The 144,179-nt window shown below is 43.1% G+C and overlaps 1 protein-coding gene across 1 annotated transcript; it reads right to left on the minus strand.

Moving 5' to 3' along the window:
* Window positions 1–18,058: 18,058 nt before the first annotated feature.
* On the minus strand, window positions 18,059–115,552 carry LOC141112551 (5-hydroxytryptamine receptor 3A-like). The gene is made up of 9 exons (XM_073605471.1): window positions 115,312–115,552; window positions 100,881–101,017; window positions 73,878–73,922; window positions 68,883–68,992; window positions 58,077–58,249; window positions 52,841–53,001; window positions 39,431–39,638; window positions 35,193–35,396; window positions 18,059–19,198 (listed from the first exon to the last, which is right to left on the minus strand). The coding sequence occupies exons 1-9, from the start codon at window positions 115,358–115,360 to the stop codon at window positions 18,915–18,917; spliced, it is 1,371 nt and encodes a 456-aa protein (XP_073461572.1). The 5' UTR covers window positions 115,361–115,552; the 3' UTR covers window positions 18,059–18,914.
* Between the last annotated feature and the right edge of the window lie 28,627 nt (window positions 115,553–144,179).

A 144,179-nucleotide genomic window follows, 5' to 3' on the forward strand; every position in this document is an offset into this window, starting at 1 on the left:
ATACTCGGTGATACCCAGCCATACCCAGTCATACTCGGCGATACCCTGCAATACCCTGCCATAATCAGCCATACCCAGTCATGTTCAGCCATACTCTGCAATACCCCGCCATACTCTGCAATACCCCGCCAAACTCTGCAATACCCGGCCAAACTCTGCAATACTCTGCAATACCCCGCAATACTCTGCAATACCGCGCAATACTCTGCCATACCCTGCCATACCCAGCCATACTCTGCAATACTCGGTGATACCCAGCCATACTCTGCCATACCCAGCCATGCTCGGCGATACCCTGCCATACCCTGCCATGCTCGGCCATACTCGGCTGTACTCGGCCTCTGTATGTGGCCAGGCTGTGGAAGTCTCACACATGTGGTATCGCCGTCCTCAGGAGGAGGAGAATCTATTTTGGGGTGTCATTTTTGGTATGTACATGCTATGTGTTAGAAATATTGTATAAATGGACAACTTTGTGTTAAAAAAAAAATACATTTTAACCACTTCCCGCCCGCCGGCTGTCATACGACGTCCTTGAATTTGCGCGGGGATATCTGAATGATGGGTGCAGCTACAGGCATCATTCAGATATCAACTTTTTTAGCCGGCGATTCCCTACACCATAAGAATGATCATAATGGCTGTTCCACTGCTTGATCGTTCTTACGGGAGGCGAGAGGGGACATCCCCCCTCCCGCCGCCCTCCGGTGCTTCTACCGACTCACCGCTATGATCGAAGCCAGGATCTTTTTTTTTAATTTTTTTTATTTCAGGCTTCCCAGCCTAGAGGTGAGATGTGGGGTCTTATTGACCCCATATCTCACTGTAAAGAGGATCTGTCGTGCCATATTCCTATCACAAGGGATGTTTACATTCCTTGTAATAGGAATAAAAGTGGTCAAAACATTTTTTTTTTTGGAAAAAAGCATCAAACTAAAATAAATAAAGTAAAATGAACAATAAAAAAAAAAAAAAATTTTAAAGCGCCCCTGTCCCTGTGTGCTCACATGCAGAAGCGAACGCATACGTAAGTCCCAACCACATATGAAAACGGTGTTCAAACCACACATGTGAGGTATTGCTGCGATTGGTAGAGAGAGAGCAATAATTGTGGCCCTAGACCTCCTCTGTAACTCAAAACATGTAACCAGTAAAAAATTTTAAAGCCTATGGGGATTTTTGAGTAGCGAAGTTTGGTGCCATTCCACAAGCACGTGCAATTTTGAAAGGTGACATGTTGGGTATCTATTTACTCGGCATAACTTCATCTTTCACATTATGCAAAAACATTGGGCTAATTTTGCTGCTTTGTTTTTTTTTTAAGCACAAAACTGTTTTTTTTTTCAAAAAAAATGCGTTCAAAAAATTGCTGCACAAATACCGTGCAAGATAAAATGTTGCAAAGACCACCATTGTATTCTCTAGGGTCTTTGCTAAAAAAAACATATATAATGTTTTGGGGTTCTATGTGATTTTCTAGCAAATAAATGATGATTTTTACATGTAGGAGAGAAATGTCAGAATTGGCCTGGGCACTCCAGAAAGCCTGAAGGTGCTCCCTGCATGTTGGGCCTCTGTATGTGGCCACGCTGTGTAAAAGTCTCACATATGTGGTATCGCCATACTCGGGAGTAATAGCAGAATGTGTTTTGGGGTGTAATTTGTGGTATGCCTTTGCGGTGTGTGAGAAATAACCTGCTAATATGACAATTTTGTGAAAAAAAAAAACTTGATTTTGCAAAGAATTGTGGGAAAAAATTACAACTTCAAAAAACTCACCATGCATCTTTCTAAATACCTTGGAATGTCTTCTTTCCAAAAAGGGGTCATTTGGGGGGTATTTGTACTTTTCTGGCATGTTAGGGTCTCAAGAAATTAGATAGGCCGTCAGTACTTCAGGTGTGATCAATTTTCAGATATTGGCACCATAGCTTTTGGACTCTATAACTTTCACAAAGACCAAATAATATCCACTGATTTGGGTTATTTTTACCAAAGATATGTAGTGGTATAAATATTGGCCAAAATATATGAAGAAAAATTACTAATTTGCAAAATTTTATAACAGAAATGAAGAAAAATGCATTTTTTTACAGATTTTTCGGTCTTTTTTCTTTTATAGCACAAAAAATAAAGAACCCAGCGGTGATTAAATACCACCAAAAGAAATCTCTATTTGTGTGAAAAAAAGGACACAAATTTCATATTGATACAGTGTTGCATGACTGAGTAATTGTCATTCAAAATGTGAGAGCACCAAAAGCTGAAAATTGGTCTGGTTATTAAGGGGGTTTAAGTGCCCAGTGGTCAAGTGGTTAATATCGTCCTTCTGCAGGACCTGGATGATGGCAGAACAGGTCTCTGGGATAATGATCCCCAGAGCCTGGGGGGGATGCCTGTCGAGAACTTCCTGCAGGCTTCTCCCAGTCACCAAGTACCGCAATGTGGCGACGAGCCTCTGTCCAGGAGTGATGGCTTGCCTCATGCAGGTATCCTGCCTGCTGATATAAGGGGACAGCAAAGTCAACAGACGGTGAAAAACGGGGTCCGTCATCCAGAGAAAATTCCTGAAATCATCAGGATTATTCTCACGGATCTCCCTCAACAAAGGCATATGAGAGAATTGGTCACACTGGAGCAACCAATTCTTTGTCCATGAACTCCTCCCCGCCCTGTTCATGGACTGGGGTTGGATCAAAGCTAAAAGCCCAACACCAAGCCCCCGCACAGCATGAACTCTACGATGAGCACAAACCCGCAACATGGATTCAAAATGGTCGGCTGGTCAGACTGAACTAAACAAAATGCACTGAAGAACAGCAAGGCCTGTGAAGAGCGAGCTGAAAATCAGTAACGAGCGGACAAGAACACACTGAAAAACAGATGCAAACTGATTACACGCACTGAAAACCAGATACAAACCCACAAGCACAAACGGAACAGCAGTAAAACGATGAAAAGCGCAAATCGCCTCTCACCAAACTTTTACTAACATGAGATAAATATGAGATTAGCAGAAGGAGCCCAAAGGGCGGTGCGCTGGGTATTGAACTTCCCTTTTATAGTCCCGTCGTACGTGTTGTACCCCAGCGCGTTTTTGGCGGTCGAAATTTGGTGTGACCATGTGTATGCAAGACAAGCTTGAGCAGAATTACGTCGGAAAAACCACCATAGCTTTTTCCAACGAGAATTCCGATCGTGTGTATGCTGCATAACAGATGATCGGACTCTCCTGTATTCCTACCCTCCTCTTTTTATTACCCTCTCTTTACTCTAACTCTCAGGGACACTCTGCTCCCACTCTCCTCTATGTATGAGAGGGGGTTATTACACCCCTCACTTGTGAAGCGGAAAAAGCTCTAAGCAGGCTAGTTTGCTAAGAATATGCCAGAAACCATGTTCCCAGATTGTACCCCTAAATTGCTCGTTATTGTGGCGGACCAGGCTTGCAATATAGTCAGCCTGCTACAAGGTTAGGGATGGGGGGCACGGGTCCTGGGAGGGGATAGGCACAACCACAGTGAGCTCCCATAGGGGTGGTGTGCTGGGCAACTCCCGGGGCGGGTGGCTGACCCCCCTAAGGATCCCAAGGAAATACCTCAGCTTGGGGTCCCGGTATCTTGGGACAAGAGACAATAGGCCAATCCCTTAGAGATGGGGATTTACCCTCACTGATCCAAAGGTGCCAGATTTATTGTCCTATGTAGAATTCTAGCTTACGGCTAACGGTCAATGTTAAATGTTATACACTTTAATGTTTGTAACTGTTACTTATTTTTTCTTTGATTGTAGGCCATGTGGGCCGATGATACCTATGCCAACATATGTTTTTCTACTTCTTCTAAAACTCAATAAACATATTGAAAGTAAGATAGTGATGTTAACACTCAAACACTGTAAATAATGGTAACAATCAACAACACATATCCATAAATCAAAGTCCATAGCATATATGAAATTTTTTCCCGACCACTTTGCCTTTAAGTGACAGTGAAAGATAGGTGTTCATTAATTCCATAATGATAAAGAAAAAACTGGAAGTGCAGACACTTTTGTATATCTAAGAGTACAACAGGCAGTATGTGAGCACTAAACGCTCATCAGTCCATAGCAATAGTTCTTAGAATGGGATGACAGACGGCAGCTATCCTCAGAGAAAAGCCAGCTCTGTAAACAGATTTGAGAAGGGGGAGACACAGGAAGCGCCACCTGAGTGTAATATATCAAATGCAGTTTATTGGCAAGGTAAGTAATGCACTTACAGGAAATAAGTTAAAAACAGGCTCATTTGTATAGAGTGGAGTTGCAGGTGTAGTCGGGCATCCAGAACTAGCGTCACACAGGTATGGCTGGTGTGTAGGAGACATTTTGGTATAAGTATATAAGTATAAACAATCGATATAGATGCGCTATATGCACCCCTTTATGGGGATACATACATATCATATCGCTAAAGTAAACTGACATTCATACCTAACATTGATATAACCTCGCACAATAAGACCTGGCCAATAATATTTTTTAATCTGCCTCTTCATCAGGAGTTACAGAATTTTTCTTATGTATGTGCTCATTTGGTGTGTACGCACATATGCACACTTGCATGTCCTCGTGATGTGCGCATGGATTCCTACTATATCATTCTAATATATATTTTATTGAAGTTATAACAGTAATTGTTATGCGATTTTATATATATATATATATATATATATATATATATATATATATATATATATATATATATATATATATATATATATATATATATATTTATATATATATATATATATATATATATATATATATATATATATATATATATATAATCATTTTTTAATTTTTAATTAATTGATACACGGTTCTTTCCTTGGTGTTACTCTGCTCCTGGTGACGTCATCTCCTTGCGTTCCACGGCGGCCCAGGCTGACTTCCTGGTGGCCACAGGATAGATTGTGGCTCTCCTACACACCAGCCATACCCATGGATGCTCGTTCTGGATGCCGGACTACACCTGCAACACCACTCTATACAGATTAGCCTGTTTTAACTTATTTCCTGTAAGTGCATTACTTACCTTGCCAATAAATTGCATTTGATATACTACACTCAGGTGGCACTTCCTGTGTCTCCCCCTTCATTAATTCCAGCCAGGGGCTTCACCACGTGTTAAAAATGCTCACTCACCAAACATATGCGGCCATTAAAGGCCTGTCAAGTTTTACAGATGGGACCAGAAATAAAGATGGGATGGATCCAATATCACAATGCGCTCCAGTGTAATTTCTCTGCCATCAATGACAAAAGCCAAAAGCCCAATAATGTAATGTTTTCATAGTGTAGTATATTTTTTGAAATGAGGAATCCTATAAATGAATATTTAGCATATCTGGGGAGCTTGGGCTTTTTAAAAAAATTCTGAACATGTGTTTTGATATTGGCAAGGTAAAGATAGTTCAGACATGAAATATGCTTCTTTGCTCTAGGCTTTAACTGCAAACAAAACACCCTAAGAAACATTTTGCATATTTTTATTCACTATCTTTTATATGGACTCTGGAAGCGAAAATAAGGAAACTGCTGTAGATATACAGTGCAAGTCACTCAAAGGTATCTGTAAATACCAGCCACAACCTCCAAAACCTTCCTGTCATGGCTGAACCTCATGTGATTCAAACAAGTAAAGCTTTGGCACTTTCTGATAGTCTGGAACCTTGGTCATTCCCGGTCTACTTTTTGCGTAATGATATTAGCTCTTAGTGATGAACAAATAGTAACTTTACAAATATAAGTGGGATGGAGCTTATTGCCAAGATTCAACACTACGAGGAGGTGTTGGAGTGTGTCGGTCAGAAAAACCCAGGATTTGGTCATGATAGGAAGGTTTAGGAGGCTGCAGGTATGTGCAGGTTCCTCTTCTGCCAGTATTTTATACCTGCAGCAGGCCCTCTCTCTTGCCAACCTGACAGATTTAATTTAAAATTGCTCGTGGCTGTAATGAATTGCCAGTTCCTGGCAATATAGAATTAAAATCAAATTAAAAAAACGGCGTAGGTTCCCCCCACCAGTCCATACCAGGCCCTTCGAGTCAGGTATGGTTATTAAGGGGAACTCCATGTCAATTTTAAAAAAAGAATGGCGTAGGGGTCATCCCCAAAATCCATACCAGACCATCTTCTCCTGGTGCTGTCTCTCTTGCGCCATCTTCTGTCGCCGTCTCTCCCGCCACCGTGTTCTTCCTCCCTCTCCGTCTTCCTCCGTTGTGTTGTCCCCCGCTGTCTGGTGTCTCTTACACAGCTATGGGGCATGACTATCCGTTGACGTCACACACAGAACCCACGCCTTTATTTGCTGGAAAAAAGGGGGTGGGCTTTCCGTGTGACATCAACGGATGGTCACGCCCCATGGCTGTGTAAGAGACGTCAGACAGTGGGGACAACACAACGGAGGATGATGGCGGGGGAGGAAGAACGCGGCAGTGGGAGAAGTAGGCGGTGGCGGGAGAGGCGGCGAAAGAAGATGACGGCAAGAGAGACAGCACCAGGAGAAGACGGCGGGAGACACGGCTCAGGGGAGCAGACCACTCAGAGCTATATTTTACAATAAAGGATTTGTCAAAAACCAGCTATTGTTTTTTGTCACATTTCACTGCTTTTTTTGGTGAATGGGTAGGGGTACAATGTACCCGATACCCATTCACATAGGGGGGGCCAGATCTGGTGACCCCCTTATTAAAGGGGGCTTCCAGATTCTGATAAGCCCCCCTGCCCACAGGCCCCCACAATGACCGGGCAAGGATTGTGGGGATGAGGCCCTTGTCCCCATCAACATGGGGACAAGGTGTTTTGGGGGGGACCCCGAAGCACCCTCCCCATGTTGAGGGCATGTGGTCTGGTATAATTCAGGAGGAGGGGGGCCACTATCTCATCCCCCCTCTTTTTCTGAGGCCTGGTATGGATTTTGGTGGGACCCCCACGCAATTTTTTTATTTTGATGCAGGGTTCCCCTTGATATCCATACCAGACCTGAAGGGCCTGGTATGGATTTTGGGGGGCCCCCGCACAATTTTTTTTATTTTGATAAATTTTGGCGTGGGGGGATCCAAAGGGCCTGGTATAGACCTGGGGGGACATCATGCAGTTTTTTAGCGATTTTTTTGGGCTGGCATTTTTTTTTTACTTTCATTGGGGAAGCCACTGACAACTGAAGATTCATTGGTTGTTAGGGACGCGGCAGCTGGTTTCCTGGCCCCCCAATTAGCAACCAGCTATATACAGTGTGAAAATAATAACCGCAAAAACACATCAAAAATCACATCACAAACATAACAGTTGCGTTTCTGGAGCAGTTCCATTGAAATCTATTACCCACAAATCACGTGAAAAAAGTCCCAGACCATTTCCAAAAACGCACTGGCCGCAAATCGCATGTGAACTAGTACCATAGGAAACCATGTTAAATGGACTGTAGAGTGTTTCTGAAAACTGCAAAACTCACTAAAAAATGCATAGGTGTGAAACTAGGGTCAGGGCCAGTTCACACTGGAGTGAGAGGAGAGGCTCTTTACAGGATATTTTTAGCGCTATAGCGTCTGTACAGCTCCTCCAGTGTGAAAGCAGCCTAAGATATAAAAGATCTTGCACTTCCCCAAAACCACCACCCCCAAAACTAATTAAAAAGAAGAAAAAAAAAACAACAAACAAGCTCAATAATGTACTTTTATTTTGCCAGCAGAAACAAAATTATGTACATTCATTTACTAGCTTCAAAAAAATTTCTACAGGATATTTGGTTCTACATTTAGCAAAACAGTTAGCATTTGCAGTTGCCCCAGTTGAAGGCTCTTCAGTCGAAAAACGCGTAGGGCGTTCCAGCTTTCCATGTTGCCACCATTTTTAACTACTTGTGATCACTTTTATTTGTAAAGGCTTTTTATTCAATAAATCCCTTATATTTTTGACCTACGCCTTGTGGAGCCTGTTTTCCCTTTTTTCTCCATGACTTCATCCGCAATTGGTTTCCTTTGACCGTTTTGGCCCCGGAATTGGAGAATGTGTGAGTGAGCTGCTAATCTCCACCTGTGACAACCCTGCCTATCGGTGATCGTGACCCAAGGGATAACACCTGGGAGGATTCCACGGGAGGTCACCTCCATAAGCTCTGACAGACGTACTGCTATATGGCAGATATGTCCTACAAGACCCGGTAAGAGTACCCAATAGGGATGAGCCGAACACCCCCCGGTTCGGTTCGCACCAGAACCTGCGAACGGACCGAAAGTTCGCACGAACGTTAGAACCCCATTGACGTCTATGGGACTCGAACGTTCGAAATCAAAAGTGCTCATTTTAAAGGCTAATTTGCATGGTATTGTCCTAAAAAGGGTTTGGGGACTCGGGTCCTACCCCAGGGGACATGTATCAATGCAAAAAAAACTTTTAAAAACGGCCGTTTTTTCGGGAGCAGTGATTTTAATGATGCTTAAAGTAAAAAAAAAAAAAGTGAAATATTCCTTTAAATATCGTACCTGAGGGGTGTCTATAGTATGCCTGTAAAGTGACGCGTGTTTCCCGTGTTTAGAACAGTCCCTGCACCAAATGTCATTTTTAAAGGAAAAAATCTCATTTAAAACTGCTTGCGGGTTTAATGTAATGTCGGGTCCTGGCAATATGGATGAAAATCAGTGAGACAAACGGCATGGGTACCCCCCCCAGTCCATTACCAGGCCCTTTGGGTCTTGTATGGATATTAAGGGGAACCCCTCACCCAAATTAAAATAAGGAAAGGTGTGGGGCCACCAGGCCCTATATACTCTGAACAGCAGTATACAGGCTGTAGGTTTGTTGTTAAGTAGAATCTCTTTGTAATTTTGAACGGGTACATTTTTAACGTGTTTAGCTCCAGCCAAAAAATCTTTTTTAAGCTTTTTGGAAAACATAGGGAAGGGTTATCACCCCTGTGACATTTGTTTTGCTGTCTTTCCTCCTCTTCAGAAGATTTCACCTCACTTTTTGTCCCAATGGATTAGAAAGCATCAGTGGAAAGGAGAAATGTTTTTCCCATATTAACTCTTACAGGAGAGAATTTCCCTTCCTAGGGGTAGATTTATTCTCACTTCCTGTTGTCTCCTTCCGTTTGCAAGTAGGAGTCGTTTGTAAGTTAGTTGTTTGAAAGTAGGGTCCTGCCCTATATACTCAGCAGAAATTTGGGCCTTAGGTGTTGCTGTGGCCACAACACTGTAAGCCCTCACAGGGCTCTGCTGTGAAATATTAGATCAAGAATTGTAATTACATGCCCCTGTTGAACAGGAGCTGAAAAATTAGGCCTTAGGCACTGGTGCTGGTGCCACAACACTGCAACCCCTCACAGACACTCTAGTTGGAATGCAGGAACGAGCCCTGCTGCAAAGTATTGCATCAAAAATTGTAATTACACGCCCCTGTTAAACAAGGGCTGAAAAATTGGGCCTTAGGCACTGGTGCTGGTGCCACAACACTGCAACCCCTCACAGACACTCTAGTTGGAATGCAGGAACGAGCCCTGCTGCAAAGTATTACATCAAAAATCGTAATTGCACGCCCCTGTTAAACAGGGGCTGAAAAATTGTGCCTTAGGCACTGGTGGTGGCGCCCAGAACCAAAAATGCTCTTACAAGCTATCAGCGTGATGATTGAGGAGGAAGAGGATAATTATTTAGGAATAGTCACTCAGCATCAGCATAGGCAGTCTTTGAAGGGATTTGAGATTTCAAAAAAAATTATTCAGTTACATCAGCATCAGGTGCTTGGTAGCTGGTGGTGATCCAAGACTCATTCATTTTTATGAAGGTCAGTCGATCGACCGAGTCAGTGGACAGACGCACCCTGTGATCGGTTACCACGCCTCCAGCAGCACTGAATGTGCGTTCCGAAAGAACGCTGGATGCAGGACAGGCCAGTAGCTCAATTGCATACTGTGCAAGCTCTGGCCAGTGATCCATCCTCAAGACCCAGTAACCCAGAGGATTTTCGGTGGGAAAGGTGTCCAAGTCTGATCTTGCCCCTAGGTATTCCTGCACCATGTAAAACAGATGCTGGCGATGGTTGCTGGAACCGATCATACCTTGGGGCTGCGGACCAAAAAATTGTCTGAACGCATCGGTCAGACGGCCACCTTCTCCACCGCTCCTTCTTTGACTGACCGAAGCCTCAGCAACACGTTGTCCAGAAACAGGAGTTTGTAACCTCCCAGTCTCTGGGAACGCGTTGCACAGACCTTTCTGCAAGGCCTCCCGAAGATGTTTCATCCTCTGCTCCCTCTGCGATGGCAAGATAAGGTCCGCAACCTTACCCTTGTAACGTGGATCAAGGAGGGTTGCCAGCCAGTATTGGTCCTTCTCCTTGATACCACGAATACAAGGATCCTTACGCAGGCTTTGCAGGATCAGGGAGGCCATGCAGCATAGGTTTGCTGAGGCATTCGGTCCGGAGTCCTCTGGGTCACTAAGGACGACATGGTCCGCAGCCACCTCCTCCCAGCCACGTACAAGTCCATGTGTTTCTTGGGACTGATCCCTTAAAGACTGCTGCTGATGCTGAGTGCCAGGCTCCACCTCCATACTGACACAATCTTCCTCCTCCTCCTCCTCCTCTTCCTCCTCGTCCTCTTCCTGTGTGATCGGCGGGCACGCAGGAACACTGTCTGGATAAAGGGGGCCTTGAGAGCTAAGGAAGTCCTCCTCTTCCTGCCTCTGTTCTGCCTCAAGTGCCCTGTCCATTATTCCACGCAGCGTGTGCTCCAACAGGTGGACAAGGGGGACAGTGTCACTGATGCATGCACTGTCACTGCTCACCATCCTCGTGGCCTCCTCAAATGGTGACAGGACAGTGCATGCATCCCTGATCATGGCGAACTGGCGTGGGGAAAAAAAAACAAGCTCCCCTGACCCTGTCCTGGTGCCATAGTCGCACAGGTACTCATTGATGGCCCTCTGCTGCGTGTGCAGCCGCTGCAGCATGGCCAACGTTGAGTTCCACCTGGTGGGCATGTCACAGATTAGGCGGTTCTTGGGCAGGTTACACTCCTTTTGGAGGTCCGTCAGCCAAGCACTGGCATTATATGACCGGCGGAAATGCACACAGACTTTCCTGGCCTGCCTCAGGACATCCTGTAAGCCCGGGTACCTGCCCAAGAACCGCTGCACCACCAAGTTAAGGACGTGAGCCAAACAGGGCACATGGGTCATATGTCCCTGTCGGAGGGCAGAGAGGAGGTTGGTGCCATTGTCGCAAACCACCATTCCTGCCTTAAGTTGGCGTGGCGTCAACCACCTCTGAACCTGCCCCTGCAGAGCTGACAGAACCTCTGCCCCAGTGTGGCTCCTGTCCCCCAAGCACACCAGCTCAAGCACCGCATGGCATCTTTTGGCCTGCGTACTTGCGTAGCCCCTTGAACGACTACGGAGCACCGCTGGTTCCGAGGAAGAGGCCATGGAGGAAGAAGAAGAGGAGGGGGTGGAGGAGAGAGGTGTGTCACAATCATTAGCATTTTGGAGGCGTGGTGGCGGAACAACCTCCAACACTACTGCACCTTGTCCTGCATCCTTCCCAGCTGCCAGCAGAGTCACCCAATGCGCCGTGAAACTTAGGTAACGTCCCTGTCCATGCCTGCTGGACCATGAGTCAGCGGTAATATGCACCTTACCGCTGACCGCCCTGTCCAGCGAGGCATGGACATTGCCTTCCACATGCTGGTAGAGAGCCAGAATCGCCTTCCGTGAGAAAAAGTGGCGTTTGGGTACCTGCCACTGAGGAACTGCACATTCCACAAACTCACGGAAGGGGGCAGAGTCTACCAACTGAAAAGGCAGCAATTTTGCCAAGCTAGCATTCAACCGCTGGGCATGTGGATGGCTGGGAGCAAACTTCTTTCGGCGGTGCAGCAGCTGGGGCAGGGAAATTTGCCTGGTACAATCTGACGTCGGTGTACCAAAATCAGATTGCCCACAAGTACGTGGCTGTGACACACCTAATTCTACACCTTCATTCCTCTCAGTGCAGGTCTCAGAGAGGACTGAAGGTCTAGTGGGGTTGGAAATCTCAGCTGATGAGGAGCAAGCAGAGGTCCTCTTTGTTCTTTGGTGTGGGTCTTTTAGATACGCTTGCCAACGAACTGCATGGCAGGTCAACATATGTCTGGTCAAGCATGTGGTACCCAAGCGGGAGATGTTTTGGCCACGCGAGATACGCTTGAGACATATGTTGCAAATAGCAGCGGTGCGATCTGATGCACTCGTCTCAAAAAAGGCCCACACCAAAGAACTTTTTGAATAACGCGCAGAGACTGCAGCGCCCTGCACATGTGGAGCTTTGGGGTGTGATGCAGTCAATGTGCTGCCCTTAGGCTGGCCCCTGGAGGGCATCCTGCCTCGTTGGTGATGTGCCGCCTCCTCCTCCTCCTCCTCTCTCCTATCAGGCACCCACGTTGAGTCAGTGACCTCATCATCCCCTCCCTCCTCATCACTGGAGCAAACCTGGCAGTATGCTACAGCAGGGGGAGCATGACTGCCAGATTGCTGTCCTTCTTGGGCACCCCCTCTGTCCGTGCTCGTGTTACTGCCTTCATCGAGCTCAGTATCATCATCAGAGCCTTCCAAACGCTGGGCATCCTCCTGGAGCATGTACCCAACACTGTGGTCAAACAGTTCGAGGGACTCCTCAGGAGGACATGGTGGGGCTAGGGAAGGAGTCACTGATGACATTGAGCCGAGGGAAGAGGCCGCTGCTTTGCCAGACAAAGTACCCTGGGCATGGGTGAGAGAGGATGAGGAGGATGAGGACGGCTTGGTCATCCACTCGACCAAGTCTTCCGCATGTTGCGGCTCAACATGGCCAGCTGCCGAAAAAAAGGCCAAGCGTGTCTCATGGCCACGTGCTGATGAGGATGCACCGTCTCCACGACCAGCACTAGACACAGAGCCTGCTTGCCCTCTCTTATTGGCTTGTGACTGTCTGCCTCTCCTTCTTGGCCTTCCAGACATACTAATGGCCTGTAGCTGCACTAAGCTGGGATATATATATATATATATATATATATATATATATATATATATATATATATGTACTGATACTGCAGCTAGCAAAATCAACTGCCTGCCTGTAGTATGAGAACACCACCAACCTTCTACAGGTAGCTTTAGCTGAACACTGTGAGGTGGACGCACCCCACTAACTTGTAGGTTTAGCAGAACACTGTGAGCAAGACACACTGCACTAACTGTAAATAGTCTAGCTGCCTGACTGTGGTACTAATAGGATCAAAAGAACACCAGCAATTTTCTTTAAAATACTGTAACAAGACAAGCCTGCCTGTCAGTAAGAAGATAACAGGAACGGATCTAGCTGAACACTGTGAGCAGGACGCACCCCACTAGCTTGTAGGTTTAGCTGAACACTGTGAGGTGGATGCACCCCATTAACTTGTAGGTTTAGCTGAACACTGTGAGCAGGACGCACCCCACTAACTTGTAGGTTTAGCAGAACACTGTGAGCAGGACGCACTGCACTAACTGTAAATAGTCTAGCTGCCTGACTGTGGTACTAATAGGATCAAAAGAACACCAGCAATTTTCTTCAGGTAGCTGTATTTACTGTAACAAGACAAGCCTGCCTGTCAGTAAGAAGATAACAGAAACGGATCTAGCTGAACACTGTGAGCAGGACGCACCCCACTAGCTTGTAGGTTTAGCTGAACACTGTGAGGTGGACGCACCCCACTAACTTGTAGGTTTAGCTGAACACTGTGAGCAGGACGCCCCCCTCTAACTTGTAGGTTTAGCAGAACACAGTGAGCAGGACGCACTGCACTAACTGTAAATAGTCTAGCTGCCTGACTGTGGTACTAATAGGATCAAAAGAACACCAGCAATTTTCTTTAAAATACTGTAACAAGACAAGCCTGCCTGTCAGTAAGAAGATAACAGGAACGGATCTAGCTGAACACTGTGAGCAGGACGCACCCCACTAGCTTGTAGGTTTAGCTGAACACTGTGAGGTGGACGCACCCCACTAACTTGTAGGTTTTGCTGAACACTGTGAGCAGCACGCACCCCACTAACTTGTAGGTTTAGCAGAACACTGTGAGCAGGACGCACTGCACTAACTGTAAATAGTCTAGCTGCCTGACTGTGGTACTAATAGGATCAAAAGAACACCAGCAATTTTCTTCAGGTAGCTGTATTTACTGTAACAAGACAAGCCTACCTGTCAGTAAGAAGATAACAGAAATGGATCTAGCTGAACACTGTGAGCAGGACGCACCCCACTAGCTTGTAGGTTTAGCTGAACACTGTGAGGTGGACGCACCCCACTAACTTGTAGGTTTAGCTGAACACTGTGAGCAGGACGCACCCCACTTACTTGTAGGTTTAGCAGAACACTGTGGGCAGGACGCACTGCACTAACTGTAAATAGTCTAGCTGCCTGACTGTGGTACTAATAGGATCAAAAGAACACCAGTAATTTTCTTTAAAATACTGTAACAAGACAAGCCTGCCTGTCAGTAAGAAGATAACAGGAACGGATCTAGCTGAACACTGTGAGCAGGACGCACTGCACTAAATGTAAATAGTCTAGCTGCCTGACTGTGGCACTAATAGGATCAAAAGAACACCAGTAATTTTCTTCAAAATACTGTAACAAGACAAGCCTGCCTGTCAGTAGGAATATAACAGGAACGGATCTAGCTGAACACTGTGAGCAGGACGCACTGCACTAAATGTAAATAGTCTAGAAGATAACAGGAACGGATCTAGCTAAACTGAATACAGTGTATATATATATATATGCAACACCTGGGATGCATATATATACACAATACACTTTAAGTGCAGCTAACTGACTGACTGTCCTGCCTAATCTAGCTAACTCAAATGAAATGACACTGTCTCTCTCTCTCTCTAAGCACACCGGAACACACTGCACAGGGCCGCCGTGCAGGCGGCCTTATATAGTGTGGGGCGTGTACTAAATCCCCTGAGCCATAATTGGCCAAAGCCTCCTTGGCTTTGGCCAATTATGGCTCTCTGTTAAGGCGGCGCTGTGATTGGCCAAGCATGCGGGTCATAGTGCATGCTTGGCCAATCATCAGCAAGCAATGCACTGCGATGCCGCAGTGAATTATGGGCCGTGACGCGCCACACAAATTTGGCGCGAACGGCCCATATCGTTCGCAATTCGACGAACGATCGAACAGCCGATGTTCGAGTCGAACATGGGTTCGACTCGAACACGAAGCTCATCCCTAGTACCCAACCTTAGATGTCTATGAAGTGTTTCCTGTGGTTGTTTTATACTCCAGTCTTCAGTCAACATCCTTGGTCCAAGCACCCCCTCTGTTGGAGAAGACTTTTTTCATGTCTATATATGGACTCTGGTTGCAGAGCATAGCACATTGCATTACAGACATTTGTACATACCACAGGTGTATATTATGTTGATTCACAAATATTCATAGGTGTTTTATAGTCACAGATTTATTTGCGTTTTCACTCTTTATTTTCTGTGGAGCACAGCACATTGCAATAAGGCTATTTGTGTATGCACCACAGGGTTTTGTATTGTGTTGATTCACAATCACTTATAGTTGCTTCAAAGCCACTGTTATAAACAAATTTTTCTTTTTTTTGTTTGATCCATTCACCAATTCAGTTGTGGTTTGGGATTTTAGCGCTGCACTTGTTTTTCATATATGTGCATCAAATCTCCAACTATAAATCTCCATATGTACCTGTACAGTGTAAACCCTACAATTTTAAATGTCCAAGTCCCTGGGCATGATTAGTGCTAACCATAGGTGTGCGCAACCTATTGTATTAGGGTGTGCACCTCAAAGCTCCAACACATATGCCTTTGTGACATATTAACCGGCCTCTTGACCACTCGCCATCATAAAACAATGGGGGGTAGCAGGGGGACTTGGGCAGCAGAAAGAAAATGAACTGGGACAAGAGGGGTGGCATACATTGGTACCAATCCCCTGTATTTTCCTCCCGTGGCAGCTGAATATCGGCGAGAGGAAGAGGAGGAGAAGCCTACTTTCAGCTGCTGCAGAAGAAAATACAGATCGGTCCCTTAAGTTCCACTCCAGCCGGCTGTCCAGGTTCTGGGGGTTGGCAAGTAAGGATTGCGGCTTACCTGTCACCTGCCCTCAATTGATGGGTTGCCAACTCCAGGATTAGGATGTGCCCAGGCACACCTGGCACACCCCTTGCGCACGCCTATGGTGCTAACAAACATTAACATCAGTCCCTGGCTGCAATGAGCTTCCAATCTAAAGTCCAAAACGAACTTTCTTACATTAGAGACTATTTCGACAGGAGACAAATAAAATACCAGCATGTCTTTGGATTGTAGTGAGAAACCCACACAGGGAGAACATATAAACTTCGACACAAGCATTAGCATGTTTGGGAATTGAACCAGCAACCCCAGTGCTGCTAGACAGAATTGCTACCCACTTAGCCAACAGACAGCCTCACACATGTTGCATCTCTGTGGTGTGAATCAGCCCTAAGTCCATAGTCATGCTCAGTGTCACAAGCAATATACAATATACTGGCCGAAGTATTGGGACGCCTGCCTTTAAATGCACATGAACTGTAATGGCATCCCAGTCTTAGTCCACAGGGTTCAAAATTCATTTGGCCCACCCTTTGCATCTATAAAAGCTTCAAATCTTCTGGGAAGGCTGTCCACAAGGTTTAGGAGTGTGTCTATGGGAATGTTTGACCATTCTTTCAAATGCATTTATGAGGTCGTCCACTGATGTTGGACAAGAAAGCCTGGCTTACAGTCTCCGCACGAATTCATCCCCAAGGTGTTCTGTTGTGTTGAGGTCAGGATTCTGTCCAGGCCAGTCAAGTTCATCCACCCCAAACTCACTCATCCATGTCTTTATGGACCTTGCTTTGTGCAAGGGTCCAAATCATTTGGTGAAGGGGGATTATGGTGTGGGGTTGTTTTTCCAGGGGTTTGGGTTTGGCCTCTTAGTTCCAGTGAAGGGAACTCTTAAGGCATCAGCATACCAAGACTTTTTGGACAATTTCATGGTCCCAACTTTGTGAGAACTGTTTGGGGATAACCCCTTCCTGTTCCAACATGACTGCACACCAGTGCACAAAGCAAGGTCCATAAAGACATGGATGAGCGAGTTTGGGGTGGAGGAACTTCTCATCCAACATCAGTGCCTGGCCTCACAAATGCACTTCTGGAAGAATGGTCAAACATTCCCATAGACACACTAAACCTTATGGACAGCCTTCCTAGAAGCTGTTCTAGCTGCAAAGGGTGGGCTAAATCAAGTTTTAACCCTACAGACTAAGACTGGGCTGGCCGTTAAAGTTTATGTGTGTGTAAAGGCAGGTGTCCCAATATTTTTGACTAGATAGTGTATCTGGCAAGATTTACAATGGTGGTGGAACCCTCCTACACATAAATACTACATTTAGACATACAGTACCTGGGAGATGAGACAACTTCTCTACATGAAGTGGCATGTTTGGGAATCTAACCCAGATGCTCAGGGATGCTAAGCAAAAGTTCTAACCTCTAAGCCACAGAGCTGACACATGTGAAAACCTACTACACATAAATACACATAAATACTGCATTTCTTTGGACATACAGGTGATGGAATTACATTACTCAAGAGTTATTCTTCTTGATTTATTCTGTGATATTTGGTGTTTTTTTGTGGGTGAGAGTAGAATATTACCCTCAAATTTTTGGGAATTACATTTTGATTTCTGATGTTGGTACACGTATCACATTTTTGGGGCTCAAATTATGATTATTTGGAAATAATAAAAAGCACAAAAAATTGTGACTCATTTTAAATTTGCATCAGCAATGGTATTGTTTGTGGATTATAAAGACACCTGTGTGAGTTTGAGTAAAGATTGTTGTGAGATCGAGAGTAACAAGTGAAAGTGACATAGAAAAAATATATTTTACCAAAACATCAAAACATTCCACATTCTAGCATTCTTAAAAACAAAATATTTGAAGTAGAAGCAACAATGTTGCAAAGGAAAATTTATTTCAGAGAAAGATACATTTCATCTCAACATTAAAAGGATTTATTTGTGAAAGTTATAAGTTGTACCATTAGAATCAATGGCTAAAACTTGCATTGGACTATAATAGCACCGATTTTCACTTCCAAAAAATGCTTTTTAACTCAGCGCTCATTTTTGTATTTACTATAGCGCCCTGTAAAAAAGACACTGGAGCTACAATGAGAGCTATTTGCAGGTCTGAGCATGCTCAGTTGTGTTGGCACCTAGTTGTACAAAAACAGGGAATTAATCTCTTCTCAGACTTTTAAAGATATTTCAGTGTAGAAATCACTTTTTCACACAGTTTAAAAGCAGATTACCTTTAAATAATATACCGCATATTTCAGTACTATTTAGGCAATTATATCATACTCTAAACAATTATTCCATGTGCAATTGTCCAGGTTTTAGCAGAGTAAGGGTTTGGGAGCTATTTTGTTTCAGGGAACTACAATAAATTCGATTTTGGGAGTATTTTTTCACCAGCGCTATAGTGAATACTGTTTTAGCGCTAATTACCGCAATTAGAGCTAATTTGCAGTAATTAGCGCTAATTAGCGCCACGGCGTTATAGTAAATGACCCCCAGAGTTTCTTCAATGGGAAATAAACTATGTTTTTTTGGAATACTCCACTGGGCTCTATTTTAATTTTTAACTAGAGAGCAATAAACTGAAATTTCTATTTTAATCCAAAAGTCAGTGCTTCACAGTATTTTAAAGAGTAAAAGAAAACAGACATAGTTCAATTGAGAAGTGTGATTTCAAATTGTCCCAATTATCAGACATGCAAAAAAGCTATAGACTTTTTTTAGCAAGCATTTAATATTTTTTAGACCAGACAACAGTTACATAAATGGTTAAAACTGTTATTATCAGCGTGTATACTATTAATATTAGACGGTCGACCAGGTTAGCTGCCAAGGTACACTGTAACTTGGCAATGTTTTCCGTTTTAGTGTCTGTCAGTAATTTGTGGATCTTCAAAATCGCTAACAGTAGCCTTTTTAAGAGCTTTACTTCTGTAGATATGTTCAACTCTCTCTCCGTATTCGCTTCCTTCTCCACAAGCTCTAAGCATATTTTTCCCTTTTTCTGACGGTCACCTGGAATTAGGAAAATTATTAAATTAGGAATTATTTCTCATGACAGCTCATGACTTTTTAATGAGGAGAATCACCAATTGCAAACTCTTATGCCCTGTACACACAATAGGATTTTCCAATAGAAAATGTGTGATAGGACCTTGTTGTCGGAAATTCCGACCGTGTGTAGGCTCCATCACACATTTTCCATAGGAATTTCTGACACACAAAGTTTGAGAGCTTGCTATAAAATTTTCTGACAATAAAATCCGTTGTCGGAAATTCCGATCGGGTGTACACAAATCCGACGCACAAAGTGCCACGCATGCTTAGAATAAATTAAGAGACGAAAGCTATTGGCTACTGCCCCGTTTATAGTCCTGACGTACGTGTTATACGTCACCGCGTTCAGAACGATCGGATTTTCCGACAACTTTGGGTGACCGTGTGTATGCAAGACAAGTTTGAGCCAACATCCGTCGGAAAAAATCCATGGATTTTGTTGTCGGAATGTCCGATCAATGTCCGACCATGTGTACAGGGCATAAATGTGCCTGTATATTTGAAAACAGGTCTGTTTTATCCATAGGGATGACAATACAGTTATCAAGGCAGCTGGGATTTATTAATTATAAAATTTCTAACAAATAGGACAATTTTACATTCTTTTCTCAGGAGTATCCAGAAGATTACAATTTGTTAACCTGCCTATTTATCCTATTTGCCAACCAACTCACTTATCATGAAGTGACAAGTACCTGGGTTCAATGAAGATTTCACAATACGATAGTTGTCCAGCAACTGTTATGAAATGCACATGGAGGCAGTAGAAAAGTTTGTGAGCACTAATGCACGATGGTAAAAAAGAATTCCTATGTCATCCTTGCAGAATGTAATATGATAGTGCTGCTATTCTGCTGACTTGCTTTGAACTGTAAAAGTGTAAAAAAAAAAAAAAAGACAGGAGGCAGTTTTTGAAAAATCATTTATTAAAAAAAAAAAAAAATGTCCCTCAATGTAGATCCAGATCCAACACCTGTTGCACCACCGGCCCCGTAAAGGCTAACCACTGAATGCCTGCTCTTCCGTGTGACAGTTCTTAAAAGGGTAAGGGGTGGGGCCACCTGGTGATGTCACCTGGTGGCACCGCCCCCCCTTGTGACATCACCGACCCAGCATTCGGCAGTTAGCTTTCGTCGCGGGCAGAGCATTTTTTGGGGGGGTTTTTGGGTCCAGTGGTGCGGTGGACGTCGTGATTGGCGACTGATCTACATTGGGGGACATTGTTTTTTTTGTTTTTTTAATAAAAGAATTGTCAAAAACTGTCTTTATTTATTTTGACACTTTTTTGGTGAATGAGTAGGGGTGCAATGTACCCCATACTCATTCGCATGGGGGGGGCAGGATCTTCCAGATCTTCCAGATCCTAATAAGCCCCCTGTTCGCAGACCCCCACAACCACCACCCAGGGTTGTCAGGAACAGAGCCCCCCTGCCCCAAAGCACCCCCTCGTGCTTTGTGGCATGTGGCCTGGTATGGCTTGGTCACCCCCCCCTTTTCTGGCCTGCCAGGCTGCATGCTCAGATAAGGGTCTGGTATGGATTTTGGGGAGGGGGGCACGCTGTTTTCTTTTCTTAATTTTGGCATGGGGTTCCCCTTAAAATCCATGTCAGACCCAAAAAAAATTTCCACTCAACTGTCAGTGGAGAAGCCCACTGACAGTTGATGACTCATCTGTTGTTAATGACTCAGCAGGCAGCTTACCAGGCCCTGTTCCTTAACAACCAATTGACTGTGCGCTCCTTGGGCAAACCACCGAGCGTACAGAAAATTCGTGTGTTGTTCGGGCCGAACGTATGCTCAGCCCAAAGCGTTTGCCATCCCTACTCATGTATAGTCTGGGCCTAGGATGCTGAGGTTCCACCGGATTTGAAGATTAAGCAGCATATTTTTAAAGTAGGTTTGACTTTCACCAAATATTTACTAACAGTGAATTAATAGCTTTTAAAACCCATGCACCTGAATGATTTACCTGCAGTGAATGTTTGGCAAATGTCAGATCCCCTGCATTATAATTATGCCCCATTATCTGTTAATTGCAACCCCTATAAGGTCCTTTCATTTTACCCGCATTTGGTCAGTTAACCTCCCTGGCGGTATGATTATTTCAGATTTTTGCGTCTCAAAGCAGTACAATTATTTTGCATAGAAATTTGGCGTTTTATATTGTAGGGAAAGAAGAGGTTTGCTCGGGCCTGCAGCACACCACTCAGCGCCAGAAGGATAAGTCAATGTCCAAAATTAAGAGAGCAGAACTAGAGAATGGGGGAGGTAAAAACACTCAGTTTCTACACTAAGTGATCTAAGAGACAGCAGCCGTTTAAAAAAAAAAAAAAAAAAAAAAATAAGTATTATCACTTATGGACATTTCCCTGATCACCTCACAGACTCTGTACCTCTCTGTTTAATCACTTTTGTGCGTAGTTGGCCGCATGATATTTATATATATGTTTTTTGCCCAACAATAGCACTGTTTGTAGTGTATGTTTACTTGAATTGTTTATATATACTATTATTTTGCAGTTTTATATTGTAGGCCTGTAATTCTTAGCAATAATACACTTAAATCTGTCCAACAAGAGTCTAGTAGATATCCCTGGTATGATGAAGTTTAAAAAAAATCATAAATTATAATATAATAAATAAATATAAATAATTAAAAAAAATATATATATAATAATAATAAAATAAATTTCCCCACGATTCACTATCGCTCAATTCTGCAAGTGTTCTAATTTACTATCGCTGTTTTCTAGCTACAATCTCAAGTTTCCAGACAGAAAGAACAGTATATATCATATAAAACTGCATGCAGGGCATTGGACAAAGCATTGGGGACAAAAGGGATGTGAAATGATTTCATACAGTACTGTAATCTGTAAGATTACAGTACTGTATGTGTTATGATTTTTACAGTTTTTAGAATTTGCCGCCAGGCTCCACCCCATGCGTCGCAACGCTCGCAGGGAACGGAGCCCGGCACAGAAAGGCTTCAGGAGGAGGGCAGAGCCCGCAGACACAGCGGGGGACATAAAAAAAAAAGAAAGAAGGACGGCGCCCTCTAAGTGCAGCATGTATGTTAAAAATATTTATTACAATAGATAAAAACACTCACATTTGAGTTGCTAAAAACCAGCATGTAAAGTAGTTTCATCCGTGTTCTCTCGGGGGATGTGGGTGTCACGGGCCGGTGGGGGGGTTCCTGGGATGTGAGTCCTGTGACCTGGGTCCTGGTAGCTGTTCCAGTGGTGCTGAGGATCCTCAGAGCGTCCGGGCAGCCAGGATGTCGGTCATGGATCCTCTGTGGAGCGCCGTGCTGACCTGCGTCTTCACTTCCAGGAGTGGGGTGAGGCGGGCGGTGCTTCACGTTCGGAGCATGCATGCTCCTAGGTATGCTGGTGGCCATATTCAGTGTGGGAATTTATACCATAGGCACTGGGAGGGGTGGAGAGGTCATTGAGAGGAGGGCGGGACTATGTATAATGATTGGGCGCGTAGGTAACCATGGAGATGGGGTGTACACAATGTGGAAGGGGAGTGAAGGGAGATGGTGAGTGGACGGGGTGGGGAGTGAGGGGGGGAGGAGATATGCAAATGAGTATGTTGTGGTAAAAACATGTATGTGTGTATATGGATCGTGGGGTAAGGAGAAGGCGGTCTATATAAAGAGGAATGTTGTATTGATCATAGTGGACGGGAACAAATATATATATATATGGGAAGGGAATACAAAAATGCAGAAAACGGTATATAATTAAATAGGTGTATAATTATAGGGAGAGATGGGTGGTATATATGAGAAGAAATGACGCAATGATGGAAAAGGAATAAAACATGTACAATGTATATACGTGTATAAACACAAAGAACCATTTATAAAGGATCCTTTCACACACACATACACATATATACACATTTACATGACGCGTAAGATTGGGACAAAAGGAGGGGGGGAGTGTGTTTCCAGACGGGTATTTGGGAATGAGAGGAATGTTATGGGAAATTCACATCCCAGAAAATCACATCCCAGGAACCCCCCCACTGGCCCGTGACACCCACATCCCCCGAGAGCACGCGGAGGAAACTACTTTACATGCTGGTTTTTAGCAACTCAAATGTGAGTGTTTTTATCTATTGTAATAAATATTTTTAACATACATGCTGCACTTAGAGGGCGCCTTCCTTCTTTCTTATTTATTGTTCCAGAGCTTCTTCTAGCTTTTATAGACTGGCTGCCTTCCATTTATTCAGCATCATTTTATCCTTACATGGACTAATACCTTAACTTGTTGTGAAACATTAACTACCACCACCAAGTTCCCCCTCTCAGGAACCCCCAACCCACCCCCTTCCCCCCACCATTTTTAGTTATATGTACTCGGCTACCTCCATTGTGCGCCATATTAACCCCTTGACAGCGGGGGACATCGCAGGATCCTGGGGACAAGGTAAGTATACCGCACCAGGATCCTGCAATGCAATCCCGCATGTGACTCGGGGTTACCGCTAATGGTGCTGAAATTTAACCCCAAGCCACACTCGGGAATACTGTCAGGGAGGTTAATAACCTTACATTGCTTCCAATAAAATCTTTATGCTGATAACACAAAAATCTATCTCTCCACTCTTCAGCTCAGTCGTTCAGTCTCCCTGCGCATCATTAATTTACCAATTAACATTATCAATATAAATGTTACACCACTTCCTAAAACTCAATCTTCCACAAACTGAGCTCATACTATTTCCTCCATAGTGCATTCTCCCCCAACTTTTCAATCACGAGCAATAGAACAACTTTCCTACATCTTTCTATTCCCCTATGTCAGGGTACTAGGCGTAATCCTGGACTCAAACCTCTCCTTTCAGCCTTACATTTAATTACTGTCCGAATCTTATCACGTTGACCTCCTTAACATTTCCAGAATATGCCCCTTCTTAACCACTTGCCGACCGCCTAATGCAGATATACTGCGGCAGAATGGCACAGGCAGGTACCTGGTACGTGATCTGCCTCCCGCGGGCTGGGGGTGTATCGCCCCCCCCCCCCCCGGTGCCCGATTGTGGTCGGCTTCGTTGGGGAAGCGATACAGGCTGAGTGGGAGGCCACTCATTCGTTGCCACCCCCTCGCGATCGCTCCCCACGAATTAAAATCTTCCTCTGCTGCTGTAATGTAAACAGCGGCAGAGGAAGTGATGTCATCGCTCCTCGAGCTGGTCTTTTCGTTCCGGCGCCGAGGAGAGAAGATATCAAGTTTGTTTGCACCAACACTACACTAACAGTAGAACACGCAGGCACACTTTTCACCCCCCATCACCCCCAGATCACCCCCCGATCACCCCCCTGTACCTCCTGTCACAGTGACACCAATAGCAGTTTTTTTTTTTGCATTGGTGTCAGTTAGTGACAGTTATAAGTGGTAGGGCAGTTAGGGTTAGCCCCCTTTAGGTCTAGGGTAACCCCCTAACCACCCCTAATAAAGTTTTAACCCCTTGATCACCCCCCTTCGCCAGTGTCACTAAGCGATCTTTTTTCTGATCGCTGTATTAGTGACACAGGTGACGCTAGTTAGGGAGGTAAGTATATAGGTTAGCCCCCTTTAGGTCTAGGGTACCCCTCCGACCCCCCCTAATAAAGTTTTAACCCCTTGATCACCGTCGCCAGTGTCACTAAGCGATCTTTTTTCTGATCGCTGTATTAGTGACACAGGTGACGCTAGTTAGGAAGGTAAGTATATAGGTTCGCCGTCAGCGTTTTATAGCGACAGGGACCCCCATATACTACCTAATAAAGGTTTTAACCCCCTGATTGCCCCCTAGTTAACCCTTTCACCAGTGATCACCGTATAACTGTTAGGGGTGACGCTGGTTAGTTTGTTTGTTTATTATAGTTTCAGGGCACCCACCGTTTATTACCTTATAAAGGTTTAACCCCCTAATCGCCCGGCGGTGATATAAGTTTTTAGGGTCAGATAAGGTCTGCGTCGCCCCAGGCAGCGTCAGGTTAGCGCCAATACCGCTAACACCCACGCACGCAGCATACACCTCCCTTAGTGGTATAGTATCTGAACGGATCGATATCTGATCCGATCAGATCTATACTAGCGTCCTCAGCAGTTTAGGGTTCCCAAAAACACAGTGTTAGCGGGATCAGCCCAGATACCTGCTAGCACCTGCGTTTTGCCCCTCGGCCCGGCCCAGCCCAGCCCAGCCCACCCAAGTGCAGTATCGATCGATCACAGTCACTTACAAAACACTAAACACACATAACTGCAGCATCTGCAGAGTCAGGCCTGATCCCTGCGATCGCTAACAGTTTTTGTTGGTAGCGTTTTGATACAGTCGCTAACAGTCAGGAGCTTTTTTGCCTGTGACTCTCACTAGTGTACTGCTAAATTTAGAGCCCAAAATGGCAAATCGAAGGTACACTAGTGAAGAGGCCTACACGTTTCTGAGCATGACAGATAGTGAAGAGGAAGTCACTCATCTGTCAGATTCAGGCTCAGAATACGAACCTGTAGACGACAGCGGCTCCATGACAGATAGCTCTGACGTGTGGTCCCTGCCAAGGTCAGGCGTACCAGACCCCGAACTTCTTCTGTCCTTGAAGTGTAAGAACCGCAGGTCCCTCGTATGGAGCAGAGAAGTATTAGCGCCGCTATTCCTTCTGGTGTACTGGCAAGCGGTTTGCGGTTCATGCACTTCAACAACAATGAACTCTGTCATCCTCGTGGAGATCCTGAATACGATCAGCTCTACAAAATTCGGCCCCTCGTAAACCACTTCAACCAACGTTTTGCAGACTTGTTTACTCCCCATCAGGTTGTCTGCGTTGATGAGTCCCTGATTGAGTTTTCATTCAAACAGTACCTTCCCAGCAAGTGTGCCAGATACGGGGTCAAGATGTATAAGCTCTGTGACAGGGCCACAGGCTATACATGTAGTTTTATGGTTTACGAGGGCAAAGATAGTCACGTAGAGCCGACAAACTGCCCTGACTACATAGGAAGCGCTGGCAAGATTGTGTGGGACTTCGTGTCACCCTTATTCGGAAAGGGGTACCACTTGTACGTGGACAATTATTACACAAGCGTGCACTTTTTAGTCACCTTTTTGATCATCAGATTGGAGCATGTGGCACCGTGCCACCTAATCGCCGGGGCTTTCCCCAGCGGCTTGTAGATTCCCGTCTTAGGCTGGGGGAGAGAGCCTGCTTGCAGTGTAATAATTTGCTCGCTATGAAGTGGAGGGATAATAAGAATGTTTTCGTTCTTACCTCCCTTCATGCAGACACAAGGGTCCAAATTACTGCGGCGACTGGTGTTGTGGAGAAACCCCTCTGTGTCCACGAATATAACCAAAATATGGGAGGGGTGGACCTCAACGACCAGTTGTTGGCGCCGTACCTAGTTGCCCGTAAGGCCAGATGCTGGTACAAAAAAGTGTCTGTTTCTTTCAATTGGCTTTGCTGAACGCTTATGTGCTATACAGAGCTTCAGGACGGACTGTATCCTTCCTTAAATTCCAGAAAGAGATCGTCAGAGCCCTTCTGTTTCCAGACAGTGCTCCACCTCACCTTCCCCAACCAAATGCAGTAAGCCGGCTGCATGAGAGGCATTTTCTTTATGTCCTCCCGAGTACCCCTACCCAACAAGCCCCCCAAAAAAGATGTTGTGTCTGCAGCAAGCGCGGATATAGGCGTGACACCCGGTATTATTGTCCCTCCTGTCCTGACAATCCTGGTCTTTGCATTGGTGAATGTTTTGAATGCTACCATACACTAGTTGAGTATTAGCGTAGGGTACAGCACTGCACAGTCTAGGACACACTTTCAGAGGGTCTCCCAAGATGCCATCGCATTTTGAGAGACCCAAACCTGGTACCAGTTACAAAAGTTAAAGTTACAAAAAAAAGTGTAAAAAAACAAAAACAAAATACAAAAAAAAATAAAAAAAAAAAAAAACCCACAAAAAATATATAAAATAAAACAACCAAAAATAGTTGTCGTTTTATTGTTCTCTCTCTATTCTCTCTCTATTGTTCTGCTCTCTTTTACTGTATTCTATTCTGCAATGTTTTATTGTTGTTATGTTTTTATCATGTTTGCTTTATAGGTATGCAATTTTTTTATACTTTACTGTTTACTGTGTTTTATTGGTAACCATTTTTTTGTTTTCAGGTACACCATTCAGCTGCAGAGCAGATTTATTCATCTTGACAGCAACAGCGTTTGCTCCCACGATACATAAAGCCGTGACTCCAGCGCTGTCGGAGGTGATTTCACCACCACAGTTACATACTTCAGCATATATGCGAAGCGTGGGGGCAGCAGTGGGTGGAGGAGCGATTTGCTCCTGCCTTTTGCGGGAGGATGCCCCCATGCTTCGGCATATATATATTTTAGGCACAGGTTGCGTTAAATGTTTTATTTTTTACTATTTTTTTTTTATTTGCTTTGCAGGTATGGTAAGTCTTACTGTTATACTGTAATGTTACTTTGTTTTATTGTTAACCATCATTTGCTTAGCAGGTACGCCATTCAGTTGCAGCGTGGATTTATTTATCTTGACAGCAACAGCGTTTGCTCCCACGATACATAAAGCTGTGACTCCAGCGCTGTCGGAGGTGATTTCACAACCACAGTTACATACTTCAGCTTATATGCCGAAGCGTGGGGGCAGCAGTGGGTGAAGGAGCGATTTGCTCCTACCTTTTGCGGGAGGATGCCCCAATGCTCCAATATCTTTTTTTCGTTCAGCCCACAGGCTGCATGAAGAAAAAGTTTACAATATACAATATACAACAAGGACCAGCAACGTACTGGAATGTTGCTGGACTTTTAGTGATTATACCAGAATGATGCCTGCAGGTTTAGGTATCATCTTGGTATCATTCTTTTCAGCCAGCGGTCGGCTTTCATGTAAAAGCAATCCTAGCGGCTAATTAGCCTCAGTACTGCTTTTACAGGCAGTGGAAAGGAATAGCCCCCCCCCACCGTCTTCCATGTTTTTCTCTGGCTCTCCTGTCCCAACAGGGAACCCGAGAATGTAGCCGGTTATTCGGCCAGCTGACCATAGAGCTGATCAGAGACCAGAATGGCTCCAATCATCTCTACGGCCTAAGAAACCGGAAGCTACGAGCATTTTAATGACTTAGATTTCACCGGATGTAAACAGCGCCATTGGGAAATTGGGAAAGCATTTTATCACACCGATCTTGGTGTAGTCAGATGCTTTGAGGGCAGAGGAGAGATCTAGGGTCTAATAGACCCCATTTTTTTCAAAAAAGAGTACCTATCACTACCTATTGTTATCATAGGGGATATTTACATTCCCTGAGATAACAATAAAAAAAATTAAAAAATGAAAGGAACAGTTTAAAAATAAGACAAAAAAGCAAAAAAAAAAAAGCAAAAAAAAAAGCACCCCTGCCCCCCCTGCTCTCGCGCAAAGGCGAACGCAAGCGTCTGTCTGGTGTCAAATGTAAACAGCAATTGCACCATGCATATGAGGTATCACCGCGAAGGTCAGATTGAGGGCAGAAATTTTAGCAGTAGACCACCTCTGTAAATCTAAAGTGGTAACCTGTAAAGGCTTTTAAAGGCTTTTAAAAATGTATTCAGTTTGTCGCCACTGCACGTTTGTGCGCAATTTTAAAGCATGTCATGTTTGGTATCCATGTACTCAGCCTAAGATCATCTTTTTTATTTCATCAAACATTTGGGAGATATAGTGTGTTTTGGTGCATTAAAATTTTAAAAAGTGTGTTTTTTCCCAAAAAAAAGTGTTTGAAAAATCGCTGCGTAAATACTGTGTGAAAAAAAAATGAAATACCCACCATTTTAATCTGTAGGGCATTTGTTTAAAAAAAATATATAATGTTTGGGGGTTCAAAGTAATTTTCTTGCAAAAAAAATACTTTTTTCATGTAAACAAAAAGTGTCAGAAAGGGCTTTGTCTTCAAGTGGTTAGAAGAGTGGGTGATGTGTGACATAAGCTTCTAAATGTTGTGCATAAAATGCCAGGACAGTTCAAACCCCCCCCCCAAATGACCCCATTTTGGAAAGTGGACACCCCAAGCTATTTGCTGAGAGGCATGTCAAGTCCATGGAATATTTTATATTGTGACACAAGTTGCAGGAAAAAGACACTTTTTTTTTTTTTTTTGCACAAAGTTGTCACTAAATGATATATTGCTCAAACATGCCATGGGAATATGTGAAATTACACCCCAAAATAGATTCTGTTGCTTCTCCTGAGTTAGGGAATACCACATGTGTGAGACTTTTTGGGAGCCTAGCCGCGTACGGGACCTCGAAAACCAAGCACCGTCTTCAGGCTTTCTAAGGGCATAAATTTTTGATTTCACTCTTCACTGCCTATCACAGGAGGCCATGGAATGCCCAGGTGGCACAACCCCCCCCAAATGACCCTATTTTGGAAAGTAGACACCCCAAGCTATTTGCTGAGAGGTATAGTGAGTATTTTGCAGACCTCACTTTTTTCAATTTTTTTTCTTGTCTTTCTTCATTTTCAAAAACAAATGAGAGCTGCATAATACTCACCATGCCTCTCAGCAAATAGCTTGGAGTGTCCACTTTCCAAAATGGGGTCATTGGGGGGGGGTTGTGCTATCTTGGCATTTTATGGCCTTCGAAACTGTGATAGGTAGTGAGGAGTAAATCAAAACTTTACGCCCTTAGAAATCCTGAAGGCGGTGCTTGGTCTTCGGGGCCCCGTACGCAGCTAGGCTCCCAAAAAGTCCCACACATGTGGTATCCCCGTACTCAGGAGAATCAGCAGAATGTATTTTGGGGTGCAATTCCACATATGCCCATAGCCTGTGTGAGCAATATATCATTTAGTGACAAGTTTGTCATTTCCTGCAACTTGTGGCAAAATATAAAACATTCCATGGACTCAACATGCCTCTCAGCAAATAGCTTGGGGTGTCTACCTTCCAAAATGGGGTCATTTGGGGGTTTTGTGCCATCTTGGCACTTTATGGCCTTCAAAACTGTGATAAGTAGTGAGGAGTGAAATCAAAAATTTACGCCCTTAGAAATCCTGAAGGCGGTGCTTGGTTTCGGGGCCCCGTACGCGGCTAGGCTCCCAAAAAGTCCCACATATGTGGTATCCCCGTACTCAGGAGAAGCAGCAGAATGTATTTTGGGGTGTAATTCCACATATGCCCATGGCATGCTTGAGCAATATATCATTTAGTGACAACTTTGTGCAAAAAAAAAAAAAATTGGTCACTTTCCCGCAACTTGTGTCAAAATATAAAATATTCCATGGACTCAACATGCCTCTCAGCAAATAGCTTGGGGTGTCTACTTTCCAAAATGGGGTCATTTGGGGGGGGGTTTGTGCCATCTTGGCATTTTATGGCCTTCAAAACTGTGATAGGTAGTGAGGAGTAAAATAAAAAATTTGCACCCTTAGAAATCCTAAAGGCGGTGCTTGGTTTCGGGGCGCCGTACGCGGCTAGGCTCCCAAAAAGTCCCACACATGTGGTATCCCCATACTCAGGAGAAGCAGCAGAATGTATTTTGGGGTGTAATTCCACATATGCCCATGGCATGTTTGAGCAATATATCATTTAGCGACAACTTTGTGCAAAAAAAAAAAATTGGTCACTTTCCCGCAACTTGTGTCAAAATATAAAATATTCCATGTACTCAACATGCCTCTCAGCAAATAGCTTGGGGTGTCTGCTTTCCAAAATGAGGTCATTTGGGGGGGGGGGGTTGTGCCATCTTGGCATTTTATGGCCTTCAAAACTGTGACAGGTAGTGAGGAGTGAAATCAAAAATTTACGCCCTTAGAAATCCTGAAGGCGGTGCTTGGTTTCGGGGCGCCGTACGCGGCTAGGCTCCCAAAAAGTCCCACACATGTGGTATCCCCATGCTCAGGAGAAGCAGCAGAATGTATTTTGGGGTGCAATTCCACATATGCCCATGGCATGTTTGAGCAATATATCATTTAGTGACAACTTTGTGCAAAAAAAAAAAATTGGTCACTTTCCCGCAACTTGTGTCAAAATATAAAATATTCCATGTACTCAACATGCCTCTCAGCAAATAGCTTGGGGTGTCTACTTTCCAAAATGGGGTCATTTGGGGGGGTTTTGTACCATCTTGGCATTTTATGGCCTTCAAAACTGTGATAGGTAGTGAGGAGTGAAATCAAAAATTTACGCCCTTAGGAATCCTGAAGGCGGTGCTTGGTTTTCGGGGCCCCCTAAGCGGCTAGGCTCCCAAAAAGTCCCACACATGTGGTATCCCCATACTCAGGAGAAGCAGCTAAATGTATTTTGGGGTGCAATTCCACATATGCCCATGGCCTGTGTGAGCAATATATCATTTAGTGACAACTTTTTGTAAATTTTTTTTTTTGTTGTCATTATTCAATCACTTGGGACAAAAAAAATGAATATTCAATGGGCTCAACATGCCTCTCAGCAATTTCCTTGGGGTGTCTACTTTCCAAAATGGGGTCATTTGGGGGGGTTTGTACTGCCCTGCCATTTTAGCACCTCAAGAAATGACAGAGGCAGTCATAAACTAAAAAGCTGTGTAAATTCCATAAAATGTACTCTAGTTTGTAGACGCTATAACTTTTGCGCAAACCAATAAATATACGCTTATTGACATTTTTTTTACCAAAGACATGTGGCCGAATACATTTTGGCCTAAATGTATAACTAAGATTGAGTTTATTGGATTTTTTTTATAACAAAAATTAGAAGATATCATTTTTTTTCAAAATTGTTTGGTCTTTTTCCGTTTATAGCGCAAAAAATAAAAACCGCAGAGGTGATCAAATACCATCAAAAGAAAGCTCTATTTGTGGGAAGAAAAGGACAGAAATTTTGTTTGGGTACAGCATTGCATGACCGCGCAATTAGCAGTTAAAGCGATGCAGTGCCAAATTGTAAAAAGTGCTCTGGTCAGGAAGGGGGTAAATCCTTCCGGGGCTGAAGTGGTTAAAGAATTACACCACCAAGATACTAATTCACTCACTTGTTATCTATTGCTTTGACTAATGCAACTCGATTTTCATTGGTCAACCTTTAAACAGGCTACCCACTCCCTCTTCTCCACTCAGTCTATCACTAATGCTGCTACTAGACTCTCCACCTTGCCAACTGCCATCCCCTTCTGCCAATCCACTGACTTCCGAATGCGTGACAATTTTTTTTTTTTAAATACTAACATACAAATCTATCCATAGCTCTGCCCCCTGCTACATCACCAACCCACTCAAACTGTCTCAAAATATCACCCAAACCATTTTTTTTTGCTTCACCCAAATCCTCCTGCTTGCTAGCGCCCTCTTCTCCTCCCCTCATGCTTGCCTCCAGTACTTCTCCAGAAGCTCCTCCTGGAACTCCCTACCTCAGCCATTATTGTCATCTCCTCCTCTGTCTGCCTTTAGGCGATCCTTGAAAACTCATAATTTCTTGGATTCCTATTCTGCCTGTACCCAACAACATTCTGGATCTACCTATCTCTTAGATATATTGTCTTTAGTATCAATTGTTCCTCTGTTTTAGATAGTAAGTTTTCTTAAAACAGGGTTCTGTGTAAAGCCAAACTTCACCCTCTCAGTCAACATTGACTATTTGTAATCCTTATGCTGCTAGCATTGGTAAGTAGATAGAAAAGTATATGATATTTACTTTTTGTAAAAATGTTTTACATTTTTCATTTTTTCAGTTCCTTTCTGGTTTCAATGCCTAGGAAAATGATGTCATATATCCCAGGAGTCTTACGGGGGGGGGGGGGGTTCTCTGCTAAGCACGCCCCCTCCTGCCTGAATGCCTGAGGTAAGAGCAGATGAATTCCAGAAAGTAAATGCTACATGAATCTTCTGCCCTTACTCAAGATGGTCACAACCAGAAATGCTAGGGTGTTTTTCTACGTGATATCTCTGCAGAATAAAGTATGGAAATATGGATAGATGGGTGAGTTTTCCTTGAATATAAGAAATTAATTAAACAGCTTTTGAGGTTTGTGGTGCAAAGATGCAGTGAATTTCCACACTAACCTTTTGTCTTGAATTGTATTGTAACTACTGCCTCATTTTATTTTATAAAGTGTAGCACAAAATATTGGCACTAAATAAATCCTGAATAATAATAATAATAGTTAGGTTCCATGCCAGGTTCACTTTAATCACTTTAATACCGAAGACAAATAGTTACTTTAACATAAGCTCTGGCTTTTTGCTGAGTGTCTTGTGTAACTTGAATAAAACACTCAATTATGCAACTACCAACTAGAGGTCAAAAAGTTATGCTCTGGCGTGCTCTCTCCTACCTCTTTCACAATTCTATTGGTTGCTAAATGTGATAGGTGACCCCACCGACTAATGCCTTTAATAGGAACTTAATAGGAAATGCATGTAGTGATTTTAAATTGTACAACTCCAGAGGTCATGTACTCAAAATCAGTGGCGGCCGCTCCATTAGGGGAGCAGGGGTGCCACCCCCCTAGTCTACATGCACGGCCCTGGACGCATAAATTTCAATGGGGTTTTTTTTTTTAATCACATGATTAGAGCCTGAGGCTTGGGGCTTCCTGCCTCTCCTCCCAGCCAATCAGGAAGCGGGTCCCGAGCCCCAGTTGGCCAGGGAGTCCTAGGACTCCCAGCCAATCGGGTCTCAGGACCCATTTTTTGTTCAGCCAGGAGGAGAAGCAAGGCCTGTTAGGCTGGGAGGAGAAGCAGTTCTTGCCTTAGCAAGCTGGAGTGAGGAACAGCTGGTGGAGTGGCAGAAACAGCCTCTTTAACCACTTCAGCCCAGAAGGATTTACCCCCTTCCTGACCAGTTCATTTTTTGCGATACGTCACTGCAACGCTGTAACTGACAATCGCACGGTCGTGCGACGTTGTACCCAAACAAAATTGATGTCCTTTTTTTCCCACAAATAGAGCTTTCTTTTGGTAGTATTTGATTACCTCTGCGGTTTTTATTTTTTGCGCTATAAACAAAATAAGAGTGATAATTTTGAAAAAAATATATATTTTTTTTTACTTTTTGCTATAATATACATATCCCCAAAAAAGCATATAAAAAAACGAACTTCTTCATCAGCTTAGGCAAATATGTACTCTGCTACATATTTTTGGTAAGAAAAAAAAAAAAGCAATAATATTGATTGGTTTGCGCAAAAGTTATAGCGTCTACAAAATAGGGGAAAGATTAACACTAGGGGGCGATCAGGGGGTTAACTGTGTTCCCTGGGAAGTGTTTCTAATTGTATGGAGGATGGGCTGCCTTGGAGAAGAGCGAGATCGCTTTTCCTGATCACTAGAAACAGCTTATCTTTCTCTTCTTCCCTGTCAAAACAGGGATCTGTTTGTTTACACTGACAGATCCCCATTCTGGCTCTCTTTCCCGCGATCGCAGGTAGCCAAAGGACATAGAGTCTGCTGGACCTGCCGGGCATGCGCCCGTCCGCAGTACTACATGCACAGACCGACGTACGGGTACATTGTTTTACGCAGCCAAGCCGCCTTGCTGCAGTATATATGGGGAAGGCGGTTGGCAAGTGGTTAAGCTTCCAGGAGCCCTACCCCGGATCCAGAACCACCTCTGCATCGGTCTACTAAGGTTAGGAAATTTATCGCTGCCTTACCGCCCGTCCCATGCAGAGGGGGGCGTAGTGCGAGTGAGGGGGCCAGGTTTGTTTGCCGCCCCCCCCCCTAATATTGAGCACCAGCTACCACTGCTCAGAATGCATCTAAACACACGTAAACACAAGCATAAGTAAATTCCATTGAAAGCAAGTATAAACACAGGGGAACTTTATCTGGAAAGCAGGTGGGTGTACAGCAATTGATGTAATATCCCCAATAGAGATACAGACCATGAACATCACCCTTCCCGTTGGCCTTCCCACTTGATAAAAATGGTCCTTACATTTTTTTTAATAAATCCAACTAGTACTCACTGTTTTCCTGAGGTTCAATGCTGGCCAAATTTATGTGAAGGGTTCTTTTGAAACACAGAAGATATGAAAAACGGTCTAGTATTATGCTTTTTACCCAATGTGGAACATTTCCTTGTGCTTCATACAGGTTTAGAATGTAGGAGGTTCCAATGGATCCAACTATACTGACAAGCATGGTGGCCATACAAACACAGCAGTATATACCTAGGAGAAAGAATGCCACTTTTAAAAAATAAAGCAAACAAAAAAGTACTCAAAAGAAGAACAATTTGTGGATTCATATGACTCACCAAAGCCTTAACATTTGTTAAAGCAGACCTTCCGTGAAAATGGAAGGTGTGCTTCCTGGCAGCACCTCGCCACCACAAACACAATTAGCTGCAAAAAAAAACCTTTAAAAATAAAGATGTAAATACTTATCTCAGTTCCAGCTTTCAATGTTGTTGGGAGCAGTTTGCCAACCCTAAGTAAATTTATGGACAATTTGTAAAAATCTGTGATTTATTTTACAACTCTATGTAAATATCAGGGGCTGATAATTTGTCATGCTGTGTTGTCCTTATTAGTGTAAACCAGGCAATTTACTTGATATGAGTATTGTTAGTGTTTCCATATTGTGTTTAAATATCCATTATCTTAGTATTTAATAGTTCTGTCATTTTTTTTCGTAGTAATGGGGTATATGGTGCAATAAGTGTTGTGTGTACATGAAGGGCTAAGCAAAACAGCAAAAAGTTCATAGAGTCCAATCGGAGTGTTCAGGATAACTTTCAGCTCATCTTGATGCACCAGATGCAGCACCTCTAAAAAGACTGAAGTATCTCTATGCAAACAGATAAGAAGAACAGCAGTGAGCAATCTGAGTATAGTATATTAACCGATTTATTGTGGTGAAAAGACAAATGGCAATGGATAACCTGGTTAGCTTGAGAAAAATGCTTGGATGGCCTTCAAAAGCATAGCTTCGCCCCCTGACATCCAGATGACATCACTTCTGGTCTACTCTGCATCCCACAAGAAGCTCTCCGCCATCTTGTTGTTTTCCACTTTCTCATCCAAGCTGTCATACAGCCTTAACGTCTGGACTTTCCAGGCTGCAATTTGTGCCATTTCTTTTTCCCATGTGAGTTGCTAATATCTCAGTACTATTAATGCTGCACTTAGTTTGGTCCCCCTCGGGGTGTTCTCTTGGTCCTGCAGGTGTATCCCCCCAACACTCCTATCTTGGTCTGAGGTTTCCTGCTGTCGTGAGACTGTCCATAGGAAGCCCTTACTATGTGATGAGCCTGATTTTAACTGTTACAATGTGAGTTGCCATTTGTCTTTTCACCACAATAAATCAGTTAATATACTACACTCAGATTGCACACTGCTGTTCTTCTTATCTGTAATTTTTTTTGTCAGTAATGCTCCGTCAGTAATTTTTCCATGTTTGTCAGTAAAAAATGCTGTGGGAGATTGGCAACACTGGCTGGGACGTGCAAGTAATGTCACTGTGCCTTACCGCTGCCTCCTGGGATACATGGTCCATTGTGGGAGTACATTCTTCTGGGATTTTGAGTGCCCAGGAGGCAGCAGTAAGACACAGTGATGTCATCAGCGTCTCCAGGAAGTGTCAGAAGACAGAAACAAGGTGACTTTTTTTTTTTTTATTTTTTTTTTTCTTATCCTTTTTTAGCAGCTCTCATGTGGGCGGTGCCTATTTGCAATACAGTGAGATAACAAAATGTTGCAGGAGCCGTGGCTGTCAACATTGTCACTGCTTATTCATAGGCCCATAGTCTGTCAATCAGTACCTGGCCGCACCTAGTTCTGCCCACTGTTTTCTGGATTGGCAGTGCTGCCTCTGTTGCTGAACCCTCCCACTGTGAGCTGCAGTGTTTGGGATGAGCATGTGAGACACAAATCAAGAACTTAGTTGGCTCAAGCAGAGAAGGTAAAGGACGATTTTTTTCGTTTGCTTTATGAGGCTTGTGCATCATATAGGAAATTGTTCTGTATAAATTGTCATACGAGAGTCTTTAAGTAAACTTTCAGACAACAAAAGTAATCTATATGTTATAATTCAGAACAAACAAGGCTTTCTTTTGGCAATATATCGTTTTGCCAAAATGATTTAATTTTCAATGCAATCAATGAAATTGGTCCTGTATCATGTGATCACTGTGATTCATCAGATCAATCACAGTAGTGAATAAAAGTTGCATGAATGAAAACCTTTGAAAAAAAAGGCTCTTATGCACTTTTTTTTGCGTTTGTTATATTTAGAAATATCATAACAACAGATTGTAACAACACAGTGCAATGTGGTGAGATCTTCGAACCATTATATCAGAGCTGCGTATGGAGGAATGTTTATGGAGCATAGGATAAGAGCTTATATTGAGGTGACGAGGAGTAATAGCCCTATTTAAAGGGCAGGTGCAAATTTACCTTACTTTTACTGGGTCAATATCCTGGGGTAAGCGTTTTGGCTATAAGGTGGTGGATACACTGGTTGATGGTGATTTACTAATTAATTCTGCACACTATTTGGCAATTTCTGTGGTGAAAGCAATAATGGACTTTACATACTACTGATAGTCACAGAAGAAGAGGAGTGTTCAATCACAGACTATGTATGCACTTTATTTTTTTTTAACTGGTTTTATTGAACACTGGAGTAATATATAATTTACTTTTCACATATGATTTATACATGTGGCGTGGTTTATATATGAATTTATATATGTAAGAGCAGTCTTCAAAAAGTTCTTGCACTTTTATATTTTCTTTGGAAATGGCGGGTGAGGGCAGGAGAAATAATAATTAGTCGCGTCTGAGAGTGTCATGTGACTAGTCTGGCAAGCCAGCTGACCTTGCATTTCAGTATAATGCCCCGTACACACGGTCGGACTTTGTTTGGAACATTCCGACAACAAAATCCTAGGATTTTTTCCGACGGATGTTGGCTCAAACTTGTCTTGCATACACACGGTCACACAAAGTTGTCGGAAAATCCGATCGTTCTAAACGCAGTGACGTAAAACACGTACGTCGGGACTATAAACGGGGCAGTGGCCAATAGTTTTCATCCCTTTATTTATTCTGAGCATGTGTGGCACTTTGTCCGTCGGATTTGTGTACACACGATCGGAAATTCCGACAACGGATTTTATATCCTCCTCTCAAACTTTATGTGTCGGAAAATCCGATGGAAAATGTCCGATGGAGTCCACACACGGTCGGAATTTCCGACAACAAGGTCCTATCACACATTTTCCATCGGAAAATCCGACCGTGTGTACGGGGCATAAGAGTTATCACGCTGTGGTGAAGATGGCTGCGAAACTTATAAAAAAAAAGTGCGGAAACTTTTTGAAGACTATATGCTTAATTTGATGCACTTTTGATTTGGTTGTGTTTGGTTGAGTTTTTATTTTCAATGACATTATATTTCTAAATGATATTCCCAACAGTGTTTAGAAGAACAATATATCTCAGCATTAAATCAAGGCTGTCATTTTGAATGGAAATTGCCAGCAACAGCAGCGGGGTGCACTGGCAGGTAAAGAGAAAAGAGAGACAGGGCATGCCACATATGTCCTTTGTACTTTAATGCACTTTTTTTTTTTTTTCAAAAATTTTTATTCAATTTTTGTCAGTTTACAAAATGATAAATCGCATTTTCATATAGCAGTAGGTATTGTAAACCGAAAGATAAACAATAAAATCTAACAGAGTCATAGAACTTTGCATTCCTAGTACAATTTCCTGAATTATGAGGAATATGAGCAAGGCAGGAGAGACAATATTCCTCCACTAGTCACCCCGTTTGGGAACTTACTGTGACATTGCGGAGGTACAGCCTCTACAAGCCTATGTGTCATCGGCAGCATTAACTGGGTTATATCTGTTAGCAGTCGTGTAACAAGAGCGTATAGCTCATAATTAGTATTAAGTAAACTAATATGTATATTAAACAGGATCAATTCAGAGACCATATGGAAAAGGAAGGATATGAACCTTAAAAATACAGATAATTATTAGATAATTCGCCAAAGTGATAGTAGATGAGATTTCTGTCATTTACGATGAGTGTCGTACCACTTTAATGCACTTTTTATGGGCATACATAGCACACCCAGGATATAAAATTGAACCAAAACCATTGCAGATTGCACTGAAAACTGTATTTTTTGATTGGAAGACTACATTATTTCAAAATGTATATGCTGTTTAAAAATCTAAAGACATACCTAGCAATGGAGGAGTTTCCGAGAGTGGTAGTATATTATTTAGAATCAAAAGCAGCATAGAGAATCCCAGCACAAGGGACATTTTAAAACCAAGCCGATCTGCTTTGTCCATTTGAATAAACATACTGACCATGTCAAGAGCCACCATGAAATAAACTGGCATAATGAAGGTCAGGACATAAACTGCAGAAACCCTTTCTATTTTGAACTGGAAGGCAAAACAGAAGCTATTAGAATGCAGACAAAGCATACATTTTAAAACATCCCTTAATAAGTGTCCATTGCTATTTATTTTGCAATCTCAGCTAACAGAACTTGTGCATAAAATGTGTGAAACTCGTGTTTCTTCCTCCATACTCCAAAGACATACTGATAGGTTAACTGGCTGCTGTGCAACTTGGCCCTATATGTGTATGTTTCCATATCCTTATTCTCCAAAAAAAATCCATATACATCCACTACTTAATGTTTTATGTCTCCATGAATGTCCTCCATGAGCCCCAAACCTCTACTTTTCCTCCTTACTTCTGGTTAGTTGGAATGAGCAGTGCATGTTAGTTGCGGTCATGTGCACTACTCTATGTACACTACACATCCCATAGTCCATGTTGCCTGGTCCATCTTGGGAGAGAGCAAGAGAGGATGAATATTTTCCTACATAAACTGAAAGTATGGAGAACAAATGTAGCCACCGTGTAACAGTAAGTTGAAACACAGCAGGAATTTAGAGATTTGGAGGAGGCTGAGATCAATAGAAGGAACTATGAGTTAAGAATACAAATTTAAATATAAACATTGTTTAAAAAAAAAATATATCCATAAGAAATGCCCAGGTGTCTATAAATATACAATCCATCAATTTCTGTTACAGTAAGGGGCCTATGCATAAAAAAATTGTTTTGCGAAAGTCTCAGCATTCAAGCAAAAGTCATGAATAATATCTGTAATGTTTATAATTAGGGATGGGCTAGATGTAGAACATACAAACATATGGGACGCTCGTGGCAAGGTCGCCCGCCGTGGAGCTCCCCATAATGCACTGCGAGATCGCAGTGCATTGACGGCTGCTGATTGCCCAAAGCATGCACCTGACCTGCATGCTTTGGCCAATCACAACGCAATGTGCTGTGAGAGCCATGATAGGCCAAAGGCAGGGTGCCTTTGGCCAATCATGGCTGAGTATATAGTGCAGTGCATAGTTTATACTACAGTGTAGTGCTGAGAGTATATACTACAGTGCAGTGCAGAATACATAGTGCAGTGCATAGTATATACTACAGTGCAGTGCAGAATATATAGTGCAGTGCATAGTATATACTACAGTGTAGTGCATAGTATATACTGCAGTGCTCTGCAGAGTGTATATAGTGCAGTGCATAGTACACAGTCACCACTGATCCCATTTTTTTTTTTTTATAATTTTTTTTTTTTTTTTGCAAGCATCATAGTTCTGTTGCTGCATTATTAGTACTCCCCCTTCTGTGTTGCAGGTGTTATTCCTTCTGTGTCTGCACAGCTGTGCTATACCTTTGATTTTTTTTTCTGTGGTGCCGCAGCACTAAGAATATTTAGGGCATAATTGCTGTCCCCCCTTCTGTGTCACAGGTGTTTTTCTTTCTACGTCAGCAGCGGTTCCCTTTTTCTTTTTTTGTTGTCCTCTCTTATTTTTGATTACATTTATTTTATTTTAGTTTTTTTGCAGCAGCAGCAAAAAAAAAAAAAAAGTCTCCACATTTGCTCCATCGTTATTTTATTAAAATAAATATATAATAAAATGGTATTTAGTGCACCAAGCACAAAAGTATTGCACCCAAGGAGCAGATTCCCTTCCCACATTCTGTAATAAGGAGTTATAAAATTCCCCTCCCCAAAAAACTAAAAAAAATCCCCATCATGTCCGGAAGGCCAACAAGGAGAGGCAAATGCTCATAGGCCACTAAAATAGGGCAAGCAGCCTATGTGTCTACAGTGAAAAGTGGTGGTCGTGGACATGGTGCCTCCTCTGCAGGTGGTGGAACGATTGTCCTTTTTTCCCCTGCTGGCCGTGTTATTGAGCCATAACATGCAGAAGAGTTGGTGGAGTGTATAACGAAGCCGTCCTCATCCTCTGTAACCCAGGCTCATATTAGTTTGCCTTCCACCGCAGCTGCCAAAGAGGCCTATTCCACTGGCTCCTTGTCCACAGCTACTCACTCCGTAGCCCCACCATCATACACAGAGGAGTCACCAGAATTATTTGATCACAGTGTCGGTTACGCGCTGCTGGAGGATGCGCAGCAATTGGAATGCTCCTATGTTGGTTCCCAGGTTGAGGAAGGGAGTAACGTGAGCTTATAGAGAGGGGGTGCCACAGAAGGACACATAATTATCCCCCAGCTGCAGCATACTGCCAAGTTTACTCCAGTGACGACGATGGAATGGATGATAAGGTCACTGACTGTACTTGGGTCCCTGAGAGAACAGAGGAGGAAAGTGAGGAGGAGTCACAACTCCAACAAGGCAGGATGTCCTCCAGGGGCCAGCTTAAGGGCAGCCACCCTATTGCATTACACCACAGAGCTCCACAAGTGCAGGGCGCTGCTGACTTCCAAAAGTTCATTGGTGTGGGCTTTTTTCAACACACGTGCAGTAGATCGCAACCTTGCTGTTTGCAATCTCTGTCTGAAGCGGATCAAACGTGGCCAGAACTCCAGCTGCTTGGGCACCACATGCTTGACAAGACACCTGCCATGCAGTCCATTGGCAGCCACACCTGAAAGACCCACATCCTAAAAAAGAGGCAGACTTCTTCTTGCTCCTCATCTGGGATCTCTACCCCTACTATACCTCAAGGCTTCTCAAAAACCTGCACTAAGAGGAATGATGGTATAGCAATGGGTGCCACAAGTACTTTCAGCCAATCTGCTAGCAGTACACCACCTGTTGATTTCAGCAGGCAAATTTTGCTACTCCAGTTGCTGAACCGTGAAATAAAAAAATACTGTCCCAGCCATCCACATGCTCAGCGTCTAAATGCTAGCTTGGCCAAATTGCTAGCACTACAACTGCTGCCTTTTCTTTTTTTTCAAATTCTTTATTTATACAAAAAAGGAAGCAGTAATAACATTATTACATTACATTCCAACAGGTACATACATATATCGTTTCTTATAACCTCATTGTTTTAGGGCAGGATTAATATTCCTCAGGTTATACAAATATATATATATATATATATATATATATATATATATATATAACAACAACAAAAAACAACCCCCCCACCCTTCCCCCTTATCTCCCTTTCCTATGGGAGCCAGGCGACTTCCTCATTCTTATATAATTACTAGACCGACGGACTTCCCTCCTTAGTTATGTTCCCCAACAATCTCTTTCCCTCTTATGAATATACATATGTGTCCCACTCTTCCCATATTTTAGTATACTGCTCTTTTTTATTTTGAGCCGAGAGCATCAAGTCCTCCATGGCCCCAACATTTCTGACCCTATTGAGCCACAATGCAATCGATGGTGGCTTCAGGTCTTTCCAACACAGAGTAATACAGGCTTTAGCAGCATTAACTAAGTGGCATAGAACAGAGTTTTTATATGTCTGTAAAGGGATTTGTGAGCAAAGAAGCAGAAAAAAGAGGGGTCGTCAGGTATTGGAAAGACTGTAAATTTTTGGGCAATACTTTGTACCTCCAACCAGTATTGTCTGTTCTTTGAACAGGACCAAACTATATGGACTAGGGTCCCTTGTTCCTTGTTACATCGCCAACAGCGATCCGAGGCCTCTGGAAAGAACTTACAAAGGCTTGACGGGGTGTAATACCATCTCGTTAGTAATTTGTAATTGGACTCCTGGGTCCGTGTGCAAATCGATGAGTTCAACGACAGGTATATTATCTTCTGTCGTTGAGCCGCCGTAAAGATCTTATTAAGGTCTCTTTCCCACTTTCCATCTGAAAGTCCTCTGAAGGGGTAATTAGCAACGCGTATATCCTAGAGATCATCTGGGGAGAGTTTCTGTCTCCTCACAATATAGTTCAAACAGGTCAGTTGTCGATAATTTATCGCTGGTCCTTGCTACTCAAAGAAATGGGGCAATTGTAGTGCCTGCCACAAATTTATTTCATATCAGCCCCCCCGGTTGCATCAATGAGGCAACTGTAGGCCATGTCTCAGATTGTAAGAAATGTGATGCCTGAGTGCAGCCCTTCTCTAAGAGCCCTTTAAACACCCTGGTTCCATACCTGGATTGAAGCTGGGGTTTCCCATAATTGGGAACAATGGTGATTGTGTCGACGAATAGCTGGGGTTCTGACAGATCTTTGAGCCTATTCGCAAAGTATGGCCTATAAGGGGATGCGTTTTAAGTGAGTCTGGTAATGTTGCATAACACCAAAGTTCTCTATGCAAAAGTACCGGACTGACCTGTTGCTCCATATCCGTCCACAACTTAAATTCTGTATGTCTACACCAGTCAATCACCCTGCCTATATGGGCCGCTTGATGGTATTTAGATACATCTGGGACTGCTACACCGCCAAAGCACTTGGGTATTATTATAAGGCTTCTGCTAATCTTTGGTCGTTTAATATAAATTTAGTGAAAAGAGTACCTATTTGACGAAAAAAAGACTACTGGGATAGCTGTGGGTAAAGCCTGAAATAAATACAAAAATTTTGGCAGAATACTCATTTTGATAATATTGCATCGACCAAACCACAAATGCAGTCCTTGGTGCCATTTATCTAGTAACGCGCGGTTGTATAACAGTGGAAAATTTACTGTAAAAGTATTACCTAAATTTAATGGAATATGCGTGCCCAAGTATTTTAGCGCTGCAGCTACCCATTTAAAGCTAAAATTGGTTGTATAGTTTGCTGTACCGATAAGGGCAGTGCAACTCCCATGGCCTCCGATTTCATATAATTTATTTTTAAATTTGATAGGGCTCCCTAACTTTCAAATTCCTTCAAAAGGTTAGGCAATGAGACATGTGACCTAGACATAGAGAACAACAGATCGTCCGCATATGCTGAGACTTTATGGTTATGATCCCCTATTTGAAGCCCCTGAATATCCGAGTTTTGACACATTTTGTTCAGTAGGGGTTCTAACAAGAGAGCGAACAACAAGGGGAAAGAAGACACCCCTGACACGTGCCATTTGAGATCTTGATAGGTTCTGAGAATACTCTGTCGTTTACTTTGATCAGAGCCTGTGGGGAAGCATATACCCCGGCAATCCATCAAAGCCTATGATCTCCTATTCTCATATGCCTCAAGACGTCAAACATAAACTGCCAATTAACTCTATCAAACTCCTTTTCTGCATCAGTGCTCAAAAAGACGCATGGAGTTTTTGTTTTATTGGCATGATAGACCAAATTGAGTACTTTAATAGTGTCCCTCGCTTCACGCGAGGGAATAAACCCTACTTGGTCTAAATGCACCAGCTGATAAAGTTAGGGTTGAAGACGGGAGGCAAGTAATTTGGTAAAAAGCTTTAGATCTACATTAAGTGATGAAATTGGCTGGTAACTGCCGCATTCCGATGGATCCTTCCCTTCCTTTGGGATTACCGAAATATGTGCCATAAGTGCATCCGGGAGGAATGCGGCAGTCTGGCCCATAGCATTAAATGCCTTTATCATGTGTGCACTTAACAGTGGAAAGAAATTTTTATAATACTGTACAGTGGAACCTCGGATTACAAGCATAATCCGTTCCATATCAAAGCAAGTTTTCCCATTGAAGTCAATGGAAACAAAAATAATACGTTCCGCATTGACTTCAATGGGATGGAATACCGCATAGAAACGGCCAAAAAGGGCCGAGGACACTTCGGCTGACCTCGGCAAACCTCGGAAAGACTTCCTACCCGAGATTTGCCGTGGACAGCACGGCCTTTCCGTGCATTTCCAAACGGCGCCGATCTGCTGCGATCGGCGACATTTGGCTCTGCTCGGCTCCGGCGCCCCCCCACCTCAGGCCAAAAGCGGTACTGCTCTCGCAAACCGAGTTACGATTTTTAAAAATACAGTGCTCGTATTGCGAAACGCTCGTTGACCGGGTTATTCGTAATCCGAGGTTCCACTGTATTGTAAGTTCATCAGGGCCTGGTGCCTTTCCATGTTTAACCGCTTTTATCACCGTGTTTAGTTCCTCGATTGTGATAGGGGTTTCCAGGCTAAAACGAACCAGGGAGGGTAGCCGGAGAGCCGTGCTGAGAAAAGATATTCCTCTGTAGAGGGCATGGGTAAGGATAGTGGTGCCAGATTATACAAACTGGAATAATATTCTCTGAACCTCTGTGTGATGTCCTTTGGCAGTGAGATTAATTGTCCGTTCTTTCCTTTTATATACGTTATATATGCTGTCCTACACTTTACCTTAAGCTTCCCAGCCAGCACTTTACTACATTTATCTCCCAGTGCATACGTTACTTTCCTCCCAGATTGAATTGCCGCTTTAGCCTTATAGCGGAGGAGATCTCTTATCTGTCGCCTCAAATGTGCCAGATCTTTCCCTATAAGTGGTGTCTGCGTCTTCTTAAGTTGCAGCTTGAGGGCCTGAATTTCTTCTGACAATTTTATTATCTGCGCTTCTCATGCTTTCTTCAGTCGGAAACCATGTTTGTTCATGATCCCCCGGATTCCTGCCTCATGTGCCTCCCAAACTATGCCCGGATCACTCCCCGAGGTGTAGTTCATCTGAAAGTATGCCGTAATTTCTTTAGCTACATCATCTTGAATTTCAGGATTCTGCAGCAAACTTTCATATAAGCGCCAACGCCACTCCGGAGAGTAAGCCAAGCCTGATAGGGAGATACAAAGCGTCACCGGAGCATGGTCTGACCAAGTTATGCTTCCTATAAACACGTCTAGAACGGAGGTGAGTAGATAATGTGGCACCAAAAATAAATCTATACGTGTATACAGTTGATGGGGATTGGAGAAGAAAGTGTAATCTCTCTCCCCTGCGTGTAAAATCCGCCATACATATACCAACTGCATCTCGTACAGCTTCCACATGATACATTTCCTGGTGCCCCCCGGGGTAGAAGAAATCCCAAAGGAAGTATCTACTCTGGGGTCCAAGGGTATATTAAAATCCCCTCCAAGAATCAATATTCCTTCCGCAAATTTCTCTAATTTTGACAAGGTTTTACTTAAAAAAGTGTCTTGATGTACATTTGGTGCATATACCGTGGCTAATGTCACCTTCACGCCTCCGATATGTCCTTTAAGAAATAAAAAGCGACCATCTATATCCAGTCGTTTATCCATAAGAGACCAGGATACCCGACTAGAAATCAGGATGGACACCCCTTTACATTTTGCTTCTTGGTTGCACGCGTGGTACACACAGGGGAAAAATCTATTCTGAAGAAAGGGAAGTCTGCCCGCCCTGAAATGTGTTTCCTGCACAAATGCCACATCTGTACAGGATTGCTTCAGATAGTTCAGAACAGAAGCATCCTCCGTTTTCTCTGCGACATTAAGTCCCTTCACATTTATGGAAGTCACCCGCACCCCCTCCATCCCCTCTAAAGAAGAACAAGAAAAAAAAAACCCCACCTAACTCTCACTCCCACCCCCCTCCCCCTTCGCAAATTATATACTACCCCCCTTTTACTAACCCCTAAGGGAGGCACTCACCCTTGAACCTCTAAACCTACGGTTTACGTGGGTGCAGGCCTAATTGGGGAGTGGTCTGAATCGGCCGAAGGGCTCCACTCCAGACCCCCTCCTCCCGGCCAATCAATAATCACGGCATACCAGCCCTACTAACTTAGCCCAGCCTTTCCTCTTCTACACCTCCTTCCTCCCCCCCCCTCCTCCTCTCTACAAAGAGAGAAGAAGAGAGAGAGAAGAAACCAAAAAAAGAGAAGAGAAGAAAAAAAAAAGGGGGAGAAAAGGGAAAGAGAGAGAAATATTGCTCATCATAAATTGCAGGGGCAGTATTTAACATTTATTTACTGACAGGTATAAACATTCTCTTTTCTCTCCTTCCTCCTTCCCCTTCACCTCCCCTCCCCTCTCAAGTCTTCCCCCCACCCCTCCCCCTCTCAGTTTAACCAGTTTAACCAGAGTCCCCATTTCAGGAAAAAAAAAAATCTCTGCTTGTTTCAGATTTCCAATCTCCCCAACTGGAACCTCCCCCTCCCTTCCCCGGCCAGTTTCCTCTAGAGCATGCCCAGACTGTGTTGTATTATTCCCCTAAAAAGAAAAAAAAAAGGATGGAAGCAATCTTTCCTTGCCTCCTCCTATCACCCCCCTCCAAACCACCACGCCTATCCTAACCCCCCCACCCCCATCTAGTTTCTCCCCTTCCCTATAACATATTAATTCCCTTTATTTCCTTTTATTCCCTCTATATATTTATATATATATAAAATCTCAAATTGTTATCTTGTGAACAAAAATGTTATCAGGTCTACGCATGCTGTGGAGCCAAGTCGGCCGGCGGGTTATGAGTTAATTATTAGTTAATTATTATTTCAGATTTCCGAATTTCCGAATGTACGAAATTCCGAATGTACGAATTGACGAATGTACGAATTTCTGCATGTACAAATGTAAGAATTTACAAATGTACGAATTTATGAATTTACGAATGTATGAATTTACAAATGTACGAATTTACAAATGTACGAATGTATGAATTTACGAATGTGCAAATGTACGAATTTATGAATGTATGAATTTACAAATTTGCGAATTTATGAATATTCTGAAAAATTTGTTAAACGGGTTTTCGTTAATTCGGATATTTCTGAATTAACAAATTTGTCGAAATTTGTTAAAAAACTAATTCGGAACAAAACGAATTGCACATGTCTATGACAGATCAAAGAGTGCGCCTGTCCACAGACTCCATTGATAGGCTGACATTTATCAAAATGAATCAGTCCTGGATCAGCAGCTATCAAGCCCCTGATGCTGATGTAACTGATTGAATTTTCTAGGGATCTGGGATCCTTTGAAGACTGTCTATGCTGCCTATCCTATTCCTGAATCTTGATTATGCTAGCTTCTAACAAAATTTTTGGTTTAGGGCACCACCAACACCCAAGTCCCAATTTTTCTGCACCGGGCACAGCGGGATGGGCACGTTTTCATCTTTTTTATTTTATTATTTATTATATTTATTTTTTATACTGTACTTTTTGCTCCTGCTGCCAATTCTGGCGATCTCCCCCACTCTGACAGCTGGCAATGGATCATCTCCCCACACCTGCTGTCACTTTTTGAAAAGAACGTGGCCGTGCAGGGCTCCACGCACACAGCTGCGTCATTTATTCACAATTTTCTGTGAATGAAGGAACTACCATCAGCCATTACAGTTGATGGCTTGTAGTTCTCAATGAACTGCAAGGGCACTGATGAGTATCTTCGTAGTTCATTGATTCTTCCTGCTCCCAAATAACTGCCTGCCCATACCTCGTACAGCTATCTTGCGCATACCTACCCTTAATCTACCCATTATTATATATGTGCTGCAACTTGGTTGACTCTCAAAACTATAGCGTTAGGACTGCAATACACTGAAGTGCCGTGACGTGGCCACTGCAGCTTACATATATATTTGCAAATGTGTGCAAACTAAGCCCCTTGTTTTTAACGTGAACTGTTAGACAGGGTCAATTCGGTTTGCTGCAGGCTGGCTGGGAATTTGTGTTTGTTTTTTCACATGCGTTGCTCTTCCATGTGCTTCTTGCTGCAAAGGCCAGTTATAGGTTGGGGTGGTTACCATTTGTTTGTACTGTTGGGGAATTGGTGAGGGGATGCACTGGATACCTTTCCTGCAATTGTGCTATTGCTGGGTGTCCAGGGTGTCCATTGCGGCCCTATACCTTTGAGGAGGGCTGGGCTCCCTCCAGGCATACCTGCCCTTAATATATCCATTATTATACATGTGCTCCAAATTGGGAGACTCTCAAAATTATAGAGTTAGGACTGCATACACCAGGGAGCTGTGATGTGGCCACTGCAACTTACGTTTGTATATTTGCAAATGTGCGCAAACTAAACCACTTGTTTTTAATGTGAACTGTAAGACAGGGTCAGTTCAGTTTGTTGCAGGCTGGCTGGTGAGAGAGTTGAGAATTTTTTTTTTTAACAACTAGAGAAAACCTCAAATAAATATAACATAATGTTTAACCATTGTTATTGCAGTGTGAATTACAGCTTCAATGTAGTTGAATTCTGCAGAACACTACAGCTTTAAAAGCTTCCGTTGTAAGGGTATACCTGATGTTAGTCCAGGACAGCAACTTGCACTCCACTACCAGAGATATACCTTGTTTGGCTGCACCTGGCAGTCATATTAGTGTAACATGCCAAGAAAGAAAATGCACCCACCCTGATAATGAGGCAATAGCTAGTTTAGCATCATCCTGGAAGGTCCATGCACACTTAAAGCAAGCACATCTAAAAATACAATGCTGTTTATGGTACTGTTCATATTGATGTGTCTAAGTTTTTTATCTCACACTTTATTGTAAGCTTGTCTGCATGTTTCCAATTAATGCTACGGTCCAAAATTCTACCTTATACCTGACTGTAGCTCATATCCACTGCCACACAATTTTATTCTATTTTTTTTAAACCCATGATTACCATACCAGGTACCAAATACCTTTTTGACACTTCCAAGCAACCACTCTATAAACTTATTGGCAGGCGGGAGGCGGGTGACATGTCTGTACTGCAGAAGCTGAGAAGGGGTGCTCTTACACACTGACGTGGGACCTTTATTCTCCCTTGGGAGAAGGCAGAGGTTACACTGACTTAAAGGGGTTGTAAAGTCAGAAGATTTTTTTTCATATCTTAATGCATTCTATGCATAAAGATAAAAAGCCTTCTGTGTGCAGCAACCCCCCTAATACTTACCTGAGCCCCATCTAGATCCAGCGATGTTGCAGGAATGTCTCGTCTGCCCGGGACTCCCCTCCTCATTGGCTGAGACAGCAGCGTGGCACCATTGACTTCCAATGTTGTCAGAAGCTTAGAGAATTATGGGCTACATGGGTACCTCATCCTATAAGATACTTGGAAATTTGAAAAAGAACAGCTGACGGACATTAGCGGTACCAGAAGAGGACAATGAAAACCCAATAGATAAAATATTGTCTTTATTATAAAAGTTAAAGTTCTTTAACATACTTTTTTTTACTAAAAGAAAACCATTAGCTCAATACATGTATAATATGTCATATGTGACTTGGCTCGGGTGCTCCCATAGCAAGCTGCTTGCCCTATTGTCCCAGGTTTGAAAAATAAAGGCTGTTTTATTGAATTACAACTGCCGTGTGCGATCTGTTTCCTCTCATTTCCAATAAGAAATGCCCTGCCCAGTCAATACAATGAGCTTTTAAAGCTCAGAGATGAACTCAACACCCTCCTATTCTTAAAAATCAAACAATGTCTTCTAGCTGCTAGAGTAACTCTATATGCATTCCCTAATAGTCAGGCAAACTGATGACCAGGGCATGATCAAACACATTCATCCCCTGCATTATGTCACACAAGGGAAAGAGGCACTCTACCTCCCAAGCTGTTGCTTCTGAATTAAAGGTTTCTACCATAAACTTTACACCTCCTTTTCAACCTTTTCAACTCTGACACCTCTCAGCCACAAAATAGATGGGAGGCTATAACAGATTATTTTAGAAATGTAGGCCTGCCCTTTCTAAGGTGAGAAGTCTGAGAGCATCTGAGCACCCATTTAGCATGAAGAACTCGCCCTGTCTATCAAACTAAAGTTGAGCAAAGCCCAAGGCCCTGATGGCCATATTACAAAATGTTCCCTGCTACTCCTTCTACACACTTTTCTAAATGCTAACAGTTGAATTCTAAATAACATTCCAATACCCATAGACTTCCTCAGGGCTCACATAACCATCATTTTGAGCTTGCCAGTCTATTGACAAAGACAGTGGGACTCAGCCCTGCCCCCCGCTCTTTCGACACTGGCTGTGATTAACAGTAGCAGGAGCCAATGAACAGGAAGAGAGCAGACAGAGCCTCTGTTCTCGTGCATATCATTGGACAGAGATTGGGCTCAGGTAAGTATAGAGGAGGCTGGGGGAGAGCAGACTGCATGCAGAAGGTTTTTTTTTTATCCTAAATGCATAGAATACGTTAGGGCAAAAAAAAAAATTCTGCCTTTAGAACCAGTTTAGCTACTTAACAACCAGGCCATAGCCGAATGATGGCTACAGCGTGGTCAGATAACTCTGGGAGTTATTTTTTAGTTAGTTTATTTTTGGAGAACTCTGGGAGGGCTTACTATGATGTCCTCCCAGAATTACGCTCCCATGCACCCCGTGGGGCACACACAGGGGAGTGTCTGTGCTTGTCGGGTTCTCGTAACCCGGCGCGTCACAGATCGGGGTAAAGGGACAATCCCAGCATCCCTTTACCACGTGATCGCTCCATCCAATGATGGAGCTATCTCTGTCAACAAACCGGTGTCATGTCCGGTTCTCACACCGAGCAGAGGAAGGAGAAGCTACAGCATGAGGCTGTGTGAGTTTTTTTCTTTCCTATTCCAAGTGCCGAAATGTGCCCCAGAAGTGCACATCTGTGCTATAGCAATACTTTACAGTACCCCATCAGTGCTCTACAGTGCCACATCTGTGCCTAATTGTAATTGTAAGTATCCATATGCCATGTGAGCGAAATAACCTGCTAATATGACAATTTTGTGAGAAAAAAAAAAAATTATGCAAAGAATTGTGGGAAAAATTACAACTTCAAAAAACTCACCATACCTCTTACTAAATACCTTGGAATGTCTACTTTCCAAAAAGGGGGGGGGGATATTTGTACTTTCCTGGCTTGTTAGGGTCTCAAGAAATGAAATAGCTTTCACAAATACCAAATAATAAACACAGATTTGGGTTATTTTTAACAAAGATATATAGCAGTATAAATTTTGGCCAAAATGTACAAAGAAAAATTACTAATTTGCAAAATTTTATAACAGAAACTAAGAAAAATTCATTTTTTTTTTTTACAAAATGTTTGGTCTTTTTTATTTATAGCGCAAAAAATAAAAAAAAAACCCAGTGGTGATTAAATACCACCAAAAGAAAGCTCTATTTGTGTGGAAAAAAAGGACAACAATTTTATATGAGTACAGTGTTGCATGACTGAGTAATTGTCATTCAAAGTGTGAGAGCACTGAAAGCTGAAAATTGGCCTGGTTAGGAAGGAGGTTTAAGTGCCCAATGGGAAAATGGTTAAATATGCTGGGTGATTTATCAGCTTCAATCATTTCTGTGGTGGTCTTTTAGCAATGAACAGTCACAAACTAAGGCAATTCCAATTTCTGAACTGATTATTGGATCTTATTGACATACTCTTCTAGTGAATACCAAGCGATAGATTTTCCCAGGTGTCCCATTCCATACCTCATAAAACACCTTGCTGTAATTGGCACCATTGAAATCATATATTTTCCAGTTTACACTGATGTCAGTGAGAATCCAATCTCCTTTTGTCATAAAGAATTCCTTTGTATGGTTAAAGACCTCTGTGGATTCACGTAAAGGCATCATTTGTATGTTATTAGCTGAAAAATAAAATAAAATTGTTTATTTCATAAGGCACATAGCAAGGTGTATTGATTTGTAAATGCAAAGGAAATGCAAATTATAATGTGCAATGAGTGCAGAACCATAGTAACAAATTAGAGGTTAGATTAGGTTAACACTGGTGTCTGCAATATCTAGTGTTTTTTTTTCTTTTTTTTTGTTTTGTCTTGATTTTTTGATGCATGGTTTTTCATGCATTTTTCATGACAAACGGGACCAAAACAGTACCTGTATTATCTTTCCCAACGCATGGCAGCACAGCGCACTGGTGTGAACAGGCATCGTAGTAAACAATGATGATCCTTTTGTGCATTACCACGAGCTGGGCATTGTTCAATAGATCTCTCAGAAGTGAACAAGGCTTTATTCTTCAATAATCTGACTAGAATGTACTGGAATCTCTGGCTTGTATGGGTTGCTTAAATTTATCTTTAGTCAATACTTTTTCTTATATAAAGGCATAATAAGTAATTAGTAAAAATAAAAATATATAACCTGCACTAAGATCTAAATCAGTTGCAGCACCTGGAGTATAAGCCTGAATACCGTGCTTGAAATAAAATATCGAAAAAACAAGTGCGCTTACCCCTAAAATAAAATGATACATTCATGTACATAAATAGGTCAATAATAAATGTCACAAGAACAAAGAATTAGGTATAAATAACTTATTTTAAAAAATGCATGTAAATGATAATATACTGTATATATGCAACTAAATCCCCAATTGAAACTGAGATTGGAAAGCCTGCCTTTACACGCACATGAACTTTAATGGTATCCCAGTCTTAGTCTGTAGGGTTCAATATTGGGTTGGCCCATTAATTGCAGCTATAACAGCTTCAACTCTTCTGAGAAGGCTGTCCACAAGGTTTAGGAGTGTGTCTATGGGAATGTTTGATCATTCTTCCAGAAGCACATTTGTGAGGTCAGGCACTGATGTTGGACCCAAAGGTGTTCTATCAGGTTGAGGTCAGGATAAGTTCTTCCACTCCAAACTCACTCATCCATTTCTTTATGGACGCATGCAGTAAAATCAAACAACATTTAAAGTGTAAGTAAAGCCTTTTTTGGCACTTGTACCTACCTACAGGTAAGCCTATAAAAAGGCTTACCTGTAGGAGATGAGCTCAATGTTCGAGTGGAAGGTAGGTCTCAACGACTCAAACATCAGATGTTCTCCCATACACTGAACAGCGAATATTATGGGGCGTTCGGTGCCGCTCAAATTTGCTGCGAACGCCCCATAATATTCGCTGTTCGGCGAATGGGCGAACACCCGAGCAGCGAACACCCAAGCAAGATCGCAGTGCATTGATGTCTGATGATTGGCCAAAGCATGCACCTGACCTGCATGCTTTGGCCAATCACAGCGCGTGTATGTGTGTAGTGTGTATGTGTGTGTATACAGCTGTTATATAGGCAATGGCGGGGTCAACCGTTTACGTCACCAAGTGGCCCCGCCCTTGCCTTTATAACAGCTGTCACAGCCAACAGACAGAAGTCGGCGGGACGCCTCCTATCGGAGCTTTTTTTTCTCTATTTTTCTGGTCCGTTGGCACCGTGATTGAAGATGGCTAGACATCGTGGGACACTTTTTTTTTTAATAAAGGGATTGTCAATAAGTGTCTGTCGTTTTTACTTTTTTTTACACTTTATTTGTGAATGGATAGGGGTACAATGTACCCCATACCCACTCACATGGAGGGGCTTGGATCTGGGGGCCCCCTTGTTAAAGGGGGCTTCCAGAATCCAATAAGCCCTCCACCAGCAGACCTCCACAACCACTGGGGAAGGGTTTTGGGGATGAGGCCCTTGTCCCCATCAACATGGGGACAAGGTGCTTTGGGGAGACCCCAAAGCACCCTCCCCATGTTAAGGGCAAGCGGCCTGGTATGGTTCAGGAGGGGGGGCGCTTGCTTGTCCCCCCCCTTTCCTGGCCTGCCACGGCTGCTTGAGAAAGATGCGCCACTTTTACATGGCTAGACATCATGGGACACTTTTTAATTTTTTTTAATAAAGGGATTGCTTGAGAAAGATGCGCCACTTTTACAGGCAGACAAAGGGGACCCCCCCAGGAGTGATATTTAAAGGAATATTTAATTGTTATTGTTTCACTTTAAGCATTATTAAAATCACTGCTCCTGAAAAAAACAACCATTTTAAACTTTTTTTTGCATTGATACATGTCCCCTAGGGCAATACCTGGGCCCCCAAACACGTTATGGCAATAAATTGCATATAAGCCTTTCAAATTAACACTTTTGATTTTTCACGTTCGTGTCCCATAAACTTTAACAGTGTTCGCATGTTCGCACTAATTTTTTGTCTGTTCGCATGTTCTGGTGCGAACCGAACCGGGGGGGGGGGGAATGTTCAGCTCATCCCTACTTACCTGCAGGTACAGTGAAAATCTCCCAAACCTGCATGGTTTAGTAGATATTCAAATTGCATGCAGCCGGTGACGTAACCAGCACATGCACTCTGAAGGGACGGCATGCCGTGCCTTCCCTTTGGTGCTCCGTGCCATGATTCATGACTTCCGCGTGCATGCAGTGCTGCCAGACGGCTGAAGGATGCAAACCCTGAAGGAAGACAGGGTGAAGATGAAAGCACCTGTCAGCGGTGACAGCTTAGTGATGCATACTAACACATTATGCCTTTACCTTGCAGGGTTTTAAATAAACAAACAAAATTGGTGTGGTTTACAACGGCTTCAATAAAGAAGTATTGCACTTACAATAGCAGCAGCAAAATAAAGAGGCTCCTTTCTTTGATAATGCCCTTTCGGGGGAAACTTGTCAGGTGGAGCCTGATTGAATGACGTCATTGTGCACGCCCACTGCTGTGACTTGTGGCTGTGTTTGGCGTGGATGCAAAATATGCTGTTTAACCACTTACGAACCACCCTCCACAGTTTTACGTCGTCTGTTTGAAGGAGGATATCGTTGTTATGGCGTCAACTAGCTGCCATAACCCTGGTATCCTCTTCTTCAGCGGGCCGTCCGCTACAAGATAAAAGTGGTCTCTGCGGCAGATTCGCTGCAAGATCACTTTTATCGGAGGCGGGAGAGGGCCCGCCCCTCCCGCCACGATCCGGTGGCCTCTGTCGCTTACCGGCAGCAGCGGATGCGATCGCATGTTGTCTCCTGTCAGGTATGGAGACGACATGCGATTGCCTCCGCTGCTGCCAGTAAGCGGCGGAGGCCACCGGATCGCAGCGACAATTGTTGGGCGGAAGCGACGTCAAAACGTCACTTCCGCCCGCAGCTCTTAAAAGGCCATTTTTTTTTAAATGATTTTTTTAATGACATTTTTTTTTATCGCATTTTAGTGTAAATATGAGATCTGAGGTCTTTTTGACCCCAGATCTCCTATTTAAGAGGTCCTGTCATGCTTTTTTCTATTACAAGGGATGTTTACATTCCTTGTAAAAGGAATAAAAGTGACATTTTTTTTTTTAAAACAGTGTAAAAATAAAAAGGTAAAATAAATAAGAAAAAAAATTATTTAAACGCGCCCGTCCCGACAAGCTTGCGTGCAGAAGCGAACGCATATGTGAGTAGCGCCTGCATATGAAAACGGTGTTCAAAGCACACATGTGAGGTATTACCGCGATCGGTAGAGCGAGAGCAATAATTCTAGCCCTAGACCTCCTCTGTATCTCAAAACATACAACCTGTAGAATTTTTTAAACGTTGCCTATGGAGATTTTTAAGCATAAAAGTTTGTCGCCATTCCACGAGCGGGCGCAATTTTGAAGAGTGACATGTTGCATATCAATTTAATCGGCATAACATTATCTTTCACAATATAAAAAAAATTGGGCTAACTTTACTGTTGTCTTATTTTTTAATTCAAAAAAGTGTATTTTTTCCCAAAAAGTGCACTTGTAAGACCGCTGCGCAAATACGGTGTGACACAGAAAGTATTGCAACGACCGCCATATTATTCTCTAGGGTGTTAGAAAAAAAATATATAATGTTTGCGGGTTCTAAGTAATTTTCTAGCAAAAAAAACAGTTTTTAACTTGTAAACAACAAATCTCAGAAAGAGGCTCGATCCTTAAGTGGTTAATATGCTGCTACTATTGCAAGTGTATACCTAATTCTTTGCACTTTGTTTCTTTATAATTGTGTTGCACATATTTTTTTTATATTATTTTGGGGCATAGATTATATATTATTCATCATATTGTTCTTGTGACATTTATTATTGACCTTATCTTATTTTAGGGGTAAGCACACTTGTTCTTTTAATATAAAAATTAATAGTTAACACTCTTATCAATGTTCTTGATTAAATGTGAAAGTGTCAAAGTTTCTGCAGTTTTTCAAGTTTCGGCAAGTGCCGTAATCCATGTTTTAATGAGGAATACAGGTAGTAAGGAAATCTCTCCAAGTGAGAAAAATCTGCTTTGATACAGTTATCATTGGTTCCTAATATGTAGGTGGGAATAGCTGGATCCAAAACTGATTCCATTCCTTGGTGTGAAGGTGAGTCCATACTGTGGAAAACAGTGGGGTTGATTTATCAAAGGCAAATGCGCTGTTCACTTTGCAAAGGAATTTTCCCCCGAACCTTGTAAAATATGATGAAGTTTCAGTTTGCAAAGAATACCCAATTTTGTGCAAGGGACAATAAAAAAAACTGCATTTTTGCTTGCATTTGATTGGATGATAAAAAATCAGCAGAGCTTCACCGCATTCATTAAGCTCTGGGGAAAATGTCCTTGCAAAGTAAACAATCTATTTGCCTTCAGTAAAACAACTCCAATGACTCTGGCTAAGTAACTCTAACATTAAAGGTGCCACAGGTGAACATAGTGAGATATAAGCAGATTCATAAGATTTCAGCAATTATTACATTACAATAGGTATTCAATACAACTAATTCAGAAGAGTGAGTAAATAACATTAGCATACTTTACAAGTTTGAAGTCAGGGTGAGATGTATGGCAGTAGACAAGGTAGGAGTCCCTCACCCAAGGGAAGGTGATGTAGATGGAGATCAGCTTTTAATAGATATAGGATAATTTTAAACACATACATACCGTTATAAATATAAGAGCCAAATGAAATTGTACAGACTTGTGTGTCGAAGGGAAAACTGAAAATATTTAATTTACAAGCAGCAACAGTCAGTAAGCTTCTAAAATCGGTCATATTTCCATTATGATAGACAATGTAGTATGGATTTTTTTGAGATTTATCATCATAGTCAATCCTGTATAAATAGATGTTATATTGTAAAGCCTTAGAATCATACATCTCTAACTTAAATCACAATGTGTTGCTTAAAGAGTAACATTGCAAGGGTTTTAACACACTTTGTTGCACGTTCCCACCTGTTTTTGCACATAAGGAATAGCTCTTTTTAGATCATGTGGTTTGCAAAGTGATTCTGAATGGGAGTCGCTAATTCATTATAATCAGCTAGTGCAATTTAGGGTTTTGATGAGAAAATTTGCAGTGTCTTAATCCTTTTAGAAGTAATTTACCCTAAGGCTTGATTCACACCTATGCATTTTTAGTGCTTTTTGCATTTTGCAGATTTGCTCTACAGAATGTGTTCCAGAGGAAACCATGTTAAATGGGCTGTAGTGCAAATCTGCAATGCAAAAACCACTAAAAATGCATAGGTGGGAATCAGGCCTTAGGGAGTATCTCATCAAAAAGGATATTTGTGTTGCAGAGTTGCAACTGTGTACAGAACGCTTCCAGATTGCCATATTGCATTGAGTTTTATAGAAAATTACAGCGGCTACTTTTTGAACAGGAGAGGTAACTTTTAATAACATTAACCACTTCAGCCCCGGAAGGTTTTACCCCCTTCCTGACCAGAGCACTTTTTAAAATTTGGCACTGCGTCGCTTTAACTGCTAATTGCGCGGTCATGCAATGCTGTACCCAAACGAAATTTGCGTCCTTTTTTTCCCCACAAAGACAAATTTCTTTTGATGGTATTTGATCACCTCTGCATTTTTATTGTTTGCACTATGAACGGAAAAAGACCGAAAATTTTGAAAAAAAATGATATTTTTGTTATAAAAATCCAATAAACTCAATATAAAATAGCTTGGGGTGTCTACTTTCCAAAATGGGGTAATTTGGGGGGGTTTGTGCCATCTGGGCATTCCATTGCCTCCGAAACTGTGATAGGCAGTGAGGAGTGAAATCAAAAATTTACATCCTTAGAAACCCTGAAGGCGGTGCTTGGTTTTCGGGGTCCCGTACGTGGCTAGGCTCCCAAAAAGTCTCACACATGCGGTATCCTCGTACTCAGGAGAAGCAACAGAATGTATTTTGGGGTGTAATTTCACATATGCGCATGGCATATTTCAGCAATATATCATTTAGTGACAACTTTGTCCAAAAAAAAAGTGTCTTTTTCCTACAACTTGTGTTACAATATAAAATATTCAACGGACTCAACATGCCTCTCAGCAAATAGCTTGGGGTGTCTACTTTCCAAAATGGGGTCATTTGGGGGGGGGTTTGAACTGTCCTGGCATTTTATGCACAACATTTAGAAGCTGTCATGTCACACATCACCCACTCTTCTAACCACTTGAAGACAAAGCCCTTTCTGACATTTTTTGTTTACATGAAAAAATATTTTTTTTGCAAGAAAATTACTTTGAACCCCCAAACATTATATATTTTTTAAAGCAAAGACAGATTAAAATGGTGGGTGTTTCATTTTTTTTTCATACAGTATTTGCACAGCAATTTTTCAAACGCATTTTTTTGGGACAAAAAACACACTTTTTTTAATTTTAATGCACTAAAACACACCATATTGCCCAAATGTTTGATGAAATAAAAAAGATGATTTTAGGCCAAGTACATGGATACCAAACACGACATGCTTTAAAATTGCACACAAACGTGCAGTGGCGACAAACTACATACATTTTTAAAAGCCTTTAAAAGCCTTTACAGGTTACCACTTTAGATTTACAGAGGAGGTCTACTGCTAAAATTACTGCCCTCGATCTGACCTTCAAGTCAGGGGATTTTTGGGTAGTTACTTGAACTATTGCCAAATACCAAGCAACTAGCTATATGTATTTAGGATATTGTTTTTTTATCCATAAATTATGGGCAACCTTTTACTTATAAAGCCATTAAAAGTTATGTAGCTCTACACATCATACATAGGCCCCAAAAATCCCCTTTTTGCCATAATGTGTTAACATGTCTGTTAGCCCTATACTCATGGATATAACAAAATATAGGTCCATATTTATGGATTTAGTATTTTACTCTAACAAACTTTTTTGAAAAAAAAAACCCTTTCCACCTCCCACATCCCCCCCCCCCTTCTTGAAAGCAGCATATATCGTTGAGTCTATCCAGTCCCTACAATTCTCTATATAGGCCATTTTTCCCTTATATATAGATCTATGTACCAAAGCTCACATTGAATTTGGCATATATGACTATGTATTATTCTTATACCATAGGATTTGGCATATGTATCTACTTAGCCGTTCCTTGTGGACCGCATAGGCCGGATGCATAATATGACTCTGCCTGTCTAAAATGCTGTCACCCATGAATATTGATATGGGACTACACTACTAAACAAAGTTTTGAGTGGTCTATTCACTCCAACCCTTTCTCTAAATATTGGGAGATCAATATTGCAAGCATTACACTCGGAAAATTGCATCCTCCTTGATTCTTCTCTCCTTTTTTTTAAACAACTGCAAATGGTGTAACAAGTAAGTCTGTTTTTTGTTGGTGTGTCACTATTGTCAGTTACAGTTCTCTTCCCCAAGCTCCCTAACGAATTCCTATATGTCCACCAAACTATTAATGTCCAATATATCTTTTGCACTCTGTTGCTTAGTATACTTTTACTTCTTATACACTTGCAGATTACATTGTATAACTGCACAGGAAATTCCCTGAAGAAGGAATTCACATTTCATACATTCCGAAACATGTTGGATTTTTCCACAAGTATCATTCACGTATGAGTTCTTTATGAGTAGAACCTGTATGTAAAGGATTTTTCGCAGTTTTTTGTACATTGTATTGCTCTTATTTTTATATTATATGATATTTTGAATAAAATTTACCCTTTGTTTTATACATACTCTGTTAGCTTTCATCTTTAGACTCTTCTTTACTATTTATCTCCCTCCCACCCACAAAATCCCTGGGGTCGCCACCCCTCTCTTGGGGTCCACTTTTTCTTGACACTCTTTTTAGTTATGCCCATGTTGAGAGATAAGCCCAGAAAGAGCTTAAATTCAGAAACCTTAATTGGTCTCCAATCTCTGGCAAGGGAGGACTGGGGAATAGTGGCGATGTATTGACCAGCATACAAATTGCTTTGGTCCACAATAGATCTATATAGATCTTTGGTGAAAAACAGCAAATAAAAATCAAGTGACGTAAAATCAACTGTTTCCACCTGAATGCCGGGTTGGCCAGTGAATGGGGGAAGTATGGGTGCTGCAGAAGTGGTGGGTTCCCAATTAGGATTGGCGAATGCAGCAGGAAGGGCACTATGAGCACGACGGGCCTGTGTTTGTCTTCTTCTTGGTGGCAGCAGGACACTACTTGTGCTTGCCACCTCACCATCTTGAACTGCACTTACGGGACTCGCCACGTCACCACGTGATACTGCAGTGCTGGTTTGACTACGACCGGGGTGTACTAGGCCGCTGGTGCTTGCCAGTTCACCAGAAGGAATAGCGGCGCTAGTACTGCTCTGCTCCATACGAGGGACCTGCGGTTCTTGCACCTCAACAACAGCAGAAGAAGAATGGGGTCGGTACGCCTGATCTCGGCAGGGACCACAAGTCCGTTGTCAGAGCTATCTGTTATGGAGCCGCTGTCATCTACAGGATTGTATTCTGAGCCTAAATCTGACAGATGAGTGACTTCCTCTTCACTATCTGTCATGCTTAGAAACGTGTAGGCCTCTTCACTACTGTACCTTCAATTTGCCATTTTGGGCTCTAAATTTAGTGGTACAGTAATGAGATTCACAGGTAAAAAAGCTCCTGACTGTTAGCGACTATATCAAAACGCTACCAAAAAAACTGTTATGCCCTGTACACACGGTCGGACATTGATCAGACATTCTGACAACAAAATCCATGGATTTTTTCCGAAGGATGTTGGCTCAAACTTGTCTTGCATACACACGGTCACACAAAGTTGTCGGAAAATCTGATCGTTCTGAACGCGGTGACGTAAAACACGTACGTCGGGACTATAACCGGGGCAGTAGCCAATAGCTTTCATCTCTTAATTTATTCTGAGCATGCGTGGCACTTTGTGCATCGGATTTGTGTACACACGATCGGAATTTAACCGATCGGAGTTTGTTGTCGGAAAATTTTATAGCTTGCTCTCAAACTTTGTGTGTCGCAAATTCCGACGGAAAAAGTCCGATGGAGCCCACACACGATCAGAATTTCCGACAACGCAATCCGATCGCACTTTTTCCATCGGAAAATCCAACCGTGTGTACAGGGCATATGCGATCGCAGGGATCAGGCCTGACTCTGCGAACGCTGCAGTTATGTGTGTTTATTGTTTTGTAAGTGACAGTGATCGATCGATACTGCACTTGGGTGGGCTGGGCAGAGGGGCAAAACGCAGGTGCTAGCAGGTATCTGGGCTGATCCCACCAACACTGCGTTTTTGGGAACCCTAAACTGCTGGGGACGCTAGTATAGATCTGATCGGATCAGATATCGATCCGTTCAGATACTATACCACTAAGGGAAGTGTATGCTGCGTGTGTGGGTGTTAGCGGTACTGGCTCTAACTTGACGCTGCCTGGGGCGACGCAGACCCTATCTGACCCCAAAACCTAACTGATATTACCCGCCAGGTGATCAGGGGGTTAAACCTTTATTAGGTAATAAATGGCGGGTGCCCTGACACTATAAAAAACAAATGAACTAACCAGCGTCACCCGTAACAGTTATACGGTGATCACTGGTGAAAGGGTTAACTAGGGGGCAATCAGGGGGTTAAAACCTTTATTAGGTAGTATATGGGGGTACCCGACGCTATAAAAAGCTGAAGGCGAACCTAAATACTTATCTGCCTAACTAGCGTCACCTGTGACTCTAATACAGCGAACAAAAAAACGATCGCTTAGTGACACTGGTGACGGGGGGTGATCAAGGGGTTAAACCTTTATTAGGGGGGTTAGGGGGGTACCCTAGACCTAAAGGGGCCTAACACTAAATGCCCTACCACTTATAACAGTCACAAATGACACCAATGCAATAATCAGTATAAAAAAAAAAAAACTGCTATTGGTGTCACTGTGACAGGGGGTGCAGGGGGGTGATTGGGGGGTGTTTGGGGCATGAAAAGTGTGCCTGCGTGTTCTACTGTTAGTGTAGTGTTGGTGCAAACTTACTTCTCTCCTCGGCGCCGGAACAAAAAGACCAACATTACATTTTTTTTACATTACAGCAGCAGAGGAAGATTCTCATTCACCGGGAGGTGAATCAATGGCCTCCCCCTCAGCACGGATCGCTCCTGGAAGGAAGCCGCCCATACGTGACTTTGCCTGCCTGTGTCATTCTGCCGCAGTATATCTGCGTGAGGCGGTCGGCAAGTGGTTAAAGAGGAAGTAAACTTCCTCTGCAGACATTTACCTATAGGTAAGCCTATAATAAGGCTTACCCATAGGTAGTGAAAATATCTCCTTAACGTGTACCGTTTGGGAGATATTTACATTAAATGCAGCCAGTGACATCACTGGCGCATGCGCTTTGAAGCAACTGCCATGGGTGCCATTCCTTCCGAGACCCGTGGTGTGAACAGCAGCTCCCGCGCATATGCACAGGAGTGACATCATCGCGGCTCCAGCCAATCACAGTGCTGGAGCCCACGAGCCCGGAAGAAACTCCGGGGAAAATATCAGCCGTCTCAGCGGTGTGTGGTCGCCACTGCAAAAGCTTTGTTCTAAAGTAATTATTTCATAATGAGCTAGTATGTGATGCAAACTAGCTCATTATGCCTTTGTCCTACAGGGTTCTTTTTTTTTTTTTTTTTTTTTAAAACCTCTTTACAACCTCTTTAAAAATGTGGCTTGTGTAGCAATTGTATATGCTATATTATTTTTTTATTTACTATATTTTCTCCCATAGAAGGGGAGTTACCCTTTAAAATGTGTACTAGAACCCTGTTACTGCAGTAGCTGGAGGGATAATTGTTTTTAGTCTGGTTTAAAATAGCCCATAGAAACTATTGGTTTGGCAATAACAATTTGCTAAAAATGGCATATTTAGTAATTTTAGCTTTTGAGTTCCGTTTTGTCACATAGCACAGAATGTTGTAGACAACTAGACAAATTATCAAATTTTTGAACATTATTGTGACTAACTGTTAAGCACTCTTGACTTGCCACCTTTAGATCTTGCATATTAACTTAATGGGCTTTGTATATGCTCTCCAAGTTTGAGGGGACTTACTCCCAATATCCAGTTTAAGGGGTTAGCTTAGCTTCAATCCAAACTGAGTGCATTGACTTTGAGTGTTTTGTACTCACTTGCAAGGCATATTTGCTTTGATCTACCAGCTCTTCTCACAATCTGTGACACTGATGTTCTTTACTTTTGCTATGCCTACTGTATAACTGAATCCATTCTGCTCCAGCAATCATCAAAGTGTTTTTTTTCTAGCAGAGATATATTTCTTTAGATGGTAAAGGGTCTAGTGAAAAACATTTGGCCCTATAGCTAGCTATTAAAATATAAAAAGGCTGCTATTGTTGAATTTCTGATAATGCTAGTGACTAACCTGACCCCTTTTGACTTCAATATGTTCTGGGTTGTTGGTGTAGCACCCTCCTAGATAGGTGCTAGGGATTAGGTAAATTTAGCTTTGGCTCACTATATCTAGTGGTACTGCTCCTAATTTGATTTTAGGCAAATTTAGTGTTGCACACTGTAATCAATTAAGTTCTGTTGAATATTGTGGCCTGTTCTGCATTTCTCCTACTGCAAGTTTGATTTCTCCCTCTGCTTTCTAGAGAACTGTGGGTCTCTCTGGAACATACATGTGGAACAAGGCAAATGGGCAGAATATTTATACATATACAGGCAGTCCCAGAGTTACAAACACCGAGTTACGAACGACTCCTACTTACAAACGCCCTCAAATGCCGGCCACTTGTGCTCCACGCTGGTCCTGGATATCTCTGAGCACCTCCGGACACATCCTACACTGCAGTACTACATGTACTGCATGGCCAGAAGAGCCCCAGATAACATAATAAGCGCCCGCAACATCCCACATCAATGCACAGGCGGAAGTTACACTTACAAATGCAGTGTTCCGACTTACGAACAAACTCCACTTGAGAACAAACCTACAGTCCTTATTGTGTTCGTAACTCGGGGACTCCCTGTAATAGGTAGTCTTGCGAGCAACTAAAATACAAGCTGAGTAATATATGTAAGTAGCAAGTAACACACTTCCAATATAAATGTGCAAATAAACTCAAAACAAATAATGCTGCACTAGTGATAATAAATGTATCCAACCCCCTGATGAGTCACGAGACCCTGTGATGTAACGCGTAGGGGAGGGGCAGATTCGTTTGTCAAGACGCTTTTGCATCTCTCACAGAGAGGCACGAAGCAGCTACAGCATTGTGGTTTATATGATCTATGCTGTATACAGTTGGGGCACTAGAGCACCTTATAAATGTGAGTTATATGCACATTTTTTTATAAATGTAATATTGTTTAAAAACGATATAAGCACTATTTGGAGCTCTTTTTCTCTCATATATATCGAGACACATCAATGGAGCAAGGAGGAGGAAAGCATGATCTGTTAGTCCGGGGTGACTAAAAAGCTTTATTTGACCAAACTTAAGTGTGAGGTCAGCGCATTTCTTATGGGGGAGCACTGAGGTGAATAGATACAAAGCATGGATTTTTGAAAATTTGTGAAGACTCAACAAGTTACAACTTTTTTCTGACATTTTCATGAATTAAATATTTGATTGCACTCAAGCATGTGATTTATATTATTACAAGAAGAAATACACATGAATGTATCATATTATTGTATATTCACATGTTATTATGTTGGCACGCATATTTGCACAGGAGAATTGATACACTAAGTGGTTGGATACATTTATTATCACTAGGGCAGCATTATTTGAATATTTATACAGCCCTGGCCAATCCCTGGGAGAGTGACCCATGTGGCAGTTGGGAGTCTGTATAAATACTTTGAGACACATAGCTTCCAGGTCTTTTCCTGTAGGAGAGGAACGCAGCCTACGGGAGGCTGCTTGGCCCCTTAGCTTATCTTGCCATGTGCTTGTGAGATGCTGAGGCCGCAGGTGGGTGACCCAAGGGCATGCTTTGCTGAAGTTACAGAAAGCTGACTGAGGGTGACTGAAGCTGACTGAAGCTGTTGTGTGAAGATCTAGTCTGGTATCACAGGAAAAAAAGTTGTTGCATGGGTTGCAAGGAGGCAACCAACTTTCCAAGGACATTTTGTGAGTACAGGCTGCTGTGAGAGATATTAGAGACTGTGGGGTGCTGCCACTAGACATGTGCAAATCATTTTGGTCCGAATACAAATACACTTGATGTCAGAAGGGGGCCCTGCCATTGAGTGATGTAGCCAGGTGGCCTTGCCCCTTGCCTTTATAAGAACTGTCAAAGCGTACAATGGGCAGTTGGCAGGAGGCCTCCCAGGAGGCAAGAGCGTTTTTATTTTTTTGGGTCTGGCGGGTGTCGTTATTGACGATGGATTTACATCAGGGGAAACAAATTTTTTTTTCTTAATAAAGGACATGTCAAAAACAGTTTCTTGTGGTTATTACTTTGACACTTTTTTGGTGAATGGGTAGCAGTATGATGTACCCGATACCCATTCACATGGGGAGGGATCTGGGGGCCCCCTTGTTAAAGGGGCTTCCAGATTCCAATAAGCCCCCTCCCCGCAGACCCCAACAACAACAGCCCAGGGTTTTCAGGAAGAGGCCCTTGTCCCTATGCGCCACTTTGCACTTTGTCAAAATGGGAACAAGGTGCTTTGGGTGGGAGGGGCACAGAGCCCCCTACTCCAAAGCACCCACCCCCCCATGTTGAGAGCATGTGGCCTGGTATGGTTCAGGAGGGGACGCTCGCTCCCCCCCCCCTCCTGACCTGCGGGGCTGCATGCTCGGATAAGGGTCTGGTATGGATTTTTGGGAAGACCCTACGCCGCTTTTTTAACATTTTTCTATTGTTTTCTTTAAATTCTACTGTCAGTGGGGAAGTCCACTGACAGATGATGACTTGTGGTTGTTAAGGACACGGGCAGCTGGCTTGCTGGCCCACTGCTTAACAACCAGCTATTTCTTCACACAGAATTCGGATCGCTCGATTGTTTTTCGACCAATCTAAATTCTAATTGTTCTGAAAAGTTGGAATGTTAGGAAATGTATAAATTAAATGAATTTTAACAAAAACTATATGAAATTTAACGAAAAAAAACTAAACAAATTTGGGAACCAAGCTGAATGAATTCCATAATGAAACAAAATTAGTAACATAACTAATCTATCCAGAATGAAAAATGTTTCTGTTCTGCACATGTCTAGCTGCCACCCCTCCAGTGCTAGAAAGTCAGCTGTGTGTGTGTGTAAAGGGGACATCGACTGGTGTCCTGAAGAGCTCAGTCTAATTGCTCAAAACAAAGAGGCTTCCTTGCCTTTAGTTACTACTACTACAAAGCCAAGTCTACGGACTGCTTTTACAAGCACTTTGTTTATTGTTCTACAGAAGGAAGTTTGCTTTCCCTACTTTGTACATTGTTTTTGGTTTTTTTTTTGAGCATCCCACTCAATTCTCTAACCCTATCCAGTTACACCAAAAGTAAAAATACCAAAAAGAACACCCCTGGACTGCTTATTGAGCCTAAGCGTGACTGTGGCCGTATGCTTGGCTGCAGGACAATTACTGGGAAAAAGAACCCGGGCAAATTCTGGTGGCTCTCATGGGGCTAGCTCTACAGTGGCTTGGAACAAGCATCCTCACTTAATGTCAGAGGGAAGTCAGAGCTCCTGATTGGTATGCTTTTTCAAAGTCAAGGACTCTAAAATTATTGATGTTTCTGTATCAGCATAACAGCCGGGCAACTAACATTACAGGAATGATAGGAAAGAGCTAATTCTCTATATTTTTTCAATATAGATTTCCTTTAACTACCTCAGAATGATTATTAAATAGTAGCCTTACAGCTACATTGTTTCAAAACTTAAAGGGGTTGTAAACCATCAAGGTTTTTCACCTTAATGCATTCTATGCATTAAGGTGAAAACCTCCTGTGATGCAGCTGCTCCCCAGAGCCCCACTTTCACTTACTTGAACCCAGTCTTTCCAGCGACTGGGACGAGCTCCAGCCGGTGTCTCGGATCCTGATTGGATAGATTTATAGCAACGCATAGCATTGGCTCCCGCTGCTGTCAATCAAATCCAATTAAGTGGGGGGTGGGCCGAGTCCTACTGTTTTTGTCAGTTCAACAGTTCGCACGAGTTTCCCGAGGGAGAGCGGCTCTCCAACGGGGCACTGGAGAAAAAGAAGAGCCAAGAGCGCCACTGAGAGACCCCAGAAGAGGAGGATCGGGGCCACTCTGTGCAAAACCAACTGCACAGAGGCAAGTATAACATGTTTTTTTTTTAAAACAAAACTTTAGTTATCCTTCAAGATCTAAAATAGCTTTAGTTTTATTACTTCAAACTGTTTTCCTCTGCCCCTGTTACTATTCCTCATTTGTTAGTGCATCTAAATAAAAAAAAAAAAATTGTTGTTTATTTTCATCAGAAACTAGTAAAATACGGTTACATTGTTAAGCTTACATTTCATAGATATAGAGGTCTGGCTGCCATAAAGTATCACGTTTTATGTACATTTTCTTGATCCCGCAATATGAATCTGGGTTCCATGAAATGAATTCATTCTTCCACTGCTGTGGAAAGAAGTTGAGAATAATGCACTCAGAAATATAAATTTGCAAATACAGAACGTGCAAAGTTTGCTTTATCTAATTGGCTGTCATCCTTCATGATATCTTACATTGACATTGTTCATTGCACACTAGACACAATTTCTAGTTCAGTTTAGGAATGAAGTTCTGGTTCAGTGCTCTAGCATGGGTTCACGGTGAATCTCCAGGTTTTGTGAAGTTTGTATATCGCAAACTTTTGGCCAAAACTTTTAGTCCTCCCAGGAGGCGAGAGCGTTATTATTCTTTTCTATTTTTCCGGTCCAGCTGGCTTCGTGATTGATGATGGATTTACATGGAGGGACACTATTTTTTTATCTTTTAATAAAGGACTTGTCAAAAACTATTTCTTGTTGTTATTACTTTTTTGACATTTTTTGGTGAATGGGTAGGGGTACGATTTACATAATACCCGTTCACATGGGGGGGCCGGGGGGGCCTGCTTGGTAACAGGGCAGTGCCATCTTAACAGTATTGTAGGCCCCCGGGCAATACAGTGCACTTGGGCCCTGTCTACACAATCAGGCACGATTGCCCATCGAATGCAGCTTTACTCTGCCCGTGAATGCAGCCTCACTGTGCCCGTGAATGCAGCCTCACTGTGCCCATCAAATGCAGCCTCACTGTGTCCATGAATGCAGCCTCACTGTGCCCACCATTGCAGCCTCACTGTGCCCATGAATGCAGCCTCACTGTACCCATAAATGCAGCCTCACCGTGCCCACCATTGCAGCCTCACTGTGCCCATTATTGCAGCCTCACTGTGCCCGTGAATGCAGCCTCACTGTGCCTGTGAATGCAGCCTCACTGTGCCCACCATTGCAGCCTCACTGTGCCCATGAATGCAGCCTCACTGTGCCCTCCATTGCAACCTCACTGTGCCCGTGAATGCAGCCTCACTGTGCCCACCATTGCAGCTTCACTTTGCCCACCATTACAGCCTCACTGTGCCCACCATTGCACCCTCACTGTGCCCACCATTACAGCCTCACTGTGCCCATGAATGCAGTCTCACTGTGCCCACAATTGCACCCTTACTGTGCCCGTGAATGCAGCCTCACTGTGCCTGTGAATGCAGCCTCACTGTGCCCACCATTGCAGCCTCACTGTGCCCTCCATTGCAACCTCACTGTGCCCGTGAATGCAGCCTCACTGTGCCCACCATTGCAGCTTCACTTTGCCCACCATTACAGCCTCACTGTGCCCACCATTGCACCCTCACTGTGCCCACCATTACAGCCTCACTGTGCCCATGAATGCAGTCTCACTGTGCCCACAATTGCACCCTTACTGTGCCCATGAATACAGCATCACTGTCCCAATTAATACAGACTCACCATCGCCTGGTAACACACACACAGCGGGCATCTCCTCCGGTGTATCGCGGAGCTGGCTGGGTCTGTGTTCATCGGCCATGCTGTAACAAAGTCCCGCCCCCCTAGACTGGCTCGTGTGATAGGCGGAACACTGATTCAATCTACTATTACACGAGCCAGTCTAGGGGGGTGGGACCTTGTTACAGCGCGGCCGCCGAACACAGACCAAGCCAGCTCCGTGATACACAGGAGGAGGAGGAGAGAGGGAAAGGGTGGAGTGCTTCAGCCGCAACTCAAAGCAGCCCCAGGGCAGGCAGCCTACCGGGAGATTTCCCAGTAGGCCAGTCCGACCCTAGCTGGGGTTGCTGGGCAGGTAGTGGCAAGTGGGGCCCCCGGGTAACTGCCCAGCGTGCCCATGCGAAAAGACGGCTCTGTAATGGGGGCTTCAAGATTCCGACAAGCCCCCCGCCTGCAGACCCTGACAACCACAGCCCAGGGTTGTCAGGAAGAGGCCCTTGTCCCCATCAACATAGGGACAGGGTGCTTTGGGGTGGGGGGGCGCAAAGCCCCCCTGCCCCAAAGTACCCACCCCCACATGTTGAGGGCATGTGACCTGGTATGGTTCAGGAAAGGGGGGGCGCTCATTCATCTCCCCCAACTTTCCTGACCTGCCAGGCTGCATGCGTGCATAAGGGTCTGGTATGGATTATGGGGGGACCCCACGCCCTTTTAAAAAAAAAAATTTCTATTGCCAGCAATGGTATTGTAAAGTAGGACCCCCTCTAAGTGAAACTGGGGGGTCCCCTTAGTCTGTCTGCAAAGTGGTGCATCAGTAGCATGTATACAAATGCTGCAGCAAAAGCAGTTCTAAATAAAAAAAATAAAAAAAACAAGTCAAATTACATTAACCACTTCAGCCCCGGAAGGATTTACCCCTTTCATGACCAAACCCTTTTTTGCGATACAGCACTGCGTCGCTTTTAACTTGCGCGGTTGTGCGACGTTGTACCCAAACTAAATTGATGTCCTTTTTTTCCCACAAATAGAGCTTTCTGTTGGTGGTATTTGATCATCTCTGCAGTTTTTATTGTTTGCGCTATAAACAAAAAAAGAGCGACAATTTTGAAAAAAAAGCAATATTTTTTACTTTTTTCTATAATAAATATCCCCAAAATATATAAAATAACAAAATTTCTTCCACAGTTTAGGCCAATATGTATTCTTCTACATACTTTTGGTAAAAAAAAAAAAAAAAATCGCAATAAGCGTTTATAGATTGGTTTGCGCAAAAGTTATAGTGTCTACAAAATAGGGGATAGATTTATGGCATTTTTATTCTTTTTTTTTTTTTTTTTTTTTAGTAATGCGGCGATCTGCGATTTTTATCATGACTGCGACATTGCGGCAGACAGATCGGACACTTTTGACACTATTTTGGGACCATTGGCATTTATACAGCGATCAGGCAGTACTATAAAAATGCACTAATTACTGTGTAAATGTCACTGGCAGGGAAGGGGTTAAACATTAGGGGGCGATCAAGGGGTTAACTGTGTTCTCTCAGCATGTTCTAACTGTAGGGGGGATGGGCTCACTAGAACATGACAGAGATCACTGCTCCCGATCACTGGGAGCAGTAGATCCCTGTCATGTTGCTAGGCAGAACAGGGAAATGCCTTGTTTACATAGGCTTCTCCCCGTTCTGCCTCTCCGTGCCACGATCGCGGGCCACCGGCTGACATAGAGTCCGCGGGACCCGCGGGCAAGCTCTCCCACGGCGCCCGCCTCCCACCCCAAAGCACCTTATCCCCATGTTGATGAGAACAAAGGCCTCTTCCCGACAACCCTGAGCTGTGGTTGTCGGAGTCTGTGGGTGGGGGGGCTTATCGGAATCTGGAAGCTACCTTTAACAAGCGAGCCCCCAGATCCTGCCCCCTCCTATGTGAATGGGTGTCGGGTAAAAGTGTCAAAAAGTAATAACCACAAGAAAGAGGGCCTGGTATGGACTGGGGGGGGACCCTACACCGATTTTTTTACATGTTTTTATTGCTTAATTGCATTGTTTTCTTTACATTCATTCGTCAGTGGTGAAGCCCGCTGACAGATGATGACTCATGGTTGTTAAGGACGCGGGCAGCCAGCTTCCCAGCCCGTTGCTTATCAACCATCTATTTCTTCGCACAGGATTTGGATTGGTCAATAGTTTTTTGACCCATCTGAATTCTAATTGTTCTGAAAGTTGGAATTTGTTAGAAAACAAATAAACTAAATTTACTGGCTTTCAACTAAATTCATTACTATTTGTTACTATTTCATTCAGAGATTCGGATGCATCCGAATCTGCGAATAACCAAAAATTTGTCTTTTGAATTTGTATTCGGACTGAAACGAATTGCACATGTCTAGTGGTGAGAGAGAGCTATGTAATCCAAGACATCACATACTAAACATTATGATTGTCAGAGATTTCCTTATACAAACCCCATGCTAGTAAGCAATAATAACCACAAATAGTAATGGACCGAACAGGGGCGTACCTAGAGCATTTGGCACCTGGGGCAGGACCTAGCAGGCCAGGAAAATGGGGGAGCGAGGGCCCCCCTGAACCACACCAGGTCACATGCCCTCAACATGGGGCGTGCTTTGGGGCAGAGGGGACTCTGCCATATTGATGGGGACAAGGACCTCTTCCCCACAACCCTGGGCAGTGGTTGTGGGGGTCTGTGGGCAAGGGGCTTATTGAAATCTGGAAGATCCCGCTGCCACCAGCTCCTGCATTTTTTACTCTACAATTTTTTTTTGGGTGAATGGGTAGGGGTATTATGTACTCCACACTCATTTACATGTGGGGCTGGGATCTAGGGGCCCCCCTTGTTAAAGGGGGCTTCCACCTTCGGATAAGCCCCCTGCCCCTAGACCCCCACAACCACTACCCAGGGTTGTGGGTAAGAGGTCCTTGTCCCCATCAACATGGCGACAAGGTACTTTGGGGCAGGAGGGGGCAGAGCACCCCTTCTACAAAGTACCCCCCCATGTTGAGGGCATTTGGCCTGGTATAGTTCTGGGGGGGCGCCGCCTACTTATCCCCTCTTTCAGGCTGCATGCACAGATAAGGGTCTGGTATTGATCTTGGGGGGACCCCACGCCATTTTTTGGTGGGGGGTGGGGATTCCCCTCAAAATCCATACCAGACCTAAGGGTTTAGTATGGATTTTGGGGGGACCCACCCCATTTTTGTTTTTACATTTTCTATTGCCAGCAAATTAGGCAATGTTTTTTTAGGCAACCCCCATGGCAGCTGATGACTCATTTGTTGTAAGGATGCAGCGGCTGGCTTCCCCGCTCCGCTCCTTAACCTATTGACTGTGCGCACGGCAGGCGAACATCCCGCCTAGAAAATTTGGGCGTTTGGCGAACACCCGCATGCTGCACTTGTGCTTGGCCTGAACCGCTCACACATCACTAACCACAAAGAGATCCTACGTAATAATGCCACCATCCTATCATTATAATTACTTTGGAACATTACTTACCATAGAAAAATAACCAACAGTAGTAAAGGTTTGCATGCTCATATCCTGTAAAAAAAAAAAAAAGAAAAGAAAATGTAAACATTGGCTATTCTATAGGGAAATATCAAAAAAGGTTCATTGTAAATAAGCAGTACCCTTAAAAAAAATTTGATCTTTCTACATTACCTGTAAAATCCATTTATTGGAGTACAGCACAGGACACAGAGGAGGCTAATAATGACTATAGGTGAATGAACACTGGGAAATCAATCAAACAGGAAGTCCTCCCCTTTATAACCTCTCCTACACAGGAAGTACTTCAGTTTTGTAGCAAGCAATGACATTCCAAAAAGAGGGGAGGGACCTCTGTGTCACGTGACGTACTCCAAGAAATGGATTTTACAGGTATGTACTGTATGTAGAAAAAAATCTAATTTTATTTATCGTACCTCATGGGACACAGAGCAGGCTATAATCATGACTATGTGGGATATCCTAAAGCAATAAACTCTGAGGGGTGGAAGACACTACAATAATCACCGCCATAAATAGAAAAAGGATCTATTCCGTCATTTGTGAGACACTGCGGCAAAAAGCAGTATTCTCTGAAGCTCTGGTAAAACCTTGTGAATGCATACACCGAAAACCACATAGCAGCCTTGCAAACCTGAGCCACTGACGCCTGATGGCAGATAGCCCCACAAGACCTTACCCTTCAAAATATATGTATGAATGATTAACTGGTGGATCCAATGTGAAATAGTTGACTAGGATGCCGCCTGCCCTTCCTGTGCCCTACTGGCAGCAAAAACCAGGATTTCTGATCTGTGCCGACAAACGCAAGTAAATCCTGACCACCCAGACTACATCCAGAGTATGCAGCGGTCCTTCCCCTGCTGACTGTGGAATAGGAAAACCGAAAGGCAAGACACTGTCCTGATTCAAGTGAAAACTGGAAGCCACTCAAGGGAAGAAGGATGAGGCTGCAACATCATATCATTATGCAAGATCAGGAACGGCTCCTTACAGTAAAGAGCCGCCAGCTCTACCACTCCTCCTGCCGAAGTAATAGTAACCAAAGAAGCCACCTTCCGAGTCAAAGGACTAACTGAGTCTCTTGAATTGGTTCAAAGGGTAGCCTTTGTCCCAAGGGTAGCCTTTGTCCCAAGGACACAAAGGTGGCCTAATAGGTGGGAGTGTCCTTGTTAAACAACACACAAAATACGAATCGAGGCGTGAGAAAGAATGTCCTAGGAAAAAGATAGAGCAGAATAAGATTCCCAGGCCCTGTAATGGAAGCTCTCTGAAGGCAGCTTCCTGGCACTCAATAGTGAGGAGATAACAGGACCCCGGACCCCACAATCTTTCCAGAACTGGGCTTCAATAGCCAAGTCTTCAATCCTAGCAATCGTAAGTAGGATACACTATTGGACCTAAGACCATAAGTCCAGCCGGACCAGAAGTGTCCAAAGAGCATCCCCTGCCCGATTCACTATGTTGGTGTACCAGACTACCACCTATTATCAGTGTTATCATCTCCTGGATCCTGTGCAAAAGATGCAGCAATAGTTGAATCGGGGGGGAAAGGCATAGATTAGGGAGAACTGGTCCCCAAGGTGTTACCAGTGCATCTACCCCTATTGCCAGTGGGACTCTCGTCCTGGACTCAACCTAGACCAACTTGTTGTAAACCCTGGAAGCCAGAAGATTCACATCCAGAGTTACCCAACGCAGGGCAAATTGCCAAGCACATCTTGAGATGCAGGGACCACTGTTCCGGTACCAGCAGTTAACGACTGGGAATAACAGAATCTCACTAATACACCACCACCAATTTAATTAAATAAGGAGACCAGTGAATAAAGAATAGGGTGGGAATATAGACATTGTCCTGGAAGATTCATACCGATAGCGGTAAGCCTAATGGGGGTTTTCTTCCTTCATCTTCCAGGACAGCTACAGTACTTGAGAGGATAAGCAAAATTCTATACCTTAGGGAGGGATGACAGCCTGAAGCACTTTCCTTCCAAAGGAGAGGTCCTGGCTGGAGAGCATCTGGACTCTATAATGCTTGATGAATGCATGAGAGGAGGACCAGACAGCAGCTTTGGATATATCTTCCCATGATGCTCCTGCTCTTTCTGCCCATGATGCAGCCAGAGATCTAGTAGAGTGAGCTCTAACTCTGGTAGGAGGGGTCTGACCTGATGACCTGTAAGCGTCACAAATAGCTTCTCGAATCCATCTGGCAATGGAACCCCTGGATGCTTTGGTCCCCTTTTTGGGGCCACTACATGAAATTAGTAGTTGGGAGAATTTCCTAAACGCACTGGACACTTCTAAACAATGCAGAGAATAAAAACCATATTGGGAAATGTGGAACTTTATGGGTGCTTGTTACTACAAATGGATATGCCACAATAAATGTAGTAAAAAAGATATATTTTTATTACAGAAAGAAATAGCATTAAAAAAAGTCACTTCCTTCATACAATTTTCCACGCAATCGTTCTACATGTTTCGCCTTGCGGCTTCCTCAGGAAATGCGTGGACTTTGTTTCTAATAAATAGATACAAAGATAAATCAAAAAACAAAAAAATATACACATACAAAATGAAAAAATAAAGAAAGAAAATAGCATCAAAAACATTTATATGCATACATATCAATACATACATGGCTATATCCGCATGGATGGCAGGGGTTTCCCAACCAAAGGTTCTTGCCTCAATGTTTTGAGGACTCAGAGCCGCGTTTATAGTAGAGGGGTGAAGTCAGAGTGAAGTTCAGGACACAAACAGTCCTTCGATTAAAACCTCACAGATATGCCACATAACCCGCAGAGAGAGATATAAATCAACGACTTATATATATTTTAAAACAATGTATCCTGTGAATCCACCAGTGTGTTAATATGACATGTCAACCTTGGTGCATGTCAATACATATATATATATATATATATATATATATATATATATATATATATATAAATATATATATATATATATATATTAACACACTGGTGGATTCACAGGATACATTGTTTTAAAATATATATGTCGTTGATTTATATCTCTCTCTGCGGGTTATGTGGCATATCTGTGAGGTTTTAATCGACGGACTGAAGATATATATATATATATATGTAGCACCCTCTACCTAGAGGTAGGTGCTAGAGTAGTATTTTTCTAGCCCAGGGCCCAAGTGCAGGTAAATTTAGCCAGGTCTGTGCTTTAGGCTGGGCCTGGTTGTTGTGATTTGGTACTGGGAGTGATCAGCGTAGTGGTGGGTGTGGCCACCTACACTCTGACTCAGAGATGCCTCCCCTGCTTTAGAGGGATGATTCTGGAAGAGAGGTTGGACTTGAGATCTGAGTGGCAGGCAGCTCATGTGAGGAGCCCTGACCAATCATTAACTTGCATTGGCAGGGGGCAGGCCTCTCATATAAGCTGGGGTCACATGCTTCCAGGGAGGAGTCTGGAGTTCCAGGAAAGACAGCATGGAGTAGTGAGGTGCTGTCCTGGGCATCCCCATGCAGGGATGCGCCATGCGTGAAGGAGGAATGGAGGAGCCATCAAGAGAGAATATAAGATAAGGATCTTCATCTCTAAGGGGGCATCAAGCTGCTGTGACCGGGGAACACAGGACTTGGTTGTAAAGAAGATCCAGCAGAGGAAGTAGCAGTCAAGCGGAGGAGAGCAGAGCAGCATGCTGTGACCGGGGACACAGAGCTGTTCTGGAGGAGAAGGTCAGTGTAACAGAGGAACTGGTCAGAGGAACTGGTCAGAGCAGTGTAGAATGCTGTGGCCGGGGAACACAGCATTAATAGTCCTGGACTGATTAAAAGCAATAGTCCGTTCACGGTCATGTGTCAGGTCATCGTGTGGGGATATCAAGTCATCTCCGGGCGGGTTAGCATAATGGCAGTGTCTTCCAAAGACTGTGTGGGTGTCTAACTCTCTGGAACATTAGGAAGAAGCGGGTACAGTTTCTGGTCTTTTGATTCGCAGGGATAATCCCATCAGGGTCTACAACTGAAGAGTTATTCAGAGTGATTCTTCATTGTTCAAACGGAAGGGAGGAAATAGGACATTGATATATGTTTTTTTGCAGTAAGGATTTGCACAGAAGAAAAAAGTAATAGTCTACGGAAGAGTAATTAAAACTAAAAGACAGGACAGGAGGGAGTGTATCTAGTGTTCTGGTTGCTTTGGCCTCCTTTTTGGGGCCACTAAATGAAATTAGTAGTTGGGAGGATTTCCTAAACTCATTAGACACTTCTAAATAATGCAGAAGACATCTCTTCACATCTAGAAAACTAAACCTTTCCTCCTCCAGATTTCTGGGGGAGGAACAAAAACTAGAAAGAACTACTTCCTGGGATCTGTGAAACTTGGACAAAACTTTGGGTAAATACAAAGGATCAGGACTAATCACTACCCCGTTGTCTAAAATTCTTAGGAAAGGGTCTTTACAAGAGAGGGACTACAAATCAGAAATCCTTCTTCCTGAAATTATGGCCAAAAAAAAGGCAATCTTTAAACTAACCAATTTCAAAGAGGCCTCATGCAATGGCTCAAAGGGCGTTCCGGTAAGAGCATTTAATACTAATGACAGATCCCAGGAGGGAACCTGTTTAACAAATCTAGGTGTACGTCTAGCTCTTGCTGAGAGGAATCTTTTAATCAAAGGGTCCTCGGCTAGTTTTCCTTCCATGAACAGAGACAGAGCAGCTACCTGAACTCTAAGGGTGCTGACAGCAAGCCCTTTGTCCACCCTCCAGAATACAGGGGATAGAAAAAGAATCCACTCCAGCACTCTTTTGCCAAGACATAAAAGTCTTCCAACCTTTACCATAAATCGTCCTTGTGATTAATTTACGGCTGTCTAGAATAGTCTCAATATCTTTATGAGCATCCCTTTAACTGTAGGATGCGCTGCTCAACCTCCAGGCCATCAAACGGTAAGTCTGAGGGCTTAAATTGAGTACCGGCCCTTGACGGAGAAGGTTCCTTCTCTCTGGGAGGGGCCAGGGGGGCTCTACAGAAAGTGCTCCCAGTGCGGAGAACCAACTCTCCCTGGGCCACCACGGTGCAATCGGGATTACCTCTGCTTGTTCCTGCACAATCTTCCGGACTACCAGGGGCAACAGTGGAAATGAGGGGGGAAGGCATTGGCTAGGGAGAAATTCCACGGGAAAGAGAGCGCATCTGTTCCTAAGGACTCCATCTCTCTTTCCAGGGAAAAATAGTCTGGAAGCTTCCTGTTGCGAGTGGATGCAAAAAGATCCACTTTGGGAACACCCCACCTTAAAATGATCTCCTTGAAGGTTTCTTGGTTCAGCAGGGGGGGGGGACTTCCCCTCCGACAGAATACACAGATCAGCACTGCAGTCTATAGCCTGCAGCGCTGATTGAGCGGACGTTTTCCAGCAGGGCGGTTAAACAGAAGTCGATTGGCAGACCACAGTGGCCATACATAGATCAGAATTTGGCCAATCCCTGCCAGACAAGCCAAATTTCAATCCATGTATGGCCAGCTTAGGACACATTCTACCCTTTTCTGTCTCTAATAACTGTTAGGGCCAATTGACACCAGACTCAGCGCTGTTTCTTGGCCTAGGCCGACAAGGCCCAGGCCTAGGGCGGCACTTTGCGGGGGGCGGCATCCACGCACGAAAAAGCCCCCCTCTGCCGAGTCCCGGCTCCCGCACACAAGCCGTCCCCAGCTACAGACCCCCAGGCAGGCGGCTTACTGCAGCCTGTAGTGACGAAACAGCGGCGTGACTTGGCCGGGGAGGGAGGGCGGGGACTAGCGGCGTGACTTGGCTAGGGAGGGAGGGGACTAGCGCCCCATAAGCGGCCAGTGATTGGCAACAATCTAAGCAACTGACGGAGGCTCCGCCTACCCTCCTCCGTGACATCTAGGCTCAGCGCAAGTGTGCTCACCCCGCTGTCTACTGTTACTAGTAAACACAGAAGCCTCAGTTCTGTGCTTACTAGTGACAGCCCTGAGCGCATCTCTCCCGCTGGCTGAATCTCCCAATGCTGCACCAAAACAACGTAGAGACACTTGCCTGGTGCTGTGTGATCATGGGGGGGCGGGGCATTACTTCAGATGTCTGGATGGCGACCCCCATGCCTGATGATCCCACGGCTACCACTGGCAAGTGAAAAGAGTTGCAGCCACACTGCGTGGGTAAAGCCAGAAAGAAGGGGGGGGGGTATCTTATGCAAAGCTGAGGAGATACAGAGGGAGCAGAGTTAAAGAGATGCAAAGCTTAGCTGTTGGGGGGGTTGCAGAGATACGCTGTCGGAAAAGGTGCAAAGGCGAGTTGTGGCCAGAGATGCAGTGGTTAGCTGTAAAAGGGGGTAAGTGTGAAGAAGTGAGCTGCGGCCATTGAAGGGGGAGGCATGCATAGGTAAATTGCAGAAGGATGGGGGGGCAGAAGTGAACAGACATGGGGTGAAGAGGTGAGTCGCAGAAAGAGGGTGCAGAGGTGAGTCGCAGAAAGAGGGCGCAGAAGTGAGTCGCAGAAAGAGGGCACAGAGGTGAGTCGCTGAAAGAGGGTGCAGAGGTGAGTCGCAGAAAGAGGGCGCAGAGGTGAGTTGCAGAAAGAGGGCGCAGAGGTGAGTCGCAGAAAGAGGGTGCAGAGGTGAGTCGCAGAAAGAGGGCACAGAGGTGAGTCGCAGAAAGAGGGCACAGAGGTGAGTCGCTGAAAGAGGGTGCAGAGGTGAGTCGCTGAAAGAGGGTGCAGAGGTGAGTCGCAGAAAGAGGGCACAGAAGTGAGTCGCAGAAAGAGGGTGCAGAGGTGAGTTGCAGAAAGAGGGCACAGAGGTGAGTCGCTGAAAGAGGGCACAGAGGTGAGTCGCTGAAAGAGGGCACAGAAGTGAGTCGCAGAAAGAGGGCACAGAGGTGAGTCGCAGAAAGAGGGCGCAGAGGTGAGTCGCTGAAAGAGGGCACAGAGGTGAGTCGCTGAAAGAGGGCACAGAAGTGAGTCACAGAAAGAGGGCACAGAGGTGAGTTGCTGAAAGAGGGCACAGAGGTGAGTCGCTGAAAGAGGGCACAGAGGTGAGTCGCAGAAAGAGGGCACAGAGGTGAGTCGCTGAAAGAGGGCACAGAGGTGAGTCGCTGAAAGAGGGCACAGAGGTGAGTCGCAGAAAGAGGGCGCAGAGGTGAGTCCCAGAAAGAGGGCGCAGAGGTGAGTCGCAGAAAGAGGGCGCAGAGGTGAGTCGCAGAAAGAGGGTGCAGAGGTGAGTCGCAGAAAGAGGGCACAGAAGTGAGTCGCAGAAAGAGGGCACAGAAGTGAGTCGCAGAAAGAGGGCACAGAAGTGAGTCACAGAAAGAGGGCACAGAAGTGAGTCGCAGAAAGAGGGTGCAGAGGTGAGTCGCAGAAAGAGGGCACAGAGGTGAGTCGCTGAAAGAGGGTGCAGAGGTGAGTCGCAGAAAGAGGGCACAGAAGTAAGTCGCAGAAAGAGGGTGCAGAGGTGAGTCGCTGAAAGAGGGCGCAGAGGTGAGTCGCTGAAAGAGGGTGCAGAGGTGAGTCGCAGAAAGAGGACACAGAGGTGAGTCGCAGAAAGAGGGCGCAGAAGTGAGTCGCAGAAAGAGGGTGCAGAGGTGAGTTGCAGAAAGAGGGCACAGAGGTGAGTCGCTGAAAGAGGGTGCAGAGGAGAGTCGCAGAAAGAGGACACAGAGGTGAGTCACAGAAAGAGGGCGCAGAGGTGAGTCGCAGAAAGAGGTTGTAGGTGTGAGTCGCAGAAAGAGGGCGCAGAGGTGAGTCGCAGAAAGAGGTTGCAGGTGTGAGTCACAGAAAGAGGGTGCAGAGTTCGGAAGTGAGTTGTAGATGGGGGTGCAGAGGTGAGCTTTGGACGGGGGGGCAGAAGTGAGCTCCGAACAATTTTGGACGGGGGTGCCGAAGCAAGTAGTGGTTGGGGGTGCAGTCAGTGCTGTTTCTTGGTTAAGGCCCAGGCCAGCACTTATCAGGGGGGGGCATCCCAGCACGAAAAAAGCCCCCCCTCCCAAGTTCTGGCTCCTGCAGACAAACTGTCCCCAGCTATAGCCCCCAACCGGCTTACTGTAACCTGTAGCTGCGCTGTTTTCTGGTGGTGACTTGACCGGGAAGGGAGCACTTAAAGCAACTGACGGAGGCTCCGCCTACCCTCCTCGATTCTTATACCTCCTCCTAAGATTCTTATACCTCTTGGGCACTTTTTTTTCTGGTCGATGAGCTGCACTGATGGGACTGTATTGATGGGCACTGATAAACTGCACTGATAAGGCTGCACTGATTGGATTGTACTGATGGGCACTGATAAGGCTGCACTGATGGGCACTGGTGGGACTGCACTGATGGCACTGTACTGATGGGCACTGAAAATAATAGATACAACATTTGAAATGGTATACAAAAAAATAAAATATACAAGTAGGCACTTGGTACCAATAGAGAGGAAGAGGTGGAGCTCTGAGAGGAAAAGGTGGAGCCTAAAGAGGAAGGGGTGGGGTTTACAGATGACAGGGCGGTTCTTAAACAGGAAAGGTGTGGCCTTGACAGGAAGGGGTGGGTCATCATTTAATTAGGGGGTGCACGAGTTTAGTCAGGCCTAGGGCAGCACAAAACCTAAATACACCACTGACCAGACTTCAATGTGCCACCCAGTGCTGGGACAAAGTCATCCAGCACCCAGGGCAAAGATGCCAAACTGCGCACACCCCATTCATGATGTGCAAGCTTAGGGGATCCTATGCCCAGCAGTCAGTCACTTGTCAAAATCACTGCCGCTGTCACTACTTCTGTCAGCCTTGTAACAAAAGGAAGGCGACCCCATCCCTACGGTAAACTATTGTGCCCATGGCAGGGGACCCTCTCGCCCCCCCTTGTCCCGGCCCTTACGCACCACACATGCATTTTCATGCATTGAGGCATGTTGAAGCACTCACCATTAAGCAGCACATTCACAAAGAATGAGTTGTAACGCACTTCAGTGCACAAAAATGGAGGTTCTGCTGCATTTTTCCAACATAATGCGATACAACACAGGTGGGTTCTGCACGTGTTGGGGACCCTGGGACGCCATTTCAATTGAAATGAACTGATGTGTGCATGGTTTCTTATGGTTTGTTACCATTTTGTTCATATTTACACTGCTCGAGTAGTATCAACAAGCCCTTGTTTTGGAGTGGAGATTTGGTGTGTCTCCATAAGCATTTTAGTGACAGAAGGTGGTGAGGAAGCTGCCCATGAGGACTTGCAGTGCAAGGATCTCCTTACTCCCATTGAATTAATTCTGTGAATCTGTATATGTTCCAATTCCTCGGCCTAAAGAGTAACGCTTCCCATGCTGCTGTCTGCAAATCTGTGGCTCCCACCCTGCTTGCACTACCTATTGGTGATTAGCCCAGCCATATCAATTTATTAGATTACCAGCCACTGTGAGAATTCAAATCTATAGCTCCCAACAGTCCCAGGCTTTAAACAAAAGGACTACATCCTGCAGATCCAAGTGAGCACTCCTGTGAGAACTCAACTCCATTTCTGTACAGAAACTGTCATGCGGAGTGATCTCCTACCCAACAGGAATGTAGAAAGTGTGAGGCAGCAGACCTGGTTATGTCATAAATTCGCTAAACACCAATAATTTGGGGAATTATTTAACACCACTGACTCCAAACATTTGAAGGATTGTTCCCTCCCAAACTAATGCCCCGTACACATGATCGGACTTTCCGACAACAAATGTTGGATGTGAGCTTGTTGCTGGAAAGTCCAACCGTGTGTATGCTCCATAGAACATTTGCTGTCGGACTTTCCAACAAGCAGGTTCTCAAATTTTCCAACAACAAAACTTGTTGTCGGAAATTTCGAGCGTGTGTACACAAGTCCGACGCACAAAAGTCCATACATGCTCGGAATCAAGCAGAAGAACCGCACTGGCTATTGAACTTCATTTTTTTTGGCTCGTCATACGTCTTGTACGTCACTGCGTTCTTGACATTCGGAGTTTCCAACATCATTTGTGTGACCGTGTGTATGCAAGACAAGTTTGAGCCAACATCCTTCGGAAAAAAATTCACGGTTTTGTTGTCGGAAAGTCCGATCGTGTGTACGGGGCATAACACTCATGAGTGGGAGGATTATTTACCCCCACTTAGCACCAATGAATTGGGGGCTTATTTAAACCTGATTATTGGTGGGATTATTCATTCCGTCTGACACCCATAACAGGAATTATTTACTATAACTGATGATCAATGACCACCATGGTGTATGTTACAGTCTAGAAACTGATTTGTACATTACATAGTTCTGATTCCTGCACCCAATACACTGTCAGGGACAATGCAAGAATTGTGACAGACATGTGGCACCTCTTGGCAGACTGATAAGAGCAGCAGTGGGGTGTGGGATGGGCTTAAAAGAGTATGGTTTAACCCAAAGGCAAACATTTATTATATTGCAGCTTACGAATACTTAGATGTGATGGCTGTATTTGTCTTCTTCTCTAGGCTCCTTTTTCTTTTATTTTTTCTATTTTTATCTGGTGATCTGGCGAGTAAGTCTGCTGTTTTTCACAAGCTCAAGTTCTCCAGCAGAATGTATCAGTTTACATGGATGAGATAAAGCACTTAACACTGACGGGGATGATTAAAATGATCAGCTTTTATTTACTCATGCAAAACCTTTATCCCAAAAAGGAAAAAAAAATGTTTGCTGTAACTGATTATAACCATTATATTAAATGGAGTTTGGCTTCAATTTGTCTAAATCTGCTTCAATTTGTCTAAATCTGCTGTAGCTCTACCCCTTGAAGGAACCACTGGAAATTGCCCAGGTTCATTTTTCCCAGTAGATTGCCCCACAGCCAGATACATGGTCACAGTCATGCCGCGTACACACGACCGGACTTTACGGCATACTTTGCCCGACGGACCTTTCGACGGACTTTACGACGGACTTTCCGAATGAATGGACTTGCCTACACACGATCAACCAAAGTCCGACGGATTCGTACGTGATGACATACGACCGGACTAAAACAAGGTAGTTCATAGCCAGTAGCCAATAGCTGCTCTAGCGTCGGTTTTTGTCCGTCGGACTAGCATACAGACAAGCGGACTTTTCCAAAACAAAGTCCGCTGAAGCCCACACACGTTCGAATTGTCCGACGAAATCTGGTACGCCGGACCAAGTATGCCGTAAAATCCGATCGTGTGTACACGGCATCACTCTTTTCCTCAAAAAACAGTCTAGGGGGTCCATTTTGTTGTTTTTATTTTTGAAGCAACTCAGATAGGGTTGAGGGAATTGAGCGGGATCCTGTTCAGCTCTTACCTGCTGCACAGCATTCAGACTACTTTTATGCCCCGTACACAGGATCGGACATTCCGACAACAAAATCCATGTTTTTTTTCCGACGGATGTTGGCTCAAACTTGAAATTCCAAACGTACGTCGGTGACGTACAACACGTACGACGAGACAAGAAAAATGAAGTTCAATAGCCAGTGCAGCTCTTCTGCTTGATTCCGAGCATGCATGGAACTTTGTGCGTCGGAATTGTGTACACACGATTTTAATTTACAACAACGGATTTTGTTGTGGGAAAATTTGAGATCCAGATCTCAATTTTGTGTGACGGAAATTCCGATGGAAAATATCCGATGGAGCCTACACACAGTCGGAATTTCCGACAACAAGCTCCCATCGAACATTTTCCGTCGGAAATTCCAACCGTGTGTACGGGGCATTATTGTTACACACGATGGGTGCTCGTTTTGCACCTAGCGTAGCAAACCTTTTCATGTCACTTTGGGAGGAGGAGATGGTTTATAATAATAGGCCCGCCTCCCTAAAATGTTACCAACGCTACATTGATGAAGTGATCATTATTTGGGAGGGAGATATGGTAAGTTTACAGCTCTTTATGTCTAAGCTCAATGGCAACAATAAAAATATTAAGCTTACACGGAATGCCGATGCTTACTGCATGACATTCCTTGACCTAGAGATTTTTAAGGAAGGACAGTGTTTCAAAACCAGAAATTTTTTTTTTCAAACCCACTGATAGGAATGGCTAGATCCCAATGGATAGTTGCCACCACCGGTCCTGGCTGTGTAACATACCTAGGGGGCAGTTTATACGCTTGAGACGTAATTGCTCTAAGGAGGAGGATTATTTTACACAGTCCAATATACTGGCAGAGAGTTTCAGACAAAAAGGTTATAATACAGAGAATATAACTGAGGAAATACACACTGTTGGCAAACTTGATAGAGCCACCTTGCTGACAGACATTAAAAAATCTAAAGAAGTCAGGCATGATTATGAATTTAAAATGATATTAGATTTCAATATACAACACAAAAAGTTTGAAAAGATTGTTATGAAACATTGGGACATATTAAAAAAAGATAGGATCTTGGGTGCAGTTTTACCTTCTCGTCCCAGGTTTATTTATAAAAAAGCCCCCACTTTAAGAGATGTTTTGGCCCCTAGCGTTGTGGACCCTCCAGTTTTTAAAGATAACCGAATTTTTTCCTTTCTCACTGGGTTCTACGCATGTGGAAAATGTCCCCCATTTAGACAGTGTAAATATAATATTAAAAAACGCAAAGATTTTAGTGCCCCAACCACAGGCAAAACTTACCCCATTAACAACCTTATTACGTGTAATACTGTCAGGGTGGTATATGCACTAGAGTGTGATTGCGGGTTGCAATATGTGGGGAGGACCTCGAGACCCCTCACGATACAGATTGCAGAGCATGTCAACAATATAAAAAAGGGACTTAGGACACATAATGTCTCTAGACGCTTTAGACACTTTCACAATAGGGATCCCAGATGTCTTAAATTCTGGGGTGTGGAGAAGGTTAATCGTCACTGGAGAGGGGGAAATTTCATCCGCCAACTTAGCCAACGCGAGTCTTTTTGGATCCATGAAACCCAAACTTTAATCCCCAGGGGCCTTAACGTCTATTTCGACCTTAATTGTTTTATTTCCAATAAATGAGTGGTTTTATTAACAATTTATTATATTTGTACATTCTATTACAGATGAAGGCGGATATACGTTTATATTTTATGGTTTTTATTACATATGTTTTTTAAACACTATTTGTAATAATTTTTAGCATTCTAGATTGATTATTATTGTGCTTATTTATTATTGAGGTTTTGTCGCCTATGTCCCCATTAGATAACGCTGTATATTTACATGGAAGATGGCGGTACTTCCGCTTCCGGTATCTGTTGCTGGCGTCTTGCGCTCTCCATGGTAACTGGGCTGTATATAAACATCGGGTGACGGTTGTAGCTCCACCCACCGCTGATGAAGTCCACCTTGGACGTAACGTGCGTACGGGGGAGGAGCTATACCGCTGGGGTCACCTGTTCGTCTGTGCTGCTATCCGCAGCCTTGGCACTGTTGCTGTTTACAGATCATTCTTCTGAAACTTACTTCATTACGGATGTCATTTGTTTGCTTATACACCAGCTGTTTTAGTGTTGTGCATCCTCACAGACCGCTGCTATTGCACATTTTTTTGAGACACACCACATACGGAAGTCATTTTCTCATGTTAACCGGCTGTTGAAGTGATTTGTATCCCAACAGACTGCTGCTGTTGCACTTCATGCATGGTGTTTTTTAAAGACTTTTATAATAAAGAACTGTTACAGTGTACACTTAGAATGTGTCCACCTTTTCTTTCCTCATATGCGTTTTCATCCATCATCATCTCCTTCTGTGGTTGCTGTGGGTTCCTACATCTGCACCCCCTTAAGTGGGTAACAAGCTTGTTTGACCATTTAGTTCATTCAAATGGTCCATCTTATCCGGTAAGAGCAATACACAGATGGTGGAAGGATTTCACAACATGAATTTTGGCTACCTCTAGTCTGTCACGTGGTGGAAATTTTTTTGATTTTATGGACATTTATTGCGCTGCACTGGTTTACTTTATATATTGATTCTTTATAGGTTTTGTGATTTGCCTTGTAGTGTTCAGCTTGCAATTATTTATTTTATTATCAATGTGCGCTGATTGCCTTTTATTTTAGCATTATTGTTACACACGGCTTCCCCATCCCAACTCCACAGGTATTGAGCAGTGGGTGAATTGCACAGGCCAACGACAACAGATGTGCTCCGGTAGGTGCCGTCATCTTGGTGCTCTCTTCACGTGGCTTCTTCTCCTGTGCATCTGGAATTGACGCATCAACTTCTCCCAGGGCTGGACTGGGACAAAAATTTGGCCCTGGACTTCACCCAGACTGGCCCACTTTGACAGGTCTCTCCCATGCCGGCTTGCCACCCAAGCCCCCCCTCCCCCACTAGCTATTAGCCGTTTTACATTATTTCTCTTATAGGCAGTATCAGTGGGGAAGCTAGACATTATTTCACCTGGGGCAAAGAATCAGTTTGGCACCCCCCCCCCCCCAATGGAACAAGATTAGGCAGGAAAGTGAGGCCGCCCTCCTTCCAGATCGTATGATGAGCTTCTAAGTGTTGACTCCTGAGCATCATGTCTGTATTCAGGCGCGCTGCATAACTAGCCAGGGAGAGGAGGTGAGCACTGCGGGGGGGGGGGGGGGACAGAGGACTGGAGGGAGGCAGCGGTCCACTGTCACTGAAATCGGCCCACTGAGTCATCGGCCCACCGGGAAACTCCCTGTAGTCCCAATGGCCAGTACATGCCTGACTTCTCCCAACCTTCTGGATTAGCCGAACCCATGCAGTGACTACGCCCGCTCTCTGCGAAAGGCTGGCACTTTGGCGGTAACTCAACCTGTTCGACAGACTCTTTCAGTTCTCTCTCTCCCGTGCTGCACAGTGACTCTCTCCCTGCCGTTACTCAGAGATACTGTAAAACCTTGGATTGCGAGCATAATTCGTTCCAGAAACATGCTTGTAATCCAAAGCACTTGTATATCAAAGCAAATTTCCCCATAAGAAATGATGGAAACTGAAATGATTTGTTCCACAACCATTTATTCATAGGTCTTTCAGTTTATAGTCCATACAAAAAAGATTATAGTAATGTGACCAGGTTGTGTAACCATAAAATGTCCATCTACAAATGGAAGCCTACACAAGGGGATTAGAAGCAAAATCCAGCAGGAGCTACAGAGTATAAAAGAGAAGAGTGGCGCCTCTAAGAGTAGCAATATGTTGCTAAATGCTGTACCTTCATTAAATGTAACCATATTGCTACACTTATAGGAGCCTCTCTTTTCTTTTATACTCAGTCGTGATGTGACGCTACTTGTATATCAAGACATCGCTTGTATATCAAGTCAAAGTTTGTTAAAAAATGTTGCTTGTCTTGTAAAACGCTCTCAAACCAAGTTAGTCTCAATCCAAGGTTTTACTGTACTGCAGCATTAAAGCAGGCAGCATCTGCAGTAACACTCTTCCATTACATATGTTCTTCAGCAAGTAAAGCTAATGCTTTGTATAGGCCTACCTTTAAGTATTCACACTTGCCCGCATGTGATTTGATGGTTGCAGGTGTGGGAATCGCACCTGTTCCTGCACCCACAACCACCGCAGCCAAATTCATTCTTAATGATACCCCCAGACATCTCAACCTGCAACATGCTTGCAGGTGTGGGAACCACAGGGAAATACCATGTTCAAAAGCACCATGCGATCTCTCTGCAGCCGCGTTTTTAAAAAGGTGCAAGCATCCTGTTAACATATCAGCTCACTGATAATGACATTTCTCCAGTTGAATGTAAAAAAATGAAGTGGGGGATCCTGAGTAATGTCTTTGACTAACTATTGGGTCGTGATGTTAGCCGAGTTCCCCAACCCCTTTGCTTACATTCTGCTGTTGACTGAGGAAATATAATTTGAGTCATTCAGGAGCAGATGTGTTGGCAGGTCATCGGGATCATTGTTCATAATGACTGACGTTGATCTACATCGCTGGATGAAATGATTGACAATGAATTTGCACGGAGGGAAGTATTGGAGTTTGTTTCAGACTTTCCAGTCACAAGAAACAAGTCCATTAGATGGCATGTATCTCGTTGAACTCAACCCATGGTAATCATTTTAGACAGTGACTGAACTCCTGGAGTTCCACTTTAACACACACCACAGTGTACAGTGTTCAGGTGTATGTAACGTACAGCCCTACCTTCTTAAAGTGATTGTAAACCCTTATGTGACAGACTCACCCGGGACAGAGGCTTTTGGGGGGGACTGAATGCTGGCCTCTTGCCTACCGATTATGGGCCCTGGCATTTGGGGGAACGGTGCTCTTTGTGAGTTGTATGCCTGGGGACCCTTGAGGTGGTGCTACAGACCCCCCTTCAGTACAGACCCCCCCATTCAGTACAGACCCTCCCTACAGTGCAGACCCCCTCATTTAGTACAGACCCCCCTCATTCAATACAGACCCCCCTCATTCGGTACAGAGCCGCATTCAGTACAGACCCCCCCATTCAGTGAAGACCCCCCCATTCACTACAGGCCCCCCTACAGTGCGGACCCCCCTCATTCAGTATAGACCCCCCCTTCAGTACAGACCCCCCCTTCAGTACAGTCAGGCCCTTAATGTACCTCAGAACAGCGCGGGACATGGATAGCAGGTCCCCTCCTCCTGTGTAGACATAAACAGAGAGGAGGGGGAGGCGGCTTCACTCTGCTCGGCTGTGTGAGACAGCCAGGACTGCTCAGAGCCGCTCAGACAGCCTGCGGCTGCGAGAGAAGGGGATCGTTGGAGCAGTGGTGTTGCCCTGGGCCCTGCCGACGGGTGTCACCCCTCTGGCAGGTGTCACCCGGGTGGGGCCCGCCCCCCCCTGCAACGCCACTGCAGCTCGCCTTTCAGTGCTCTAACCTGCCCTGTCACCGTGCCGATGACAGAAGTAACTCATGCTTATAGCAGCGGAACGAGGCAGCAGACAGAAATTATACTTAGTGCTCTGGATTGAGACAAGTGAACACTATAGAGGGATATGCTTTGATCAGATTTCATGTCTGAGGTTTACAACCACTTTAACACAGAGTTCAAGAGTAGGCCCCATGCACCTACTCCGCCACCCCACAAGCAAAAATCGCTTTTCTAACCGAACTTCATGCAAAATATTTTACCACTAGTGCACAATTTTTTCAAACAAAAATCTCCCAATCAACCTCCCTTTGCCCCAGCCAAACTCTCTCCTTGTTCCTCTCCAAGAAAAACTCCCTCACTCCCCTTCTCCCAAAACAAAGCCAACCCCATGCACAAATTTTACCCTAAGCAAAAATGTCCTGCTCATTCCTCCCCAAAGCAAAAATTGCACCCTCAGGAGAAAAATGCCCCTGCAGAAACCTCTGCTCAACTCTCCCTCAAGCAAAAGTCCCCCCCCCACCCCAAAAAAAGAATGCTGCAACCACATGCATATGATCCGCCCTGGATGCAGACTGCACAAATTGGGATTTGTCATTTGTAATGATGCTGCAATTATTTAGGGTGCAAAGCTGGACAAATATTTTTACAAAGGAAAAGAAATTTTTCTTTTTATATTTTGGTATTTTTTGTACTAAAAACTAGACAGGGGTTTAACCTTTCCCAACCTATCCAAAAGCAGAAAAAAATGTTTTATCAACAAACACAAGCAACAACTTTAAAAAAATATATATAAAAAAAAAAACTCCACAAGTGATTTCCCTACACATGATAGGGTATTAAAAATAAACACATTGCCATTTTGCTAAGTGAACACTTTCTCTTCCTTTAGCAAGTCAACTACAATATTTCTCGGAGACAGAGGGTGGATATTCCAAGATGATATCTCATAATGATGACAAAAAAAAGTAAAACATCTGTAATACTGCTTATTGTTGGTGTACCCCAAGGTTCAGTGTTGGGACCATTACTTTTTAATGTATTTATAAATGATGTAAAGTGTGGGATTAAATGTACCATTTCAGTCTTTGCAGATGACACCAAGCTATGCAGTGGAAAAACATCCTTATAGGATGTCTCCAATTTACAAACTGACCTCAATGCACTGTTGTAAAGTTATGCATTTGGGGGCTAAAAATATGGATGCATCATACATACTAGGGGGCGTACAACTGGGGAATCAATGGTGGAGAAGGATCTGGGTGTTCTGGTAGATCATAAGCTTAAATGAGTTGTAAAGGCAGAAGGTATTTTATCTTACTGCATTCTATGCAGTAAGATAAAAAGCCTGTGTACAGCAGCCCACCTCAGCCCCCCTAATACTTATCTGAGGTCCCTCTCTGTCCACGAGTGTCTCAGCCATGGAGATTCTCCTTCCTGATTGGCAGAGACACAGCAGTGGCGCCATTGGCTCCCACTGCTGTCAATCAAAGTCAGCTAGCCAATCAGGGGAGAGAGGGGGTGGGGCCGGCTCCGTGTCTGAATGAACACAGGGAGTGGTGACAAAGCTCGGGTGCCCCCATAACAAGCTGCTTGCTGTAGGGGCACTCAATAGGAGGGGCCAGGATCACAGAAGGGGGACACGAGAAGAGGAGGATCCAGGCTGCTCTGTGCAAATCCACTGCAACAGAGCAGGTAAGTATAACATGTTTGTTGTTTTTATAGAAAAAGATGATCCTTTCCAATTACTTTAATAATAGCAAGTAATGCTAAGCTACAGTTTCCAAAGAGACCAAAATCTTTTCTTGTATTAAGAGAGGTATGGACTCCCGAGAGAGAGATAACATTTTGCCCCTGTAAAAATCATTAGTAAGACCTCATCTTTAATATGTAGTTCAGTTAAGGGCATGGAGGAGCTCAGCTTTGAAGAACGATTAGAGGAACTGAATTTATTCTCTCCTGAGACGAAGAGATTAAGGAGGGGATATGATCAACATGTACAAATACATAAGGGGTCCATATAGTGAACTTAGTGTTGAGCTATTCACTTTACGGTCATCACAGAGGACAAGGGGGCACTCTTTACGTCTATAAGAAAAGAGATTTAACCTCCAAATACGGAAAGGCTTCTTCATAGTAAGAGCTGTGAAAATGAGTGTCCTTGGTTGGCCAGCTGTGAAAATGTGGAATAGACTTCCTCAAGAGCTGATTCTGGCCAGCTCAGTAGATTTTTTTTAAAAGAGGCCTGGATTCTTTCCTAAATGCACAAAATATAACTGGTTACTAATATTTATAGGTAAAGTTGATGCAGGAAATATCTGATTGCTCTTGGAGGATCAAGGAAAAAAAATATTCCCAGCTGGGAAAAATTTGATCATGCTTTGTTTTTTTGTCTTTCTCTGGGTCCACTGTAAGTATAGGATTGTGTATATGGAGATTTTCTATTTGTGTGTTTTGTTTTTTTTCCGTGGGTTGATCTGGATGGACTTGTATCTTTTTTCACCCGGATTCATTATGTAACTATGTAATTGTAAATTAAAATACAGTACAGTAAAACCTCGGATTGTGAGCATAATTCGTTCCAGAAACATGCTTGTAATCTAAAGCACTTGTATATCAAAGCAAATTTCCCCATAAGAAATAATGGAAACTCAAATGATTTGTTTCACAACCATTTATTCATAGGTCCTTCAGTTTATAGTCCATATAAAAAGATTATAGCAATGTTAAAGGTTGTGTAACTATAAAATGTCCAGCCACAAATGGAAGCCTTCACAAGGGGATAAGAAGCAAAATCCAGCAGGAGCCACAGTGTATAAAAAGAGAAGAGAGGTGCCTCTAAGTGTAGCAATATGTTGCTAAATGTTGTACCTTCCTTAAATGTAACCATATTGCTACATTTAGTGGCACCTCTCTTCTCTTTTATACTCAGTTGTGACATGACTCTCCCTGAAATAACTCAATGCTATTTATAGCCTACCTGATAACACAGCATAGCAGGGGAGATACCGAGGAAGCAGCTGGTGATGTCAGGGAAAAGAAAAAAACAAAGATAATAAATTAAATAAAAAAGAAAATAAATTAAGCACATTTAACAGCCTGGCTGGTGTCCTGTCAAGAAAGGTCCCCCATCAGATAGTGTCCGCCCTATACTGCGCAGGCACAGTGCTTGCGCAGTACGGAGGACAAAGGAGACGCCGAAAGTCTCCAAACATGAAGATGAACAGCTGCGCAATTAACACTACATCGTGCCACACGCTCCCGCATGCTCCCGATACTTGTACAACTCTGCAAGCGGCGGGTGTAGGGACGGATGCATACAGAAGAGGCTGCATGATGGCCACAGCTCATACGATGGGGCTGGATTTCTCAAAGGGGTGGATGTATTATTGAGAAGCGTGTAAGGGGGGGATGCATCATGCGGCCTCTTCTGTATGCATCCGCCCCTACACTCCCCCCTGCAAAGTTGCATGAGCATCGGGAGCATGTGGCACAATGTAGTGTTAATTGCGCAGGCGCCATGTACAGCTGATAAACAGCGCAAGCACTGCGCCTGCACAGTACAGGGCGATCACTATCCGACGGGGGACCTTTCTCGGCAGAACACCGGGACTCCAGAGAAACAGCATGGTGCCCCTCCCACTCACAGCATAGGAATGCAGGCTGATCAGTGTGAAGGAGGAGGGAGAGAGCACACTCTAACGTGCAGCCTAACAGCTCTGACCCAGCTAATGCAGATATCAACAGCCCACTGAGACAAAGAAGAAGAATTTCTGATGCTGAAAGTTATGTAAGTGACTCTCACCCTAATGTAAATGCTACATTTACAAACAACCCTTATAATGAAAAGCTTAATGCATTCCCCACTTCTGGCCAGCCCATAGTTGACACAAGTCTTAAGGAAATGCTACTATCCTCTCCAACGAGATATGCTATCCTTTATGCAAAAATCCAAGATGGAAATGGATGCTTTGGGAGAAAGGGTAGACTATATTGAGCACAAAATGAATGATTTTACTGAAGCCCACAATGACTTAGTGGATTCACACGTAGATCTGGAGGATGAAATTAAACATCTAAAGTTGAAGGTTTCTGATTTAGAGGACAGATCCAGACGGAATAATATAAAATTTAGAGGAATCCCTGAAAATATAAAAAAATTCAGATTGGAAACAATTTTTATGCGGAATGATGTCTGATCTGATACCTACAATATCTCCTCAAGAGCGCACAGGCTGCCTAAGCCCTCTCACATACCGGAAAAGTTGCCCAGGGATGTAATTGCGAAAATAAATTTTTACCATGTGAAAGATCATTTGATGCAACTTGCGAGACAACGTTCTCCACTACCAGATCCTTATGCAGGCATTCAGCTATACTCGGATTTGTCACAAGCAACCATTTTGGCCTGAAAAAATTTGAATTCAATAACCAAAATCCTCTGCAACCATAACATTGTGTATAAATGGGGGTTTCCCACTAAACTGCTTATAGAGAGGGATAGCATCTCCTACTCTATTGACTCGCTAGAAGAAGGGCTGAAGTACCTCAAATCATGGGGATTATTACCAAAAGAAGGTGATTTTAATTTGGAGAAACCCCCTCTGGGGAAAATAGCACCACAATGGCAAACTAGCCATGGATAAAGGGCACCTATACTGGCATTCTCTCCTGCTCCTAACCTGACTAACTTCATAGGCAATATGAAGTACTATACCGTTATGTCTTCAGGTATACCATTTCTTCAGGGAACTTGTTAAAATTGTATCTCAAAGATTTATTTTTCCCCCAATTGCAAGTTCTTACATAATAGTACACAGGAGTTGTTCACAACTCCTCCTTGTTTTTACAGTTTTTTGTATTTTACAGTTTTTCTTCAGTTGTGTTAAGAAGTTGGTTTTGCTTTACCTTCATGGACTTAGCTGTATGGCTCTCTCCAACATTCTGCTATATAATGCATAACCTCACTGGAATAATCTGGTTCATCCTAAGAATAACAACGCAACACTTCGTCATCCATTGGTTTCACATTAATGGGACTTAAACTACTATCATTAAACGCAAAAGGACTCAACAGTCCCCACAAACAGAAAGCTCTATGGACTGACGCCTTAAAGTTTGGAAGTGACAGTATGCGTCCAGGAATCACATTTTGCTAAAAACAATTCTCCGAAGTTCACTCACAACAAATATCCACATATTTTCCACTCAGACAATCACAAAAAGAAACAAGGAGTAATTATTGCAGAAAGAGACACCGTAACATTTAAGATGCTGGATTTACAAAATAGACGAGCACGGAAGATTTATTATATTAGTGGCTACCATAGACAACATAACATATACAATTGCCAATGTCTATGCACCCAACACACATCCTCACTGATTCTTGCGGAAAATATTGAAAAAAAATACATAAAATCCAGAAGAACCACACCATCAGATTGAGACTATGTGATCTTTTTTTTCAAGAAGACCTGTATGACCCCTGGAGGTGTCTTCACTCCACCGAAAGGGATTATACATTCTTTTCCAATGCTCGTAAAACCTACTCAAGAATAGATTTTTTCATCACAGACAAAACTCTCTTACAAAAAACAATAGACGCCAAAATTCATAACATTACCTGGTCAGACCATTCACCGATTACATTAGAAATACAGGTGGACCAGCAATGCAACAACACATTTCTATGGAGAAATAATACTTATATTTTATCACAAGAGAAGCACATGTCTGTGATGAAAGAAAAGCTACAGGAGTTCTTTATGGTAAATGATAATGATTCTGTGTCGAGCACTACTCTTTGGTGTGCCCACAAAGCCTACATTAGAGGTTTGCTAATTCAACTAGCCTCTAGGGAGAAAAAGAGGAAAGCTACCACTATAGATAAACTAATGAGGGATAATAAAACCCTAGAAAAAGATCATAAAAAGCGACCTAATGACCCACAGTTATTACACCAACTTAATAACTGTAGAAACGAATTAAGAGCTACTCTAGTAACTAACCACGATAAATATTTTAAGAAACTAAAACTTAACTTTTATTCACAAGGTAACAGAGCAAGGAAGTTTTTAGCCTCCCAACTTCGAAAACAACAAATCAAAGGTAGAATTCACAAAATGGTCCATCATAATAATGGAAGGGTCATTTACAACCCCCAAGATATAGCGGACAACTTCTCAGATTATTATGGACTCCTCTATAATCTAAAGGAGGATAAGAATACTCCCCAACCTTCACCGGAGGACATAACAAAATTTCTAGATAATATTAATCTTCCAAAGATTGATGCTGCTACCCTTGATAATCTAAAGCCGATTACAGAACAGGAAATATCAAAGGCCATTAAAGACATCCCAATTAATAAGGCACCAGGTGTTGACGGCCTCTCTGGTAAATATTATAAAACATTTGCCACTACTTTAGTACCCCACCTGACTAAATTATACAATTTTACAGCCTCCAGTAGTAATAATTTCCCAAAGGATATGTTGGAAGCTATTATAATAACAATACCGAAACCTGGGATACTACTTCACCGTCCAATTATAGGCCAATATCATGGTTAAACTCCGACATTAAAATTTATGCTAAAATACTAGCTAGTAGACTGTTGGAAATTACTCCCTATCTTATCGGATTGGATCAAGTGGGCTTTGTTAAAGGTCGGCAGGCCCCTGATGGTACAAGGCGTATGATTAATTTGATTCAACAAGTGGAGAATAGTGGAGTGCCTTCTCTGCTTCTTGCTTTGAAGAAGGCATTCGATAGAGTTCATTGGGGATATCTATCGGCAACACTTATGAAATTCGGATTTACAGGTTTCATTCATTCAGCCATAATGTCCCTCTATACGAAGCCCTCTGCTAAAGTATTCACTTCAGAAATTTTCCAAAATCTTTGACCTTTCTAATGGCACAAGATAGGGTTGCCCTCTTTCGCCTATAATATTTTCATTGGCAATAGAACCTTTGGCAGAACTAATCCGTTCTAATGAATCAATTACAGGTATTAAAGTGGGCAATATTGAACACAAATTAGGATTATTCGCCGATGATATAATACTTTCCTTATCCAATCCTGAAACCTCTCTCACCACTGTGCGGAATATATTAGAAGGGAAAATCTCATACTACAAAATTAATAGCAACAAATGTCATGTCCTGCCTATTTATATATCCCAAAAAAGCTACATGACCCTTAAAAATAAAACAACTTACAATTGGGACCAGCCCTCCATTCCTTATTTGGGGATCCAACTTACCTATCCAACAGCTAAATTATATGAAGTCAATTTCCCTAAACTACTAGAAGATATAAATAAGGATCTCCAATCTTTCCATAAACCACAACTCTCCTGGGTAGGGAAAATAGCGGCTTTTAAAATGCAGACCCTTCCAAAAATTCTTTATTATTTCCGCTCTCTCCCCATCCAGGTGAACAATACATTTTTCAACCAGGTGAATCTAATGCTGCGTACACACGAGTGGACTTTTCGACCGGACTTGTCCAATGGACCGAGTCTGGCAGACAATCCGACCGTGTGTGGGCTTCATCGGACCTTCAGCTGACTTTTTCTGTCGAAAATCTGATGGACTTCAAATTTTTCAACATGTTTTTAAATCTTTCCAACGGACTCGAGTTCCGGTCAAAAGTCCGTCGGAAAGACCGTCGGACCTTTGCTGCCGAAAAGTCCACCCGTGTGTACACAGCATTAAGCTTAAAAAATTTATTTGGAATGATAAAAAACCTAGAGTAGCCTTCTCAATTCTTACCACTACTAAGAATAAAGGTGGAATGGGTCTCCCAGATATTCAACAGTGTTACTATGCGTACTATGACATGTGTGCATTAGCTATAGTGTATCCTTTGCTTCCTAAAGTCGTAATATCAAAACTCATCACTCTTAAATCCACGTTGATAGCTTGGAAACACATAGTCTCTAAATCAAAAGAACGAGGTGAACTAATTAAAATCCCTGTGCCCTTAAGAGTGCTGGACTACTGTAGAGCCCGTATCTCAGTGAATAATTGGATTTCACAGGGGTTTAATTACTATGTCAACCTACCCCTAGCCTATAAAGAGTTGGTGCTAAAAAACTTAGACATTTTGAAAGATTAAAGAAACTTGACCCGGAATCGAGCATGAATATCCTATCAATAATCTGGAGGTTCCTATCCTACTGAACAAATACGCTTGTGATAAGAAAGGAATATCCTTATTTTACAAACTTTTCTCAGAATTCCCTAAATCTGTTAAAACCAATAATATGCTGAAAGGGGAAAAGGATCTTTCCCTACCTATTTCTTGGCAACAATGAAATAAGGCCATAATTCTGAGCACTAAGGCATCATCCTGCATTAAACATTGGGATAATGCCCAAAAGATATTAAACAGATGGTACCTTACACCATATAAATTTTCCAAAATCTACCCAGCACTCTCCCCAACTTGCTGGTGATGCAATGAACAAACTGGTTCCCTTTATCATATTTTATGGAATTGCAAAAATCTTAGTAGTTTTTGGAAATCAGTTTCAATATTTATTGCTAACCTCACTGGTAATTTACTTCCCCTTACTTCCGCAATGGCCCTTTTAGGAATAAATCTGGATCTTTACTCTGTAGAGTATAGAACAGTAGTAGCACATGTATTAATAGCAGCAAGGCTGACTATAACAAAACTATGGAAATCCAACGAAGCACCGAATTTATCTGATGTTGTTATAAGGTTGACTACACAAACTCAATATGAGTTAATGTTGACGTATAAAAATTACAACACGGTCAAGTTTGAGAAATTATGGCAAATATGGACTAGTCACCCTAGAGCTTCTACTTCACTCAAAAACATGAGCTGCAGTTCTTAAACCATATTTCAGTATTATTCCAGGAGTAATATCAAGGCTTCAAAGTTCTCTCTTTTTCTAATTTCTTGAATTGTCGATGATAATGTTTACATTATATTAGTTAGCGCCTGTTTACAGTTAGAACCCAATGGGGTAAACAGGGATGTTACTATACTGTTTATGTATGCTTTATTTGATCATTTGTATGACTATTGTCCATTACTTTGATTGAGATTAGTATGTAAATGTTTTACTGCTATACCTGATTGTTATATACCAGAACCAGCTGCCTTTAATTTTTCTGTTATTTGTATGGAAATTTCAATAAAAATTCTTTAATGATAAAAAATTAAAAAAAAAAAAAAAACATTTTGCTTGTCTTGCAAAATGCTCTCAAACCAAGTTACTCTCAAACCAAGGTTTTACTGTATTAAGAACACCCGTGCTGCCACCTGTGATTCTACTATAGCTTGTGTCAGCTGCTGCCACAAGGCCCTAAATGCCTTGAATATGAAATAAGAAAAAAAAAATTAAAAAACCCAAAGAAACAGGGCACAGCTCTATACAAATAATATAAATATTAAACAATAGCATATTTAAACATTACATACTGTATATAATAGCAATCAGGTGCAATAATAAAAACCCAAAAAAGTAATGGAAGGGTGCTGGAAAGGTCCAAGCCAATGACCTTTGTGTTCTAAAGGGTAACAATGTGCTTCTTTGCCACTTCCAAGCCAGTGATTGTGCTCTGTGCCACTGAAAATGCATTAACATTGGTGCAACATATGTGATTCATCCATATGATGTCATCCACATTGGTGCCTCCACATCCTCCAGGTAAGTGAACCCCCAGGTCACACCGCACTCACCAGAACAGATTGAACTCTTGTGCTAGCAAGAAAGTCAAAATGTGCCAATAAGCTCCAAATATGGGTATATCCAATGTTTCGATCACAAGCAATTGTGGTCCTATGCACAGCTTCAATCATTTACATTTGGGCCAGATACATTTGATATTTGTATAAAGGGAAGTGAGAAGAGCCTCTCATTGTGAAATAACATTTTATTAATAAAATAATTAAAGGCGAAATGCACTTACATATGAGAAATCAAAGAGAACTCATATAAACTAGAAAACGCTGCTGTGCACAACCAGCGTGCGCTCCAACGAACAGATGTGACGTCCCTGGAAGTTCTGCCTGGCTTCTTTATCCTGTTTTATCTAAGAATGTTGAGATGTTGCCTCATTTTCCATTGCCCTGGAGTTATTTTATATATTTTAGATATGTAACTAAAAACAATGAATAAATAGTAAATGTCTTACCAAACTGACGACTGATACCAGAGTAAAATCCACAGTTACTATAGTAGGCATGGTCCAGTTTTTCACCGGGCGCACCTTTTGGTTTGTATAGTCCAGTTTAATATCATTGTAAGAACAATTCTCACAGTGGAGTATATCTAAAATAGGAGAAGAAGACAACGATAATACATAATAGACTTCATCTATAAACTAAGTAAATAAAACTTTTACCTGGAGTCGCTCTGCATTCTGTTGGGAGTATTGGTTTCCTGCTAACACCTTTTTTTGCAGAGGTAAAAAGCACATACATACAGCAATAAAGAAAAATTAAGAAAATATAATATTTACTTAACTTATTGTCTTGTATACATAAGCCAATACTTATTCTGGGTACATATTGTGAGTGTTTTTTTTTTCATTCAACCAGTAGGCTAAAAAAAAGAAAATGTACAGATTCTTTCATCCACGCAGGCAATGTGGATGGAGGAATCCTCCCTGCTGCGCTATTGTATTCTGACAGTGGGGACATCTCCCTTGTAAGTGTACTTTAAGTAGCGCTGAGGCCATTGACTGCATGTACTGACCGAATGCTGGTTTCCCAGCAGGATTGTTTGACAGAAGCTGGTCCGAACCCACGGAACCAGCCAAATTTACATCCCTGTGTACCCAGCTTTAGGTGAAGATAACCCTGTTAAAGAAAATCTTCTGCTGCTGACCTCTAAAAGACACACACCTACCTGTCCCAGGATCCAACGATGTCCTCATCTGACCTGGCTCTTTGCCGGTCTTCAGGTCCAGGCGCCGACATCCTAACCGTGGGCAGCCAACTGTGACTCCTTGCAGCTTAACAGCCAGCTGCCCACTGTGTCTAAGTGAGCCGTGCTGCAATCTGTGGATGGTCCCGCAGTCTCCTGGGACCTGTGACGCATAACAAGAGGCTGCGGGGGAAGGAGGAAAGGGCAAACTTCTGCTCGTATCTCTGCAGCAATCCGACCAGAAGTGGGAGCAGGTACCTCTCAAAATCAGGTATCCACTCACCCCCCCCCCCAAAAAAGACAATCCAAATGTAGGAAAGGAGGGGGAAGAGGAAAAGCAGTGCTTCCCTTTTTGAGCTTTAAGCTGATTTTCCTCTTCAGTAAAAATGCACAAAAGTAATGTTTGTGCAAAATGTTCACGCGACTGTGTGAACGGTGTCAGTAGGACAGTGGATGGTGTCAGTAGAGCAGTGGACGTGTCAATAGGCAGAGGTTGGTGTCAGTAGAGCAGTAGACAGTGCCAGTAAAGCAGTGGATGGTGTCAGTAGCAGGGCGAGTCTGTGCCGCACAGGGTGATTAGGGCATGCCCAGGCACACCCGGCACGCCCTGTGCACACAACTATGTAGCAGTTAAATGTCTGCTTTATTTCTAGTGCACACTTGAAAACTGACTAGTGGAACTAGTGACTAGGACTAGTGGAACTAGGACTAGTGGAATATTGATAGGAAACTTTTTTTGCATTGATACATGTCCCCGGTGGCAGGACCCGGTCCCCATACACTTTTTATGGCAATAACTTGCATATGAGCCTTTAAAATGAGCACTTTTGGTTTTTCATGTTGGTTTTTCGTGTTATTGCCGCAAACACCGCATAATGTTCACTGTTCGGCAAACAGGTGAACATTACATTCAACTCGAACATCAGGCTTATCCCTATTGATAAGTGGACTGAGTGCTAGGAGAGATTGGAAGGCCGCTCTCAGTTCCAAAATATTCAAAACCACTCCTATGGGTCTGAAGTGCCAACAACCCTGAACCGCTTGGTCCCGGTAGTGGGCTCCCCATCTCTCTAGACGGGCATCCGACGAAATTATGTCCGGCTGAGGGGGAATAATTTGGCGATAATGTATTAGGTTGTAGGTCCGAGACCACCACCATATCGATTGTTTCACCGTCTCGTGAATATATATCTTCTGACACATTGAGACTCAATCCCACTGCGTCAAGAATTCATTTTGGAATTCTCTCATGTGCCACTGTGCCCACTGAAACACAGGAAAAGTGGCCGACATGGACCCCAGAATACTCATGCATGCCCTGGCTGGAAGGTGAACCGCTGGCATCAGTTTTCTCATTTTTTGAGTGAAAGGTTTTATCTTTTCCTGAGGAAGTTCCACTCTGTTGGCTCTGGTATTTAATTCTGCTCCCAAAAAGACCATCTTTTGGGTTGGTACTAGGTTGCTCTTTTTCCAATTTATTAGCCATCCGAACTGCTGTAGTGTGGATAACAGAATTTTTCGGTGAAGGAGAGATTGCTGGCTGTCAGACAATAAGAGGATATCGTCGAGGTAATGGTGAACCCTCAATCCTCTCTCTCTCAAGTAGGCTATGACTGGGAGAAGGACTTTTGTGAATGTTCTGGGTGCAGTCGATATCCCGAATGATAGGCTTTGGAGCTGAAAATGTTGTTGATTCACCGCAAAGCAAAGGAATTTTTGAAAAGTCTGATTATGTCTACAGAAGCTTCTGCCACAAAATCTCTGGCTAGAGTAAGTTCCTGCAGGGTGTACACTACCTTTTCCTGATCGGTTCCTTCCAGGAGTAAATTCTCGGCGTTTGAAGCGCAGCTAGTGATTGCTCTCCCTACTGCTGCCAGTGCGATAGCTGACCTACAGGCACCGCCTGCTGCAGATTAAGATCTTTTAAGGTCGAGCTCAATCTTGCTATCAAGTGCATCTCTAAAGGTTACTGCATCTTCAATAGGTAATGTCACGTGTCTGGCGAGGCGCATTAGGGATGCATCTACCTCTGGTGCTGAAATAAGAGGGTTAACATTTGGTTCTTTTAGTGGGTATAGTTTTGCCAGTCTTGCCATTCGTCTTTTATTTAGTCCTCCAGATCCTCTATGAATGGAAAGGTCTCTAGCTCCTTTTTCAAATTTGAAAAATATTTCCGAGTCTTGCGTGGCGCTTCCTTCGACTTCCCAACTGATCGCTTCTTTTACCGATTTTGTAAAGGGGTCTATTAGGGCGAAGTAGAAGCCCGTGGATAATTCTAATCCTTCGTTGTCAGAGGAATTCTCTGATTTTTGAGTTAGGTGTGAAGCAGCTGAAGATGTGATGAATGGTCTCTGTGCTTGAAGTGTGTAGATCTTGAAGATCTGGCAGGGCTGTTGCAGACAAGCCGGTAAAATCACATTAAAAACGCTGCACTATCAAAGGTATAAGCAAAAAGCCTCTGAACTGGTAAAAATATATCCTCTACACCGTTGTAATAATAATGTATAAAATATATAATTAAAAATATATAAAATGACACTTGCTTAATAGCTGCAAACGGTAAACATGTCTCATAAACCATGTAAAAAATACTAAAATTGCATTAAAATGCTGCACTATCAAAAGGTATAAGCAAAAAGCCTCTAAACTGGTATAACTATATCCTCTACACCATGGTAATAATAATGTATAAAATATATAATGAAAAACATATAAAATAACATGTGCTTAATAGCCAAATAATAAAGTGACAACGTGCATTCATATAGTGATAAAAAATTTTTTTTAAAGCAAATAAGTCCGTGGAAATTTAAATAGATCCAAATACTGGAATTATAAAAGTGCTTAAGTGCACTGTGCAAAGTTCAAATTGATCCAATTTACAGGTGCTCCAGGCGCCATGTGATTCAGTATGCTGTGAAAGTGATGCAATAATCAGACGCTGTGTTCTCACTCAGGTGCTCCCCCCATGTAATGAAGGCTTACCTTAAGGTGTATGACCTTGCTGTTAAGCTTGGTCAATACTCGCTTTGGAACCACTACAGGGTTGAACAGTGCGTCAGGGATCCTGGATCAATCGTCAATGTGCCTCAGTAAATCAATGAAAAAAGGATCTCATAGTGTAGTATGTTTATGCAATTTATTGAACCAAAAATAAATAGGTCCCACACAGGGTACTCACAGTATCCAGGCGCTTTAGTGCGCCATTCTACATCAAGCAAAAAATGAATGGTTGAAACCGGCCGGTAACGGGATGGTATGCTGATCGTTCCGAACAGCTGATTTGCTAAGCGTGTCATCCTGTCCCCTTCCCCTACATGTGTCGATACAAGGGAATTTCGTATCTTCATCAGGGGGTGATGTGATTGGACGGTGAAGCTCTCAGTTAAAATAGAGTGTCCACGGCCATTTTGTTGTGGTCTGCGAGACACTCTAGTGCTGGGTCTATGTACTTCAATGGGACCAACACATAAAGTTAAACTACTTGGATACATTTAGGTGAATACCAATCCATAGTGATTCACCATTTTTCCTATGATGTACGGTGTCCTACATTAGCCATCACTGCTTAATATACGGTGTCCTGTATGAGCAATCTTTGCTCAGCAAAATAAATGCACAAAAATACAAATTAACAGGACGGACACAGAAACACCAGCCTATCTTCCCTTTTGTTAACAGGCGGTGTTAAATGCTTAAAACAGCTACTAATAGTAATATATAATTGCAGTTAAAAAAGGAATAAACTTTACTACGTACTTAAAAAAAAAAATTTAAATTATAAAAAAAATCTAAAAAATATATATATATACATGAACCTGGTTTTAAGTAGAAGTGACTGTATAACAAGGAAAAGGGAGCTAATGCTAGAAAAATGCATACCATATTAATATAGGATAAAGACGTGTAATTATTACAGAACCATTGGAAAAATATACACATATATATATATATATATGTGTAGCGCTGGTAGATTTACAAGCTACCGCATGTTAGGTAAATTTAGTAAATTGTGCGTTAGGAAGGTTAGAGTTTGCCTCTGTTCCAGCTTGGCTGACGTTGTGTGTGTGTTTCCGTACTGACCAGTGGGTGTCGCTGTTGCCACTGGTCAGGGTTGGAAAGGCAACGTGTTGAAGCGTATGGATGCTCCTCTGTCCCGGAGGCACGCTCGGTGGAGGTGGTCCTCCGAGTTGCATTCTGGGCGAGGGTATTTATGGGACAGACGCCATATTTTGGGGTTCATTTTTACAGCCACCTGCTGGCCCTCCTGGCCGACAGGTATGCATTAAGGAGCTACCTCGTGGTCCTCCGTTCGGTAGGCCCATGATATAGCGGCGCAGGGGTGGGTCCAGAGGCTTGTCTGGAGCCTACCACCGTGGCCGAGGAATGGTCCTGAGCTTTCGGTTCTGTGTGACGAAGCTAGACAGCCAAGGAGATCCCAGGGGAGGACCCGTCTTGGAGAGATCACGCAGCGTGCTGGTCTATAGAGGGGCCTGGTGACTGGGTTGGAGGACGTATCCAAAAGTAACTATACAGCATAGTGTTGCCGGCTCGGCTTAAAGGTTCAAGCACTATGACTGACTTTCACTACAGAAAAACCTATACATCCTGTGGCAGAGGATCGTACGGATTTTGTTCCCAAACAAGTCTGTGGCAGAGACTTTGATTTGTGCTGCGTGCTGGCTGCTAGACCGGTGAGAAAGGCCTATCCAGATGAGCAAGGAGTGTGTCCCACGAGGGGAGCGCATTTCAAATAGTATTTGAATTCTACCAGGACATTTTGTCAAGAGAACCCTACCAGAGAATATTTTAGTTTCTTCTGCAAGTTTCCTTTCTACCTCTTTCCTGCTACTTCCTAAGTCGTTTGTTTAATAAAGCATTGAAGACGTACTCCAGTGTTGGTGCGTGTGTTGTCCAGGAGTAAACTCAACGAAACCCTAGACCCGGTGCCGGTGAAACAGAGGGAAGCAGAGTGAAGGTAACAGGCCCGCTTAAACCAGCAGCTCCACCGTGAGTTAGTGCTACATATATATATATATATATATATATATATATATATATATACACACACACACACACACACATATATAAGGTAAATCAATGATCAGAACTCATTAAGAAAGTAAAAAGATTATTATATTACACAAAAATATATAAAATGTATACATATATATATATATATATATATATATATACAATATACTATACCATACTATATACTACATCTATATATAAAAAAAGGATATATATATATGTATATATATATATATATATATATATATATATATATAATTATATAGGGATGGGCCGGACACCGCCCTGTTCGGTTTGCAGCAGAACATGCAAACAGACAGAAAATTTGTTCGAACACCGTTAAAGTCTATGGGACACGAACATGAATAATCAAAAGTGCTAATTTTAAAGTCTTATATGCAAGTTATTGTCATAAAAAGTGTTTGGGGCCCTGGGTCCTGCCCCAGGGGACATGTATCAATGCAAAAGTAATTTAAAAGTACTAGCAGTAGCATCGGCAGCTATAATGAATTGTCAGGTCTCTGCAATACTCATAAAAGTCATTGAAAAAAACGGCCTGGGGTTCCCCCACAGTGCATTACCAGGCCCTTTGGGTCTGGTATGAATATTAAGGGGAACCCTGAAACAAAATTAAAAAAAAAAAATGCGTGGGGGTCCCCCCAAATTCCACACAAGGCCCTTCAGGTCTGGTATGGATATTAGGGGAACCCCGCGCCAAAATGTAAAAAAAAAATGGCGTGGGGGTCCCCCTCAAAATCCATACCAGACCCTTATCCGAGCATGCAACCTGGCAGACCGCAGGAAAAGAAGGGGGGACAAGAGAGCGCCCCCCCTCCTGAACTGTACCAGGCCACATGCCCTCAACATGGGGAGGATGTCCCCATGTTGATGGAGACAAGGGCCTCATCCCCACATCCCTTGCCCGGTGGTTGTGGGGATCTGCGGGCGGGGGGCTTATCGGAATCTGGAAGACCCCTTTAACAAGGGGACCCCCAGATCCCAGCCCCCCCTGTGTGAAATGGTAATGGGGTACAAATGTACCCCTACCATTTCACAAAAAAATGTTAAAAAAGACAAGAGAAGGTTTTTGACAATTCCTTTATTAAGGTCTTCTTCTTTCCCCACTTCTTCTTCCATCTTCTTCTGGTCTTCATTTGGTTTTCTTCCTTCATCTTGTTCTTCCCCCGCTTCTTCCTCTTCTTCCTCCAATCCTCTGCTTCGGCCTTCTCATCCGCATCTTCCTCCGGCGTCTTCTTCCCCGCTTCATTCTCCGGATGATCTCCATCCATGGGAGGTTCCCGCTGTGTGACGCTTCTGTTCTTCTGACAGTTCTTATATAACTGAGGGCGGGTGACCCCGCCCCCCTCTGACACCACGGGGAAAACCATAAGGAAGTCCCCGTGCGTCAGAGAGGAGCGGGGTCACCAGGTGGCCCCGCCCTTAGTTCTGTAAGAACTGTCAGAAGAACAGAAGTGTCACACAGTGGGTACCACATTACCATTACCATTTCCATTACCATTACCATTTCACACAGAGGGGGCTGGGATCTGGGGTCCCCTTGTTAAGCCCTCCGATAAGCCCCCCGCCCACATACACATACCCCCACAAACAACGGGCAAGGGTTGTGGGGATGAGGTCCTTATCCCCATCAACATAGGGACATCCTCCCCATGTTGAGGGCATGTGGCCTGGTACAGTTCAGGAGGGGGGCGCTCTCTCGTCCCCCCTCTTTTCCTGCAGCCTGCCAGGTTGCGTGCTTGGATAAGGGTCTGGTATGGATTTTTAGGGGGACCCCCACGCCATCTGTTTTTTAAATTTTGGTGCGGGGTTCCCCTTAAAAGGGTCTGGTATGGATTTTGAGGGGGACCCCCACGCCATTTTTTTTTAAAATTTTGGCACGGGGTTCCCCTTAATATCCATACCAGACCTGAAGGGCCTGGTATGGAATTTGGGGGGACCCCCACACATTTTTTTTTTTATTTTGGTTCGGGGTTCCCCTTAATATTCATACCAGACCCAAAGGGCCTGGTAATGCACTGTGGGGGAATCCCAGGCCGTTTTTTTCAATGACTTTTATGAGTATTGCAGAGACCCAACAATTCATTATAGCTGCCGGCACTAGCGCTAGTACTTTTAAATGACTTTCTTTTCCTTTAGAAATATCATTTTGCTCTCTGACTGTTGTAAACACGGGAAACATGCGCCACTTTACAGGCATACTATAGACACCCCTCAGGTACGAAATTTAAAGGAATATTTCACTTTTATTGTTCCACTTTAAGCATTATTAAAATCACTGCTCCTGAAAAAACTGACGTTTTTAAAACTTTTTTTTGCATTGATGCATGTCCCCTGGGGCAGGACCCAGGTCCCTAAACACTTTTTATGACAATAGCTTGCATAATAACCTTTAAAATTAGCACTTTTGATTTCTCCCATAGACTTTTAATGGGTGTTCCGCGGCTTTCGAATTTGCCGCGAACACCCCAAATTGTTCGCTATTCCGCGAACGGGCAAACAGCCAATGTTCGACCCGAACAGACAGCCCATCCCTATATATATGTAAACTCCTACTCCATAAGGAGGTATCATTATACTTAATGGCAAATAAATTAATCATTGTGAACAATACCCTCCACACACCTATGTCAATAATATTAAAATCTAATAATTATTTAAAAAGCACTTTAGGTCTAATTCTGCATTCAACCACCCAGGGGCGAGAGAACCTAACTGGTGTATCCACCATGATTCTCGCTTACTGATGTCTCTCACATAATTTGATCCTCTCCAGTGGCGTTTGGGTGCCTCAATGCCCCCAAATTGCATACCATTTGTGCTTTTGTTATGTACATCCCTAAAATGCACAGAAAAAAAGTGCTTATCAAACCCCTTCCTAATATTCCTCACATGCCCCTATAGTTCTTCCCACATAGATCAAATTGCATGGACACTTAACTGCGTAAACTACACCCACAGTGTCACACGAAATGAAGTCCCTAATGGTGTACTCTCGATTATTTTGTGGGTTAGAGAACTCTTTTACTTTCCTGGTATTCATAGGTACCCTAGTGCAACTGTAACAGCGTCTGCAACTGTGGAAACCCTTAATGTCCCAAAAAATTGGGGTTTAGGGGAAGGTGGTTCCACCACATTATGCACCAGTCTATCCCTTAAGTCAGGTGCTCTTTTATATACAATATTGGGTGTTTCTGACAGGTTCCCTTTGAGATGAACATCTTGTTTCAGGACATTCCAATATTTAGAGATAATTTTCATTACTTCCTTACTGTGACCATGTCTTTGTTGGAACTAATATTTCTGGTACTATCCTTAAGAAGATCTGCTCTATTCATACTTTTGATTTTATTTCTCTCTTTTTCTAGGAAGTCATCTCGATATCCCTTTTGTTTGAACATGTTGGTCAGCTGTTGTTATTGTAGCTCAAAGTCTGCTTCTTGTGTACAATTTTTCTTTATTCTCATATATTGGCCACGTGGGATGTTATCCAACCAATGTCTAAAATGGCAGCTCATGGTGGGCATATAAGAGTTACGGTCGGTCGCCTTGAAATATGTTCTTGTCTCTATACCTTGTGGAGTATTACAAATTTCCATATCTAAAAAGTGTACCATATCTTTATTGATGTTCCATGTTGGGTTGATATTCTGATCATTATCATTCATTGTCTGTAATATCTCTTCCAAAGAAACCACGTTGCCCTTCCAAATAATTAACAGGTCATCAATAAAATGTCTGTATAATATAATGCCAGGATCCCTATTGTACAGGATACCCTCGGCCCCCCATTTTGCCATATACCGATTAGCAACACTTGGGGCAAATTTTGCGCCCATTGCGACGCCCTTGATCTGCAGATAAAACGTGTTCTGGTACCAGAAGAAATTGTGTTCCAAGCAGAAACTTAGGCATTTCAAGATGAATCTCCGCAACTCCTTTCCCATTTAACTGTTGTTTTTTAAGGCCCATTTTACTGCTCTTACGGCCCCCTGGTGGTCTATACTAGTGTATAGTGATGCCACATCACCTGTTGCCATCACTAAATCATCATTGGATGTACACTCATTTAGCAGCTGTAATGTGTGCTTGGTGTCTTTGAGATACGCTTGGGTGTTCTTTACTAAAGGCTGTAGGTGGATATCAATGTACTCACCCAGCCACGAGGTTAGGGAATCAATCCCACTCACAATTGGTCTGCCTGGCGGGTTTTCTTTCTCCTTATGTATTTTCAGAATATAATATATGACTGGAATCCTGCTTACAGTAGGAACCAGATACCTCTCCTCATGCTTACTTAAAAGATCTTTTTCTACACCATAACATATGATAGACTTCAATTCATTTTTAAAAAATTTCGAAAGGTCGGATTTTAATATTTGGTAGGTACTTCTATCTTCCAAAATCCTATCCATCTCTCTCTTGTACTGATCTAAGGATAATACCACAATACCACCTCCCTTATCCGCTGGATAGATGACAATGTCTTTTCTATCTTCCAAACTTTTGAGACCAATTCTTATATCCTTCTGCTCATGTACTTTCTTGACCGGAAGTTGTTCCAAATCAGTTGTGACCAATTTCTTAAAGAGGTCTATGTATTTATTATTCACTATGTGGGGTTTGAAGACTGAGTTGTTCCTTAATTGCGTAAAATCGTCCCCCATTGCTGCTTTCTCCACAGGGTTCTGGGCATAATACTTCTTCACATTTAATTTTCGGGTTACATTTTTGGATACCTATGTAAGTCTCAAATTTATTAAGCCCCTTTTTAGGAGCAAATTTAATGCCTTGATCTAAGGTCAGTGTCTCTTCCCTGGTTAGATCAATGCCACTCAGATTATAGATACCTTCACCTAATCTTCTCGTCTTCTTTTTTGTTTCCTTCATCCTGCCCCTTTTCCTGTATTTCTTCCATCCTGGGGGGGGGTAGTGGTCCGTACGGCCCTTCTCTAAAAAAGAGCTTCCATGTACTGAATCGATATCATCATAAAGGGGTTGGTAGCTGTTATGGACTGGTACATCATATTGATCTCCCTTCAATCTATCGTATCTCACTCTTTGGAGTTTAGGATAATAGTAATTTCCATCTCCTTGGGCAGAACCCCTATAAGGAAGGGGTGGTGCTCCTTGGTGTTGATAATTGCCCTGCGGTGGGCCTCTATACTGATGTTGAGGGCCTCCTCTCTGCAGAGTCCTGTACTGATAGCTTTGCGAATGCTGGTAATATTGGTTCGTTTGTGAGTTCTGACCATTGTATTGCGTGCCCTTATAATAAGGTGCATAACCAGATTGATTACCTTTCCATTGGTAATTATTCCCATGATGAGCCCTATTGCAATTTCCACAATTTTGTGGATATCCATTATTTGGTGGTCTACCACCATTGTGCTTATATCCCCTATAATCATAGTTATCATTGTACGCTTTTCTACCATTCTGCTGTTGACCTTGTTGGACCCCATGGTCCTTTTCCGATTAATAATTTGTGGGATACTTCCTATTGGGGTATGGCACTGGTAGTTGTGGTGGGTTATACACTTTTTGCTTCTGCGGACCTCTTGATTCCATCCCACGAACCGTGGTATGGTTACCTTCATTTGTGCTGGGTTCTTGGGTGGTTGCATTATTTATCGCCCCCACTGTGGCTTGCCACCTGAAACCTGTTTCTTCTGATAGTCACCCAAGTCACGTAGATACTTCTTTTTCTTGGTATTTCTGTTCTCCACATCTTTTCTCTGCATATTTTTCTGCAGTTCCCCCATGTACTTATTGTAATCATTAGTATCTTTAAATGGTTCTATTTTGTCACGAATATCCTTTATTTGTCCTTTTGTTAGTTTCATTTTTCGCTGTTTTCTCTTAACTAGGGACTCCATATCTTCCCTCCCTTTGCCATTAAAAATACATACAATTCCTCAGTATCCTCCTCCCCAGCAGACAAGCCGGTATTAGTGTAAATGCACTCTTTTACTCCTCTTCACTACTTACCATACACCCCTTACTTTATGGACTTGTGATGGTCTGCTTGAGCAGCGGCCTCCATGAGTGGAGCAGAAGATAGAGAACTCCCTATAGCATTGCAGGATAAGGAGAAATCAAGGCAAATAGTGCATAGAGATAGAAAAGTAGAAAAAAAACACACACTTTTAAAAAAAAAAAAAAAAAGGTAACTTACCAGGAGAGGGACTGTGGACCACAGAGCAGCAAGGAGCAGATGAGGAAATACGGACCTTAGAAGCAGGAGGAATCCGTGCTGTTCCTAGAACCATCTGTCATTTTTTTCTAAAAGACAGAGGGGTTTTTAAATTCATTGCTGTCATGGCGGAAATTACGTCATTCCCGCGCATGCACGGTACAGGTCCACTGCACCCTGCGCCATATTGGAGACTGGCAGTGGAGCCCCGTTCTTGCGTCACCTCCGGCTGCAGTATGGAAAGTTTTACAGAGGAACTAGAGAGCCCAGCCAGGATATGGAGGAAAAAGAAAAAGAAAAAAGAAAGAAACGAGCACAATGTTAAGGAGGGGTGATCTCTGGAGAAAGGAAAGACATAAGCCCAGAAGGTAAGAGTGAAGTGGAGGTCGCTGCAACTTTCTAAGCCTATTTAAGGCTTGTATGGTATGGGTTAAAATGACCCCTGAGACCATCAGAGTGGGGCTCCCTCCATATAGCTCATTTAGAGCTATAGGGACTTACATCCAGGAGAGGCTTGAACCTGGCTGGAGCGAATGCGGTAAGGGGCCTGGCGCTGTCCATCCAGTCCTAACCAGGTAAGGAAAAAAGGAGAATGGTGAGGTAGGTCTCTCTTCAACACTTATGCCCTGTACACATGTTAGGATTTTCCGACAACAAAATCCATGTTTTTTTTCCGATGGATGTTGGTTCAAATTTGTCTTGCATACACACGGTCACACAAAGTTGGTTGGAAATTCCAAACGTCAAGAACGTGGTGATGTACAACACGTACGACGAGCCAAGAAAAATCAAGTTCAATAGCCAGTGCTGCTCTCCTGCTTGATTCCGAGCGTGCGTGGAACTTTGTGCGTCAGAATTGTTTACACACAATCAGAATTTCCGACAACGGATTTTGTTGTCGGAAAATTTGAGAACCAGCACTCAAATTTTGTGTGACGGAAATTTCTATGGAAATTTTCCGATGGAGCCTACACATGGTCGGAATTTCCGACAACAAGCTCCTATCAAACATTTTCCGTTGGAAAATCCTATCATGTGTACGGGGCATAATAGTTGAAGGGGTTGTAAACCATCAGGTTTTTTCAGTTTAATGCACCCTCTCCCCGTTGTCACAGCACTTGATTGGATAGATTGATAGCAGCGCAGCCATTGGCTCCTGCTGCTGTCAGGCAAATCCAATGATGCGGGCACTGGGGGGCAGGGCCGAGTCCTACATTCGGTGTCTATGGACGTCGAATGCTGTACTCGGGAGCGCGCCCGCAAGGTAACCCCCCGGGAGAGCGCTTCTCCTAGGGGGTTATAGGATGCGGGGAGGAACTACAAGCACCCCCAGGAGTCGAGGATCAGGGCCACTCTGTGCAAAACTAACTAGCTGCACCGGATACTGAGCGCTCCAGTTTCCGTAAATCAACCCCAATGCACAAATAACCGTCAGCAATCACATAGTCATATAGTTACATGAGGTTGAAAAAAGACACAAGTCCATCAAGTCCAACCTATGTGTGTGATTATATGTCAGTATTACATTGTGTGTTGAGGTCGTTTAGGTGCTTATCTAATAGATTTTTGAAACAATCGATGCTCCCCGCTGGGACCACTGCCTGTGGAAGGGAATTCCACATCTTTGCCGCTCTTACGGTATCACTGGTCCCCAAAAAGTGTCCAAAGTGCCAGTTAGGTGTCCAATTTGTTAGCCGCAATATCGCAGTCCCGTTATAAGTTGCCGTTTACCACCATTACAAGTAAAAAATAAAAAGTAAATAAAAATTCCATAAATATATCCCATAGTTTGTAGACGCTATAACTTTTGCACAAAACAATCAAAATATGCTTATTGGGATTTTTGTTATCAAAAATATGCAGAATACATTTTTCTTTTTTTTGGGTGGTGATATTTATTATAGCAAAAAGTAAAAAAAAATTTTTTTTTTTTTTAAATTTCAGGGTTTTTTTGTTTATAGCGCAAAAAATAAAAACCACAGAGGTTATCAAATACCACCAAAAGAAAGATATATTTGTGGGAAAAAAGGACATAAATTTTATTTGGGTACAGTGTCGCACGACTGAGCAATTGTCCGCAAAAGTATGTAGTGGTGTATCACAAAAAATGGCCTGGTCATGAAGGGGGGTAAACCTTCTGAAGCTGAAGTGGGTAATGTAGGATTCTGCACTTTGCCTCATTTTATAGCCCCAACTTCAATATTTTCATGAAATACAAATATGTGTTTTAGTGCCATTCAGATTTAGAACATCTAAAGCAGCTATGATGTGCAAAGGATTACAAATTAGCATTAAACTGTTTAAAACAGTCAGAACTTGAAAATGGTTGCAGTTTTGTTGCATTGGTCTACTTCAATTTGTACATTTCTATGACATTCCTTTGAATGGACTTTGTATGGTTAGTTATTAAGAATCAATTGCATTATAAGTTATATAAGATTTGACTTACCGAAAAAAAGCAGAACAGTGAGATACAACCACCAGCCGTATGGAGACATGGTCCTGAGCAAGAACACCTTCAATTCACTATGACATGTTTGAAGAGTTATGGGGAAGATAGTAGATTGTGGGAATGGAACTGAACCTGTTTTGTACACGCCTGCTTAATCTCATATAAACTAAAAATTTGTAACAGAAAAATACCCAGAGCAACCTGAATTTTGTGCATTGTTACTTTGATATAGGATATGAGAATAGAAAATGTCTCATAAGTGAAATATTGATCTCCTATTTCCAGTATGTCCTGTTTCTCAAGTAGTCCATACAGCACAAAGGCTGCTACTTACTATTTGCATGAGCTGGCTCTGTTATCATCTTAATAACCTTTATACATTTTGTGAATTTTAGATATTTTTTTTCTTTATCAAAGAGTCGTATATTAGGTTACAGATTTGGGAACCACATCTGATGGGGGAAGATGGGGGCAGTGGAAAGGGGGGGGGGGGGTTTATGCAGAGGTCAGAGCTAAAGACAGGTGAAAGTGAAATGTGGATGGGCGGTGCAGAAGTTAGCAGCTGTGTAGTACACCCCTAAACTCTGCAGTATGTACGTAGTGCACCCCCAAACTCTGTGTGTAACCGCCCTCTCCCCACTGCACTCAGTATGTAATGCACTCCTGGTATTTAATGCCCCTTTAAGACCCTTCCCCTGTTAGTAAATTTGACCACGCCCACTAATTGATGAGGTAATTAAAACCATATACAGAAACAGCAAAATTAGGTCAATTTTATCACCCTTGCATCTGGATCCCAAGTGAGACCGCTACTCATCCATCTCCTTAATTAAGCACTGTGGCTTAACCACTTGCCAACCGCCTCACGCTGATATACCTTAGCAGAATGGCACGGGCAGGCAGAATCACGTACCTGTACGTGATCTACCTCCCGCGGATGGGGGGGTCCGATTGGACCCCCCCTCCCCCGGTGCCGAGGCGGTCGGCGTTTGTCCAGCGGCGATTGGAGGTGAGGGGGAGACCATCCATTCGTGGCCCTCGCGATCACTGCCGACCAATGAGATCATTCCTCTGCTGTTGTATGCTAAACAGCAGCAAAGGAAATGATGTCATCTCTCCTCGGCTCGGTATTTTCCGTTCCGGCGCTGAGGAGAGAAGACTGTAATGTGAGTGCACAACACACACACACACAGTAGAACATGCCAGGCACACAAAACACCCCCCTTACCCCCGATCACCCCCCAATCACCCCCCCCGTCACACTGACACCAAGCAGTTTTTTTTTTACCTGATTACTGCATGGTGTCAGTTTGTGACAGTTATGCCCCGTACACACGGGGAAATTCCGACCGTGTGTGGGCTCCATCGGACATTTTCCATCGGATTTTCCGACACACAAAGTTGGAGAGCAGGAGATAAAATTTTCCGACAACAAAATCCGATCGCGTCAATTCAAACCGTGTGTGGCCTGTTCCGACGCACAAAGTGCCACGCATGCTCAGAAGAAATTCCAAGACGGAACAGCTCGTTCTGGTAAACTTAGCATTCGCAATGGATACAGCACTTTCGTCACGCTGCACTGTTAAAAATGGTTTAATACAGCGCACTCTCTTCTTCTTTATAATGTGACAAGAATTAAGTAGTTTTGCTGCTCATATTCACACAGACTTCTCACAAATTTTTTTTTTTTTATTGGGATTCCCTGAATATATTGTTATTAGTTGTCACATCTGACAGAATTTTTTTTTTTAATTTAATTTTTTTGGGGATTTTAAGCCTTTTTTTTAATTTAATGTTTGGATTTTTTCAAAGGCTGATCTTTGTTCAATGTTATTTTTAGTTTTACTCCAGAATATTTTTGTGTGTGTTTTCTGTGTCAAGTTACCCCAACACCATTGATATCTTTTATTATTTAATCTCAAGGAGATTGTTTGTTGTTGGTGTCCCTTGTTCATTTCACATTGTATATTTGAAATGTACCTGAATCCTCACAAACAAACTGTCATTTTTGAAGTAAAACGCATAGGAGAGTATAATTCAAAACAAAAATCCTTTATTAAGGGATCAGAACCAAACAAAGAGGAAGGCAACACTGGATCAACATGAGAAATTAGCGAAGCCTGGGACCCCCACGGCAGACATCAATTCTTGAACATCAAAATTGGTGGCCTGAGGAGTCCATATGTAAGGGAGGGCAGTCTGGTCCAGAATTTGCAGAGATCAGGATAGCAGCAGATGACATCTGTGTCCCCAGGCTGTGGTACCACAAGAGGCTGCATTTTTTGGCCGACCAGACTGGATCCAGGGTCCTCACTTTCTGGTCTTCCTTTCACGCTTCCTTCCCGGCTGTGGCTGTGCTGTTGGAGATGTGGCAGGAGGAGGAGTAGGACCTGGAGGAGGACTGGGAGGACCTGGAGGAGAGGGAGGACGAGGAGGAGGACCTGCAGGAGGGGGAGGAGGACCATCGCAAAGGTGTGTCTGAGCTGTCATTTGGCCCCTCATACCTTTGTTAAGAGCCTCCAATATGAGCGCCTCACACATGGCTTGTTGGCCCTCCTCCATCCTCTGCATTTTATAGGCAATGACGGCAGCAATGTCCTCCTCCACGGTCTGTGGTGCTCCCAGGACCTCTGTAGCCCTCCAAAAGAGTCCTCTGGTAGCCTCCTCTAGGGTACTCCTCCTACTGCCTTTTTCTCTTTCCAGGGGGGGTGGAGGGACCTGCAGATCAGCCAGCCGGCTCGGCCCGGCCACCTCCTGGCTGAGACTTCCCTGTGTATGAAAAAGGGACATGGTTTTAGTTTTTGCTTCATCAAGCACAATCCTAAATTAGTACTCCCAACTAACATCTAGTTAACATCATTGATTGGACAAGCAGAAATATTTAGAGGAATGCTATACCTGGCTCAATCTGGGCTCCTCCACATGTGGCCTGGAAGGCCCAGGTTGGGCGTCAGAAGCCTCAGCCGGGGGGGAAGGAAGCGTGAAAGGAAGACTGGAGAGGAATGGCCTGGGTTCAGTCTGGCCTGCCAGAAAATGCAGCCTGTCGTAGTACGATCTCTGTGAATCCAGGACTTTCTTGCGCTCCCTTAGATATGTACTCCTCAGGCCACCAATTAATATCTTTAAATAGGTGATGTCTGCCGTGGGGATCACCTGCTTCACAATTTCACACAATTGCACCAGTGCTGCCTTCCTCTTTGCTTGGTTCTTGAAATGGGGGTGTTTAATCTCCCACAGACAGGGCAGCTCCCTTAACATAGCTAGGAATACTGACATGAAGTCATTATCTTTCATTAGCATATCCATGTTCACTGCAAGACACAACACAAGACAAAGCCTAATGTCAGACAAAACTCTCCTAATCTTGTTACAATATAGGCCTCAATGTAGAAGCAGTATAGGCACAAGTTTGTCTCTTACCTTCGTTCTTACGATCGGCGCGTCCAATGCTCCTTCCTCCGCTCACAGATCGTACGTAATACGCACGCGTGTTACGCTTTATACACACTGCGCATGCGTGTAACTCCGCCCGCCCCTGACGTTCTTTCTAGTCTATTCCCCGCCCCTTTTCGTTTGGCGCAGTGGGGGAAGAGCACATGGCGGAGTCACAGCAGGTGCATGCTAATTGCAGGAACGAGGAGGAGGAGGAGGAAAGCCCGGATCCGGACACGTCCCGATCCAGAAGGAGACGTTTTAAGGCCACAAATATGTCCTTTGGGGAGATGTTGGAGATGGTCGACATCATGAAGAAGTCCGACTATGACAGAAAGTATGGGCCTTACCCCAACCCCAATATCCGAAAGGCCAAGATCATGGCGAAAGTGATCAAAAGTCTGCAGAAGAATTTCGGGGTACGACGATCGAAAGATCAGCTCAGGAAGCGGTGGTCGGACCTGAAATTGAGAGAGACAAAGCAGTACTGAAAGATCCAGAGAGTGCTGCAAAAAAGTAAGTAGTTGTGCTGTGTTCCTATTCTTTCTGTCTTTATTCCGTTCGTGCTGCTCCATATGCTTTTATTAATTGTAACGTTTAAAAGGGCAACTTTAATGTTCATGGGCCCATTATTCGTTCGTATCAAACATTTTTCTTTCGGCCTCTAAAACACCATTGTTTAGGCCATATGCATTTTCACAAATTTTTTTGGGCCTACTTGGATGCCAAATATTTGTTTGTGTAGATGGGTTTGTTATTAGAATGAAATGCAAACTAGATTCTGTGTAAGGAGAGGACACTGAGCAGCTGTTTTCACATCTGGACACTGGAGCACTAGTGTGGGACCCAGAACACCATTTTTATTAGGGGGGGCACACAGGTGCTCCAGTGTATACTATAGGGGGGGCTACATCTGTGAAGCTTGTACCAAACAGGTAAAGTATTGCAGCTTGACAAAGGGCATTAAAAAAAAGACATCTTGGAACTCGGCTAAAATAGACAATTGTACCCCACTTCCAAGCAATGTTTCCTATTTATAGTTCTGCCATCAAATATCTGTGTGCTAATTATACCATTTTTGTTTTACATAGGGGAGAAAAGACTCGGAGGACACCCCTCATCCAAGGAGACCACAGACCCCCCACCTCTGGAAGAAGGGGAACTAACACCAACCCAAGAAGAGCAGGAGGAAGAAGAAGATGTGGTGGAGATTGGCACCACAACAGGTGAGTGTCTGCGACCACAGGCTCAGGTAAAAGAGATGGATGGTGGCAGATTTTTGATACCTGTTTTTGTTTTGTTTCTCTCTTTTTAGGTGATCGTGATGTGAGGGATCCAGAACGTTTCACATCAGAAAGTGCCCAGATCCTGATCGGGGAGATCATGGGGTGTAATGTAGAACTGCAAAACATACAGCAAAAAATCAATGATGTGATTAAAAAAAAAAATAACATCATTGATGTTTTGGGACGAATTTAAAACCCCACAAAATCACTTTTTGGATTGTGGTCCGATCTTTTCAAACTTTTTGCAATGTTTTTAAAAGCCAAATTTGGAGGATGCACACAGTGTGTCAACATGTGCTATCTGCCATCACGGGAGATCAATGGACGCGTTTTGGGGGTGCAACCCCTTCCTCAATTATAAAGTAGCGTTGAGGAAGGGCTTGCTCCCCCAAAACACGTCCCTTGATCCCCCCTGATGGCAGATAGCACATGTTGACATTCGTAAATTGGTGTGCATCTTCCAAATTTGGCTTTTCCAGGGGTGATTTCCCCCCATCTGAACGCTATATCAAACCCAGTTCCTAAATACTGATGTCTGATATAGCCTTCAGGTTTGACCTAATGTGAACTTTATAAGTTCAAGTTTTTTGTCTTTCTTGTTGGTTTTACACAGGCCTGTTTTATCTGAAATGGACATTTCAATTTTTGATAATGCTACTGCAAAAATTGTTATACAACAAACATGTTGGTTTGTTTTAAAAACCTTTGGTAAATGCACATGTGATTGTGCAGGTATAAAAAAGTTGCTTACTCAAGAATGTGTGGATTATTGTCTAAACACTACAATACAACACTTTTGGGGTGATGTAATTGCTGTTTTCTGCAAAAATGGGGGTTATTTCCTAAGGGCAAATCCTCTTTGCACTACAAGTGCAGTTTCAGTGCAGTTGCAAGTGCACTTGTAGTGAAATGTGTTTTTGCATTTAGGAAATAACAGCCAACAGTGCTTTGTATAAGGTTACACAATCACGACATTTTCTGGACTCAACACATTTCTGTCAGGGTCAGCTCAAACAAACACAAGCAGTAAATGTCCACAAACAATTTCTTTTTTTTTTTTTATTATAAAAAGGCTTCACAGATTGTCTGGCATATTGATAGCCCCCCTACCCGCAAAGAACTCCAGGTAGCGTAACCAGACATCACGGGCACTCAGGGAGGGCAAGCCAGGACGGCCACTTTCAAGCGCCGTCAGTGTGGTTTGATGTAGGATTCCGGCCTCAGGCCCAACTGAGCCAGCATAGTTGGCCGAATGTTTCCTTAAAAAGTTATGGAGAACACAGCACGCCAGTATAATATGGTTCAGTTTATACTCCGCCATATGGATGGGTGTCAGAAATAGTCGGAACCGGCTGGCCAGGATTCCAAATGTGTTCTCCACCACTCTTCGGGCTCTGGCCAGCCGGTAATTAAAAACCCTCTGTTCCGGGGTGAGGTTCCTCATTGGGAATGGCCGCATCAGGTGGTCCCCCAGCGCAAACGCTTCATCAGCAACTAACACAAATGGGAGTCCTTCCACATTGTCCTCTGGAGCTGGCAAGTCCAAGCTGCCATTCTGGAGACGCCTGTAGAACTCCGTCTGGGCGATGACTCCACCATCGGACATCCGGCCATTCTTCCCCACGTCCACATACAAGAAGTTGTAATTAGCCGACACCACCGCCAACATCACTATACTATTAAAACCCTTGTAATTATAATAGTACGACCCCGAGTTGGGTGGTGGGACGATGTGGACGTGTTTCCCATCAATTGCCCCTCCGCAGTTAGGAAAGTCCCACCACTCGGCAAAGTGGGAGGCCACAGTCTGCCATTCCTGTGGCGTGGAAGGAAACTGTTGAGGAAAAAACAATAAACATTACTATTTTTACTCTGAAACATGGCAAGCAGATTATACACAAACATTATGGGGCAACCTCCAGATAGCATTTACTAAGGGGAATTTAACAAGGCCAAAGTATAAGGTACACCTATCATATTCCCCCTCCCCCTCCTCTCATGGGCCATTTCTAACATTATAGGGGGTGTGTGGAAATCTTGGACAGGTAACCCTCTTCACTTCATTGAGAGATGAATGCCTAAATAATGGGTATTACTTTGAACAGACCCATGCTTTGGGGAATTCATCCATACATCTGACCACTAAAGAGATGGGTATAGTGTGTATGGGTTTGGCAAAGTCAGCAGATAGATGATTGAGGATAGAGAATTGGTATCAGCTGACTTAGCAGTTGGGGGAGGGAGGGTTACTAAAAATTATTTGGGGACACTACAAAAAAACATTTTAGGGGGTGTTTGGGGTAAAGCACTACTATGGAGCTGATAAAATACATTGTTAAGTGACTACATGAGGTGAATATAGGGCAGGAGACACCATGCTGGGGAGGTTAGTGAAGGGCAAATATGTATGAAGGACATAAAATAATAATTACATAAAAATCCAGCATGCATGAGGACAAAGGGGACATTCACAGCATATTCCAATCATGGTAATTAGGGAATGAGGAAAGAAATACAAGATATTAGCAAACATTCAATACAATAAAATGTGATATAAAAGGATAAAAATCTTACCTTCATATACTCCTTCTGCAGGACCTGGATGATGGCAGAACAGGTCTCTGGGATAATGATGCCCAGAGCCTGGGGGGAGATGCCTGTCGAGAACTTCAAGTCCTGCAGGCTTCTCCCTGTGGCCAAATACCGCAGGGTAGCGACCAACCTCTGCTCCGGAGTGATGGCTTGCCTCATGCAGGTATCCTGCCTGCTGATATAGGGGTCAGCGAAGCCAACAAACAGTGAAACACGGGGTCCGTCATCCTGAGAAAATTCCTGAAATCATCAGGATTATTCTCCCGGATCTCACGGAGCAAAGGCATATGAGAGAACTGGTCACGCTGAAGCAACCAATTCTTGGTCCATGAACTCCTCCCCACCCTGTTCATGGACTGAACTTGTGTCAAGGTCAGGACCCCAACACCAAGCCCCCGCACAGCACGAACTCTACGAGGAGTACGCATACGAAACATGGCTAGAAAACGGTCGGCTGCTCAGAACGAAGTAACAGAACGCACTGAAGAACAGCAAGGCCTGTGAAGAGCGACCTGAAAAACAGTAACGAACGAACAAGAATACAATGACTAAGTCACGCGGAACTTGTTTGCACGCACTGAAGAGCAGATACAAACCCACAAGCACAAACTGAACGGCAGAAAACTATCTGAAAGCCACGAGTCTGAAAAAGCGCGAATCGTCTCTCACCAAACTTTTACTAACACGAGATTAGCAAAAGGAGCCCAAAGGGTGCCGCGCTTGGTTCTGAACTGCCCTTTTCTAGTCTCGTCGTACGTGGTGTACGTGACCGCGTGGTTGGCGATCGGAAATTCCGACAACTTTGTGCGACTGTGTGTAGACAAAATAAGTTTGAGCCAACATCCATCGGAAAAAATCCTAGGATTTTGTTGTCGGAATGTCTGAACAAAGTCCGACCGTGTGTACGCCCTATTAGTGTGGTAGGGCAGTTAGTATTAGCCCCCTTTAGGTCTAGGATACCCCCCTAACCCCCCCTAATAAAGTTTTAACCCCTTGATCACCCCCTGTCGCCAGTGTCACTAAGCGATCATTTTTCTGATCGCTGTATTAGTGTCACTGGTGACGCTAGTTAGGGAGGTAAATATTTAGGTTCGCTGTCAGCGTTTTATAGTGACAGGGACCCCCATATACTACCTAATAAATGTTTTAACCCCTTGATTGCCCCCTAGTTAACCCTTTCACCGCTGATCACCGTATAACCCTTACGGGTGACGCTGGTTAGTTCGTTTATTTTTTATAGTGTCAGGGCACCCGCCGTTTATTACCGAATAAAGGTTTAGCCCCCTGATCGCCTGGCGGTTATATGCATCGTCCCAGGCAGCATCAGATTAGCGCCAGTACCGCTAACACCCACGCACGCAGCATACGCCTCCCTTAGTGGTATAGTATCTGAACGGATCAATATCTGATCCGATCAGATCGATACTAGCGTCCCCAGCAGTTTAGGGTTCCCAAAAACGCAGTGTTAGCGGGATCAGCCCAGATACCTGCTAGCACCTGCGTTTTGCCTCTCCGCCCGGCCCAGCCCACCCAAGTGCAGTATCGATCGATCACTGTCACTTACAAAACACTAAACGCATAACTGCAGCGTTCGCAGAGTCAGGCCTGATCCCTGCGATCGCTAACAGTTTTTTTGGTAGCATTTTGGTGAGCTGGCAAGCACCAGCCCCAGGCAGCGTCAGGTTAGTGCCAGTACCGCTAACACCCACGCACGCAGCATACGCCTCCCTTAGTGGTATAGTATCTGAACGGATCAATATCTGATCCGATCAGATCTATACTAGCGTCCCCAGCAGTTTAGGGTTCCCAAAAATGCAGTGTTAGCGGGATCAGCCCAGGTACCTGCTAGCACCTGCGTTTTGCCCCTCCGCCTGGCCCAGCCCAGCCCACCCAAGTGCAGTATCGATCGATCACTGTCACTTACAAAACACTAAACGCATAACTGCAGCGTTCGCAGAGTCAGGCCTGATCCCTGTGATCGCTAACAGTTTTTTTGGTAGCGTTTTGGTGAACTGGCAAGCACCAGCCCCAGGCAGTGTCAGATTAGTGCCAGTACCGCTAACACCCATGCATGCACCGTACACCTCCCTTAGTGGTATAGTATCTGAACGGATCAATATCTGATCCGATCAGATCTATACTAGCGTCCCCAGCAGTTTAAGGTTCCCAAAAACGCAGTGTTAGCGGGATCAGCCCAGATACCTGCTAGCACCTGCGTTTTGCTCCTCCGCCCAGCCCAGCCCAGCCCACCCAAGTGCAGTATCGATCGATCACTGACACTTACAAAACACTAAACGCATAACTGCAGCATTCAAACAAGCACTGCAGTAACACTTGGTGATGTGGTGAGTCCCATAAGTGCAGTTCGAGCTGGTGAGGTGGCAAGCACAAGTAGTGTCCCACTGCCACCAAGAAGAAGACAAACAGGCCCGTCGTGCCCATAGTGCCCTTCCTGCTGCATTCGCCAATCCTAATAATTGGGAACCCACCACTTCTGCAGCGCCCGTACTTCCCCCATTCACATCCCCAACCAAATGCAGTCGGCTGCATGAGAGGCATTTTCTTTATGTCCTCAAGAGTACCCCTACCCAACGAACCCCCCCAAAAAAGATGTTGTGTCTGCAGCAAGCGCGGATATAGCGTGACACCCGCTATTATTGTCCCTCCTGTCCTGACAATCCTGGTCTTTGCATTGGTGAATGTTTAGAATGCTACCATTCACTAGTTGAGTATTAGCGTAGGGTACAGCATTGCACAGACTAGGACACACTTTCACAGGGTCTCCCAAGATGCCATCGCATTTTGAGAGACCCGAACCTGGAACCGGTTACAGTTATAAAAGTTACAGTTACAAAAAAAAGTGTAAAAAAAAACAAATATATTAGAATTTTAAAAAATTGTTGTCGTTTTATTGTTCTCTCTCTCTCTATTCTCTCTCTATTGTTCTGCTCTTTTTTACTGTCTTCTATTCTGCAATGTTTTATTGTTATTATGTTTTATCATGTTTGCTTTTCAGGTATGCAATTTTTTATACTTTACCGTTTACTGTGTTTTATTGTTAACCATTTTTTTGTCTTCAGGTACGCCATTCACGAATTTGAGTGGTTATACCAGAATGATGCCTGCAGGTTTAGGTATCATCTTGGTATCATTCTTTTCAGCCAGTGGTCGGCTTTCATGTAAAAGCAATCCTAGCAGCTAATTAGCCTCTAGACTGCTTTTACAAGCAGTGGGAGGGAATGCCCCCCCCACCGTCTTTCTCTGGCTCTCCTGTCTCAACAGGGAACCTGAGAATGCAGCCGGTGATTCAGCCAGCTGACCATAGAGCTGATCAGAGACCAGAGTGGCTCCAAACATCTCTATGGCCTAAGAAACCGGAAGCTACGAGCATTTCATGACTTAGATTTCGCCGGATGTAAACAGCGCCATTGGGAAATTGGGAAAGTTTTTATCACACCAATCTTGGTGTGGTCAGATGCTTTGAGGGCAGAGGAGAGATCTAGGGTCTAATAGACCCCAATTTTTTCAAAAAAGAGTATCTGTCACTACCTATTGCTATCATAGGGGATATTTACATTCCCTGAGATAACAATAAAAATGATTAAAAAAAAAAAAAAGAAAGGAACAGTCTAAAAATAAGATAAAAAAGCAAAAAAATAATAAAGAAAAAAAAAAAAAAAAAAAAAGCACCCCTGTTGCCCCCTGCTCTTGCGCTAAGGCGAACGCAAGCGTCGGTCTGTCGTCAAATGTAAACAGCAATTGTACCATGCATGTGAGGTATCACCACGAAGGTCAGATCGAGGGCAGTAATTTTAGCAGTAGACCTCCTCTGTAAATCTAAAGTGGTAACCTGTAAAGGCTTTTAAAGGCTTTTAAAAATGTATTTATTTTGTTGCCACTGCACGTTTGTGCGCAATTGTAAAGCATGTCATGTTTGGTATCCATGTACTCGGCCTAAGATCATCTTTTTTATTTCATCAAACATTTGGGCAAAATAGTGTGTTTTAGTGCATTAAAATTTAAAAAAGTGTGTTTTTTCCCCAAAAAATGCGTTTGAAAAATCACTGCGTAAATACCGTGTGAAACAAAAAACTGAAACACCCACCATTTTAATCTGTAGGGAATTTGCTTTAAAAAAATATATAATGTTTGGGGGTTTAAAGTAATTTTCTTGCAAAAAAAAATAATTTTTTCATGTAAACAAAAAGTGTCAGAAAGGGCTTTGTCTTCAAGTGGTTAGAAGAGTGGGTGATGTGTGACATAAGCTTCTAAATGTTGTGCATAAAATGCCAGGACAGTTCAAAACCCCCCAAATGACCCCATTTTGGAAAGTAGACACCCCAAGCTATTTGCTGAGAGGCATGTCAAGTCCATGGAATATTTTATATTGTGACACAAGTTGCGGGAAAGAGACAATTTTTTTTTAATTTTGTCACTAAATGATATATTGCTCAAACATGCCATGGAAATATGTGAAATTACACCCCAAAATACATTCTATTGCTTCTCCAAATAGCTTGGGGTGTCTACTTTCCAAAATGGGGTCATTTGGGGGGGGGGGGTTGTGCCACCTGGGCATTCCATGGCCTCTGAAACTGTGATAGGCAGTGAAGAGTGAAATCAAAAATTTACACCCTTAGAAATCCTGAAGACGGTGATTGGTTTTCGGGGCCCCGTACGCGGCTAGGCTCCCAAAAAGTCCCACACGTGTGGTATCCCCATACTCAGGAGAAGCAGATAAATGTATTTTGGGGTGCAATTCCACATATGCCCATGGCCTGTGTGAGCAATATATCATTTAGTGACAACTTTTTGTATTTTTTTTTTTTGTCATTATTCAATCACTTGGGACAAAAAAATTAATATTCAATGGGCTCAACATGCCCCTCAGCAATTTCCTTGGGGTGTCTACTTTGCAAAATGGGGTCATTTGGGGGGGTTTTGTACTGCCCTGCCATTTTAGCACCTCAAGAAATGACATAGGCAGTCATAAACTAAAAGCTGTGTAAATTCCAGAAAATGTACCCTAGCTTGTAGACGCTATAACTTTTGCGCAAACCAATAAATATACGCTTATTGACATTTTTTTTACCAAAGACATGTGGCCGAATACATTTTGGCCTAAATGTATGCCTAAAATTGAGTTTATTGGATTTTTTTTATAACAAAAAGTAGAAAATATCATTTTTTTTCAAAATTTTTGGTCTTTTTCCGTTTATAGCGCAAACAATAAAAACCGCAGAGGTGATCAAATACCATCAAAAGAAAGCTCTATTTGTGGGAAGAAAAGGACGCAAATTTCGTTTGGGTACAGCATTGCATGACCGCGCAATTAGCAGTTAAAGCGACGCAGTGCCAAATTGTAAAAAGTGCTCTGGTCAGGAAGGGGGTAAATCCTTCCGGGGCTGAAGTGGTTAAAGTGAAGTCTCCCCCCCTCCAAAAATTCAAAGTCAGCAGCTACACATACTGTAGCTGCTGACTTTTAATATTAGGACACTTACCTGTCCTGGAATCCAGCGATGTCGGCACCCCAGCTGATGCCTTGTGGCTTCACAGCCGGGTCCCTACTGCTCATGGATGAAGCGCACTGCACTCTCTTACTGGCCCGGCAGCAGGGGAAGAAGGAGGGGGGTGGAGGGGGGCTGATCTTCTGATGTACCCAGGGTTGGAAGATCTACTGAAGCAGGCCAGAAGGGTCTGTAGCCATTTTAGGCGATCATACACAGCCAGTACTCAGTTGGCCGAAATTCAGCAGGAATTTCATCTGCTCATATTACTTTTAGTATGTCACCATCTGAGGAGGCCACAAGGATGGTGAGCCGTGACAATGCATGCATCAGTGACACAATCCCTGTTGTGTTCCTGCTGGAGCAGACTCTGCATGGCATTATGGACAGGGCACTCGCGGCAGAGCAGCGGGACGAAGAGGAGGACTTCCTTTCCTCTCAAGGCCCACTTTATGCAGACACCATTGTTCCTATGCTACAGAACACACAAGAGGAGAGAGAGGAGGAGCATTCTGTCAGTTTTGGAGGCATTGAAGCAGAGGAAGGCATACGTCAAACAGTAAGAGATGGTTTTCCATCCCCAGAACCCTTGGGACTAGTATGTGGCTGGGAGGAGGCAGTTCCAGATACTGTAACCCTCAGTGACCCCGAGGAGTCTACTTCTCATGCCTCCGCAAATTTGCGGTGCATGGACTCTCTCATGTCTCAAAGCCTGCCAAAGGACCCAAATGTCAGGCTAGGAGCAGATAACAGGTAACAGTTCAGGTGTGCTGATTATGCAAAGAGTTCAAGAAACAAGAGCACATACCATGAGCAGGTCTAAGCAGAGCAGGTCAGCTGGAACTTGTAGTTCACCACTGCAGATGAAGGTGATGTTGGCTGGACCTTGTAGTTCACCGCTGCAGATGAAGGTAGATGTTAGCTGGACCTTGTAGTTCACCGCTGCAGATGAAGGTAGAGATTTGCTGGGCAGCAAAGTAGTAATAATGAGTCTGGTGCTACAGTAGAATCAGGCAAAGCATAGTCTAGGCAAGCTGGGTCATACATAGGTAGATCAGAGTTCAAACAGTACCGAATCAAAAGCGAGCAAGCAGGGTCAAAACTAGCCGGGTCATACACGAATATACAGAGCAGATATCAGCTGGGTCAAGCAGTGGCACACAAAGGTAACAACTCTATCACAAGCACTGATGGTGTGCTGATACAGGTGATTTAAAGGTGAGCTGGCCAATCACTGTTGTTTCCCAGGCAAAGGCTGTATCAGGTGAGTTTTGCTGGGTCTTAAAGGGATCCTAGTACTGAGAGTAACCCCCCTTTCTCAAGGGGTTGCTCCTGCACCCCCAGGCTTACTTGGATAATGAAGATGGAACTTCTTCTTAAGTCGGACAGCATGAAGATCACGAGCTGGGACCCAAGATCTATCCTCTGGGCCGAAACCTTTCCAATGAATGAGATATTGTAAGGAATTGCACACTCGTCTGGAATCAAGACTAAATGCCACTTTATATTCCAACATGTCCACAGGTTCTGGTTCATTAACTTGGAGGCTGGAATGAACAGGTTTCAACAATGAAACATGAAAGACATTTGGAATGTGCATGGATGGGAGTTTTAATCTACAGGCCACAGGATTAACAATCTCTGAAATTTCATAGGGCCCGATGAATTTTGGGCCAAGTTTTTTAGATGGAACATGCAGGGACAGATTCCTAGATGATAGCCACACTTAATCACCAACTTTATTTCCTGGTGCCTTTGAGCGCCTCTTGTCAGCCATTTTCTTAAAAGCCTGCACAGAGCGAGAAATAGCATGATTAACACTGGACCAGATTTTAGAGAAATTTTCAATCGTAGTGTTGGCATCAGGAACATCGGAGGGTGGAAGATCAAAGGAGCACACACAAGGATGCAACCAGTATACACAGAAGAAAGGAGAAGTCCTTGTAGATGTGCTGGCACAATTATTAAAGGCAAACTGCCCATGCAAGTATGTTGACCCACTCCACCTCATCATTGGACAGCAGACAATGTACCATCTTCTTTAGAGTCTGATTAGTCCTTTCTGTTTGACCATTTGTCTCAGGATGATATGCTGAAGAATACGATAACTTGATCCCCAGCTGAGAGCAATAGGCCTTCCAAAACTGGGCTATAAACTGAGAGCCACGGTCTGAGACAATGTTAATTGGTGCCCCATGGAGCCTGAAAATATGTTTAATGAATAAAGATGCCAGTTCTTTAGCCAATGGAAGTTTCAGAAGCGGAACAAAGTGGGCCATCTTACTGAAACTGTCTACCACCACCCAGATCGTGGAACATCCCTGGGATGGAGGCAAGTCAGTGATAAAGTCCATAGATAAATAGGTCCAGGGACAAGTAGGTATTGGAAGAGGACGTAGGAGACTGGAGGGCTTAGAGGTACTGGTCTTGCTTCTGGCACAAACTTCACAGGCCTGGACGAAGGCTAACACATCCTGCCTAATCGATGGCCACCAGAGGTTGCGAGAGATAATCTCAAAAGTCTGTCTAAATCCTGGATGTGCTGTAGGCCTCGATGCATGTACCTGCTGCAATACCTGCAGATGAAGAGCCAGGTGCACAAAAAGCATACCAGAGGGAGTGGAAGGAGGGGCTTCAGCTTGTGCAGGTAACAAGGCGAAGTAATCGATGCAATAATATACAATCTATTATATCCTATATAACTATTGCATACATGTATTAAATTGTCTAGTCCCTATAATTGCTAGTCTAGTCTGATAAGCACAATGATATAACAAACACATCTGCTTAGTAAGTAATCAAGTCTTATTTATTTCCCAAGGAATTAGGAAACTAACATAAAAGTATTAAAAAGGTATTACAATGTTACATAGCTTACAAACAGAACATAATACAAGAATATACTTATCACGTCCTATAGCTATAGACTCCTATCGGCTGGTCTCCAGGTGGTGAAAGAGAGAGCTCTGTGCCGCATGGCTTAGGCCCAAACCAGCATTCAGAGCAAAGTCCCAAGATGGCAGAGAGACATCCTCATGGCAAGGTTTTGCAGCAGGAAAAAGAAAGAACTCTCTGTAACAACCCTTTTTACAAACTCAATCATCACTCATTCAAACTCCCCCTCATAGCCAGTCATATTTGCTTTGGACCAATCAGTGTTCACATGACAATTCTCCTTATATTACTGTCCTGCCATACTTGGCCTCTGGGGGCAGCATTGCAGTCCATGTGCCCTGGGCCGTCTTTGTAATCAATCTCTTTGAAGCTTCTAGCACACCAGGTTGGCTGGAGATAAGCCCTTTTGTTATGCAGATTCTGTTTGGGGCCACATTACTCTGTACCTTTTAAAACTGTGGGACTGCAAGTGTCAGCATGGCTGGTCTTGGAAATAAGGAAACATATGTACAACATCCAGAAATATGATAGTAATTCATGTTGAATTCCAACATTATCTGCTTTGCGCCTAAAGGGCACATATCACCCTTCTTCAGATACGGCTCCTATTGAACAGTCCATAACCGTCTTAATGCATGTCACTCCCCAACACGTGTTTCCGAACCAGTACCTATGGAACAGTCCTTAACTGTCTTACCGTGCTGAGCTTCTCAATATATGCTTCAGAAACAGCCCCTATGGAACAGTCCATAAATGTCTTAACACGTGTTGCGCCTCTCAACATAGGCCTCAGGACCAGCTCCTGTGGAACAGTCCATAACGGTCCTAATGTGCTGTGTTTCCCCCTTGCTAATGCCATCTAACTCAACAAACTCTACCCAAAATCCCCAGTGTGTTGCCCCAGGGCCTGCTCACTTGTTTTGACCCCCCCACCCTTACCTGTTCCCTACCCTCTCTCCTTTCCTTTCTCTTTCTCTTTCCCTCTCCATCCCCTTCTTCCCCTTCCTCTGATGATTCATGTAGCAGATATTGAAACTAACGATTTTTAGTTGTTCTGTAACATGGTTACTTTATAATTTACTGTATTGAAATTAAGCCGAACTAACACTTATTCATTTATCTATGCTATACTGACTTATATGTATAGTTTGTTACTGTCCCTCATACAGATACTGTACAATCGGCTTAATGCTGGTTGATAATTCTGCCTGCCACTGCATGCATGCCAGAGCCCATGACAGATTTCTGTCCTGTACCATCACACTCTCTAACAACCTCTCAACACGGTTGAGAAAATCTGGAGCCACTTTAACCTGGGTGTTTATGTGACTTTGTTGCATGCTATCATGGATGCCACCAATCTCTCTGAGCAACAAAGCCCCGCTTATTGTCTGAAGCTATGGCTATGAGTTTGTGCCTCAGAAGGCCAATGTCCACTCCATTAACAACACCCATCCCAGCTCCTATTCCCCCAACATAGTTCTGAATACATCCCTCCTCTTTCGGCTACTCCTCAGACATAAGCATCCTGTGTCCACACATCTCTGGGAGTAAGTCACTGGTATATGACCGTACTTGATTCAGTGTATACTCAGCACATACAGGGTAATAGGTTTCCATCAACCACTGTGAGATGCAGTGCCATGTGGTGAAGGCATACTGTACCCTGGTAGCCAGCGTTTGTTCCCTTTATCTAACGGAGCATGCTCCTGTGTGTAGTCACTGGCATTATCTGTGCAGGGTTTCAACCTCTCAGGTGAGACATCAACCAGGCGTATCTCCCCCATACAAGGAAATTTTCACCCCATTGATGTGTCACCTGGCCAACCTCTAGTCTGGCCAACAGACACCTTATTATGCATAAGTGCCAGCCTCCTGGGAACCTGCACCATATTAATTCCGTTAAGTCAATATATGTCATACATTAAAAACCTTTTCTTCTTTCAATTCCTCCCTCCAACAAAAAAAAAAACATATATTTTACATTTCATGTTCTGACGGATTGGATGTGTATATTGCTTCCCCAACCTCCAACCCATCACACATGTATTAATAGCACGTTTGCATTCATCAGGAGAGACTCCGGCAAAAATGTTTCACAAGTCTTGTTGATAGGCACAGTCTTTCAGATTCAGCATTAGCCCTAAATTGTCCATAAGCAAAAACAAGTATTAAACTGAATCTTTTCGTTTGTCCCTTCTCTCCTGATGTTTATTAGAACAAATTTGCAGTGTGGTATGGCACAGACAAACTGCCAACCAGATGAACACCTGTCATCCATGTTCCAGAAACCTCTCCAATCTCGCTCCTCCAGGATTCTGGAAGTGAAAAAAACAAGATTCTTATTATGGATAAGAATCAAATTCTTATCCATAATATCTGCTCGCTTGCTACGTTTATTTATAGTTCCTTCCTTGGAACCCAGGAACTTAGTGTTCCTGGCTTCTGCAACTCTGACCAAACTATCAAAACACCATGACCTCTTTAGGCTGAACCCACTCTAAAATGGATCCCAATGGTATAAGCAAAAATTTCAAAAATGAATATGAATGTTGCTTTCCAAAAATTTTCAATTTAAACACTAAAAAAAACAATGCATTTATCTGTACCTTTAAGATCTATGCACTAACTCCTCTTTCAGGTGGACAAAGGCTAAACCTTTTGGAACTCTTTTCCACCTGAATGAAAAATAAAAACAAAGAAAAAAAACAAACTCCAGAGGGTAGAATGGCTTCCTACCAACAACTCTTGTCTTAGACAAAATGTATTCAGCTGCTAATTGGGGGCATAGCCAATGGCCCCCCTTTCAGGTGGACTAACCTAACAATTTTTCCACATCAACAAAACAAAAATAAAATAGATGACTAAACAAATACCAAAATTATAAAAAAAAAATTTAAAAAATTAAAATTCTGGTCATTATCACACAAAAACAACATAAGACAACCACCATAAAACAATGACAAACACTCAACTTTTAATTAAAGACATCCATGAACTTTCCTCATGAGAAGAGTAAGTGATCATTTCCATCTGAAAGACAATTAGTTAATGGGAAAAACAAAAAACAAAAAAAACATCTGTACCTCATCACAATATTTGTAACTTCATTTGTAACTCTTTAATCCATTAATGCCTGACTATTGTTTAATTTTTTCATTGTTTGCAAACAATTACTAATTAATGAGCTCATGGTACCATGTGATAATCGATTATGCATTTACAATAACCTAACCCCTTTTCGGTGATTGAAAAATAAATTCGAGAAAGAGGCCCCAAATATGATGCATACGGGGATTTCGTCTTAGAACTATTGAGGTTTATACTTACACGAAACTACTTCATGTTCGGTTCCTCCCACTACCTCCAGGTACAGGGTGTGGCTATTGGGACCAAGTGTGCCCCTGCCTATGCCAACCTGTACCTGGGGGGGTGGGAAAGGGAACTATTTGATCCGGTTCACCCCAATCCTTACCTGTCCAAGGTTATATCCTGGTACAGGTACATAGACAATATACTGTTATTTTGGTCTGGAACCAAAGACGAACTTGTCCTGTTTGTTCAGCACCTCACACAAAATACGTTCAACCTTAAATTTACCATGGAGTGCAGCCAGACGCAGATCCATTTCTTGGACCTCCAGATAGGTCTGCACCCCAATGGTCAAATCTTCACTGTTCTGTATCGTAAGCCCTCTTCGGGCAATACGATACTGCATGCCCACAGTGCCCATCCTGAACCTCTCCTTAGAAGCATCCCATTTAGCCAATACCTTAGGCTAAAAAGGAACTGCACCCGTGAGGAGGACTTCCTCCAGGCTGCACATGAACTCTACAACAGACTCTTAGATAGAGGCTACAGCCACTCCCTCTTGAAAAAAGCCTTCAATAAGGCAAAAAAAACTAAATAGAAAGGACCTTATCTTTTCTGTTAAACCACTAGACACCAGACAACCAATACGACTGATCACTGAATATTCAAACCAGCATACCCAAATCAAACAGATTCTTAACCAATTCTGGCCCTTATTAACATCAGATCCCACCATTGCTAAATATGTAAAAACACACCCGGACATCGCATATCGTCGCTCCCCTTCTCTTCGTGATCGACTTATTAAAAGCCATCACGTAACTGATACTTCACACTTGCCCATTGCCACAGGTACATACCAATGTGGCAAATGTGACATATGTGCCTTTGTTAGCAACTCCAAAGTTGTGATCCTGCCTGGTGGTAACACCCATACCATTAGACATCGGGTCACCTGTGCCACCGTAGGAGTCGTTTATTTAGCCCAATGCCAATGTGGATCGTACTACGTTGGCAAAACTAAGCGCCCTTTCCAGACTCGTATCCGAGACCATATTAAACCACTATATAAAAACACCACCACTACTGCCATCAACCGACACATTGCTGCTCAGCACAATTTTGATCCCTATGTCATTCTGTTTTCCGCACTTGAACATGTTCCTGCACATGTCAGAGACGGTAGCATAGACAACAGACTGTTACAGCTTGAAACAAAATGGATTCATACATTAAATGCTACTAACTTTCCCGGACTTAATGAACAGATAAGTTTTAAACCTTTTCTTTAAACTTTTGTCTCGTCTAGTTGCATTCGCTCAATTGCTGCCTACATCTATCTTCATTGTTCAATTTTCAGTTTACGCTGTGTTTAGTCTTCTATCTTGCTTCCCCTTCTTCTTCTTCCCCCCCCCCCCCCCTTTCCCCTTCCCTGTTCCATTCTGCCTATTTCTCTTTACTTACTTTCCATGCATATGTCTCCGCTTCCCCCATTTCCCTCTCCGCCTTCCCTGCTCTCCATTTCTCTGCCATGGCTACGTTTGTGGTTCCCTCTGTACAGGCCTCTCAGAGCACCTTCACAGTATAAATATCTATGGTATATGCTTTGGTCAAATTGTATTTTCCTATATATCTGACTCAAATATATTTTTTGTTTTGCTTTTTGGATCTGTGTTAATTATTATTTTTCATTGATGTGAAAGTTTATGATACATGTATTAACTTAATTTATCATTCTCATTCATGTTTCGTTATATCTTTTTCAGTTATCGCTACACAGTTTCTATTATAGGTTCTTTCTGTGTTACTAGGCCCCTGTGGTTCTCTATGATTGGTATATACTTTGTGGCTGGACATTGTGGGCCGACGCGCAGGTGTATATGCCCGCTGTCCCCTTAGACCCTTGTGGACTGTTGGGCGAATGGGGGCCAGTCCCCCTATCCTGTGTCTCTGCCCACACTTCATCCTGCACTGAGGTGGGCTTCATTTCCGGATCGCTTCGATACCCTGGCCACTCGGTATCCTTGCGGGTGGGCGCAGTTGTGCCCCCCTCTCGGGAGGTGTTTTCCCAACGCTGTCCGTGCCTGTACGGACGCCAGGGATAGATCATTTTTATCTGCCCCGGGGTCCGCGCGTTGCTCACACTCTTGCGCCCCCCCTATTCCACCGGCTGATGGGTGGTGACGACGCCTTGGTACCTCCCAGTCCTGGGCGTTCCATCCTCGCATTTTCCCATTGGCGGACCGTCGGGTCTGAGCATGCGCGCGCGGCGCATGCCGGAACTTGGAGTTCCGAGGCACCGCGGTCTGCGCACGCGCGGACGCCCTTCGTTGAGCGTCCGCACACCTGATCATCATTTGATCAGGTGTGGGGGGTATTTTAGTAACCGGCTAGTCCCTCAGTCCACATGCTGGACGAGGGACGTGCCTGTGTATACCCCCACACACAGCAACCAGGTAAATTGGTATTCCCACAGCACTAAGACTATGTCTTCTAGTTTATCTTTTACTGAAGCCCTCAATCATTCCCTTTAGGAGTGACTATCTGGGAGACATCATCCATCTGTATTTGGCAACTCTCACCATTGACCTTCTATGAGCTACATTTCTAACTATATGTCTCATCAGGTAAATCATTTTCTGGCTCTTCAACCAGTCTTACTAAGTCTTTGCCTTTCTATTACAGTCCTTTTTTGTTTATTCCTCTGCAGGACACAGTGCATTTATTGCTTTTTCAAAAAGACTCTGCTTTATGTATTTGATTTTGTAAACATCCCAACTAGCCATCTGCGCTGTAGTGTACTCCATTAAGTAAGTTTATCCTCAGTGCCATTTCTTCTTCTCATCTCTATGATGACCGTTTGGCCCACCTTTAAACGTATCTCTCCACACAGGTTACCTACCAATCGATTGTCAACCTTGTTAACGGTCTTGCTGTGTGTGGGTATCCATTTACAGGCACTTCCTGCCCTCTGCAATCTACCGTTTTTAATCAATAGTGTGAGTCTTTTTTCCTTTTTAAAAAAAATATATCTTGTCTGCTTTTTGCAATTGATGTATAAACGCATCATCTTGAGTATCCCTCAAAACGTAACGTCCAAGTGATATTTAACATCTACTCACCTATTTCCAATACATTCCTTTGCCAGGTTTACTGCGTGCCCCCTGCAGGCACAATATACGGCGTGGTTTGCCCCTTCCCCCTGTGGTGACACTTTTCGTGCCCCCCCCGGGTGCCGTTTTTTCAGGTACGTTTGCGCTGCCGGAATCCTGGTGGCCACCTCCTTGCATGATAGTCCAGCCATAATAATTCATTACTTAGTTGCACATTATACTTTGTACTGTTAAAATTTTTCTGTTTACATATTGTTTTCTGTATTCCTATATACAGACTTCTATATACCCAATTTGAGCTCTTGTTCCCTGAGGAAGCCAATGTCTTGGCGAAACATGTAGGAAATCGAGCCCACATTTCGATGGCCATTTCCATCCGGCCCACTTGATTATACCTCTGGGTCGCACGCAATATATAAGTTGTTTTTAAGTGTAAACAATCTGAATGTTTATCGCATATTTGTATTGTTACCAATAAATAAAGTTTGCTATTTTGCTATTTTAAACCTTTCTTTTCCTTCTTTGCATTTTTGACCCAAGCACCGCAATAATCCCCTGTTCCTACATCCCCTAGCTAACTAATAACCTAACCCCTGTTTTGCTAAATTTGCCCACTGTTGTTCTCACTTTGAAGGACCTGCAAACAAAACACAAACATTAGTATCCAAACCAGTTTAAAAGGAACACAAAGACAGTGATTACACACAATTATCATGACAATTGACTTTTTGAGTCCTCCAAGCCTTTTCCCATTAATTGTAATGCTAGGGGAACAATTGCCATATTTTCCTATACTAAGCAAGCATTATTGGTAAACTTTGCCATATTACTCAAGAAAAATGGCAATGCAATTTGCGTCCAACTACATACAAGCCAGAATTTTTTTTTTTTAAATTTAATAAAAAAAATAAAAAATAAGAGAAGAGAAAAAAAAACCTACTAATCATAACAGAAAAAAAAGTTTAATAAAAAAAAAATATTTAGAGGCTTATCCTTGAACATTCTAAAAATATATCAAGGTCTTCTATCATATTTAAAACATGAAGCTCACATCTAAACCTTATTCATAGAAAGGAAACATTGACCAGAAAAGTTGAGGTTCGGGGCCACTCTGTGCAAAACGGTACAGCACAGTACAGTATCTCACAAAAGTGAGTACACCCCTCACATTTTTGTAAATATTTTATTATATCGAACCTCGTCTTATGGGGTCCCCCCGCGGCGCTCACGGCTCCTCCTGGCATCTGTAAACCCCCTAGGAGAAGTGCTCTCCCAGGGGGTTACCATGCGGGCACGCCCTAGAACAGCATTTGCATCCATAGAAACAGAATGCCAGACCCCCCCCCCCCGGCGCCTACCTCATTGGATTTGATTGACAGCAGCGGAAGCCAATGGCTGCGCTGTTATCAATCTATCCAATCTATCCAATCAAGAGCCGAGAACTCCCCCTTTCAGTCTAGATTCGCCTGAGAAACAGACAGATCCAGGCTGAATGCCTGAGTGAAAGGGCGCTAAATGGACCATTTTCAAGATATTCATAAGCAATTTTCTAAAAGAAAAACAATTTTTTTTAACAATCCCCAGATTGCGACCAGATGGCTGGATACCCATGCGTATTTATATGCCACTGTATGTTTCTAACAATCCAACCTGCTCATTTGTCATTGACATGCTATTTGTATTACCATCGATACCATCACAGCCTACAGCAATAGAAATTTGCATGTCAATTATTTCTGGTTGAAAGTTTCTCATTTGCACCTTCTTCTGGAGTCATGATTGCTGCTTTTCTCTATTTGCTATGTCCAAATATCTATAGCCAGTTCCACTTCTCAATGTTATATAATGATTGGTTCCCTCACTATCTGTATCTACCCAATTTGTGTAGGGTCATCTGAGAAAAGCAGGGAGATGCTTGTAACCCCCTACTACTTGGACAGTACTTACTGCAATTTGTCTGTTCTGTTTTTCTATAGCAATTTCTCCCGTGTTACGCTGCAAGCCCCTCTTGGTGCTCATGACTCTACATCTTTCTAATTTGTGCGGGCAGATTAGATAATCAAGTACGGGGAGGAGATTGGTAACTTTTCATTTACTCCACTGGTATTTATAGCCGTTATTGTTTCACTTTACTACCTAACTCTTAAATCGTCATGCATTGTGCATGATAAGTATGAAACATAAGCTTAACTATCATCCTGTGGTCTACAGCCACTGTCTAGTTGGAAGCCTAAAATGTTTTCCTGCTTATGATCATGGAGATCAATGTCAACAAGGCATACACAGCAAAACAAATTTATCCTCCTCATGAGTCTTGATGATACAAGCTTCTACCTATACTTGCATTTTTTCTAAATATGTCACACAAATTGTACAGATTTGCAGCACACCTTTTATGTCTTTATTGAATAGGCCACAATTTTTAAGGGAGAGAGCAAGCAGTTTACATGTAGAAATGCACATTTCAGAGACTAAACATAGAAAAAGATTACAGGTTTGCACCTTAGATATTAAACCTATGTGGTCCGGTTACAATTTCTGAGTGACTAAGCGAGCATATTACAGCTGAAATCTTTTGGGGATATTTTCTGTAAAAATGCGTATGTTTGTGTTAAATTGAAAATAAAAAAAGAACCAGTTTTCACCACACATTTGACGCCTACAAAACTGGTTTCACTTTTCACAAGAAACATTTGACAGATTTGTTGTTAAGGGTGTAACCCACTTCTGACAGGCATGCAGCAAGTAGATTGCAAGTAGAGATAATAGATTTGGAGAAAAGATTTTTTTTTCCAGGAATGAATCAAGGCAGTACATGTTAACAGATTTGCAAAACAGTTTTTTCATTTTCAAATATTTTTATTAGTACAGTAAAGGGTAACATACAGAGATTAGCAACTTTTGCAAATTAACCCCAAGGAAAAGGAGGTAAAACAGAGTGTACAATAAGGCACCTAATTAACTGCAGTCCTAAAAAGCGTGTTAAGAAAAACAACAAAGCGATGATGATTTTAAACATTTATTGAATGTTGTACAGCACTATATGTGGAAATATAAGTAACTTGAATGTGTGAGGGTAAAGGAAAAAAGAAGGAGTATCCCTCTTAACCGCCAAACCTACGAATTATATCTTGTAATATAACATGCAAGGAACAGCAATCATTATATGAAAAGAGGAACTAGGGGGTTAGGGGATGGCAAAATGAGGAAACTGGGTAATCTACCCCATGAGAGTTGAGATTCGAGTTGGATTCACACATAATTGAGTGCAACTGAAGTCTTGTCAAATTATATCTTTCAAACGGGCTACTCCAGCACAGGAGAGTTTGTGGGTAAAAGGGGCCAATGAATCATAAAAAAAGGAGGCGGGAGAAAAGAGATAAGACCAGAGAAATAAAAAGGGCAGGGGAGGACGAAAAGGGCAAGAACAAATCCCAGAACTCTGAGGGCACACATTTGAAATGGTCAAGGGGATATTAATGTTTCCACAAAGTCAGCCGGGAGATAGTGATCCACTCAAGGTTTCCACAAGCGTTCATATATCCTGACCCTGTCCAATAAAACTGCTTCAACTGCTTCAACTGGCATGTATAATGGCTCTGGTGATTCTATTTTTGGTTTCTGTGATGTTAAGGAGAGGAGTTTTCCTGGCCTTAGCGATGGTTTGCTTCGCAGCAGTAGTGACCTACAGGAGGTTAAATTGTAGGTGGGTTACCTCTAAAGGTTTTTTGTTTTTTTGAAAATTATTTTTATTAGGAATTTTGAAAAGTGCAAAAACACAGTAGCGGTAGGCCATGCAGGGCCAACATAAACAATTACAATGAGTAGTGATTACTCCTCTGTTTAAAATAACACAGATCAAGAAGGTTTTTTAGTTGAATAGGGCCGTGGCTGGGTCTGGGTCCAGAGAACCCTTAAACAGGGTAGATAGAATGTGGAAAATTTCAGCCCTAAATGTTTGGGCCAGTGGGCAGGTCCACTAGATGTGGTGATGTGTTCCTGTATTTAGCAGCCACAAAATCAAGTGGGGGGTACAATGAAAGAAATTGGTGATTCAGACAGGAACCAGGCACCAGGTACCAGGTACCAGCGCATGAGAACCTTTTAGCTTGTTTCTAATGCCACTATGTTCTGAGAAGTCGACTTGGTGGTGGCCCAAATATCAGACCAGCCTTTGGCATCCAATTGAAGACCCAAACCTCTCTCTCACTTAACTGCATAATGGAGGGAGGTATAGGGCGGTGGATCCAACAGCTGAGCGTAGAAAGCGAAAATCAGACTACAGGCATGGGGGTAATTTTTGCATGTGCGCTAAAAACCAGTCATAGCAGGTAGGGATGAGTGCCTTCATAGGCAAGAGGCGAAAAAAAATTAATTTGAAGATAATGGAAAAGTTTTGAAGTTGAGAGATCATGTGACACACAGAGGGTGGGAAATGGCTTAAATGCATCAGGAGTCATAAACTTATAGGCTCAGATGAGGTTGACAGAAGACCAACTATGAAGCGATGAAGGGGAAATCCAGGCAGAATGGAAGGCTGGGTTGCGGAGATATGACAGAAGCAGATTGTGGGGGGATATGTAGCTAAACTTAGTTTAAAGTCTGTCCCATATAGCTAAGTAGTGACAAGTTATAGGGTTCCGTAGAGACCTGCGGTCACCTGGGTGGAGCCATAATAGGTTGGTTACAGTTAAAAGATCACAATCTACAGGCTATAATGCCACCCATAATGGTATCTCTCATGTCACATAGTTGGGCCAAATTTGCGGCTTGATAATATTTGGTGAAATTGGGGAGCCCTAGGCCACCTTTAGGTTTAGAAAGGTATAAAAAGGTTCTTGAGAGACGAGGTCTAGTACTGCCACAGATGTAGTTGAGCACACATTGGTGCAAGATCTGTAGGAAATGTGACAGAACCATTGCAAAACAGTTTTTAAGCCTGTTTGGACAAGCAGCTATATGTCAGCCACACAACATGCAGATGGCATCTTTTGAAAAAAATAAGGCTATTTCTTCGCAGACAGAAGAGAGAAACTCTGTAAAGGATTGTAACACAGCTAATTGTAGCACAGCTTTTATACTCCTTTGGACAGGCTTATGGTGTTGAGGTTGAGAGCAGGCAGATTCCATCTGAAAAAAGGCTTTATTCTATTATTAATTGAAATTTTTTTTTAATATTTTTTGCAATAAATATGAAAATAGACAGAATATTTGTGTAGACATAATATAAATATGATACAGATCTACTGCAGAGAATCCAATTCTTATTAATGGGAGGGTAATTTTGAAGCAGAGACTGAGCCTATTTCAGCCAGAAATATTATCGGAACCTGCATTGTTTCAGACAAAGGTTTACATTTTTATATTTAATTGCAATTCTACTTAATAGGGTGAGGCACGTAATGACAGTACCACATCTGCAAGTGTACAGCAAATTTTCAGAAAATTAGAAATGTATGACCAACTCTTGAGGTACAACTCACATACTTGTTTTGATGAAAAAATATATATTTTTAACATATATAAAAAAAGTTAAAAAAATGTGTGACCTGTCAATACATAAAAATTAAATTTATTAGTGATTTGTATCAGACCTCTATCTAAATATTATCCATAACGCCAGACTAGTTTTAATAGAATGTTATTATTGATTGTTTTTAGTATATTTCTAGGTGTATTTTAACATCTTCATGCTGGTCCCACAATGGAATGGATATATTTTGACGTGTTGCACAGTTTGTGATAGGCGCTGCTTCTTCAGGAGTACAAGAGAGGTCTGGCTACCATAATTACAAACATTAATTATTAGCACATACATATTATACATAAGTATTTCTTTACATCTCACTAATTATACATTTATTAACATTTTTGTACATATGTAGAATGATGCTTTTCAATCTGCGCCAACAGTGCAGCCATATAATTCCTCCACAGGCGAGTGCAGGGGTACCCAAAAGAGAGGAAGAGTTCTCATTGCCTTTTTCTATTATTTATAAAAAAAATTAAAAATAACTATAATTTACCATTAATAATAAACAAAAAGAGTGCTCAAAACCTCTAACTATAAATCTCACAATGAAATCAGACAATAAAATGATATAAATAATATCAACATCAACAAATAAAATCACAAATAAAGTGAAAAGATTAAACAATATACAATATTAATCAAACAATACAGTAATAAAAATGAAAATCCACTTCCAAAGGAATGTTCAGGACTCCACTGTGGGACCAATATAAAGCTGCAAGTTAGTGTAGCGTCCTCTGAACGGTGTTCAGCTAAAGCTACAAGTTAGTGTAGTGCACAGTGTTCAGCTAAAGCTACAAGTTAGTGTAGTGCGTCCTCCTCACAGTGTTCAGCTAAAGCTACAAGTTAGTGTAGTGCATCCTCCTCACAGTGTTCAGCTAAAGCTACAAGTTAGTGTAGTGCGTCCTCCTCACAGTGTTCAGCTAAAGCTACAAGTTAGTGTAGTGCAACCTCTGCACAGTGTTCAGCTAAAGCTACAAGTTAGTGTAGTGCGTCCTCCTCACAGTGTTCAGCTCAAGCTACAAGTTAGTGTAGTGCGTCCTCTGAACAGTGTTCAGCTAAAGCTACAAGTTTGTGTAGTGCGTCCTCTGAACAGTGTTCAGCTAAAGCTACAAGTTAGTGTAGTGCGACCTCTGCACAGTGTTCAGCTAAAGCTACCTGTAGAAGGTTGGTGGTGTTTTCCTGATCTTATCAC

The sequence above is a fragment of the Aquarana catesbeiana genome, linkage group LG11 (genome assembly GCF_042186555.1).
Source record: "Aquarana catesbeiana isolate 2022-GZ linkage group LG11, ASM4218655v1, whole genome shotgun sequence".
Taxonomy (NCBI): Eukaryota; Metazoa; Chordata; class Amphibia; order Anura; family Ranidae; genus Aquarana; species Aquarana catesbeiana.

Coding starts and splice junctions, on each gene's coding strand:
- LOC141112551 (XM_073605471.1), bottom strand. CDS start 115,360: ATGTCTCCATACGGCTGGTGGTTGTATCTCACTGTTCTGCTTTTTTTC. Junction 73,923..100,880: donor TGGTATCAGTCGTCAGTTTG/GTAAGACATTTA, acceptor TTTTTTTTACAG/GATATGAGCATGCAAACCTT. Junction 68,993..73,877: donor CTGTTGGTTATTTTTCTATG/GTAAGTAATGTT, acceptor TTCTTTCCACAG/CAGTGGAAGAATGAATTCAT.